The 144179-nt window shown below is 44.7% G+C and overlaps 1 protein-coding gene across 1 annotated transcript; it reads left to right on the top strand.

Annotated features, from left to right (window-relative positions):
• Window positions 1-51899: 51899 nt before the first annotated feature.
• Window positions 51900-133707, top strand: LOC141144856 (zona pellucida sperm-binding protein 3-like). Its single transcript, XM_073630941.1, has 10 exons — window positions 51900-52059; window positions 85051-85247; window positions 88833-88945; window positions 98012-98106; window positions 106864-107041; window positions 107961-108078; window positions 108486-108574; window positions 113640-113731; window positions 113819-113920; window positions 133533-133707. Exons 1-10 carry the CDS (start codon window positions 51900-51902, stop codon window positions 133637-133639), a joined length of 1251 nt encoding a protein of 416 aa, XP_073487042.1. The 3' UTR covers window positions 133640-133707.
• The last annotated feature ends 10472 nt before the right edge of the window (window positions 133708-144179 follow it).

Below are 144179 nucleotides of genomic sequence, written 5' to 3'. Positions count from 1 at the left end.
GGCTTCAGTATAAATCACACAAATAGGAAACATAAGGGGAATACAAAGACACTGAATTTCAAAAGAGCAAACTTCCCTAAACTACGAACCTTGCTAGAACCCTGTTTAATTTGTTCATAAACAACCCGGAAGATGGGATAAACAGTTCAATCTCTGTATTTGAGGACGATACTAAATTAAGCAGGGCAATAACTTCTCCGCAGGATGTGGAAACCTTGCTAAAAGATCTGAACAAATTAATGGGGTGGGCAACTACATGGCAAATGAGGTTCAATGTAGAAAAATGTAAAATAATGCATTTGCTTGGCAAAAATATGAATACAATCTATACACTGGGGGGAGAACCTCTGGGGGGAATCTAGGATGGAAAAGGACCTGGGGGTCCTAGTAGATGATAGGCTCAGCAATGGCATGCAATGCCAAGCTTCTGCTAACAAAACAAACAGAATATTGGCATGCATTAAAAAGGGGATTAATTCCAGAGATAAAACAATAATTCTCCCACTCTACAAGACTCAAGCCGCACCTAGAGTATGCTGTCCAGTTCTGGGCACCAGTCTACAGAAAGGATGTACTGGAAATGGAGCGAGTACAAAGAAGGGCAACAAAGCTAATAAAGGGTCTGGAGGATATTAGCTATGAGGAAAAGTTGCGAGCACTGAACTTATTCTCTCTGGAGAAGAGACACTGGAGAGTAGATATGATTTCAATTTACAAATACCGTACTGGTGACCCCACAATAGGCATAAAACTTTTTCGCAGAAGGAAGTTTAACAAGACTCGTGGCCACTCATTAAAATTAGAAGAAAAGAGGTTTAACCTTAAACTACGTAGAGGGTTCTTTACTGTAAGAGTGGCAAGGATGTGGAATTCCCTTCCACAGGCGGTGGTCTCAGCGGGGAGCAAAGTTAGTTTCAAGAAACTATTAGATAAGCACCTGACCGACCACAACATACAGGGTTATACAAGGTAATACTGACATATAATCACACACATAGGTTGGACTTGAGTCTTTTTTCGACCTCACCTACTATGTAACTATGTAACACACAATGAAGTAATGCAAACACCAGTGATGTGTCCCCTTTAAGAGCAACAAGAATAATGTTCTAAGATCAAGGCCTTGCGTTTGTTCTCTTCACTGGCATGTTGGAGCTTTGTGGACAAGGGTTCCTCAATGTAGCAGGGTAATGAGGAGCAATGTAAAATAGCTGGTGCTGTGATATAGCACTCCTCTATGTGATCCAGATAGCAGGTGTCTGTGCACAGTGTTCAAGTGTGGTGTTTTATGGAAGGCAATAAGATTCCTGGGCAAAGCCCCCTCACCAATCCTGTACGCATTCAGCGGTCCTCCAAAGAGCAATGAAATGATTCTCCTGGCTGCAGATGTGTTGCGGTGGCTTTCAGTCTGCTGACCCGGTAAATCGTCTAATTCCATGACAGTACACACTGCTGCAGAGCATCCTTCTGGAAGTATGCGGGGTTCTGTCCCTCTGGGCTAGAGCTGCAGGCTGTGTGTCCCTTGGTAGGCCGCAATCCCCTCAGACAGCAACAGAAGGTTGCTCTCTCGATGGGATCCAGGAAACAAGGCTTCCTTGGCCTGGTCTGCCCTGTACTTTTATAGTCTCTCTCACAATCCTCTTGACTCTCTGCAGTGCAGCCTGGGATTTGCAGTCCTGCCCCCTCACACAGTCAGTCAGACTGCCTTGTGCTGGGACTTCATAATCCACAGTTCTCTGCTGCTGCTCCCTGATGATTGGCTCTCAGTCTCTTCCAATAGGGAGGCTACAAAGTAAACAGTTCTGTGTGTCTGTGTGTGTAAGAGAGGAGAGGAAGGTGGGTGAAAAGCCCACGTAGCTGCTAGCAGGCAGCTCTCTCCCTCATGGATTCAATCAGCCCGGGGAGGCAGATGCTACACGTGTGAAAATCAATGTTTCCCTATGGGAGCCATCTTAACTGGTCCGACACGAGTCGGTCCGACTTTGAAAATGCTCCCTGCACTACTTTGGTCCGACTTTAAACCTACTTCAGCTCAATGAATATCACTGAAGTCGGATCAAAGTTGGATCGCCGTCTTAACTGACCCGACTTTGGCATGCGACTTGTGCTCTGAGGAGGGGAACTCCATGCCAAATTAAGAAAAAAATGGCATGGGTTCCCCCTCCAAGAGCATACCAGGCCCTTCGTTCTGGTATGGATTTTCAGGGGAACCCCATGCCAAAAAAATGGCGTTGGGGTCCCCCCAGAATCCACACCAGACCCTTATCCCAGCACACAGCCCGGCAGGTCAGGAAAGGGGGTGGGGGAGAGCAAGTGCCCCCTCCTGAGCCGCACCAGGCCGCATGCCCTAAACATGGGGGGTGGGTGCTTTGGGGCAGGGGGGGCCCTGCACCCCCCAACCCAATGCACCATGTCCCCATGTTGATGAGGACAAGGGCCTCTTCCTGACTACCCTGGCCATTCGTTGTCAGGGTCTGCAGGCGGGGGGCTTATCAGAATACCCCTACCCATTCACCTAAAAAAAAAAATGTCAAAAACAAAATACATTACACAGGTTTTTAAAGTAATTTATTAAGGCAGCTCCGTTGTCGCTTCTGATTTCTTTCCCCCCTCTCTGGCTTTTCTGTCTCCTCCACTGACGTCTTCTGCTGGATCATCTCCCCTCTCCGGGTCATCTCCGCTCTCTGCTGATGTCTTCTAGCCCTCTTCAGTTCTTCTCCCACTGTCCACTGTCTTCTCCGGTGTCCAGGTCTTCTCTGCCATCTTCTCGCTCTTTTGCTGGGTCTTCTCTGCTGTCTTCTCCCTCTGTTCTTCTTCCGATGTTGACTCGATGCTCTCAGGCGCTCTAATGCCGGGTTCGAGGTGTGCTACTACTTATATAGGCATGGGGTGGGGTCACCGAAGACCCGCCCCTTATGACATCACAGCCCATCATGCCCCAGGCAGTGATCTCATAAGGGGGCAGGGCCTCCGAATGACGTCACAAGGTGACCCCGCCCTATGTCAATATAAGTAGTGGCACACCGCGCACCCGGAATTAGAGCGGCAGGGAGCATTGAGTCATTGAGTCAACATCGGAAGAAGAACAGAGGGAGAAGGACAGCGGAGAAGACCCAGCAAAAGAGCGAGAAGATAGTGGAGAAGACCCAGTAGAGGCAGAAGACAACAGACAGATGGAGGAGAACCAGTCAGGGCTAGAAGACATCAGCGGAGAGTGGAGAAGAAGAGAGGGGAGAAGACGTCAGCAGAGAAGGCAGAAGAGAGGGGAGAAGAGAGGAAGTCGGATCCAAAATGGTAGGACTGTTGTGTTGTGCCAGTGTGAACCCGGCCTGAAGAAGGGATTAGCCATCTTAATCGATTCCATATTCTAGGTACAAACAGTAAAAATTCACTTTTAAACAAAAATGGTTATAAAATGGTACTGAACCCCCCAAAATTAACATATTACAACTTACCAATTCATAAATGTGATGGCTGCATTAGTTTTCTTTTTTTTAATGTATTTATTTTCAGATGGAGTTTAGCTTTAATTTGTTGGTCAAGTCCATCTAAATCTGCTAATGCACCTAACACAACTCTTACCTCAGGCTGACAATGCTGCTGTGCAAGGGTGGATCGGACCATTGGAAATCCATGTTTTGACAGGATTACCCATTTGTAGCCAATGTTTTGTCCGGGTTGCCAATTCTTATGCAGCGTACACACGGTCGGACTTTTCGATCGGACTTGTCCGACGGAAGCCGACGGACCAAATCCGGCGGACAATCCGATCAGATCTATACTAGCGTCCCCAGCAGTTTAGGGTTCCCAAAAAAGCAGTGTTAGCGGGATCAGCACCGATACCTGCTAGCACCTGCGTTTTGCCCCTCCGCCCAGCCCAGCCTACCCAAGTGCAGTATCGATCAATCACTGTCACTTACAAAACACTAAACACACATAACTGCAGCTTTCGCAGAGTCAGGCCTGATCCCTGCGATCGCTAACAGTTTTTTTGGTAGCGTTTTAAAACAGTCGCTAACAGTCAGGAGCTTTTTTTACCTGTGAGTCTCACTAGTCTACCACTAAATTTAGAGCCCAAAATGGCAAATTGAAAGTACACTAGTGAAGAGGCCTACACGTTTCTGAGCATGACAGATAGTGAAGAAGAAGTCACTTATCTGTCAGAATCAGGCTCAGAATACGATCCTGTAGAGGACAGCGGCTCGATGATAGATAGCTCTGACAACGGAGTTGTGGTCCCTGCCGAGGTCAGGCGTACCAGACCCCGAACTTCTTCTGTCGTTGATGTGCAAGAACCGCAGGTCCCTCATATGGAGCAGAGCAGTACTAGCGCCGCCATTCCTTCTAGTGAACTGGCAAGCACCAGTGGCCTAGTACACCCTGGTCGTAGTCAATCCAGCACTGCAGTATCACGTGGTGACGTGGCGAGTCCCATAAGTGCAGTTCAAGCTGGTGAGGAGGCAAGCACAAGTAGTGTCCCGCTGCCACCAAGAAGACGAACAAAGGCCCGTCGTGCCCATAGTGCCCTTCCTGCTACATTCGCCAATCCTAATTGGGAACCCACCACTTCTGCATCACCCGTACTTCCCCCATTCACTGGCCAACCCGGCATTCAGGTGGAAACAGTTGATTTTACATCACTTGATTTTTATTCGCTGTTTTTCACCGAAGATCTCTATAGATCTATTGTGGACCAAAGCAATTTGTATGCTGGTCAACACATCAACACTATTCCCCAGTCCTCCCATGCCAGAGATTGGAGACCAATTACGGTTTCCAAATTTAGGCTCTTTCTGGGCCTATGATTTGCGGTCATTTTGGTCCACTGACCCAATTCACCATATGCCCTTGTTCTCTACCTCCTTGACCAGGGCATAATACGAGCAGATCTTGCGGTTCATGCACTTCAGTGACAATGAACTCTGTCGTCCTCGTGGAGACCCTGGATACGATCGGCTCTACAAAATTCGCCCCTCCTAAACCACTTAAACGTTTTGCAGACTTGTTTACTCCTCATCAAGTTGTCTGCGTTGATGAGTCCCTGATTAAGTTTTCTGGCCACTTGTCATTCAAACAGTACCTTCCCAGCAAGCGTGCCAGATACGGGGTCAAGATGTATAAGCTCTGTGACAGCGCCACAGGCTATACATGTAGTTTTATGGTTCACGAGGTAAAAGATAGCCACGTAGAGCCGACAAACTGCCCTGACTACATAGAAAGCGCTGGCAAGATTGTGTGGGACTTGGTGTCACCCTTATTCGGAAAGGTGTACCACTTGTACGTGGACAATTATTACAGGAGCGTGCCACTTTTTAGTCACTTGTTTGATCAGCAGATTGGAGCATGTGGCACCGTGCGACCTAATCACCGGGGCTTTTCCCAGCGGCTTGTAGATTCCCGTCTTAGGCTGGGGGAGAGAGCCTGCTTGAAGTGTAATAACTTGCTTGCTATGAAGTGGAGGGATAATAAGAATGTTTTCGTTCTTACCTCCCTTAATGCAGACACGACGGTCCAAATTACTACGACGACTGGTGTTGTGGAGAAACCCCTCTGTGTCCACGAATATAACCAAAATATGGGAGGGGTGGACCTCAACGACCAGTTGTTGGCGCCGTACCTTGTTGCCCTTAAGGCCAGACGCTGATACAAGAAAGTGTCTGTTTATTTATTTCAATTGGCTTTGCTGAACGCTCATGTGCTATACAGAGCTTCAGGACGGACTGGATCCTTCCTTAAATTCCAGGAAGAGATCATCAGAGCCCTTCTGTTTCCAGACGGTGCTCCACCTCACCTTCCCCAACCAAATGCAGTAAGCCGGCTTCATGAGAGGCATTTTCTTTATGTCCTCCCGAGTACCCCTACCCAACAAACCCCCCAAAAAAGATGTCGTGTCTGCAGCAAGCGCAGATATAGGCGTGACACCCGCTATTATTGTCCCTCCTGTACTGACAATCCTGGTCTTTGCATTGTTGAATGTTTTGAACGCTAGCATACACTAGTTGAGTATTAGCATAGGGTACAGTACTGCACAGACTAGGCACACTTTCACAGGGTCTCCCAAGACCCGAACCTGGAACCGGTTACAGTTACAAAAGTTACAATTACAAAAAAAAGTGTAAAAAAAAAAAAAAAATAACACAAAAAAATATATAAAATAAAAAAAACAAAAATAGTTGTCGTTTTATTGTTCTCTCTCTATTCTCTCTCTATTGTTCTGCTCTTTTTTTTTTTTTTTTTAAATATTTTTATTGAGTTTATACGAACAATATACAAAAAACCAAGAAAAAAACAAACAAAAAAAAACAAAAAACAAAAACAAAATATACAGCCGAATAACATTGGCTGCTCAGTCATCTGGGACCTGTAATGTGCCCCAGATGATTGACAAGAGGGAGGGGGCAGAGCTGAGCCCTTCCTGTGCCAAGGGGAAGTGATGTGACCAGCCCAGGCACTGAAGGAGGCAGACTACGAGGGACCCCCTAGCAACAGCCATTTAGAGGTGAGTAAAAAAAAAATATTTTTTCCAAATTTTTTGGGGTTTTTTTTTTTTTTAGGAACATTCATACTTTTTTTTTTTTTCAGTGGAACACCACTTTAAGTTAGTTTAGTGCAGTCTCAGTCATATTAATAAGTATTAGTATATAGTTACTTAATGTAGTTAAAGTTGGTATTATGTGTCCATATTAGTAGATGTTTGGTTACATGACATTACATGATCAGCACATTACTACAAGTGTTACATGTGGGATTGTCAGTCCAACTCCATATATGATTCTCTGAGTTAGTATCTCCTTTTGTATAGCATATTACTGAAGTTAGCAGAAAATGAATGTGTGCCATACAAGGTTCTAAGTTTTTGTGAGGTTATGACGTTCACATGTAACATAAAAAGCCAACGCTTCAAAATTGAAGGTCAGACAGACACACACACACCCACTAGGAGAGATGACACTGACATATTTACATTAAGACACTTTGACAAGTTGGAACAGTTGAATTCTCCCAGAAGTAAGGGAGAAGGAACCTGGGATTCCGTCAGGCTGCTTGCCACGGCCTCCTCCTGGCTGAGACTTTCCTGTGTATGAAAATGGTACATAGTTTTAGGTTTTTGGTCATCAATCACACACAATTTTAAACTCATGACTGCTGCAAATTGAATGTTAACAAATAGAAAAGACTATCATTCTGACCCCAGCATTTTTCATTCTTGTCCCAATCATTTTTGGCTACTACTGTCTATTGATATGTAAACCACTTTGTTAAATCAGAAATTACTTATCAATAACATCTAGTTAACATCATTACATTTTTGACTAGAAATATCTTTAACAACGCTTTACCTGGGTCAAGCTGGGCTCCTCCACATCTTTTTCCTGGGTGGAAGGCCCAGGTTGGACTTCAGGAGCCTCAGCTGATGTGGAAGGAAGTGTTGATAGTGATGGCCTGGGTTCCATCTGGTCGGAAAAAAAAACGCAGGTTGTGGTAGTACCACAGCCTGGGGACATATACGTCATCTGCTGCTACTCCGGATCTCAGGGAATCCTGGACCTTCTTGCACTCCCTATTTAATGTGCTCCTCAGGCTACCAATTTTGTCCTTCAAATAATTGATGTCTGCCGTGGGATACACAGGCTTCACCAATTCCAACAGTTTATCCAGCGCTGGCTTCCTCTTTTGCTTGTTCGAATAGTCCCTGCATTGGACTTTCCAGAGACATGGCCGCTCCCTGTACTTGTCTATGAAGTTGAGCAGGAAGTCAGGGGCTGTGAATTTGTCAACCATTTTATCTGCAAGACACAACACAAGACAAACCCTAATATCAGGCTAAACTCTCCTAATCTTGTCCCAATATAGGCCTCAATCTATAAGCAGTATAGGCCACTAACCACTGATGCCCCAAGTTACAATTGTGCCTTCGTTTGAACGATTGGCACTAACGATCCTCAGTCCTCCACTCACAGATCATACGTCGCCCATGTGTTATGCTTTGTATACACTGCGCATGCGTGAAACTCTGCCCCTGTCCTTCTTATTAGTGTATTCCCCGCCTCTTCTCTTTCGGGGCAGTGGGAGAGCACATGGCGGAGACACAGCAGGTGTGTGCTGTTATCAGCAACAATGAGGACGAGGAAAGCCCGGAGAAAGACAGTTCCACATCCAGGAGGAGATATAAGGCCTCAAATATGTCCTTTGAAGAGATGGCGGAGATGGTGGACATCTTGAAGAGGACAGACTATAATGGGAAGCATGGACCGTACAGAAACCCTAATGTGAGAAAGGCCAAGATCATGACTAAAGTTGTGAGAAGTCTGCACAGGACTTTTGGGGTATGACGATCCAAGGAGCAATTGAGGAAACGCTGGTCAGACCTGAAATTGAGGGAGCAAGATCAGTATAGAAAGATCAGGAAAGTGCTGCAAAAAGTAAGTATTTGTCGCATATTCCTATTATTATTATTACTTTCGTGCTGGTCCATGTGCTTTTCTTTACTGTTGTACAGTTTAAAATGCCAAGTTTGAGGTTCGTGGGCACAGGAATCCTTCGTATTAAACATTGTTCATTCGACCACTAATTTGGCAGATGCAGGTTAACTACATTTGTTCATTCCTATTTTGATTAAAATAAGTTTATGACATTGTTGTCTAGATGTGTTTGAAACTATAATGAAATGACAACTTGATTCAGTTCAAGGAGAGGACACTCAGCAGCTGTTTACACATCTGGACGCAGGAGCACTAGTGTGGGACACCATAAAAACCTTGTTATGGTGTCCCACGCAGGTGCACCAGTGGATACTAGGGATCTCTCTGTGTGGAAAACTTGCACAAAACAGGTAAGTATTCCAGCTTTTGAAAGGAAAAAAAATCATGTCTTCAGCTTTGCACTCTGCCAAAACAGACAATTGGACGACACTTCCAAGCAATGTTTCATATTACTATTTCTAGCCTAAAATATCTGTCTGCTCAGTATACCTTCTTTGTATTCACATAGGGGAGAAAAGAATCGGGACATCTGAGGACACCAGTAACCAGAAGAAAAGGAACTCAGCACACAAGCTGAGGATGTGGATGCAGAGGTTCAGGAAGTGGTGGGTGAAGTGGTCGAAATGGTGTCGACAACAGGTCAGTGTCTGAGACCACAGCTTTAGGTAATAGATGGATGCCTGCATATTTATAATACATGGTGTTTTTTTTTTAATTTTTAGGTGATGTGGATGTTGTGGAAGAAGAAACTCTCTTCAGCAGTGCAAGTGCACAAGTACTCATCAGTGAGATCATGGTGTGCAATCGTAATTTAGAAAAGCTGAAGCAAAATATCCATGATGTTCAAAAAAGACTGAGCAACATCATTGATGTTTTAGGCAAAATCTAAACCAAAAAAAAAAATTACATTTTGTCGTTATTTTTGTTCGTATTTTAAAAGTTTTAAAGTAATTGCAAAGCCAAATTTTGAAGATGCACACAGTGTGTCAACATGTGCTATCTGCCATCATGGCATATCAATGTACTCGTTTTGTGGGTGCAACCCCTTCCTCCAAACTAAAGTAGGTGAGAGGAAGGGGTTGCACCCCCGAAACACGTCCATTGATCCCCCATGATGGGATCTAGCACATATTGACACACTGTGGCTTGTTTAAAAAAAGCAAAACCACTTTGCACTAAAGTGCACTTGTAGGGCAAAGTGGATTGCCTTTCTGAAATAAGGCCCAGGGTGTCAACATGTACTAGCTCCCATCATGGGGGATCAATGGACGTGTTTTGGGGGTGCAACCCCTTCCTCTCATCTACTTTAGTTTGGAGGAAGGGGTTGCACCCCCAAAACGTGTACATTGATATCCCATGATGGCAGCTAGCACATGTTGACACACTGTGTGTTTTGTGGCTTTAGCAAAATAGATGTAGGGAACATACACACATTTTAGGCATGGGATCATGAGGGAAATCCAAATTTTGAGTCACAATTTGTGTGCATCTTCAAAATTTGGCTTTTACAGGGGTGAGATCACCCCATCTGAAGGCAAAATCAACACAGTTTTGACATACTAATGTCTCATATGGCCTTCACTTTAGCAAAGTTGAACTTTGTAAGTTCTTGAGTTGGGGATGTGTATGTTATGGTTTTAAACATGCCTGTTTAGCCACAAAAAAGGCAACTTTATGTCAAACATACATACATACACCAAGATGTTGGTTTGTTAAAAAAACATTTATAACGCACATTTGAATGTGCTTGGAGTAAAATGTTTTATACTCAACAATGTGTGGCTTCTTCTTTCAATGCTCAATACCAGTTTCTTTTTTAAGTTGGTGTAGTTACAGTGACAATGGGGGTTATTTACTAAAGGCAAATCCACTTTGCACTACAAGTGCTGAAAAATTTGCCAAAATCAGGCCATTTTAAGGACTACAAGCAATTAATTCATGGAGTTGAAAAGGATGATTATTTTTATTGTCAATACATTACATACGCTTGGGGGGGCAAGTCAGGACGGCCACTTTCAAGCGCCGTCATTGATTGTTGAGGTGAAAAGTCAGCCTCAGTCACAACTGAGACCAGATAGTTGGCTGCATTCTTCCACAGGAAATTGTAGCAGCTCAAGACGATGAGATTTAGTTTGTATTCGGCCATGTTGATGGCCGTTTGGAAAAGCCGGAACTGGCTGACAAAGGCATTCTCGACCACTTTTCTGGCACGGGCCAGCCGGTAATTAAAAACCCTCTGTTCCGGGGTCAGGGTCTTCATGGGGAATGGCCCACCACGTTATCCTGTGGAGGTGGCAACCCCAAGGTGCCATTCTGGAGACGCCGGTAAAATTCTGTGTGGGCGATCACTCCTCCATCAGACATACGACCATTCTTCCCTATGTACAGATATAGGAACTCATAATTCGCTGTTACCACCGCCAACATCACAATACTACTGTACACCTAATAATTAAAGTAGTATGGGTGGTGGGATGATCCGGACGTGCTTCCCATTGATCGCACCACCCACTGCTGGTGGAATTGGGAGGCCACAGTCTGCCATTCCTGTGGGTTGGAAGGAAACTGTGGAGTCAAACAAGAAAAAAAAATTAGTACTTTTGCACATAACATTGCAAGCAGATTAGACACAAACATTCTTGGCCAACATAAGTATAACATTTATTGAAATTAGTATTTAAAGATAAAAGTATAAGGTCCACTTATCAGATTCCTCACCCCCTTTGATGGCCCACTGTAAAAATTTTAGGGTGGGGGGAGATGTTTTGGACAGGTAACCCTCTCCACTTCATTGAGAGCTGAATGCATAAATAATGTGTGTTACTTTGGCCAGCCCCTCCTTACTTACACTATTGGCAGACCACTGGACAGGCAAGAAGTGTCATAATACAAAAATATGAATACACACTGTCCAAATTGAAGCACATTTTTACATTCTGCGATTACCTATCAAGATAATAGCAGAACAAAACTTTAAACAGTACCATTTGAAAGTATTCAGGCAGGCACTTGCACTAGATGCTTTGGTGAATTCATCCATAAATATGACCACAAAAGAGGTAGGTATAGTGTGTATGGGTTTGGTAAAGTCAGCAGATAGAGTATTGGTATCGGTTGACTTAGTGGTTGGGGGGGAGGGAGGGTTCCAAATGAGTTTGGGCCCCCCAAAAAAAGCCTCTTGCACTCTGCCTGAATTTAAGGACAACAATAATATTTGGACACATTTTAGGGGGTGCTTAGGGTAAGCACTACAATGGAGCTGACAAAATAGATTGTTAAATGATTAGGCTAGGTGTGTATGGGCCCAGGATAGCATGCTGGGGAGGTTAGTGAAGGCAAATATGCATGAAGGACAAAAAAGGAGCAGTAAAAACTTACAGCATGCATGAGGACAAAGAGGACATTCACAGCATATTACAATCATGGTAATTATGGAATGATTAAATAAATACAACATTAGCAAATATTAAATACATACAATGTGATGTTTAAGGATAAAACTTACCTTAATATAGTCCTTCTGCAGGACCTGAATGATGGCAAAACAGGTCTCTGGAATAATGATTCCCAGGGCCTGGGGGGAGATCCCAGTCATGAACTTCAAGTCCTGGAGACTTCTCCCCATCGCCAAGTACCACAAGGTGGCGACGAGCCTTTGCTCGGGAGTGATGGCTTGCCGCATGCAGGTGTCCTGCTTCATAATATAAGGGGTCAGCAAAGCCAAGAGACGGTGAAAGACGGGGTCCATCATCCTGATAATTCCTGAAATCATCAGGATTATTCTCCTGGAGCTTATGACAGAATTGGTCACGATTAAGCAACCAATTCTTGGTCCAAGAACTCCTCCTCCCCCTTTTCACGGACTGGACTTGGGTCGAAGCAATAACTCCAACACCAAGCCCAACAACAGCACAAACCCTACGACGAGTACCTAACCGCCACATGGCTAATAAACAAACGGCTGCTCAGAACGAACTGACAGAACGCACTGAAAATCAGAAAGGACCTGAGAAGAACGAGCTGAAAATCAGAAATGACCGGACAAGAATGCACTGAAAATCAGAAGCGAACTATAAATAGAACACACTGAAAGACAGGAACAAACTGACAAGCACGCACTGAAAAACAGATACGAACCGACAAGCACAAACTGAAAAGCAGAAACAAACTGAAAAGCACGAGGCTGAAAAGCGCGAATCGTCTCTCACCAAACTTCTACTAACACGAGATAAACACGAGATTAGCAGAAGGAGCCCAAAGGGTGGCGGACTGGCTATTGAACTTCCTTTTTATCAGCCGTTGTACGTCTTGTACGTCACCACGTTCGTAATTATTGGCCAACATTTGTGTGACCATGTGTATGCAAGACAAGTTGGAGCCAACAACCTTTGAACAAAAATCCACGGTTTTGTTGTCGGAAAGTCCGATCGTGTGTACTGTACGAGGCAGAAGAATGTCATTTCCTGCTTCTTTTTGGTTACACAAGATGGCATGGAAACAGAAGGCAGCAGCCATGAAGCACACATGCTTTCATAAGCTTATTACAGCTTTATAACTATTTATTCTATTTCATACATTTTTACCTCCACTGAACTGAACTGTTATACTTTTTTCATTGTATTTATGATGCCAATTGTGTGACAATAAACTCACACTTTGTTTTTAAGTCAGTCTGACTATCAATGCTATTCATCCAGAAATGCCCTTGAGATACAAGAATATTAGATATTAATTTTATTCTTCAGAGGATCAGTGTTACAATAGCGAATATTCATTCGCTGTTGTAACACACCTGGGTGGGCTGTGAGCGCATTCTCTGTGCCCCAAGCCCACCCTATTTTGAAGCCTATTAGAGCCTCTGGCTCTAATCAGTGCTTCAAAAAAGATCCACCCCGCATTGGATTCCATGCGTCCGGTGTCCTGAAAGGGGCCATACGCATGGATAGGGGAGGCGGCGATGGACAGAGGAGGCGGCGCCCGTGCACCCTTAATGGATGGGCCTCCCCTGGCCGGGAGAAATCGGCGCAAGCAGATTTACATCTACATCAGGGGACATTTTTATGGGGGGGCCCCAAAGCACCCCCCCATGTTGAGGGCATGTGACCTGGTATGGTTTAGGGGGGGCACTCGCTCGTCTGCAGACCACCATGGCCCTTGTCCCCATCAACATGGGGATGAGGTGCTTTGGGGCGGGGGGCAGAGCTCCCCTGCCCCCGAACACCCCCCATGTTGAGGGCATGTAGCCTGGTATGGTTTGGGGGGGCACTTGCTTGTCCCCTCTCTTTCCTGACCTGCCGGGCCACATGCTCAGATAAGGGTCTAGTATGGATTTTGGGGGGGAGCCTACGCCGTTTATTCCTGATTTATTTTATTGCTGACAATTCTTTTTTTTACATTCAGCTGTCAGCAGGGAACCACGCTGACAGCTGCTGACTCATTGGTTGTTAAGGATGCGGTGACCAGAGCCCCCCCCCTTTCCCCCATTTAATTTACAATTATAGGGTAAGGGGTTGGTGGGTACACTGCCATTTTAAGAAGATTGCAGGTTTCACAGGTAAGTCAGGTATGGCCAATGTGAACACCTGGAAGGTGCTGGAACGGGCAGGGAGCTGTTAAAAAGGGGCCAGAACAGTAAATGGTCCTCTTTGAACCTTCTAGCAAGTAGCTGAGCAGCACTGAGCAGTGGGCCTCAAGATGGAGGCACTGTTTAGACAGCTTATTCAGAAAGCAGAAAGCAGTGGTGGAGAGGTTTGGTTGAGGAGCTGCTTGGAGCTGGGTGCCGGCCTAGGGACAGTGGAGTAGCCCGAGAGCTTTGCGGCCAGCAGCGCACCTGATGCGGTCTTACCAGCACAGGAGACGGTGGGGGGTCCAGCTGTGGGTGCACGGAGGAGCCAGCGCTGGCGTGTGAAGCGGATCAAGCCACCGGGAAGAAGCCAGGATGAGGAGGCGGAGCCGCAAGAGTCGGGAGGCAGCGCGAGTGTGCCCAGCTTGGAGAGCGGTGGGCACAGACAGGCAGGGCAGAAGAGGCAGGCCCCATCTTCTCCAGCGTGGACTGAGCAGAGCAAGAGAAGAGGCAGGTCCGGCGCGCGTGGAGGGAGTCGCCCACTACTACAACGGTTGCTAGGCAGCCTGAATATGCAGGATCATCACCAAGAGCAGCCCCGTCTGTACAAGAAGCGGTGGCAGGCTGGGGACAGCAGGATGATGCAGCAGCTTTCCTGCAGAGTGCTGCGCCCAGTCCTGGAGTACAGCAGAATGCTGGTGAGTATAGACAATTGCATTTGTTATCTGATGTAGTAGGTTCACTGACAAAGCTAGTGCAGTCAAGGTCTAATGTTAACCATGTCAATGCTGCTAATATTGTGCCTGCTCCGGTGACTGTCACTCCTCCTGCAGTGTCAGCTAATAGTTTACTGATGGAGGTGGCGGTTCAGAAGCAGGTACCTGAGGTTTGCTTAAAAGAAGTGTTACTGTGTAACGTTTCTCCCCTAGGCTTTTTGTTCAAAGGTTATTTATTGAAAGATCAACATATGGTAACAAGTATAATGTATCAATTAAAGGTATTTTAGTAGTTACATGTAATTTAAATAAGCAGATTAAGGCATTGTATTAAAAATTAATGTTAGATAAGTTCCCTTTTTATCAAAATGATATAGTTTTCAGACTGTTTCAATATTAGCTAACATTAATATTTAGATGATCATTATCAGTTAATGAAAGAAAATGAGGTCTATTTCTGTCTGAGTTCTTATGTGTGTTTCATCTGTTGCTGTTAGGTACCTTATGAAATGATAATAAGGAAGAGAAGAAAAAAGAAAGAAAGAAAATAAGGGTAAGGAAAGGTGTGTGTGTGTGGGGGGGGGCATGGGGTGTTCCGGAGGCATAATCTATTCTTATAGTTTTATCATTGTTGCATATAAAAATGTTAATTACCATTACTGGAGTACCTGGTGGTCAAAGTTTATAGGTAAACAATGTGTGATCCATGGTTTCCATAAACCTTCATATGCTTTCAGATTTTCTTTATCTAGGGCTTCCTTTTTTGCATGCAACAATGACCGATTAATTCTGTGCTTGGTTTCTGCTTTGTTTAGTAAGGGGGTTTTCCATGCTTTAGTTATTGTCTGTTTTGCAGCCGTCATAAGTTGTATGAATAGCTTGAATTGTTTATGAGTCATGTAATCAGGTTTTATATTTAAAAGGGCTATTTCTGGATCTGGTATTATTGTTATTTCAAACATTTCTGAAGCGAGCAAAAAAAACCTTTTTCCAGAATTTTTTTATAATAGAACAATTCCACCACATATGTATATATGTTCCTTGTTCTGAACAGCTGCGAAAGCAGAGACCTGAATAATCAGGCGCGAATTTAGCTATTGTAGCGGGAACCAAATACCAGTGTGAGAGTACCTTGTAGGTGGTTTAAATATCTGTCACATTAGAACAAAAAGATTTGATATTGGACCAGATTGCAAACCATTCTGTTTTATCTATAGTTCGATCAAGATCTTTTCACCACATAAGATGGTAATTTAACATCTGATTTAACTAGCAATGTGGAGTATATTGTTGATTTGAGACCTTTGGCATGAGGGTCTTTCATGCATATATTTTCAAACTCAGTAAAATCATATACAGAGTCATCAATGTTTAGGAAAGGAATACAAAAGTAGTTCTTAATTTTGAAGGTAACAAAATATTTCTGATTGGGGGAGCCCAAAACACTTGCATAAGTCTGGGAAGGGACGGATTGTTGTATTTAGGATCATGTGATATAAACATGTTATACCTGCTTTGGGCCAAGCCCGAAAAGATCTGAGATAAGTCCGTGCTGGATAGAAAGCTGGGTTTTTGAGAAAAGATAGAAGTGGATAATGTTTGGATTGCAGACCATGAGAGATTTTGAGTCTATCCCAGATAGCTAGAGAATGTTTAGTTATTGGGTTTTTAAAGTTTTACGATCTATGGGACATAACCATAAAATATTGTGTATGGAGAGAGGGTCACAATCTATTGCTTCGATGGTAACCCACAGGGGAATTCTCAGTTTTGGAGTGATATTTTATGGATTGTGCTAGCTGAGCAGCTTTATAATATAATGAAATGTTTGTAAATCCTGGGCCACCATAGATTTTGGGAAGGAATAAGGTTTCTCTAGCTATTCGTGGTCTGAATTTCCTGCAAGTAAATTTTATACATTTTTGTTGTATTATTCTAAGGAAATAGGATATGCTATCCAGATTGTATCACAGCGGGCTTTCCCCTTCCGTGTGGATCATACATGTGGGTGGTAATGATTTGGGGAGGATGAGTATGCTAGATTTGTTATTTACTAAGAAAAATTATTTATGTAGATTTAAACTGACTTCACCGACGACTACTATTATTTTTTCAGAGATTGTGCCACACCTGTCTTGGCTTTATTCTCCTCAATGCCGGGTCATGGAAAAAATGAGAAAGAGGATAAATAGGGCAATGGAGAAATATTTGCCTATGTTGGATGGTTTTTCTTACAGGCACGTTGACCTTGAAGGAGGTATTGCAGGATTGTATCGCCAAGACGGGGTGCATTTATCTGAAGTCGGGCTTGACATATTCAATCTGGGATTACAGTCTTGCATTGAAATGGCCACGGGTTTGGGTTAGGCCGGACTTGTTCTGCGAACTAGTGCCGGCTGGTGGAGTTTTTTCTGGTAATAAATTGCTCGAGTTTAGGGGCATAATTTGTGGTATTGGTAAATATTTTTTTTGATATTTTGTTTTTTGATTAATAAAAATTATTGACAATATTATGTTTATGGATTTCTGGTAAACCAAAAAATAGAGTCGTGGCCATTTCATGCCATTATCTGTGTATTAGTCTTTTATTTAGGGTGTTGGGGGTTTTGGTGGCTGGGGGGTTGTGGCCTGTAGTCCAATGTAAAAGGAGGGCACAACCTTTTGGGCCCTCCTTCATGGGTCTGCGGCTGCCCCCCTTTTCCCCTCATTTTATTTACAGTTATAGGGTAAGGGGTTGGTGGGTATGCTGCCCCTTTAAAGCGGGGGTCCACCTATCTATTGTTTTTTTTTTTTGGAGTTCATTCACAAACTTTTCTTCTCATAATTATCTACTCACATGTTCTGTGTAATATGTCCGCCTGTGTCCGATTTCGTTGTAAAGAATAACTTATAAAATTCACTGAAGGCGGTTTCCATCTTCATTGTGGGAATTTGAAGCCCACAAGCATGTATTTCCTGGATGCGGTGAATGCTGGGAGCAGAGATGTTGTGATGACGCTGTTGCACAATGCATGCTGGGAAGCCTGAGACTAGCTCCCAGGGACTGTGGGAGGTCTGGGAGAGGCTAGAAATACGCCTACTCCCATGGGAGGAAAACCAGGAAGTGCAAAGAGGATTAGAAAAAAAAAGGTAATTACGGCGATTTAAATTTTTTTACACAGCATGTCAGCATCTAGGCAAGGAAGAGAATGCATAGAGATAATGTTCAAAATTTGGGTGGAACCCCGCTTTAAGAAGATTGCAGGTTTCACAGGTGAGTCAGGTATGGCCAATTGGAACACCTGGAAAGTACTGGAACAGGCAGGGAGCTGTTAAAAGGGGACCAGAACAGGAAATGGTCCTCTTTGGACCTTCTAGCAAGTAGCTTTCCCTCCCCCCCACCCTGTCGCAGCAAATTTATGTGTTTTTTCCTCCACCTTGGATCCAGGGTGAGCATTTTTGCTGGTAATAAATTGCTCGAGTTCCGAAAACTGAGCATAATTTGTGGTATTGGTAAATATTTAATGGTTTTTGGTTAATAAAAAATATTGACAATATTCTGTTTATGGATTTCTGGTAAACCAATAAATAGAGCAGCGGCCATTTCATGCCATTATCTGTGTATTGGTCTTTTATTTAGGGTGTTGGGGGTTTTGGTGGTTGGGGGGTTGTGGCCTGCAGCACACTGAACACACTGTATGCCTTGCATTGTTATGAGCATGAGTTCACCTACATCATAGAACATGTTAAATTGTGTATTTCTGCAAGAATTCACATAGATGTGAATCCAGCCTAAGTTTTTTTTTTTTTGTTTGTTTGTTTTTTGTTTTTTTTTGCATGATTAAGCTTATTGCTAAGCTTTTATTGTGGCTTTCTAATACTGCCTCTTATTGAATATTGCAGTACTTTCAGAATTTAAAAACAGTGGAATTCACAGGATGACAAGGCTCTTTGCACATACATTCTGCTTTTGTAGCTACAGATCATCTATCCTCTGTCCATTGTGCATCCACATTATATTCCTATATTCTGCCACAGACCTTTGGACTCTCATAAAACAGATTTTCAACTGCTTTAAGCTGACTCATGAATTCAGTGAGCCAGTTAATGGTATTAAAAAGGAAAGATTTGCTGACTTACTGACGTTTACTATCTACCTGTTCTAGTTAATTGGTATTTACACATTGCCTTTATATGTCAAACATTTAGAAGGTAGCTGCACTTCTAAATAAACACCCAAGCTCAGCCCAGCCCAACACCTAACATCTGCCTTCTTCTGGACTGTAATTATAAGAAATGGTGTCAGCTCTGCCCAAATGTCTGTTGTAAGGCTGCTTTCACAATGAAAAAAAAATCGTGCCTGCATAGCGCCTGTAAAGAGCCTCTCCTCTCACTCCAGTGTGAAAGCCCGAGTGCTTTCACACTGGAGTGGTGCGCTGGCAGGACGCCAAAAAAAGTCCTGCAAGCCACATCTACAGTGCCCCTGCCCATTTAAAAAAGAAAAAGCCGGCAATTATCGGTTGTTTAGCGGTGGGGCCGTCGCGTCCTTAACAACCGATGACTAATTCAGCTGTCAGCGTGGGTTCCTCTGTTGACAGCTGAAGTGTAAACCAAATCCCAATTGGAGCTATCAAAAAAATAAAAGCAGCCGGCATAGGCGTGCGCATGGGGTGTGCCGGGTGTGCCTGGGCACACCCTAATGTGTGTCCAGAGATCTGCTGTAAGATGCTGCAAGAGACTGTATAGGGAGCTGCCTGTGAGTTTCCCATTGAGTAGTCAGGGAGGCATGTAAGAGCCACTTAGTGCTTTAAACTGTAATGTAATGTCACTGGTTACAGATAGGAGCTGTCAAAACTCGGGCTGATGTCAGGGGTGGGCGGGACCAAACAGCTAGCCTATCAAACACGCTGATGTTGAGGGCTGGGCGGGCCGCTCAGTGTATGTGGCTCCGCCCCCTTTCTATCAGCTATTAAACACCAGCCAATGATTGGGCTGCTTAAGAAAGGAGGCGGAGCCATATACATGGAGCAGCCCCCCAGCCCCTATTCCTTTGGCTGGTGTTTGATAGCTGATAGAAAGGGGCGGATGCCACATACGCGGAGCGGCCCGGCCAGCCCCTATCCCGTTGGCTTGTGTTTGATAGGCTAGCTGTTCGGTCTCACCCACCCCCGACATCAGCTCCGAGTTCTGACAGCTCCTCTCTGCGAGCAGTGACATTACATTACAGTTTCACTCACTGAGCGTCTCTTACATGCCTAGATGACTGCTCAATGGGAAACTTCCCCTCTCCTAGATCAGTGCCAATCGGTGCCTCCTATCAGTGCCACCTATCATTGCCAATCAATGCCACCTATCAGTGCCGCCAATCAGTGCCACCTGTCAGCGCACACCAGTGCCACCTGTCAGTGCCAATCAGTGCCACATGTCAGTGCCAATCAGTGCCCACCAGTGCCACCTGTCAGTGTCAATCAGTGCCCATCAGTGCCACCTGTCAGTGCCAATCAGTGCCCCCAGTGCCACATATCAGTGCCCACCAGTGCCACCTGTCAGTGCCAATCATTGCTCATCAGTGCCACCTGTCAGTGCCAATCAGTGCCCACCAGTGCCACCTGTCAGTGCCCATCAGTGCCACCTGTCAGTGCCAACCAATGCCCCCTATCAGAGACAATCCGTGCCACCTACTCCTACACCTACTCCGTGCCTGTCTACTCCTCACCTCACTCCTTCAGTCTCCTCTTGCATTACTAACTTACTAACTGACATATCAGCATAGATGTCGCATCACTTCCTTAAACTAAATCTCTCTAAAACTGAGCTATTAATATTCCCCCCGCCCGTGCCCTCCTCCATGACTTTTCCATCAAAATCAACAATGCAACCATCAGTCCCTCCCCTCACGCCAGGGTACTAGGTGTAATCCTAGACTCTGACTTGTCATTTCAGCCTCAAATCCAATCGTTGTCAAAAGTTTGTAGAATTCACCTCCGTAACATCTCTAAAATTCGCCCCTTTTTAACAAATGAAACCACCAAGCTCCTCATTCACTCCCTTGTTATCTCTCGCCTTGACTAATGCAACTCCCTTCTCATTGGCCTACCTCTCCATAGGCTATCCCTCTTCAGTATATCATGAATGCTGCTGCAAGACTTATCCACCTTACCAACCGCTTAGTGTCTGCCAACCCTCTCCTCCAATCCCTACACTGGCTCCCAATCACCCAGCGAATTAAATTCAAAATACTAACCATAACATACAAAGCCATTCACAACTCTGCCCCAAGCTACATCACCAATCTTGTCTCCAAATATCACCCAAATCGACCTCTCCGCTCTTCTCAAGACCTCCTGCTCTCAACCTCTCTCATCTCCTCCTCTCATGCTCGTCTCCAGGATTTCTCCAGAGCCTCTCCCATCCTCTGGAACTCGCTACCTCCATCTATCCGGCTATCCCCTACTCTTGCTACCTTCAGGCGATCCCTGAAAACTCATCTCTTCAGGAAAGCCTATCACGTCTCCAACTAATCTCCTACCACTTCCAACAGCTCATTCCCCTCAGTTACAACCTTTTCTACCACCTGCCCCACCCTATTAGATTGTAAGCTCTTCTGAGAAGGGCCCTGTTAATCCTCTTGTATTTTATTGTATTATAACTGTATTGTCTCCCTTTTATATTGTAAAGCACTGCATAAACTGTTGGCGCTATATAAATCCTGTATAATAATAATAATAACCTGTTAGTGCCAATCAGTGCTGCCAGTCAGTGCCAACCAATGCCACCTATCAGTGCCAATCAGTGCCCAATAGTACTTCCAATCAGTGCCACCTATCAGTGCTGCATATCAGTGTCCATCAGTGCTGTCTATCAGTGCCCATCAGTGCTGCCTATCAGTACCCATCAGTTTTGCCTATCAGTGCCAATCAGTGCCCATCAGTGCTGCCAATGAGTGCCCATCAGTGCTGCCTATCAGTGCCACCTATCAGTGCCAACCAATGCCATAAATCAGTGCCCATCAGTGCTGCCAATCAGTGAAGCCTATTAGTGCCAACCAATGCCACCTATCAGTGCCAATCATTGTTGCCTAGCAGTGCCATCTATCAGTGACAATCAGTGCTCATCAGTGCTGCCTATCGGTGCAGCATATCAGTGCCCATCAGCTCTGCCTATCAATGCCACCTATCAATGCTGCATATCAGTGCCCATCACTGCCGCCCATCAGTGCTGCCTATCAGTGCCAATCTGTGCTGCCAATTAGTGCCAATAAGTGCCACCATGCAGTGCCTATCAGTGCCGCCAATCAGTGCTGCCAACCAGTACCGCCTATCAGGGCCCATCAGTGCTGCCAATCAGTGCTGCCTATCAGTGCCCATGAGTGCTGCCAATCAGTGTCACCTATAAGTGCCAATCAGTGCTGGCTATGAGTGCTGCCTATCAGTGCCTATGAGTGCTGCCTATCAGTGCTTCCAATCAGCGCCCATCAGTGCACTGAGTGCAGGGATGGGCAGTTGAACTCAGTATCTAGGCACATTGTCTATGGGGGCTGGCCTGGTGGAGCACAACTGAAAACCATCTGTTTATTAATGCCACATGTCGATCTTTAGTATAATACGTAATCGCCACACTACTATTTACAATAAACTACTGGCGGTAAATTAACCACTTGCCGACCGCCTCACGCGATATACGTCAGCAGAATGGCACGAGCAGGCAAAATCACGTACCTGGTACGTGATTGCCTTCCCGCGGGCGGGGGGTCCGATTGGACCCCCCCCGGTGCCCGAGGCGATCGGCTTTGGTCTGGGAGCGATCAGTGATGAGGGGGAGGCCATCCATTCATGGCCCTCCCCTCGCGATCGCTCTCAGCCAATGAGAATCCTCCCCGGCCTGTGTGTAGTACACACAGGCAGAGGATGTGATGTCATCTCTCCTTGGCTCGACAGTTTCCGTTCCGGCGACGAGGAGAGAAGACATCTGAGTGAGTTGCACAACACATACACTTACAGTAGAACATGCCAGGCATACTTTACATCCCCCCCCCGATCACCCCCCAATCACCCCTCCCCCCCCCCCGTCACACTGACACCAAGCAGGTTTTTTTTTTTTTTTTCTGATTACTGCATGGTGTCAGTTTGTGACAGTTAGTGTGGTGGGACAGTGAGTGTTAGCCCCCTTTAGATCTAGGATACCCCCTAACCCCCCCAATAAAGTTTTAACCCCTTGATCACCCCCCGTCACCAGTGTCGCTAAGTGATCATTTTTCTGATCGCTGTATTAGTGTCACTGGTGACGCTAGTTAGGGACGTAAATATTTAGGTTCGCCGTCAGCGTTTTATAGCGACAGGGACTCCCATATACTACCTAATTTAACCCCTTGATTGCCCCCTAGTTAACCCTTTCACCACTGATCACCGTATAACCGATACGGGTGACGCTGGTTAGTTCGTTTATTTTTTATAGTGTTAGGGCACCCGCCGTTTATTACCGAATAAAGGTTTAGCCCCCTGATCGCCCGGCGGTGATATGCATCGCCCCAGGCAGCGTCAGATTAGCGCCAGTACCGCTAACACCCACGCACGCAGCATACGCCTCCCTTAGTGGTATAGTATCTGTATGGATCAATATCTGATCTGATCAGATCTATACTAGCGTCCCCAGCAGTTTAGGGTTCCCAAAAACGCAGTGTTAGCGGTATCAGCCTAGATACCTGCTAGCACCTGCGTTTTGCCCCTCCGCCCGGCCCAGCCCAGCCCACTCAAGTGCAGTATCGATCGATCACTGTCACTTACAAAACACTAAACGCATAACTGCAGCATTCGCAGAGTCAGGCCTGATCCCTGCGATCGCTAACAGTTTTTTTGGTAGCGTTTTGGTGAACTGGCAAGCACCAGTGGCCTAGTACACCCTGGTCGTAGTCAAACCAGCACTGCAGTAATACTTGGTGACGTGGCGAGTCCCATAAGTGCAGTTCAAGCTGGCGAGGTGGCAAGCACAAGTAGTGTCCCGCTGCCACCAAAAAGACAAACACAGGCCCGTCGTGCCCATAATGCCCTTCCTGCTGCATTCGCCAATCCTAATTGGGAACCCACCGCTTCTGCAGCGCCCGTACTTTCCCCATTCCCATCCCCAACCAAATGCAGCTGCATGAGATGCATTTTCTTTATGTCCTCCCGAATACCCCTACCCAACGAACCCCCCAAAAAAGATGTTGTGTCTGCAGCAAGCGCGGATATAGGCGTGACACCCGCTATTATTGTCCCTCCTGTCCTGACAATCCTGGTCTTTGCATTGGTGAATGTTTTGAACGCTACCATGCACTAGTTGAGTATTAGTGTAGGGTACAGCATTGCACAGACTAGGCACACTTTCACAGGGTCTCCCAAGACGCCATCGCATTTTGAGAGACCCGAACCTGGAACCGGTTACAGTTATAAAAGTTACAGTTACAAAAAAAAGTGTAAAAAAAAAAAAACACAAGCAAAAATATAAAATAAAAAAAAATATTTGTCGTTTTATTGTTCTCTCTCTCTCTATTTTCTCTCTATTGTTCTGCTCTTTTTTACTGTATTCTATTCTGCAATGTTTTATTGTTATTATGTTTTATCGTGTTTGCTTTTCAGTTATGCAATTTTTTATACTTTACCGTTTACTGTGCTTTATTGTTAACCATTTTTTTGTCTTCAGATACGCCATTCACTACTTTGAGTGGTTATACCAGAATGATGCCTGCAGGTTTAGGTATCATCTTGGTATCATTCTTTTCAGCCAGTGGTCGGCTTTCATGTAAAAGCAATCCTAGCGGCTAATTAGCCTCTAGACTGCTTTCACAAGCAGTGGGAGGGAATGCCCCCCCCACCGTCTTCCGTGTTTTTCTCTGGCTCTCCTGTCTCAACAGGGAACCTGAGAATGCAGCCGGTGATTCAGCCAGCTGACCATAGAGCTGATCAGGGACCAGAGTGGCTCCAAACATCTCCATGGCCTAAGAAACCGGAAGTTACGAGCATTTTATGACTTAGATTTCGCCGGATGTAAACAGCGCTATTGTGAAACTGGGGAAGCATTTTATCACACCGATCTTGGTGTGGTCAGATGCTTTGAGGGCAGAGGAGAAATCTAGGGTCTAATAGACCCCAATTTTTTCAAAAAAGAGTACCTGTCACTACCTATTGCTATCATAGAGGATATTTACATTCCCTGAGATAACAATAAAAATGATTTAAAAAAAAATGAAAGGAACAGTTTAAAAATAAGATAAAAAAGCAAAAAAATAATAAAGAAAAAAAAAAGCACGCCTGTCCCCCCTGCTCTCGCGCTAAGGCGAACGCAAGCGTCGGTCTGGCGTCAAATGTAAACAGCAATTGCACCATGCATGTGAGGTATCACCGCGAAGGTCAGATCGAGGGCAGTAATTTTAGCAGTAGACCTCCCCTGTAAACTTAAAGTGGTAACCTGTAAAGGCTTTTAAAAATGTATTAATTTTGTTGCCACTGCACGTTTGTGCGCAATTTTAAAGCATGTCATGTTTGGTATCCATGTACTCGGCCTAAGATCATCTTTTTTATTTCATCAAACATTTGGGCAATATAGTGTGTTTTAGTGCAAAAAAGTGTGTTTTTTCCCCAAAAAATGCGTTTGAAAAATCGCTGCGCAAATACTGTGTGAAAAAAAAATGAAACACCCACCATTTTAATCTGTAGGGCATTTGCTTTCAAAAATATATAATGTTTGGGGGTTCAAAGTAATTTTCTTGCAAAAAAAATTAATTTTTTCATGTAATCAAAAAGTGTCAGAAAGGGCTTTGTCTTCAAGTGGTTAGAAGAGTGGGTGATGTGTGACATAAGCGTCTAAATGTTGTGCATAAAATGCCAGGACAGTTCAAACCCCCCCAAATGACCCCATTTTGGAAAGTAGACACCCCAAGCTATTTGCTGAGAGGCATGTCGAGTCCATGGAATATTTTATATTGTGACACAAGTTGCAGGAAAGAGACAAATTTTTTTTTTTTTTTTGCACAAAGTTGTCACTAAATGATATATTGCACAAACATGCCAAGGGGTTATGCCATCTGGGCATTTTATGGCCTTCAAAACTGTGATAGGTAGTGAGGAGTAAAATCAAAAATATACGCCCTTAGAAATCCTGAAGGCAGCGATTGGTTTTCGGGGCCCCGTACGCGGCTAGGCTCCCAAAAAGTTCCACACATGTGGTATCCCCGTACTCAGGAGAAGCAGCTGAATATATTTTGGGGTGCAATTCCACATATGCCCATTGCCTGTGTGAGCAATATATCATTAAGTGACAACTTTTTGTAATTTTTTTTTTTTTTTTGTCATTATTCAATCACTTGGGGAAAAAAATGAATATTCAAACATGCCTCTCAGCAATTTCCTTGGGGTGTCTACTTTCCAAAATGGGGTCATTTGTGGGGGTTTTGTACTGCCCTGCCATTTTAGCACCTCAAGAAATGACATAGGCAGTCATAAATTAAAGGCTGTGTAAATTCCAGAAAATGTACCCTAGTTTGTAGATGCTATAACTTTTGCGCAAACCAATAAATATACACTTATTAACATTTTTTTTACCAAAGACATGTGGTTGAATACATTTTGGCCTAAATGTATGACTAAAATTGAGTTTATTGGATTTTTTTATAACAAAAAGTAGAAAATATCATTTTTTTTTCAAAATTTTCGGTCTTTTTCCGTGTATAGCGCAAAAAAAAAAAACGGCAGAGGTGATCAAATAAAGAAAGCTCTATTTGTGGGAAGAAAAGGACGCAAATTTCGTTTGGGTACAGCATTGCATGACCGCGCAATTAGCAGTTAAAGCAGTGCCAAATTGTAATAAAGTGCTCTGGTCAGGAAGGGGGTAAATCCTTCCGGGGCTGAAGTGGTTAAAAAAGTGTCAGTAAAAGGCCTGCCACTAAGCACTGTTATGTGTTCCCACACCACAAAAAAAAAGTGCAGTGCTAACTTACTAATCAATAACTTAAGAATAATTGTGGAACCCTCTAATATATGGGAATCTCAATAAACGTCAATAATACCACAATACCAGTGATATGTAACGTCACATATAATACACATCAAACTGAAAAAATAAATTAAAAATTAAACTTAGCAGGGATGGTGGAACACCCCCCCCCCCCCCTATAGATATTTGCCATACAGATTTACTACAAGTGCAATAATTCCAGTGATATGTGATTTCACATGTAATACACATCAAAATTATAATAAAACATCTTTTTTTTTAACTTAGCAGGGATGGTGGAAACCCCTCTACAGATAATTGCAATACAAATTAACTTCAAGTGCAACTTTTTAGTTGCGAGGTTCACACCATTATAGCACTTTGGAATTTTTATTGTTTAGATTGTTACACTTAATTTTATATGTTTTAGTTACTATTATAATGTGAATTTTTGCACTTGAAGTTAATTTTCCACCACCCTTGCTCAGTCCATGTCTTTATGGACCTTGTTTTGTCTGCTGGTGCTCAGTCATGTTAGAACAGGAACGGGCCATCCCCAAACTGTTCCCACAACATTGGGAGCATAAAATTATCCAAAATGTCTTGGTATGCTGATGTCGTTAATGTTCCCTTCACTGGAACTAAGGGGCCAAACCCAACTCCTGAAAAACAACCCCACACCATAATCCCCCCTCCACCAAATGATTTGGACCAGTGCACAAAGCAAGCTCCACAAAGACATGGATGAGTGAGTTTGGGGTGGAGGAACTTGACTGGCCTTCACATTAAAGTGGAGACTGTGAGCCAGGCCTTCTCATCCAACATCAGTGCCTGGCCTCACAAATGCTCTTCTGGAAGGATGGTAAAACATTCCCATAGACACACTCCTAAACCTTGTGGACAGCCTTCCCAGAAGAGTTGAAGCTGTTATAGCTGCAAAGGGTGGGTTAACTCAATATTGAACCCTATGGACTAAGACTGAGATGCCATTAAAGTTCATAGGCGTGTAAAGGGAGGCGTCCCAATACTTCTGGTAATACAGTGTATATGTGTGTATATATATATATATGTATACGCATGTGTGTTTGAGCTTTTGGGTGCACACCCTAATGCAATAAGCTGCGCACGCCTATGGCAGCCGGGCAATGTTTATTAACAACATTGCTCACCATCTCAGCTTAACCACCTCAATACAATTCTGTTTATTCCTGTACTTGTATTGATTGTCAGTAACCTAATCTAAAGTCCCATAGAGGACACACACTCTTTTTGAGTGATCTTTTTCTATTTCATTAGGGATGTGGGTTCACTGACAATATAGTTTCATACAGGGTTGACACCATTTCTTCATATTCATTACTCAGGTAGAGAATACCCACTTCCTCGCCTAGGTGTCTCCCCTTTCATTTCACTCCATATCTAAATTTTCTTTAACTATTCATTAATTAACCAATACTATGACTAACTATGCCGGAAAGAATTGGGACAAAGCCATGTCTGGTTTTTATAAGATTTTTTCTCAAAAAGAGCAGAAAGACTCAGAACTTTCCCAAATTTTTTCAAATCTCAGAAGACTTTTTGGAAAAAAAGTAATTAAATCACTGGCACATACATTCGTTTGAACACTATCTGAGAAACCATATTTATCCATTTGGATTATGAATCCAGATTTTTCCCACCATGGAGCATATAGAACCATCATTCAAAGAGGCATGGGAAAAAAATTTATCGGCATGCTCAGAGGGCATTTTATTTTTTATTTTTATTTCAGGTACTTATATAGCGCCGTCAATTTACGCAGCGCTTTACATATACATTGTCCATTCACATCAGTCCCTACCCTCAAGGAGCTTACAATCTAAGGTCCCTAACTCACATTCATACATACTAGGGACAATTTAGACAGGATCCAATTAACCTACCAGCATGTCTTTGGAGTGTGGGAGGAAACCGGAGTACCCGGAGGAAACCCACGCAGGCACAGGGAGAACATGCAAACTCCAAGCAGGTAGTGTCGTGATGTCCCTCTTAATAGAAGAATACAAAAAAACTATTATAAAAATTGATAAGGAACTTTATACTTGCAACTGATTCAGTTTAAAACACATGTATACTTTGCGCAGCTGGACAATGACCTGAATGCACGCTTGGAACAATTCAATGTGGGCATTCTAGTCAAAAAGGAGAACAACCCCTTGAGGGACCAGACTGCCTTTATTGAACAAAAGGGGTATAACTGGAAAAATACTCAAACTAAATCCAAGTATAACTTTAAAGCAAGGTCTTATAATAATGATCCTGAGCTGTCAGATGCCTCGTCGGTATCTTCATTTTCCTCCAGAGGACAATCTGGGTCCAACAGATCTAGGAAGTCCAAGAAACGACCAAACGGAAGTGGTTCCAATGGGAAAAAACACAAAAAAGGGATCACTGAAACACACAATCCTGCGGCACACCCCCATGGCACACAAGCAACGCAAGGTAATATTTAATTGACTAGGAGCACTGTACTAACACAGCCTCACTCGGACACAAATGTACTTTTTCCTAGATTGTCTACTGTAGGTAACAAAGCATCATCACCCAATGTCACACAGGACGAACGTTCGGTCAGGGGAGCTATCAATGCGGAATCGCAATGAAATAAAGATTGGGTAAGCAAATTCAAATCTCCCTGTGAAACGTCTATTTTGGACCTAAATGTGGTAAATTTATCTACATATGTATTTTCCAACCTGGAGTCATAGGTCCTTTCACGAGGTTTAAGCTTTTGTCCCAATCAGGATATAAATAAATTTGAGGCCATCAAGGATCTCCAACTATTTGCCCGTAAATTAATTTTAAAACAAATGTACTCAAGGGAGATACCCACCGAACCAAACTTTAAATCACAAGAACTAAAGGCTCTAACACTAGTTAGTATGCTTGAAGAGAATGAGGTTCCCAGTCTGATCGATCAGATTGATTTGGAACATCTATTGGGGCGTTTTGACCAAACAGAACCCCCTCCAATGCCAACATTCAAAAAGAAATCGGATAAATTACCGCCGTTGAATACCAACTCAAACGTGCTGGCCTTTGTCAAATTAGTAGATACTGAGATATGTAAAATCAAGATCAATAATTCAGACCAGGGTAATTTATCAAGAGATGAAAGATTAGCTTTAAAAACACTCAAGGAGCATTCGGGCATAACAATAAAGCCCTCCGATAAGAGGGGCAACATTGTCATTATGGACAATGATAGGTCTGTTTCCGGAAATTGTCCAATGATTATATTTATATGGACAATGATAGGTATATTGACATGTGCATGAGAATATTGGAAAATAAAAAATGCTATTGCAAAATCAATGCAAACAAAATCACCTAAATTTAACCAGTAATTTTATTCCTTGGTGGACTCTGCACTTGGACAACATATCATTACAAAGCCTGAATAAGAATTTATTAGGACCAAACAACCTAAAATTCCAACGTTTTATTCCCTGCCAAAACTGCATAAATGTATGAAATGCCCCTCGGGCAGACCCATTGTATCTGGAAATGAGTCGTTGACCGAGAATCTCAGTACCTTCGTTCATGGGCATTTACGCCCAGATTTTGGATGGCCTGTGTATTTCCTCCACGTCAATTTTGGTGGCTGTCGACATGGAGGCATTATACAGCTCTGTACCTCATGATAAAGGCCTAACATGTATTAGACATTATCTCTCAGGATGATAGGTTTGATCAAAAAACTAGCAAGTTTTGTTGGGTTCTCTTGAGTTAATTCTCCAAAACAACCACTTTACTTTCAATGGTTCCCACTTCCTCCAGGTGCAGAGCGTTGCGATGGGAACTTCATGTGCCCCATCGTACGCCAATCTGTACCTGGGGGAGTGGGAATGGATGATTGGCCAATCTGAGGCAATGGCTTCCTTTATGAGGAATATCAGTCTTTGGTATAGATTCATCAACGACGTTGTCATTATATGGGAAGGCCCACATGATCAGTTAACTGTTCCTTGATCAACTCAATAAGAATAATTTTAATTTAGCATTTACAATGACATGGAATAGATCTTCTATAACCTTTTTGGATGTCACGATCCACAAAGATGAAACGAGTCACATTAGTAGCAGTCTTTACAGAAAACCAACTTCTGGCAATACCATACATCTATTCCCTTCATCCAGTATCTAAGGATACGCAGAAATTGTACTGAAAATTCAACATTCAAAAACGAGGCAGATTCATTAAGGGAGAAACTGCTCCTACACGGCTATTCTAATACTTGTCTCAAAAAGGCCTATAATAGAGCCATATTGAGAATGAGGAAAGATTTGTTATACAATCCATCATCAAAAAACACCAAAACCAATCCTATCTCAATTATAACGAGGTTTTCCAACCAACATGAAACAATTAAAAAAATTACCAACAAATACTGGCATGTTCTGTCCATGGACCCGATCATAGGTCCATCTGTGAGTAAAAAAACATAATTTACTCTCAAACGGGCAAGATCCTTTAAGGATCATCTTGTTTCTAGCAAATTCAATCATTTGGGCCGCCAAGATCCTTGCAAATACCTAGGTACTTTTACCTGCGGTGGTTGCAACTATTGCCATTACATGAACACTGCACGTAAGTAACGTGTCACTCCCCAATGGAGAATGATATCTCCTGAAACACCACGCCAATTGCCAGACAGTGGGCATCGTGTACCTTCTGTGGTGTGACTTTTCTTGTTTTTATGCAGGCAAGACTATTCAGCCATTTTGGCGTTGTGCCTACCGACACATTGTGTCAATGAAGACATGCAATCCCAGTCTATCACTGGGAAGACATGTCACAGATCTATACGATGGTGTCACTCCGAAGATATCCTTCCTTATATTGGATAGGATGCACTCGGGGATACGGGGTGGAGATACCAACAAGCTACTCCTGCAGTCAGAACAGAGGTGGATATTTTGCTTAAATACGACTAAACCACCTGGCCTAAATGTAACAATTTCATTTACTGGAGGATTTTTCCTCCGGAGGGTCCGAGTGGGAACCCTTTGAATGAAAGGGTCTCTTGATGACTAACGGGACATCGCAATATATAATTATTACTTGGGTTTCCATCTAAAATAAATGTAAAGAAAATCTTTTGTCAATTGGAGGTTTATGTGCATCCAGTGATCCTCTATGACTGATTTAAACTTATATATATATATATTTTTTTAATTATTATTATATTTTTTCATTTTTTTCTGATTTTTGAATATCCATTTGGTGTTTGTCTTCATTACACTGTATAAGATGTATCTTCAGAATGTGTAATATAATGTACTATTGCAATATATTTAAATTTCCCCTTTTTTGTATTTGTCTCTTGCGGGCATCCTATCCAGATAATTGGGGGATCGGTCTCCTCCAGCTGCTGACGGACCGGGGGATTCTGCAGATGGGTAGGTGTGTTTTTTAGTTTTCCAATTTCCCCCTGAAAATCTCTGCCATTACTGCAGTTTCCACTCAGCGCAGGGGGGGCCGCTGTATGCCCTATGGGTGTACTTGGCCTCCTTTACTTCCGACAGTCTGCGTGCATGGTTGCCATGCCGACGGACATGCTGGGTCTGCGCCGCGAGACAGTGACGCGTGCAGCATCACCTATACGTCATGCTGCCCCGCCTTGCATGGAGCAGCATGACGTAGGCACGCTATTGAGGCATTCCCAGCTGGATGTCGCTCTTTTTCCTCTATCCATCAGGTGGCGTCCGGGGGGGCGGCGCTGTGCGCCACTGCACTCGGGGGGCACCCACTCAATCACAGCATGTCCTTTGCCGTACCTCCCTCCTAGAATAGCTGACCTATCATATGCTTGCCTTAGTGCAGGACACTTGGATTTAAACAGGTGCCTGGTAATTACTTCTTCCTGCCTGCAGCATACCACAGAGTAGTGTGAGACACTGAATTGAGCTTGGTAAGTTTACTAGCTGACAAAACTTTTGGGTTTCATCATTACTACCATTATATTTTTTATATGGGCTCAGTATTGGATTGGGGAACTGACACCTTGCTTTTTTGTGTTTGATTTCCCCAGATCCCTGAAGCCCGCTACATCAGAAGGAGGCTTTATTATATTATAACCTTCATTCTGTCTTTAGACTGATTACTCAAGCACGGTCTCTTTCTTTCCTTGTACCTGTGGTTATATAACTGCGAGTCAGGATTGAGGGTATGTTTGATTTCACTCACATACTTAGTTTTTTTTGGATATATGTATCTTTTACATGTACCAACAAAGCTTATTAGATCTTCTTATATGGCAATTTTTTGTATATATTTTTTTCTAGTGATTTGGAGAGGTGGTTTAACTATTTCCTCTGAACTGGCACTGATTTATTCCCTTACAGAGTGGGACGTGTATCGTTGGGGGTGCCCCTTGTGAAACTGTTGTGGTCGTTGGGGATCACTGTCCATCTGGGGGAGTTAGTGTCTACCAGTGGGCCTTTTCTCTGCCTCTTGGCTTTTTCCTTTTTTCCATCTTTCCTTGTCCCGATTGCCCCCTGGTCTCTGTGGAGCTGTGGCTGATCGATCTCCCACTGGATGCTGTGGATGTCTTGGAGAACCCATCTTTAATATATGTGGTCAGTATTTATACATGGATTTTACTGTGTAATATATGATTACTATGCATCTGACTATTAAGACCATGTTTGTTGTTTATACAAAAATTCTTTATTGCATTGTACATGTTTACAAACATTGTTCCTCTTTCTCTTTACTTCACTTTTACCATAGACGTACAGTCCAACGTGATTAAACCATATACTACCGTTTTTTCAATAGAATTGGTTTAATGTCTCATGTATAATTCCAACATCCTCTTATGTGCATCCATTTTAGATGTTAAATCCGGTATATGTTATAGCTATTAATTTTATAATTTTCTACAATAAATATATTTTAAAAAAAAATATTTTTCTTTATTCCTGTACTTGTATTGATTGTCAGCAAAAAAATCAAATTTCATCAAAAATTTTGGCCAGAATGTATTCTGCTGTATGTCTTTGGTAAAAACAATCCTGATAAGTGTATGATAATTGGTTTGTGTGAAAGTTATAGAGTCTAAAAGCTAATTACCCCTTTTTGGAAAGAAGACAGTCCAAAGTATTTAGTAGGAGGGATAGTGTATTTTTGAAGTTGCATTTTTTTTCCCACAATGCTTTGGAAAATTATGAATTTTTTTTTGTTTTTTATTTATTTTTTTTACAAAATTGTCATATTTACAAGTTATTTCTCACACACTGCGTAGGCATACTTGCAATTACACCCCAAAACACATTATGCTACTCCTCCTGAGTATGGCAAAACCACATGTGTGAGACTTTTCTACAGCCTGGCCACATACAGATGCCCAACATCCAAGTAGCACCTTCAGGCGCTCTAGGAGCATAAATTACCAATATAATGTCATGACTACCTTTCACACTTTTGAAGGCCTTGGAAACACCCACAAAATGACCCCATATTGGAAAGCAAACACCCCAACATATATTCTATGAGGCATAATGAGTCTTTTGTACATGTCATTTTTTTCCACACGTTTTTGGAAAATGTGGAAAGAAAATGGAATTACCCACAAAATGACCACATTCAACAAATGTTGATCACTGGGACAAATGTGTGCAGATGTTGCTTACTGGGACAGATGTGTGCAGTTGTTGATCACTGGGACAGATGTGTGTAGATGTTGATTACTGGGACAGATGTGTGCAGTTGTTGATCACTGGGACAGATGTGTGCAGATGTTGATTACTGGGACAGATGTGTGCAGATGTTGATCATGTGTACAGATGTTAATCACTGGGACAGATGTGTGGAGATGTTGAGATCACTGGTGCAGATGTGTGCAGATGTGTTTTACTGTGTGGGGACACTGTGTGTTTTACTGTGTGGGGATCAGGGCTGGCCCAGGACATTGCGTTGCCTAAGTCCAAAAATGAAAAGCTGTCCCCCCTCACCACCCCCCCAAAAAAATATCACGCCCATCAAGCAAAAAGACATTTCCATAAAGCAAAGAGACATCCCCAAATAGTAAAGAGACAGCCCAATCCAGCAGCGACATCCCCATATATTCAGCAAAAAGTATTTTCCATAAATTCAGCAGAGACATTTCCATAAAGCAAAGAGACATCCCCATGTAGTAAAGGGACAGCCCTATCCAGCAAAGAGACATCCCAATATATTCAGCATAGAGACATGCCCCCTCTAGCAAAGAGATATGCCCCCTCCATAAAAGAGACATGCCCAATCCAGCAAAGAGACATGCCCTCTCCAGCAAACAGACATGCCCCCTCCAGCAAAGAGACAGGCCCCCTCCAGCAAAGAGACTTACCCTATCCAGCAAAGAGACATGCCCTCTCCAGCAAAAAGACATGCCCAATCCAGCAAAGAGACATGACCCCTCCAGCAAAAAGACATGCCCCCTCCAGCAAAGAGATATGCCCCCGCCAGCAGAGACATGCCCCCTCCAGCAAAGAGACATGCCCCCTCCAGCAATGAGACATGCCCCCTCCAGCAAAGAGACATGCCCAGCACCACGAAAGCTCCCCCTTTCCTCTTCACTGTCACCAACTAACTAAGCTCCGATCACGGCTCAGTGATGCAACATGCGGTGACAGCAGTGCTGCAGTTGCGGTGTCGGGTGCTCCTGCTATTGAAGCCTCTGCTATCCCATCCCTAGTCCTGGACAGCTTGGCCCGCATGTGAATGTGGAGAGAATGATAAATACCAGGGAGTGTAACCATGAATGATGATGATGGGTGTGATCAATAATTTCAATCAGGATGAATTTAATATTAATAGTCATATAAAATAATGTGCGATGTAATAATAAAATTATAACGATGAGAGTAATAATGTACCTAGGTATTTGCAAGGATCTTGGCGGCCCAAATTATTGAATTTGCTAGAAACAAGATGATCCTTAATTATAACGATGAGAGTAATAATGTATAATACAGCTATATATAAATAACAGGAGGGGATAATAATAAATTATATAAAATAATAATATAATAATAATAATAATAATAAATAATAGGAGGGGTAATAATAAATTATAAAAAATAATTGGAGGGGTAATAATACATAATATAAAATAATAGGAGGGGCAATAATAAATAGATAAAATAGTAGGAGGGGATAATAATGATGACATGTACACTCATGTATATATAATATAATAGGTGGAAGGAGTAATAATAATAACAATAGGAGAGTCCTCACCCTTCCAGGTAATATCGTCGCACAGCGGGGAGAACTCCTTGTGTCCCAGTGTTGTACCGAAACAGGTTTCCCCAAGATAACTGGGGGTGTGCACGGGCAGCGTGAATAGCATTCTACGGAGGGAGACTGGGAGGAGCTGGAGTGCAGAAGGCTGGAGGGGCAGAGTTCTGATCTCAGCCGAGAGCCAGGGGATACAGGTTTTCGAGGGAAAACTTGTTTCGTCACAACACTGGGACCGGGAGAGCTGCTCCACTCCCCGCTCCGCTTCCCAGCCCCACTCCCCAGCCCCGCCCCGCTCCCCAGCAGTACAACTTATACTGCTGGGGAGCGAAGCATGATGCAAGGATGCTACTGCATGCTAGAGGGGATCCTCGGGCAGTGCGCCCCTACTGCCGCCCCTCTTAAAGTGCCGCCTAGGTCCCATGGACCCATCGGGACCCATGGTAGGGCCGGCCCTGGTTAGGACACTTACTGTGCAATCAGTGAGTGTAAAGTGCTTTACACTCACTGATCCATGCCGCCAAACAGACTGAGCGCACGATCACGCTCCTTCTGAGGAACGTTCAAGAGTATCCACTCAGATCGAAACGCCCACCCACCCGTTTATGTACAGTTGCCGGGTTGGAAGAAGTTAAAGCAATCTGTCAAGTAAAAAAAAAATGTTGTTTGTTTTTGTTTTTTATTAAGTGTTCCCCTGTTTTTAACCCCTTACTAACCCTTAACTTACTCTAATCAGCCTTAATTAACTCCATATTTTCCTTCTCAATTTAATTATTATTTTCCTGATGATTTTTTTTTTTTTTTGCTCACTTCTATTTTATAAACTATTAATAATTAAAACTTTCATTTTTGTTTGCCTTATTTGTTAATATTTTTACACCTTTAACATATATTTACACGTTTCACATTGAAAAAAACGCTAAATTGAAAAAAAAAAACATTTATTTCATTTGTAAATAACTTTTCATTGCTTTGTGCCATTGCTGACAGCTGAAGTGTAAACAAAACAGTTGCGGTAGGTATCAGTAATTGGTATCAGCGAGTACTAAAAAAACAAAAGTATCGGTATCTTTGCATTCCTAGAGATTGTGTCTCTTCAAATACCTCTGACAAAAGCTCCGACCCCTTGTCAATCTATCCAAAACTAAAAAAATAAAAAGAGGTTTGTCTTTAGGTACACTTTAATATCAAAAAAATTATTGCAAACCTCAGATGCAGAACAGCAAGCCAGAAAATCTCTACCAAAGCACCAGTGACCAGGGATTGTTTTTGACACCTCAGGTTTATTACCAACAACACTTGAATTAGCAGAACTGCTTATGATTACCAGGCCACCTACTGTATGTCCACCCTGATATTAAAGGCAATTAAAAAAAAAAAAATAACAAACATGTCGTACTGGTTTTGCACAGAGCAATCCTGATCCTCCTCTTCTCAGGTCCCCTGCAGGCCCCTCCCTCCTGCCGAGTGTCCCCTGAGCAAGCAGCTTCCATTCACACACAGAGCCACTGCTTGGCCCCACCCCCCTCCTCATCGGCTCGCTGGCTGTGATTGACAGCCAGTCCTGCTGCTGTCTCAGCAGCCGAGGCTCTCTTGCACATCGCTGGCTAAGTATTGGGGGGGCTGCTGCACAGAGAAGGATTTTTTACTTTCATGCATAGAATGCATAAAGGTAAAAAACCTTGAGCCTTTAGAACCACTTTAAAGCCTAAGTTTAGTTTATTTTTTTTAATCAAAACAAGAGATGAGCTGTGTGCATGCTCCTGAGCTGGGCTGTGTGCAACCATAGACACACACACAGTACAGCTTGGCCACACCCCCTGCTGCCTCCTTGCAGAATTTGACTGACAACAGCAGGAACCTATGGCTCTCGCTGCTGCCTGTGTTGCCTTTGAGGAAAGGAAGAAAGTGGGTCTGCAGATGGGACAGTGCTGGATCGGTTGAGGAGTCAGGTATGTGTTTAGAGATGGGGTGGAAAAAACAGGTAGTAGGGCGTTTTATACCTTAATACATAAAATGCATTAAGGCAAACAAAACACTTAGACTTTAGAAGAACTTTAAGGTATATCTGTGCTATGCCCATGCAAAGTAAAGCAACAAGTGTACCAGTTGCCAGATACTTATACTTAACTTACTAACGCTTCCCCACTGTTCTCTTTAGCTGCCAGGAGCATCAAGAAAGCCTAGTATAATATATATAGGCAGCACTGATGATGATGCACTGATGGGCACTGTTTGGCAGCACTGATTGGCACTGATAGGTGGCACTGGTGGGCATTGATAGGTGGCACTGGTGGGCACTGATGGGCAGCACTGATTTGCACTGGTGGGCACTGGCAGGAGGCACTGGTGGGCACAGGTCAGGTGGCGGCGACTTTCCATGTTCCGGGACTGATCTCCCTCTGACATAAGCCGGTGATCGGGTTTTTTTTTCTTCTCACGCTGTCAGCGCGAGAAAAAAAATTGCTGATTACTGGGTCTGTTTACATCACATGATCAGCTATCATTGGCTGACAGCTGATCAAGTGGTAAGGTGTCAGGAGTCTCATTGATTCATTGATCAAGGAGCGCTCCGCACGCTCCCCGCAGGGGGCGCGCAGGCAGCTCATGCATGGGAGGATGTACATGGATGTCCTTCCGGCAATTAAGGCCTACGCTGTGGCCATCTTTCGGCTATTGCGCAGACCTGAAGGGGTTAAAGCAGAAATCCAGGAATTATCTTTTTTTCCTCTATTTACTTTAGTCTAGCTTGTCTTGATGTAAGTATATACAGAGGGTATAGAAAAAAATCACCTCCTTAAAATAATAGTTTGCTGCTTTGAAAGATATAACACAAACATGTAAAAAAAACAAAAAAAAAAACAGAATTACTGAGTTGGAAAAAGGATCACCCCTAAAAACGACTTGCAAACTCAGTCAGGTCTAACTAATCACCTTCTCAATGGCAAACAAAGCCATTTGACTTTAAACTGTGATCAGCTGTGGTCATTTCAGTCCCTGGTAGTGCAACTGAAGCAAACAATCAACCATGGGTGGCAAGACACTGTCAAAAGATCTATGAGATAAAGTTATGGACAGGCATAAGTCAGGAGATGGATACAAAAAAGCAAAGGTTTTATCAATATCTAGAAGCACAGTGAAGTTTATTCTTAAGAAGTGGAAGGTATTTGGTACAACACAGACCCTCCCTGGATCAGAACGTCGCTCCAAACCGAATGAAAGTGCCAGGAGGAAACTGATTAGAAAGGATAGCAAGAGGTCTACAGCAACTGCAGGAATTTATGACATAGAGTGGTCATTGTGTGCATGTGACAACAATATCACAAATTCTCCATAAATGTGGCTTGTATGGGAGGGTTGCAAGAAAATAGCCACTCTTCAAGAAATGCCACATGCAGTCATGCCTGAGCTTTGCCAAAACGCACCTTGAAGATTCTGAGGCCACATGGAAAAAGGTGTTATGGTCAGATGAGGCTAAAATTTAATTATTTGGCCTCAACACCAAGCGACATGTCTGGCAAAAATCAAATACAGCTCACCATTCAAATAACACCATTCCTACAGTAAAGCATGGAGGTGGTAATATCCTGTTATGGGGGTGTTTCTCTGCAGCAGTGACTGGAGCACTTGTCAGGATAGAAGGAAAATGGATGGGGCAAAATGCAGTCAAATTCTTCAGAAAAATCTGCTGCCCTCTGCCAGAAAGTTGTCAATGGGAAAAAGGTTTCCCTTCCAACATGACATTGACCCAACACACAGCATAAATGACCACGCAGTGGTTGAAGGAAAAAAAGGTGAATGTCCCTGCATGGCTTAATCAGAGCTCATACTTAAACCCCTTTGAAAATCTGTGGAATGACTTGAAGACTGCAGTCCACAAACGGTCACCATCAAATTTAACTGAATGTAAGCAGTTCTGCAAAGAAGAGTGGGCAAATATTGCAAAGTCTAGATGTGCAAAGTTAGTAGAGACATATCCTAACAGACTAAAGGCTGTAATTAAAGCAAAAGGTGGTTCAACAAAATACTGACACAAGGGGGTGATCCTTATTCCAACTCAGTGATTCTGTTTTTGAATTCTTTTTATTTATTTCTGACATGTTAGTGTTAGATCTTTCACTTGGATTTTATAAGTAAGCACTGAGTAAATACAGCTGGATAAAACAAAAACCGTGTCTGTCTTCATTTCAGGCTGCAAAGCAACAAAATTTGATTATTTTAAAAGGGAGTTATTCTTTTTTATACCCACTGTATGTGATATCCAGGGGCCATTGGGGATGCTGACAATCACTATTGTAGTCAGGGCTACATACACTATATTACCAAAAGTATTGGGATGCCTGCCTTTACGAGCACATGAACTTTAATGGCATCCCAGTCTTAGTCCGGGTTCAATACTGAGTTGGCCCAACCTTTGCAGCTATAACAGCTTCAACTCTTTTGGGAAGGCTGTCCACAAGGTTTAGGAGTATGTCTATGGGAATGTTTGACCATTCTTCCTGAAGCGCACTTGTGAGGTCAGGCACTGATGTGAACGAAAAGGCCTCGCTTGCAGTCTCCACTCTGATTCATCCGAAAGGTGTTCTATCAGTTTGAGATCAGGACTCTGTGCAGGCCAGTCAAGTTCCTCCACTCCAAACTCGCTCATCCATGTCTTTATGGACCTTGCTTTGTGCACTGGTCCAAATTATTTGGTGGAGGGGGATTATGGTGTGGGGTTGTTTTTCAGGGGTTGGGCTTGGACCCTTAGGTTCAGTGAAGGGAACTCTTAAGGTATCAGCATATCAAGACATTTTGGGCAATTTCATGCTCCCAACTTTGTGGAATTAGTTTGGGGATGGCCCCTTCCTGTTCCCACATCACTGCACACCAGTGCACAAACAAGGGGTACTTTGGGGTAGAGGAACTTGACTGGCCTGCACAGAGTCCTGACCTCAACTCAATAGAACACCTTTGGGATGAAATAGAGTGGAGACTGGCGAGCCAGATCTTCTTGTCCACATCAGTGCCAGACTCTACAAATGCGCTTCTGGAAGAATGGTCAAACATTCCCAAAGACACGCTTCTAAACCTTGTGGACAGCCTTCCTAGAAGAGTTGAAGCTGTTATAGCTGCAAAGGGTGGGCCAACTCAATATTGAACCCTACGGACTAAGACTGGGATGCCATTAAAGTTCATGTGCATGTAAAAGGAGGTGTCCCAATACTTATGGTAATATAGTGAATGTGATATCCAAGGGCCATTGGGGGTGCTGACAATCACTGTTGTAGTCAGGGCTACATACATTGATAGCAGTGATCTTCCAGTTGCTGTTCCAGCAGTTTCCCCTGTGTACACTGAAAATGCTTGGCCGTGTTGCTGTTCAGAGAACACTTTGTATTTTATTCCATAAATACAAGGATTTCTCTGATTCGACAAGGTGAAGAGAAAGGGTGGACGACATTACAATCTCCGCTTCATCCAATCAGAGAACGGATTTAAGCCTAGGTTCACATTGGAGCGATTTGTCATGTGATTTGAGAGATCAAATTGCATGACAAGTCACAGCCTATTGGCGGCAATGGCACTGCTCCAATCGGCACAACACCGATTTTGCGGTGCTGCACCGATTTGCAAAAGTAGTTCCTGCATTACTTTTGCCGATTTCAGGTGCGACTTCAATAGACATCTGTGTCTGAAGCCACACAGATGTCTATCAAATAGCACCTGAAATCGCACTGACCTTGCTACTATGAAATCACGCTACTTCAAGTGAAGTAGCGCAATTTCAATGTAGCATCAATGTGAACCAGGGTGTATTCATTGAAAAAATATAAAGTGGTGGTACTTACTGAGTGATCTCCTGTGATCAGTGTGCAGAGGGGAAGCTGTTGGAGCAGCACCAAGATGACCTGAATGCTGTATGTAGTATGGACTATTAGAGCTTAATCACATTAGCTTTGGTCTCTGAAGATTGATCCGTGCTCGATTCATTCTTCAAAGAGCATTTTGACAGGCAGTGAGGCTTGAACCTCTTGAACTCCACGCTAGTGTACCGCAAACGTGGGCTTTTACTGCCCCCCAACGGCGAGTGTGAACAAATTCCGAAATTGATTTTCACCATCCCCAGCAGCCCTTTGGATACCCTTTGAAGTATAACTAAAGGTAAAACTTTTTTTTTGTTTGGATGGAGTGGAGATGCATTAAAGCACCTGTCAGTTTTCATTGCTGTCTGTGCCCCTTGTTAGGGAAATTCACCCTCTCTATTCGTCCTGTTTACCATTATCATTGAAAGTAAAAGAAAAACACAAATTTGGGGCTGTCCACAGAAAAGTAATAGAAGAGAAATCCTCCAATGGGGACACTAGTTCTTGTGATCTGGGGGTTCCCAAGAGATTCCCTTAATTTGCAGGGATTTCCTCTCACTTCCTGTTTGGCTCTGGGACAGGAAGTCAAGGGAAATCTCTCCAATGGCACAAAGATGGCAAAAATAAGCCTTACGGGAACCCTTCCCTTATTCTATCCAAAATTAAAAAAAAAAAGTTTTGCCTACTTTAACCACTTGCCGACCGCCTAACGCATATATACGGCGGCAGAATGGCACGGGCAGGCAAAATCACGTACCCATACGTGATCTGCCTCCCGCGGGTGGGGGGTCCGATCGGACCCCCCCCCCGGTGCCATAGGCGGTCGGCTCTCGTTCGCGGGCGATGAAAGGTCAGGGGGAGGCCATCCATTGATGGCCACCCCCTCCCGATCGCTCCCGGCGAATGAAAACGCTTCCTTTCCCTCTGTAATGTAAACAGAGGGAAAGGAAGTGATGTCATCTCTCCTCGAGTCGGTCTTTTCGTCCCGGCGCAGAGGAGAGAAGACATCCAAGTAAGTGCACCAACACTACACTTACAGTAGAACACGCAGGCACACTTGTCACCCCCCTGTCACCCCCCGATCACCCCCCTGTACCCCCTGTCACTCTGACACCAATAGCAGTTTTTTTTTTTTTGCATTGGTGTCAGTTTGTGTCAGTTACAAGTGTTAGGGCAGTTAGGTTAGCCCCCTTTAGGTCTAGGGTACCCCCCCTTAGGTCCAGGGTACCCTCCTAACCCCCCCTAATAAAAGTTAACCCCTTGATTACCCCCCGTCACCAGTGTCGCTAAGCGATCGTTTTTCTAATCGCTGTATTAGTGACACAGGTGACGCTAGTTAGGGAGGTAAGTATATAGGTTCGCTGTCAGTGTTTTATAGCGACAGGGACCCCCATATACTACCTGCTAAAGGTTTTAACCCCTTGATTGCCCCCTAGTTAACCCTTTCACCAGCGATCACCGTATAAGTGTTACGGGTGACGCTGGTTAGCTAGTTTGTTTTTTGTAGTTTATTACAGTTTATTATAGTTTATTATAGTTTTAGGGCACCCGCCGTTTATTACCTTATAAAGGTTTAACCCCCTAATTGCCCGGCGGTGATATAAGTTAAGTTTTTAGGGTCAGATAAGGTCTGCGTCGCCCCAGGCAGCGTCAGGTTAGCGCCAGTACCGCTAAAACCCACGCACGCAGCATACACCTCCCTTAGTGCTATAGTATCTGAACGGATCGATATCTGATCCGATCAGATCTATACTCCCCAGCAGTTTAGGGTTCCCTGAAACACAGTGTTAGCGGGATCAGCCCAGATACCTGCTAGCACCTGCGTTTTGCCCCTCGGCCCAGCACAGCCCAGCCCACCCAAGTGCAGTATCGATCGATAACTGACACTTACAAAACACTAAGCACACATAACTGCAGCGTTCGCAGAGTCAGGCCTGATCCCTGCGATCGCTAACAGTTTTTTGGTAGCGTTTTGAATCAATCGCTAACAGTCAGGAGCTTTTTTGCCTGTGAGTCTCACTAGTGTACCCCTAAATTTAGAGGCCAAAATGGCAAATCGAAGGTACACTAGTGAAGAGGCCTACACGTTTCTGAGTATGACAGATAGTGAAGAGGAAGTCACTCATCTGTCAAGTTCAGGCTCAGAATACGAACCTGTAGAGGACAGCGGCTCCATGACAGATAGCTCTGACGACGGAGTTGTGGTCCCTGCTAGGGTCAGGCGTACCAGACCCCGAACTTCTTCTGTCCTTGAAGTGCAAGAACCGCAGGGCTCTCGTATGGAGCAGAGAAGTACTAGCACCGCTACTCCTTCTGGTGAACTGGCAAGCACCAGCGGCCTAGTACACCCTGGTCATACATCCAGCACTGCAGTATCACGTGGTGACGTGGCGAGTCCCATAAGTGCAGTTCAAGCTGGCGAGGTGGCAAGCACAAGTAGTGTCCCGCTGCCACCAAGAAGAAGACGAACACAGGCCCGTCGTGCCCATAGTGCCCTTCCTGCTGCATTCGCCAATCCGAATTGGGAACCCGCCACTTCTGCAGCACCCGTACTTCCCCCTTTCACTGGCCAACCCGGAATTCAGGTGGAAACAGTTGACTTTACGCCACTGGATTTTTATTCGCTGTTTTTCACCGAAGATCTCTATAGATCTATTGTGGACCAAAGCAATTTGTACGCTGGTCAACACATCGCCACTATTCCCCAGTCCACCCTTGCCAGAGATTGGAGACCAATTACGGTCTCCGAATTTAAGATCTTTCTGGGCCTTTCCCTCCTCATGGGCATAACCAAAAAGAGTGAGTTGCGGTCATATTGGTCCACTGACCCAATTCACCATATGCCCGTGTTCTCTGCCTCCATGACCAGGGCACGATACGAGCAGATTTTGCGGTTCATGCACTTCAACGACAATGAACTCTGTCGTCCTCGTGGAGACCCTGCATACGATCGGCTCTACAAAATTCGGCCCCTCGTAAACCACTTCAACCAACGTTTTGCAGACTTGTTTACCCCCCATCAAGTTGTCTGCGTTGATGAGTCCCTGATTAAGTTTTCTGGCCGCTTGTCCTTCAAACAGTACCTTCCCAGCAAGCGTGCCAGATACGGGGTCAAGATGTATAAGCTCTGTGACAGGGCCACAGGCTATACATGTAGATTTATGGTTTACGAGGGCAAAGATAGTCACGTAGAGCCGATCAACTGCCCTGACTAAATAGGAAGCGCTGGCAAGATAGTGTGGGACTTGGTGTCACCCTTATTCGGAAAGGGGTACCACTTGTACGTGGACAATTATTATACGAGCGTGCCACTTTTTAGTCACTTGTTTGATCATCAGATTGGAGCATGTGGCACCGTGCGACCTAATCGCCGGGGCTTTCCCCATCGGCTTGTAGAGTCCCGTCTTAGGCTGGGGGAGAGAGCCTGCTTGCAGTATAATAATTTGCTCGCTATGAAGTGGAGGGACAATAAGAATGTTTTCGTTCTTACCTCCCTTCATGCAGACACGACGACCCAAATTACTACGGCGACTGGTGTTGTGGAGAAACCCCTCTGTGTCCACGAATACAACCTTAATATGGGAGGGGTGGACCTCAACGACCAGTTGTTGGCGCCGTACTTAATTGCCCGTAAGGCCAGACGCTGGTACAAAAAAGTGTCTGTTTATTTATTTCAATTGGCTTTGCTGAATGCTCATGTGCTATACAGAGCTTCAGGACGGACTGGATCCTTCCTTAAATTCCAGGAAGAGATCGTCAGAGCCCTTCTGTTTCCAGATGGTGCTCCACCTCACCTTCCCAATCCAAATGCAGTAAGCCGGCTGCATGGGAGGCATTTTCCTTATGTCCTCCAGAGTACCCCTACCCAACGAGCCCCCCAAAAAAGATGTCGTGTCTGCAGCAAGCGCGGATTTAGGCGTGACACCCGGTAATGTTGTCCCTCCTGTCCTGACAATCCTGGTCTATGCATTGGTGAATGTTTTGAACGCTACCATACACTAGTGGAGTATTAGCGTAGGGTTCAGCACGGCACAGACTAGGCACACTAACACAGGGTCTCCCAAGATGCCATCGCATTTTGAGAGACCCAAACCTGTTACAGTTAAAAGTTAAAGTTACTAAAAAAAGTGTTAAAAAAAATAAAAATACAAAAAAAATATAAAATAAAAAAAACAAAAATAGTTGTCGTTTTATTGTTCTCTCTCTCTATTCTCTCTCTATTGTTCTGCATTCTATACTGCAATGTTTTATTGTTATGTTTTTATCATGTTTGCTTTATAGGTATGCAATTGTTTTATACTTTGTTTTTTTATTGTTAACCACTTTGTTTTCAGGTACGCCATTCAGCTGCAGAGCGGATTTATTTATCTTGACAGCAACAGCGTTTGCTCCCACGATATATAAAGCCGTGACTCCAGCGCTGTCGGAGGTGATTTCACCACCACAGTTACATACTTCAGCATATATGCCGAAGCGTGGGGGCAGCAGTGGGTGGAGGAGCAATTTGCTCCTGCCTTTTGCGGGAGGATGCCCCCATGCTTCGGCATATATATATTTTAGGTAGGCACAGGTTGCGTTAAATGTTTTATTTTTTACTATGTTTTTTTTTGTATTTGCTTTGCAGGTATGGTAAGTATTACTGTTATACTGTAATGTTACTTTGTTTTTTTGTTAACCATCATTTGCTTAGCAGGTACGCCATTCAGTTGCAGCGCGGATTTATTTATCTTGACAGCAACAGCGTTTGCTCCCACGATATATAAAGCCGTGAGTCCAGCGCTGTCGGAGGTGATTTCACCACCACAGTTACATACTTCAGCATATATGCCGAAGCGTGGGGGCAGCAGTGGGTGGAGGAGCAATTTGCTCCTGCCTTTTGCGGGAGGATGCCCCCATGCTTCGGCATATATATATTTTAGGTAGGCACAGGTTGCGTTAAATGTTTTATTTTTTACTATGTTTTTTTTTGTATTTGCTTTGCAGGTATGGTAAGTATTACTGTTATACTGTAATGTTACTTTGTTTTTTTGTTAACCAACATTTGCTTAGCAGGTACGCCATTCAGTTGCAGCGCGGATTTATTTATCTTGACAGCAACAGCGTTTGCTCCCACGATATATAAAGCCGTGACTCCAGCGCTGTCGGAGGTGATTTCACCACCACAGTTACATACTTCAGCATATATGCCGAAGCGTGGGGGCAGCAGTGGGTGGAGGAGCAATTTGCTCCTGCCTTTTGCGGGAGGATGCCCCCATGCTTCGGCATATATAAATGGTGCATGTATGCCCATCATTAGAAGTGGGCGGATGAAGGGAGGTATTCTAATGGTGGGCATACCCACCGATCAATATCTTTTTTTCGTTCAGCCCACAGGTTGCATGAAAAAAAAGTTTACAATACAAGGACCAGCAACGTACTGGTATGTTGCTGGACTTTGAGTGGTTATACCAGAATGATGCCTGCAGGTTTAGGTATCATCTTGGTATCATTCTTTTCAGCCAGCGGTCGGCTTTCATGTAAAAGCAATCCTAGCGGCTAATTAGCCTCTAGACTGCTTTTACAAACAGTGGGAGGGATTCCCCCCCCCCCCACCGTCTTCCATGTTTTTCTCTGGCTCTCCTGGCCCAACAGGGAACCTGAGAATGCAGTCGGTGATTCGGCCAGCTGACCATAGAGCTGATCAGAGACCAGAATGGCTCCAATCATCTCTATGGCCTAAGAAACCGGAAGCTACGAGCATTTCATGACTTAGATTTCGCCGGATGTAAACAGCGCCATTGGGAAATTGGGAAAGCATTTTATCACACCGATCTTGGTGTGGTCAGATGCTTTGAGGGCAGAGGAGAGATCTAGGGTCTAATAGACCCCAATTTTTTCAAAAAAGAGTACCTGTCACTACCTATTGCTATCATAGGGGATATTTACATTCCCTGAGGTAACAATAAAAATGATAAAAAAAAAATAAAAATGAAAGGAACAGTTTAAAAATAAGAAAAAAAAATAAAAAATTAATAAAGAAAAAAAAAAAAAAAAAAAAAGCACCCCTGTCCCCCCCTGCTCTCGCGCAAAGGCGAACGCAGGCGTCGGTCTGGCGTCAAATGTAAACAGCAATTGCCCCATGCATGTGAGGTATCACCGCGAAGGTCAGATCGAGGGCAGTAATTTTAGCAGTAGACCTCCTCTGTAAATCTAAAGTGGTAACCTGTAAAGGCTTTTAAAGGCTTTTAAAAATGTATTTAGTTTGTCGCCACTGCACGTTTGTGCGCAATTTTAAAGCATGTCATGTTTGGTATCCATGTACTCGGCCTACGATCATCTTTTTTATTTCATCAAACATTTGGGCAATATATTTTTTTTTAGTGCATTAAAATTTTAAAAAGTGTGTTTTTTCCCCAAAAAATGCATTTGAAAAATCGCTGCGCAAATACTGTGTGAAAAAAAAAAATGAAACACCCACCATTTTAATCTGTAGGGCATTTGCTTTAAAAAAATATATAATGTTTGGGGGTTCAAAGTAATTTTCTTGCAAAAAAAAATAATTTTTTCATGTAAACAAAAAGTGTCAGAAAGGGCTTTGTCTTCAAGTGGTTAGAAGAGTGGGTGATGTGTGACATAAGCTTCTAAATGTTGTGCATAAAATGCCAGGACAGTTCAAAACCCCCCCAAATGACCCCATTTTGGAAAGTAGACACCCCAAGCTATTTGCTGAGAGGCATGTCGAGTCCATGGAATATTTTATATTGTGACACAAGTTGCGGGAAAAAGACAATTTTTTTTTTTTTTTTTTTGCACAAAGTTGTCACTAAATGATATATTGCTCAAACATGCCATGGGAATATGTGAAATTACACCCCAAAATGCATTCTGTTGCTTCTCCTGAGTACGGGGATACCACATGTGTGAGACTTTTTGGGAGCCTAGCCGCGTACGGGACCCCGAAAACCAAGCACCGCCTTCAGGCTTTCTAAGGGCGTAAATTTTTGATTTCACTCTTCACTGCCTATCACAGTTTCGGAGGCCATGGAATGCCCAGATGGCACAAACCCCCCCCCCCCAAATGACCCCATTTTGGAAAATAGACACCCAAAGCCATTTTGCTGAGAGGTATAGTGAGTATTTTCCAGACCTCACTTTTTGTCACAAACTTTTGAAATTTGAAAAAAGAAAAAAAAATATGTTTTTCTTGTCTTTCTTCATTTTCAAAAACAAATGAGAGCTGCAAAATACTCACCATGCCTCTCAGCAAATAGCTTGGGGTGTCTACTTTCCAAAATGGGGTCATTTTGGGGGGTTTTGTGCTATCTTGGCATTTTATGGCCTTCAAAACTGTGATGGGTAGTGAGGAGTGAAATCAAAAATTAACGCTCTTAGAAATCCTGAAGGCGGTGATTGGATTTTGGGGCCCCGTATGAAGCTAGGCACCCAAAAAGTGCCACTCATGTGGTATCCCCGTACTCAGGAGAAGCAGCAGAATGTATTTTGGGGTGTAATTCCACATATGCACATGGCATGTTTGAGCAATATATCATTTAGTGACAACTTTGTGCAAAAAAAAAAAAAAAAATTGTCACTTTCCCGCAACTTGTGTCAAAAAATACAATATTCCATGGACTCAACATGCCTCTCAGCAAATAGCTTGGGGTGCCTACTTTCCAAAATGGGGTCATTTGGGGGGGTTTTGTGCCATCTGGGCATTTTATGGCCTTCAAAAATGTGATAGGTAGTGAGGAGTGAAATCACAACTTTACGCCCTTAGAAATCCTGAAGGCGGTGTTGGGTTTTCGGGGCCCCGTACGCGGCTAGGCTACCAAAAAGTCCCACACATGTGGTATCCCCGTACTCAGGAGAATCAGCAGAATGTATTTTGGGGTGCAATTCCACATATGCCCATGGCCTGTGTGAGCAATATATCATTTAGTGACAACTTTGTGCAAAAAAAAAAAAATTGTCACTTTCCTGCAACTTGTGTCAAAAAATAAAATATTCCATGGACTCAACATGCCTCTCAGCAAATAGCTTGGGGTGTCTACTTTCCAAAATGGGGTCATTTGGGGGGGGTTTGTGCCATCTTGGCATTTTATGGCCTTCAAAACTGTGATAGGTAGTGAGGAGTGAAATCAAAAATTTATGCCCTTAGAAATCCTGAAGGCGGTGCTTGGTTTTCGGGGCCCCGTACGCGGCTAGGCTCCCAAAAAGTCCCACACATGTGGTATCCCCGTACTCAGGAGAAGCAGCAGAATGTATTTTGGGGTGTAATTCCACATGTGCCAATGGCATGTTTGAGCAATATATCATTTTGTGACAACTTTGTGCAAAAAAAAAAAAAAAAAATTGTCACTTTCCCGCAACTTGTGTCAAAATATAAAATATTCCATGGACTCAACATGCCTCTCAGCAAATAGCTTGGGGTGTCTACTTTCCAAAATGGGGTCATTTGGGGGGGTTTTGTGCCATCTGGGCATTTTATGGCCTTCAAAAATGTGATAGGTAGTGAGGAGTGAAATCACAACTTTACGCCCTTAGAAATCCTGAAGGCAGTGCTGGGTTTTCGGGGCCCCGTACGCGGCTAGGCTCCCAAAAAGTCCCACACATGTGGTATCCCCGTACTCAGGAGAATCAGCAGAATGTATTTTGGGGTGCAATTCCACATATGCCCATGGCCTGTGTGAGCAATATATCATTTAGTGACAACTTTGTGCAAAAAAAAAAAAATTGTCACATTCCCGCAACTTGTGTCAAAAAATAAAATATTCCATGGACTCAACATGCCTCTCAGCAAATAGCTTGGGGTGTCTACTTTCCAAAATGGGGTCATTTGGGGGGGGTTTGTGCCATCTTGGCATTTTATGGCCTTCAAAACTGTGATAGGTAGTGAGGAGTGAAATCAAAAATGTATGCCCTTTGAAATCCTGAAGGCGGTGCTTGGTTTTCGGGGCCCCGTACGCGGCTAGGCTGCCAAAAAGTCCCACACATGTGGTATCCCCGTACTCAGGAGAAGCAGCTAAATGTATTTTGGGGTGCAATTCCACATATGCGCATGGCCTGTGTGAGCAATATATCATTTAGTGACAACTTTTTGTAATTTTTTTTTTTTTGTCATTATTCAATTACTTGGGACAAAAAAAATAAATATTCAATGGGTTCAACATGCCTCTCAGCAATTTCCTTGGGGTGTCTACTTTCCAAAATGGGGTCATTTGGGGGGGTTTTGTACTGCCCTGCCATTTTAGCACCTCATGAAATGACATAGGCAGTCATAAAATAAAAGCTGTGTAAATTCCAGAAAATGTACCCTAGTTTGTAGACGCTATAACTTTTGTGCAAACCAATAAATACACGCTTATTGACATTTTTTTTTACCAAAGACATGTGGCCGAATACATTTTGGCCTAAATGTATGACTAAAATTGAGTTTATTGGATTTTTTTTATAACAAAAAGTAGAAAATATCATTTTTTTTCAAAATTTTCGGTCTTTTTCCGTTTATAGCGCAAAAAATAAAAACGGCAGAGGTGATCAAATACCATCAAAAGAAAGCTCTATTTGTGGGAAGAAAAGGACGCAAATATCGTTTGGGTACAGCATTGCATGACCGCGCAATTAGCAGTTAAAGCGACACAGTGCCGAATTGTAAAAAGTGCTCTGGTCAGGAAGGGGGTAAAACCTTCCGGGGCTGAAGTGGTTAAGTATTACACTTGGGCTTAGAGCCTTTTTGATGATTTGTATATATAAATGTAAAAGAAGTAATCTTTACAAAAAAAAATATTCTAAAATTCAGAGGTGTGAAACGGCTTCATGAGAAGGCTGTGTATGCTTTTTCACAGGAATGATGATTTATAGAAAGTAGAGCTACACTGTAGCTGTTGCCCATAGCAACCAATCAGTTTTATCTTTCCGTCTCAGATGAAATGAAATAAACAAAACAGAGAAATGAGATGTGCACTAAGAAGTGTCAAGTCTACCATGTGCAAAAGCAGCAGTTTAGAGATTTTTTTAAAAGAGATTTTATACATATCTTTCAGTGCTGCATTACATGTCAGCCACAAAGCATACTTTTCCAGACATGTTCTGTGTGCTTTGATGACAGAGTTAATCATGGATCAGCTGATCCTAATTGATGCAATCTTAGGAGTCTATATCTCCCCAAGGCAGGAGGAAGAGAGGAGTGAATTCAATATGGGGCTCTGGTTTGTGCTGGTAGTGTGTCTAACCTGGGTCACCTCTCTCACGGGTCAGGATGGTGAGTGATGTAGATTTAGCAGCAATCTTGGGATTAGTGCTGTTCTCTCTAATCTGCTTTTTGCATTTGACAGATAAGACACTTAAAAGTGTATATTCATCAGTTACTAAATGATTTTCCTTGTTTGTTTTGCTGGATTTCTGTTTCACTTTAATATAACCCAATTTGTGGCTTGCAAGCTAGTCTGTAAGGCTGCTTTCATGTTGGAGCGGCGGGTCCATAGCGGTAAAGCGCTGCTAGTTTTAGCGGTGCATTAACGCTGTTTAAGCAGTGCTTTTTGGCTGCTAGTGGGGTGCTTTTAACCCCCCAAGAAGGGGGTTAAAAGTACTTGTGTTGCGGTGATTTTCAGGCGCTTCGCCTATTCATTCCAATGGGCAGGGGCGGTGTAGGAGTGCTGTATACAGCGCTTCCAAAGATGGGGTGTGTGTGTGTGTGTGTGTGTGTGTGTGTGTGTGTGTGTGTGTGTGTGTGTTCCTGTCCCGCAAGCGCACTGCCCCAGTGTGAAAGCGTGAGGCAGTTTTCAGGCACTGTTTAGCGCTAAAACGCCTGAAAACTGCCTTAGTGTGTAAAACCTGTAAATATTGGCCTCTCACAAGCCAGTGTCTGGACTCACCCTAAAGTTTATAGGTAATGGGCAATTGGACAATATGGCCTCATGCACACTGTCGCTTTTACAGGCGTTTGTCATTAGTTTGATTTATTTTTCCTTAGCCTGTGTCCATGCCCACATGTGTTTTACAAGCGTATTTAAAGAGGAGCATTTACAGGCTGAAAAAATAACCTAAAATTATGTTCAGGCGAGGAGCTTTTGAGCAGACAAACCCTCAATGAGCCTAAATGCATCAAAACAGTAGAATCATTTTAATTGCATATGAACATTAATACATTTCAGCAGCAACTAATATTCTGGCCAATGGACTCCATTTATGCTCAAATTTATTTATTTTTTGCAGCTTTTCTCCTGCTAGTTCTGGTGTTCAGAAGAGAAACGCAAATGCCTAGTGTGCATGAGGCCTAAAATGTAATGCATGTGACGGGTTGCCAAATCATCCCTTGAATCCAGGACACACATTACACAGGTTCCGTGGCTGATTAAGGTAGTAATTAAACTCGCTTGGTGCCTTATCTGCATTAAATTGGCCTCAGAACCTGTGTAATATGTCCTGGATTAAAGGGATGATGTGGCAACCCTAATATATTATAGTGCAGTTTCTGTATATGTAAATAGTGACCTGTTTGTATCGGGCTGCGCGAACATTTCTGCAGCTTTTTTATATTCTATAACCCTTTACAATGCTAACAACTGAATATGGCTACTTTTTCCTATGATCTACTCACACTTGGCCATTTTCCTTCAGCAAAAACACATGCATTGCAAGAGGCTGTCCATTCCTATGTTCGCCTTCATGTTGTGCTGCAGTTTAGTGTGATGGGGACCTATTAGGGCCCATTCACGCCTACATGTGTGTTACCACCAATGCTGCAGCATGCACGTAGGTGTGAATGGGCCTTTAAAGCGCCTTTAACCACTACACATCCGCGCTATGGCCGAATGACGGCCACAGCGCGGACCTGAATTCCCGGGAGGCCGTCATATGATGGCCACCCCTGTGCACGCTCCCTGCCGAGCGCGCTGTGATCACCGAGTCACTGAGACTCTGCTGATCACCGATCCGAGTAAGGAGCTGGTCCCTGGCCCCTTACATGTGATCAGCTGTCAGCCAATAACAGCTGATCACATGATGTAAACAAAAGATCGGTAATCGTTTTTTTTTCTACTCACGCTGACACGGATGGCTCCGGTAAGCGGCGGGAGGGGGGGTGGCACCACTCCCGCCGCCGATAACGGTGATCTCACGGCGAATCTGCCACAGAGACCACTATTATTGTAAACAGAACTGCTGGCCCTAAAGATGGATACCTCAGTTGTGGCAGCAGCTGCTGCCGTTACCGAGATATCCACCTTCAAAGTAATGACGTGTGTGTATATATACAGTGGCTGGTCGGTAAGTGATTAAAATGTCACGAGACCCACATCATAAAAAGCTATAAATAAATGGTGTATTACATGCTGTTCATACTCAACCAGTCCCTATGGGATCTGTTTTCTGTATTCTACAAAAAACCTGGTTGATCTTGCTGATCTGTCTCCACCCTTATGTTCATGTCACCCAATTCAGCTAGGGATTTTACATTTGTGGTGGCAACTCTGCACATGCTCAGTTTTCAGTTAGTTTCTATGTTGAGCATTTCCTCCCTATGACATCTGAGCAGCTCATGTGACTATAGTCACACACGTGGGTGTGTATACAGTGTTAAATGGCAGCCCACTATCTCCCCTCTCCTCCATGCCCACTAACCAGCTAAACATAATGGGAGTGGGATATTACATGTGGATTGGGGGGGGGGGGGGGGGCCCTTCATCGCCCTCCTATTCTAACACACAGGCTGGAAAGGTGTGACACAAACCTGTGACTGGCAGAAATCTGCCCACATCATGTTTCCACAAAATAAAGATTTAATTTCAAATATATATTTGCAGGGCTGTCTTTAATATGGTTTGGGCCCTGGGAAAACTTTTTTTTTTTTTTTTTTGGCCCCCCTGCAATTTTGCTCTTCACCCCATCTAAAAAAAAACACACATAGCATTATCAAAAAAAACACAAAAACTTTGCAGACCCCTTTCACAGAAGTCCCACGGTGTCCTCAGTTCCCTTTCAAGGCACAGTACTCCATTACATTGCAGCCTTATCACATAACAGCGCCCCATTACATTGCAGTCATTTCCACATTATAGTGCCCCTCTACACATCACAGCGCCCCCATTACATTAGAGTCCCCTTCATGTCATAGTGCCCCTTTACATATCACAGCACCCCAATTACATTGCAGCTATTGTCGCATCACACATTCACATGTATGTTTTGGCGGCTCACATTTGCGCAGGCACAGCAGCCCATTCAAACGAATGGGCTGCGTTTCCTGCAGAAAAAAAGGTGCATGCATTTTAAAAATGCAGTGGCCTTGAAATCCATTCTGCTTTTGCACCGTGCGACTTACCTGCAGTTCCTGCACACACGCACAGTTTTTAAAAGCGTGGCCTTAATATCTAAAAAGGAAGCAAGTTTGCTGGTGCAGGAACTGCAGGTAAATCGCATGGTGCAAAAGCAGAATGTACAGACAGTGCTGTATTTCACTGCTTGATGTGCAAAGGTGTGTGCAGCCTATTACATGATGCATGCACTTTTCTCAAGTCATCTTCCAGGACGGCACACCTGAGAGATGAGAGGCTCCTCCCACAGGAAACACAATCAATCAACAGCTGTTTTAAGTCCACACCCTTCCCCCTGATCCTCAGTTTTTGATTGTGTTTCTCCCTACACGGCGAAACTGTTTGTTTTTTTCCAAATGACCAAAGCCTGGGGCTGGTGGTCTCCCCCTGGGAGCCGGACCAAATGCCTGGGAAGCCTCTGGGTCTGGCGGGATATATTTATCCTTCCCGGGGGGGTTCCCCTATCCTTTCCTCAGGGGGGGGCAGCAGAAACTGGGAAAGCCCCCCTGAGAGCTGAAGGCCCCTGGGTACAGTGGTGTCCCCAGAACTTCAGGGGCCTTTATCCTGTCTCTCCCCCCCCCCCCCCCCCTTACCTGTCCAGACGTCCGTTCAGACGGGGGTGCTGGCCATCGGTTCTTTCCAGGGGGATCGAATCCCCTGACTCCTGGGTCCCTGGTAGCTCGCGTGGGCTGCTGGGGAGGGCACCATCTGAACGACTCACGTTCTTACCCAGAAGGGAAGGCTGAGAGTCAGCAGGAGCAGGCGCCCACATCCTCCTTTCGAGGAGGCACCAGTTTACTATGGTGAATGTCTGCCTGAACCACCTCAGATGGGAATGAGGAACGTATGGCATTGCCCCCCCCCCCATGTGTATATACTGACTGGACAGAGCAGGACACAGCAGGACACAGCCTAACCTTGCAGCTCCCTAAAGGGACAGCAGTTGTGGGGTGGGGAGGGCACTTTGGCGGCTATCCTCCTTGCGTGTGGACCATAAGGATGGAAAAGCAAGCCCGGTGGCTGTGGCAAAAGGGAAGACGACAACGGTGAGTCAAAAATCCCCAATCCCAGCCAGATGGTTTCTGGGCATTTGAGATAATCTCCCCTGGGGTCTGGATTCAAATAGCCCAGAAGCTTTTGCTAAAGACACCAGCCACAGCTCCCTCCTACATCAGAGATGCTGTATGGTGGACAAGTGGTGCAGAGGAGCGAGTGTGCCTAAACCACCTCAGATGGGAAAGAGGTAGGTAAGGCATTTTTTCCCCTTCCACCTGTATTTACTGAGTGGTGCAGTGCAGGACCTGGGGTCTCCATAACAAAATAGCCCAGAAGCTACTGCTAAAAACCACCAGCCACAGCTTCCTCTTAAAGCAGAGACACTGTGGTTATCACAACAGTAGGTTGTCAGCCTCTCCCTACATACCCGGTTGTGGTACATTAGTAGGGGTGAATACAGCAAAGAGGGTGACCTGGTAGAACAAAGAGTTCCTTACTGGCCAGGTATACCACTGAACAAGTTATTAATGGTGCAATGGTTGAAGGATTCAGGAGTAAGCTCCCTTGCTCAGCAGGTGCACTAGGTTATCTGGCCCTATTAGCCCAGCTGCTAGGAATCTGCTTAAAGTTGCTCCAAGATGCTTAAAAGCTGACCTAACTTTCAACAATGTGGCAGGGACCAAGCTTCTGTGTGGCACAGTAGGGGTTCCCTTGTGACAGATCCTCCTTTTGGGGGTTGCTTGCTATGGGTAACTTTTCATAAGCTCCGACCTCCCACTCCACTCTTACATTGTGGTTATATTTTAATGCAGAGGGTAAGAAAAACCTTTTTGTTGGTTTGGGCTACAGTCCACTCAGTGACAGATCTAAAAGCGATTTACCATAATTCGTTTTTCCTATATCCTTTGATTAAGGATTTTCTGTGCAAACATATGCAAGAGCTAGATGGCTATATGATTGCTTCTTTAAGGGCTGCAGGTGGCTATTTACCTCCAGGCTAAATTGGTAACCACCCTTTTTTGAGGTCTTATATTGGTCTCTAGGGCTGGGCTCATTGAGATTTTAGTTACTGATCAGCCCCACCCGTGTATGAGCTGGCTAGCGTTTTCTCAATCTACGGAGGTAAGGTAGGACAACAGCTACTATAGTAAGGTGTCCAACCATTTTAGGATTGGTTCCTTCACTGGTGGTGAAGGATTAGTATCTACAGCCCAGGCTATGCCTATGAAAGAATTTGCCCCTGTTTGGTTATTTCATAAAGGGATACACCATGACTCCTTCTTGGCTGCTCACCAGTAGACCTCAGTAGTGAAGGTTTGTCCTTGCTGGGGTGTTTGGCACAACTAAAGTACACATTGAGATTTGTGACATCTCTGCTGAAGCTTGTTGGGTGTCCTTTATATCCTAAAGGTACTGCTTTGCTTGGCTACAGATCAGAAAATACAACAGGGAAGGTGGTCTGTACTTTCTGGTTTTGTGCCGCACGCCAGGAACGCACATCATTGAGTCTGGTGATGACATTTCTGCTCATAATTGTTATATTGCTGCACATCAGACCTACACAAGATTGGGGTCTGTCTGTGGGGTTTGTGTCCTGTATTACTGCCTTATTGGTTGCTTATCAGAAAGGCAGCAGAAAAGATTGATGGCAGGGGTAGTACATATACTGCCTTTGGTAATCGGTACAGCACCACAAGGTGGCGTTCTGCTGATTCAGACAGTGCTATTAACTGCAATAGCTGCTGCTTTTAGGCATGCGATTTGACATGTGAGTCGCATGCCAAATTGCTTCAATATGGATGTGCTATCTCTATTCAGAATTGTTAGATTGTTGCACATTAGAGATATACACGATTGAAGTTTGTCTGTGGGTCCTGTATTACTGCCTTATTGGTTGTTTATCAGAAAGGTAGCAGTGAAGATGGATGGTCCTGATTTTGTTGGAAAATACAAATTGAACCTGTGCCATGGGTAGTACACATACTGCCATTGGTAATCGGTGCAGCACCACAAAGTGACGTGCTGATTCAGACAGCGCTATTAACAGCAATGGCTGCCGATTTTAGGCATGCGACTTTGACATGTTGAGTTGCATGCCAAATCACTTCAATATGGATGTGCTATCTCTATTCAGAACTGTTATATTATTGCCGATCAGAGATATACAAGATTGAGGTCTGTCTGTGGGTCCTGTATCACTGCCTTATTGGTTGCTTATCAGAAACGCAGCAGTGATGACGGATGGTCCTGATTTTGTTGGAAAATACAAAATTGAACCTGTGCCAGGGGTAGTACACATACTGCCATTGGTAATCAGTGCAGCACCACAAAGTGGCCCGGGCTGATTCAGACAGTGCTATTAACGGCAATGGCTGCCAATTTTAGGCATGCGATTTGACATGTTGAGTCACATGCCAAATCACTTGAATATGGATGTGCTATCTCTATTCAAGATTGTTGTTGCACATCAGACACATACAAAATTGAAGGTTTACTGCCTTATTGGCTGCATATCAGAAAGGACACAACAGTGAAGGTTGTTTGTCTTTTTCTGATTTGTTTTTGCTGCTCAGCAGGGAGACACATTGAGGGTAATGACATCTCTGCTCAGTATTGGTATATACACATCAGACATACACAAAGATTGAACATTGTTTGTGTCCTGTATGTCCTATATTTACTGACTTATCGTCCGTATATCAGAAAGGCACAGCAGTAAGTGGTGTTTCTCATTGATCTTCCTTGCTGTTTCTTAGGTATACACAGTAGGGGGTTGTTGGCTGCACTCCTCCAGGGAGCCACAGCATGGGGACCCCTTGTTTGTTCGACTCAAACTGCTTTTCCTGCAACCTGTGTAATCTTGAGGTCTGTGGTTCCGTAAGCAGGGACTGCTGGATATGCTGCGACCTGGAGTCGCACAGTCACGAATGATACCCTTTGGAAGCCATAGTATGACTTCTCATGCGTCTTGCAGTCCCAAGTGGCAGGTTGGGTCGCACGGGTGTGGGAACCCTAAGCTTATCTGTCCCTTCTGGTTCAGGTTTTGCAATGCTGCAGGAATACTCATTGTGGAGTTATTGCCTTATTTTGCAGTAGACCAGAAAGATCGCAGCTGTAAAGGCTGTCTGTTTTTATGTTGCTGCACAGCAGAAGTACTCAACATTGAAGCTTGTTGGTGCTTTCTGTTTCATATTGCCTTGCCTTATGGCACTTCAGAAAACACAATGCTGTAGGTTGCTTGTGTTCTTTCTCTGTTGGTTCTATGTAACTGCACTACAGAACTGCATAACAGGAAGGATTGTCTTATAACTGTACTTGGTGGTTCGTCATAAATACGCAACATAGAAGTTTGGGTCTTTCTGTCTTCTCTTTATAGCCTTGTTTTGCTGTACATCAGTAAAACGCCACTGTAAAAGGGGGTTCCCGCCCTTTCTGTATTTACCAGTTATGACCTAGCTGCACTTCAGAAATGCGCAGCATTTAAGGTGTGTTTGTGTCTTAATGCTTACATATTGGCCGCACATCAGAAAACCAGACTGTGAGGTTCAGATTTGGGTCTCTTCCCATATTTGATATTTTGGTTTAGCTAGTCACACTCAGATACACAACATTGATGTCTATGCTTGTGTCCTTTCTGTCTAAATCTATTGTGCTATGTCCACAATCTATGATTTTTTTTTTATTTGTGATATTAATACATGTATCACCTTTTTGTATTTCAGCCTTCTCTTCCGTGAAAGGGCCAGGAGTTCTGGTGCAGATGTCACATGTCAGAAAGCCTTGACCCCTTACATTCAGGGATGCCAGAGCCATTTCCTAGGGTTGAAGCCCAGTAGAGTTATGGGTCACTGGAGGAAGGCGATAATGAATCGCCCTGTTTAATAAGAACTTAGGAAGTTCGGTTCAGAGGAGTTTTATGGCCTGAAGATGAAGTATAAACATGTATACCCGACCAAATAGGTTACAGCTTGGTGCATGGCCTTCATTTTGCCCTTCTAGCAAAACTAGATGTAGCAATATGAGTGTTCTTCTCCTGCTATAGATGTTAATCTCCTGAGTAGGCTCTCAGGCGTAAGTAAAACTATAGATTGGGCATGCCTTAAACCCAGGGATTAAGGTTTTGTTAATCTATTTCCCTTAAGTAGGTTTCCCTTCAGTCTTTGCTGACGTAAAGCTAAAAATGAACAAAAAGGGGTTGTCTGTCAGGGGGCCCCCCTTTTTTGGCAGTTTTATTTCCCTGGACAGGGTTGTGTTAAGACAGGCCCCCTTATGGATCAATGTAGTGTCCTTGTCTTACAACACAGGTCTCCGTTTAATCTTTTTAGTGGTTCTAAACAGCACCTATAGGCAGAATAGGCCATTGTTGGTAGATGTGACAGGCAACATTGATAACCTACAAGTTTAACATGTTTTCTGATTCCATCTTTAAGAGCCCACTCCACCTAGATCCTGCATCCGAAACAGAGAAGGCAGGGACACCGGTGGAGTAGACCGACAGATCAGCCGCATGATCCAGCTAAGATACCTTCATCAAGCATATGGAGTAAAGGTAAAGCTTACTGCAGAACCGAGGTTCGCCAAGAGTCTTGCAGTGGTCCCACCCTAAGGTAGGCCTGAGGTACTTGATTATCCTCTCAGGTGTGCCGTCCTGGAAGATGACTTGAGAAAAGTACTAGTTACTTACCGGTAACTGTCTTTCTGGGAAATCTTCCAGGACGGCAGGCCTACTTCCCACCCGTTGGAGGAGGGAAAATTTTAGAACACTAGAAGGTGAGTGCCTATGAGGAATGATTTCCCTTGTGAACCAGGTTCAGGAGTTACTTCTCTACAAACTGAGGATCAGGGGGAAGGGTGTGGACTTAAAACAGCTGTTGATTGATTGTGTTTCCTGTGGGGAGGAGCCTCTCATCTCTCAGGTGTGCCGTCCTGGAAGATTTCCCAGAAAGACAGTTATCGGTAAGTAACTAGTACTTTTTTCTCAACTCGCCTTTCAGGACAACCTTGGAGAGAGTGTAGCTCCACCTTCTTCACAGGAAACGCATGCCGCCTTTAAATCCCTCCTCTTTCACCATGGCCTCAGTTATTTCCTCTGCCATGGTGGAAGCATGTGCCTGGAACCAGGGAGCTGCTCTCTCCAAGGTGGAAGAGTGTCAGGCTTACCCTTTTGTTGTAGTTTCAGTGACCATCCCAGCATCCCCCCCCCAGGGGTGGCGGGCGTTCCGGAGCCTTCAGTATCTCAATCTCAGGGGAGCTAGGGCCCTCGGAGTGTGGTGTCTAGTGCCTGGAGTCCGCTGTTTCAGGTCCTAGGAAATGGCTCTGGTGGATGAGCGACCGCTGCTGGTCACCGGTGTGTCCTGCATTTCGGTTCCGACAAGGGCGTCATGTCCGTTGAAGCAGCTTCCTGAGGGGGCGTGGCGCCATTGGTTCCAAGGGCCTGGAACGCAGGGTGGGTCCATAGACTTCCGGCCCTCGCTGATGACGCAGGGACCGGGAAAAGTTAAAAAAAAAAACCTATATTTTTTTTGTCATTTGCTGCGGCATTCTCTGCAAAAAATGGATGAGAGCAAGACGGCATTGGCGCCCTTAGCACCGGTCAAGCACAGATAAGAGAGGTACAGTGGTGCCTTTGTTTCTAATCCTTATGGGCTTTATTGGTTTGTTTTGCCTCCCTGTGGGGAGCCTGTAGCTGCATGGTCAGAGGTTACTTCTCTCAGACCCTGCAGCATGGACTGGGTGCCTCACTATTAACACTGCTTGGGTTTCTGTTTTCCTTGGCTTGGTGATGGCTTTGCTATATACTAGTGTTGTGGTTTCAAGGGGCACTAGGTTTAGTTTAAATTGTTTCTCGTTACAAGAAAAAGCGTTAGCAAAAACGAAACATGCAAATCCACCAAGTCAAAGGAAATGTCCTTCTTGCAAAAACCCCTTTAGAATCATGGCAGAAGGCAATGTGCAGATCCTGTATTAAGGACCTGGGGGAGGAAGAAACGTCCCAGCAATACAAGGACTTATTCTCCTCCTGTAAGGGAACTTACAAACTTGCTGAGTTCAGTCAGGTCCATATTGGTACAGAACCCAGCAGCTCAAGTGGAGCCCCAGAATCCACCACCTAGTCCAAAAGCATCCTTTATCTAGACCAGTGGAGACTGAGGAGATGAAGGGGGAAGTACTCTTCTCTCACTCAGGGACTCGGATGAAGAGGAAGAGTAAGACCATAGCAGAACCTCTCGGTACAAGCTATCCCTAGAGGAAGTGGACAACCTCTTAAGAGCAATCTACACTACTCTTGAAATTCAGGAAGAAAAGGTACAACTGTCAGTACATGACAAAATGTACCAGGGTCTGGATGAATCTAAACGCAGAGTGTTTCCAGTGCATAGGGTCCTATCAGTCAATCAAGAAAGAATGGAAGGACCCTGAGAGGGCCTTTTTTTTTTTTTTTTTTTTTTTTTTTTCTCTCCTCCAAGACCCTTAGGAGAAGGTTTCCATTTGAAGATAAAGACTCTGAAGTTTGGAATAAGAAACCACGGGTAGATGCTGCCTTCTCGCAGGTTTCTAGATGCACAGACCTTGCGTTTGAGGACATGGGGGTGCTGAAGGACCTGATGGATAAGAAGGCAGACTGCCTTTTTAAAAAAACTTGGGATGCTACATCAGACAGTCTCAAACCTGCTATGGCTTCCACGGTCATGGCAAGGAACCTGGAATGCTGGGTGGAGAAGCTGAGAAGCCACATTGAAGCGGGCACTCCGTGTAAAGATTTGTTAGTCTTTTCCCTTAATTCTAAAAGCGGTTAAGTATATGGCTGATGTATCGGCTGAATCAGTCAAGTTGGCGGCAAGGTCATCAGCACTGGTGAACTCGGCCAGACCTGCGCTCTGGCTGAAGACCTGGTCTAGTGACGTAGCTTCTAATGTTAAGCTGCGCAGTTTACCTTTTTCAGGTGATTTTCTTTTTGGTCCAGACCTTGAAACAGTCTTTGATAGGACAGCCGACTTTTCCTGCCAAAAAGAAACAACCGATTAAAAATTTTCATGCTGTTCAACATCCCCATAAGAGTAAGGAGCAGGAACGTAAGAGCTGTTGGGTCTCCCAAAGGGCTAAGGGATAAGGAGTTCTCTTCAGATCTCCCCCAGACCAGCCCTCTAAAAGTGACCATCTCACCCCAGTAGGGGGAAGATTGTCAGCTTTTCACCTACAGTGGAAAATGACATCTCCAAGTCTGTTAGTGAAAAGCATTATAACTCAGGGATACAGGCTGGACTTTTCAGAACCACCCCTGAGCATATTCTATGTTACAGCCCTACCAAAAGATCGGGGAAAAAACTTCTGCAATGAGCCTACTGTAGGATCTGATCCAGCAAGAAGTAATCATCATCCAGGTCCCAAAAATCAGGAGGGCAGGGGCTTCTACTCTCATGTATATTCTTGTTAAAGAAGCCTTCTTGGAAGTACCGCTTGATCCTGAGCTTAAAAAATTTTGAACAAATCAATACGGTACAAACATTTCAGGCTGGACACAATTTTTTCAATAACAAAGTTGCTCCAGACTGTTGTGTGGCATCCCTGGATCTAAGATGCTTATCTTCATGTTACAATAAATTGGACTTCTCAACAGTTTCTACACCTGGCAGTGGATCTGGGGAACTCAGTATGGCACCTCCAATTCGGAGCTCTACCATTCGGACTTTCATCCTCCCCCAGGATCTTCACAAAAATAATGGTGGAAGCTCTGGAACCTCCTGAAGTTGAGGGATTTCAGTCGTTCCCTATCTGGATGACCTGTTCTTCAGACTCCAAAGAACAAGTCTTGTCAAATCTCCAGGCGTCCCAGACCCACCGCAAGAGCTTAGGGTGGCTCCTGAATTTAGAAATATTGAATCTGGAACCCTCACAGGAGATGAGGTTCCTGGGGTATACCATAAATTCGGTGCTTCAAAAAGTTTTTCTTCCACAGGAAAAAAGGGGTAATGATCCAAGCAGTGGTGAAACAAGTTCAGAGCAACTTGTCAGTGTCAGCCAGGTCAGCTATGGCGGTGTTAGGTCTTACAGCATTGATTCCTGCCATTCAGTGGGCCAGATTGCACTCCAGGCCCATCCCAGTTAAACATACTACACAGTTGGTCCTACCAGGAACCACTAGAAAAACGGATAAAAATTTCCGTAAAAGTAAAGAGGGCTCTCTGGTGGTGGAGAAACACATCCAATCTGACAAAAGGCCTTTCTTGGGTCTTTCCCAAGGACAAGTGTCTAATGACGGACGTGAGTTCTTGGGGCTGGGGAGCCCACCTGGACGGTCAGACTTCTCAGGGGATCTGGTCCATGTTGGAAGCCCAAAATTCCTCAAACTGGTGGGAACTGAAGGCAATTTTTCTGGGTCTCCTAGCCTTTCAAGATGTAGTGAAGGACCATCATGTTTGTGTACTGTCAGACAACACAACTGCAGTAGCCTACATAATGAAACAAGAGGGAACCAGGAGCAAAAGGCTCCTAGAGTTGGCCAATCAATTACTGACCTGGGAGGAACAGAGGTTGGAACCTTCAGTCCACCTGAAAGGTTCTCAGAATCTGCTAGCAGATCTTCTAAGCAGACGGAAGTTGGTGGAAGTAGAATGGAGCTTAAATCAAGAAGTCTTCCTGATAATCTTCAAAATCTGGGGGCAACCCCAAATCGGTTTGCCAACCAACAAAACTCAAAAGTACGCAATTTCTTTACTCTCCACCGAGAAGATCAAGCAGTAGGTATAGATGCCTTCGCCCACCCATGGCATTACCAGCTGTGCTATGCTTTTCCCCCCTTTGCTCTGATTCTACTGGTCTTAAGGAAGTTCAGAGAAGAAAAGACCAATCTGATCTTGGTTCACGGCTCTGTTAAATCTAGCAAGAGAACCTCCATGGAAGTTACCGTCCAGAAAGGACCTTCTATCGCAGGGGTTAGTGGACTATCTTCAGTTAACAGCCTGGTTTCTGAAGACCTCTTGAAGGCAAAAGGACTATCGGACAAAGTAGTAAAGATCCTCCTTTCAAGTAGAAGAGGTCACTCTGGGTCATATACTTGAAGGTCTGGAAAAAATTTAACTCCTGGTGGGCTTCTAAAAGCCTCCAGGTTAAGAGTTCAGTATCTGTTCTTGAATTTGACAGCCAGCACCCCGAAGACTCGGGTGGCGGCTCTATCTGTTTTATTTTGAAAGAGCTTTATCCAAGGAGGTTTTAATTTCAAGATTTTTCAGGGCACTCACATGACATAGGCCAGTAGCCCTTAAAGATTTCCCAAGTTGGTATTTGTCTATTTTGCAGGGTTTCTTGGGGCTCTGTTTGAACCCCTATAAGAAGCATCCTTGCAGAATTTGGTTCTCAAAACACTTTTTCTGGTGGCCATCACCTCTGCAAGAAGAATCCAGTGAGCTCCAAGCTCTGGCAGTTAAAGAACTTTTTTTCCTGAAAGTTTTTGCAGACAGAGTGGTCCTTCAAACGGAACCAGTGTTTCTTCCTAAGGTTTCTTCTACTTTTCATTGATCACAAGAAATAATCCTGCCCACTTTCTCTCCAAATCCGACCAATCCAGGAGAAGATATTTTCATACTCTGGACATGAGGAGATGGATGATATATATATATATATATATATATATATATATATATATATATATATATATATATATATATATATATATATATATATATATATATATATATATATATATAATTTTTATTTCTTTTTTTTTACAGTAACTAAAGATTTCAGAAAATTGAATGCTCTTTGTGGTTTTCATGTAATGGAGAGAAAGCTTCCAAAAATACATTGGGCAGATGGCTTAGATTGGCAATCACAGAGGCCTATAAAGCAAAAGGAGAAATGCCCCCTTCAGGTATTGCTGCTCATTCCACAAGATCTACAGTGGTTTCCTTGGCTGAAAGGGCCGGTGCTACGCCTGAACAAATATGTAAGGCTGCTACTTGGTCCAATTATTCAATGTTTCTCCGCTATCGGTTGGATTTACTGTCCGCCGCAGATCAAGCCTTTGGCAGGAAGGTACTGCAGGCAGTAGTCCTACCCTAGGGTAAGTTTCTTATCCTCTCCAAGGTTGTTCTGAAAGGCGAGTTGAGAAAGGCATAGTTAGATGTGACGGTATTTCTAAGAGCCTTTCAGGACAACCGTTACTTCCCTCCCTTTGTTTATCTTAGTGGTTTTAAATGTCTATCATGGTGGTTTTCTGTCCTTTGTTTTCCAGTTGTCCGAGACCACAATAACTGAGGCCATGGTGGAAGAGGGATTTAAAGGCTGCATGTGTTTCCTTTGAAGAAGGCAGAACTACGCTCTCTCCAAGGTTGTCCTGAAAGGCTCTTAGAAATACTGTCACCAGTAAGTCTAACTATGCCTTTTTTTTTTTTTTTTTCCTCCCTTCGTCTTTCAGGACAGCACCTGGAGAGAGTGCAGCTCCACCCACTTTCCCAGGAAACGCTGCAGTCCGTTTTCTTTAAAGACCGGATGCTTCTACCAGGTCCTCAGTTGTAGTGTTTCCTCTGCCATGGTGGAAGCGCTGCAGGGAACCAGGGGTGTGCTACACTTTCTCCAGGTGGCGAGAGTATTGGGGCATATTGGTATATGTTTTCTTTTTTCAAGGCCAGCCCAGCATCCTCCCTCAAGTGTGGTGGATACTCCGGCGTCCCCTCCCCTCCTCTTCATGCTTGGCGAGAGCCAGGCTGCTGGAGGTCCCCGCTCCTATAGACCGGTGGCACAGCTAAGGAGAAAGGAACAGCGTCTCCTACATCCCCAGAGCCTCATGCCTTCCAGGTTCCGATGGCGAGCGCGTCATTCCGGCTGGGGGTGGGTCTTCTAGCAGCGCGACGTGGCTTCCGGTTGCCGGAACGCAGGAGGGAGCGGTCTCATGGCTGACGTCATTTCCGGCCCTCGCAGCGGCGAGCGGACAGGGAAAATCAAATTAAAAAAAGACACCACTGTAGACCTCACAGCGATGGAGGACAAACGGCAGTGGCAGGAGCCACACCAGTCAGCCAGGCCCAGGTAAGCAGGGACAGTGGTCTCTGTCCTTCACTCTATGGGCATATACTGGTATTTATATTACTTCCCTTCCTAAAATTCTATGGGGGAATTTGGAAGCCTGCAAATCACTCTTCCTGTGTATTGTAAACGGGAAGAATGATTATCCTCTTAAGAGGATCTGTGGGGGGATTCACTGGCTGTGGTAGCAAGGCACAGGGGTTAAAGTGTTAACTCTATTTTTGCAGCATGTTTATGATTTAGATAAGACTAAATGGAGGGAAATGGTGGTGTGTTGGGTTTTTTTTTTTTTTTTTTTTTTTCAGAGAGCTAAAGAAAAGACCAAACATTCCTCCCCTCCTGCTAAAAGGAGATGTCCGTGATGTAAAAATGTACTTGGAGTCCTGGACCGAGATATATTATGCAGGTCCTGTATTGCAGATAGTTAAGGAGGAAACCACTCCTGCTACACCTGCGACTCAACAAGGAGAATTACTAAACTCCTTCCGGAAGGAACTGGTGGACACCTTTTGAGCCGTTCCGGTCCTATCTGGATAAACTCCCAGCTGCAAGTGGCAGTATGGTACCCCGTTCTCATTCATCTGTTTCGGCATCCAGAGGGGGCAGTGACTCAGAGGATGAAGAGCGTGAAGCCAGAGGATGAAGCCATACTTGATAGAATGGCTGACAAGAAAACTGCCTTCCCTAAAAAGAAAAAGGTGATCCCTCAAGGTGTTTCCCCAAACTCTGAAGAAGAGATTTCTTCTAGATATAAATCCCTAGAGGAGGTGGATGATCTTCTAAAAACTGTCCACACTACCCTAAACATTAGAGGATAAAACCCAGTTGTCATTACATAAGATTTTCCAAGGCATGGGTGAGGTGAAACGCAGGGTTTTCCCAGTGCATAGGTTTCTATCAAAAACTATAAAAAGAGAATGGAAGGACCCAGAGAGAGCCCCTTTCTTAAGATCCCTCAAATGGAGATTTCCTTTTTGAAGAAGATGAAGCTCTCAAGTCTGGAGAAAATGCTGCGTCAAGCTTTTTTAAGTATCAAGGAACACTGACCTTGCGTTTGAGGATATGGGTATCCTAAAAGATACCATGGATAATAGGGCAGACTCCCTATTAAGGAAAGCATGGGATTCAACCCTAGCAAATTTGAAACCAGCCGTGGTAGCCAGGAACTTGAAGCACTGGCTGGAACTGTTGAAGGCCCATATTGAGGCAGGAACTCCCTGTAAGGATCTGTTGGATACACTGCTGGTACTAAAAGCAGTGGGGTACATAGCAGATGCTTTGGCTGAATCAGAATGTCAGCCAGATCCTCAGCTTTAATAAACTCAACTCGTAGAGCTTTATGGGTCAAGACATGGAGCGGGGATACAGCCTCAAAAACCAAATTATGCGGTCTATCCTTTGAGGGAGATTTGGTATTTGGCCCAGGTCTTGAAGCCATACTTGATAGAATGGCTGACAAGAAAAAGGCCTTCCCTATAAAGAAAAAAGTGATCCCTCAAGGCAATAAAAATATTTGCTTTTCGGAAAACCCCAGACACGAAAGACAGGTTACAAAAAACCATGGAGGTCTCAAAGGGAGGGGCAAGTCAGGAGTACTATTTCGCCCCCTACCACAAATACAAAAAGCCAGTGACTGTCCAACTGTGGGAGCAAGGTTACAAACCTTCTTTTCACAGTGGAAGACTATAACAGTCTGTTTATCCTCAAAATAGAGGGTTACAGACTGGAATTCTCTCAACCCCCACCTGTGCGTTTTTACGTAACCCAGGCTCCCCGAGACCCAGAGAAATCTGTAGCAATGACATCAATCCTACAGGAATTGCTTCAACAGAGTAATCATAAATGTTCCTCCAAAAGTAGAACAGGGGTGCTATTCACACATATTCCTGGTAAAGAAGCCTTCGGGCAAATTCAGATTAATTCTGAACCTGAAGATACTCAACAGATCTATCGGGTACAAGAAATTCAAAATGGACACAATCTTCTCAGTAAAGGGTCTCCTGAGGGATGCATATCTCCATGTGCCTATAGCACCAGCATCCCAAAAACACCTAAGGTTTGCGGTCAGGATGGGAGACTCAATCCTACATCTTCAATTCAGAGCTCTTCCTTTCGGGCTGTCATCCTCTCCGAGGATATTCACAAAGATCGTAGCGGAGGCCTCGGCCCCCCTAAGAGTAGAAGGAATATCGATTGTTCCATACTTAGACGATATTTTAATTTTTGCCAAAACAAGGGATCTATTAGAGAAGGATCTGGAAAGGACAAAGACACTTGGAGGGTCTTGGCTGGATAATAAACAAGGAAAAATCAAACATGATTCCATCTCAGACAATAAAATTCCTGGGATATACCATCGATTCCATACAGGAGAGAATCTTTCTCCCTGAGGAAAAGATAGAGAAGGTTCAGAATGCCATAAAGATCCAGACAAACCTGATAATTTCCATCAGAGCAGCTATGTCAGTCTTGGGACTCCTCACTGCATCAATTACAGTGGGCATGTTTCCACTCAAGGGATCTCCAGCAGGCAATCCTGAGAAATTGGTCCTATGGAAAAATTGAACTTGAGGGGGCATTTTTATCAGAGGAAACTCTGATGGAGGAGCCGCTCAAACCTGGACAGGGGCCTGCTCTGGTGTTTTCCCTTGGAGAGGAGGTTAACAATAAATGCAAGTTCTTGGAGTTGGGGCGCCCACCTCGAAGGAGAGATGGCTCAGGGGAATTGGACAGACAGGGAAGCCAGGAGATCCTCCAATTGGAGGGAACTAAGGGCTATTCTCCAAGGACTATGGGCCTTCGAGAAACTAGTCCTGGGTCACCATGTCCAAGTTTTGTCAGACAACGCCACAGCAGTGGCATATATAACAAGACGGCACAAGAAGCAGGGTGTTACTATCCTCAGCCCTCCAGATTCTATCCTGGGCAGAAAACAACCTGAGGTCCCTAACAGCACTGCACCTGAAGGGAGATCTGAATCTAGTAGCAGACTTTCTGAGCAGAGAAAGGCTACTAGAAGCAGAGTGGAGTCTGAACACAGTATTCCAAAGGTTAATAGAAAAATGGGGAGCTCCTCAAATGGATCTATTCGCATCCCAGAAAAATACAAAGGTGAAGGCCTATTTTTCACTAAACGGGCAAGATCAAGCAAGAGGATTGGATGCGCTGGCACAACCATGGAACTTCTACTTGTGCTACGCCTTTCCCCTCTTTTCAAATGATCCCTTTAGTATTAAAGCGGAGCGCTGCCAAATTTTTTTTTTTTAAAAGTCAGCAGCTACAAATACTGCAGCTGCTGACTTTTAAAACATGGACACTTGCCTGTCCAGGGCGCCCGCGATGTCGGCACCCGAGGCCAAACCGTCTCTCCGTCCTCGGGTGCTGCCGCCTCCATCTTCGGTAAGGGAATCAGGAAGTGAAGCCATGCGGCTTCACTTCCCGGTTCCCTACTGCGCATGCGCGAGTCGCGCAGCGCAATACAGATGGTCCCTGCTGCCTCTGGGACCCGTGTGTTTCCCAGCGGGGAGGGAGCAGGAAGTGGCGTAAATAACCGCAGATTCTGCGGCTATCTATGCCGGAAGTATATTACAGGTATTTGTGCCAACTGTCACCGGAGGGGGGAGGAATCTGATGAGTGGAAGTTCCACTTTTGGGTGGAACTCCACTTTAAAGAAATTACAAAGAGGCCACGAGTATGATTCTAGTGGCTCCTTTTTGGCCCAAAAGGGCTTGGTTTGCAACTGTACAGAGGATGGCGGTGGAACCTTACTGGGTTCTTCCACTGCGGAAATTTCCTAACCCAGGGACCCCTTCATCATCCAAATATCAAGCACCTCAGACTGACAGGGTGGTTACTCAGGAGCAGATCCTAAAAAGAAAAAAAAAAAAAATTTTAGATAAACTGGTCTCAACCCTTTTTTAAGTAGCTGAAAAAAAGGATACCAGAGCAATTTTAAGACATGGAAGCGGTTTAATTCCTGGTGCACGACTAAAGTTCTCACCACAGGAAATGCTTTCAGTCTTAGAATTCCTCCATGAAGGAATGGAGTTGGGGTTGGCAGCTAATACCCTGAAGGTCCAAGTGGCCGCCTTATCGGTTTTTCCTTGAGACAGCTATCTCAGGAGCCACTTGTTAGATTTTTTTTTTTTTTTTTTTTTTCCAAAATGGGACTTATCATTGGTTCTCCAAGGTTTGATCAAAAGACCTTTTGAACTGCCAGAGGAAGCGACAATCAAATTATGGTCGCTAAAACTAGCTTTTAGTAGCAGTTACATCAGCTAGAAGGGCAAGCTCTATCTATAAAAGAACCTTTCTGTTATGTTTCCAGACCGGGTAGTGCTAAAAACTGACCTGGGTTTTCTGCCAAAAGTTCCAACAGCATTTCATAGGGCACAAGAAATAATTCTCTACCTTTTTGCCCTACACCATCCAGTTCTAAGGAGAAGTCTTTCCATACCCTGGATGTGAGAAGGTGTTTACTACACCATCTAGAAATAACGAAAGATTTCAGAAAATCAAATTCTTTGTTCTATTCTCTGGACCACGTAAAGGGTATAGTGCTTCCAAAAACACCATAGGTAGATGGCTGAGAATGGCCATCAGTGAAGCCTATAGAGCTTCAGGTGCAGATCCTCCTACAGGGGTAGTGGCCCACTCAACGGCAGTAGCAACGTCCTGGGCGGAAAGAGCAGGGGCTGTAAAGCGGCCATGTGGACAAGTTTCTCCACCTTCACCCGCCACTACAGGTTGGACTTGCTATCAGCATTGGAACAATCGTTCAGCAGGAAAGTCCTGCAGGCGGTGGTCCCACCCTAGAGTAAGTACTCTTATCTCCAGGTCCTGTCCTGAAAGACGAAGGGAGAAAACCTTAGTTAGACGTAACTGTATTTCTAGGAGTCTTTCAGGACAGCACCGATGACCCGCCCTAATGGTATTACAAAATGTGGATGTTGTTGCTATGTTCTGCTTATCTAATTTCAGCATGACTGGAGGTACTGTATGAACAACTGAGGCCATGGTGGAAGCGTCTGGTCTTTAAAGAAAACTGACTGCAGTGTTTCCTGGGAAAGTGGGTGGAGCTGCGCTCTCTCCAGGTGCTGTCCTGAAAGACTTGTAGAAATACTGTTACTGGTAAGTCTAAGGTTTTTCCTTCCCCCTCTTTCAGGACAGCCACATTGAGAGACCTTGGCTCCTCCTCTTCCTTGGAAACACTGCGCCAGCCCCCATAAATTTACACCTCCTCCTGCCAGCCTCAGTTATTTGTGTTTCCCCTGGTGGGGAGACACAACGCTGGGAGACTGGGGGCTATATTTTTAAAAAGTCCCTAACTAAGACAGCGGTCTCTGGGGCAGCGGCAGGCTACTTACTGGTCGCATCTCGTCCGCCTCCCCCACTTCGCCGAGCGCTGGTGGAAGTTTTGGGGGGCCCTCTTTCACAGCCACAAGGCTATTTGCAGGAGGCATCTCTGTCCCCCCTGTACAGGGTACAGGCCGCAGTGGAGCCGAGCGGGCCGGACGGCGGGTGACATTTCTGGCGGGGGCGGAAGTGCGTCCTTTGACCCACGACTTCCGGTTCCGGGTCGCGTGGCACTAGATGGAGGGCCGGGCACAGGCTGGAGAGGAGTTTGTTCACTGCACAGGCGGTGTGAGGACTCCACAGGCCGCCCACCAGCATGTCGGAAGCGGATGCTCAGTGATGCCAGCCTAAGGTAAGGGTACCCTGGGGAAGGGTTCCCCCTCTACCTAGGCTCCCCCCCTTATGGTTCCTGTAGTGGGGGGAGGGGAAGGAACCCCTCTAGGTGGGGGGGGGGGAGAAAGAGAGATCAAGTCCCTCATGTTTGAGGAGGAACTTGACTCTCCCCATGGTTGTATTTCTGTGTGAGGTTTTGTGGGATTTTGATTGGTGCTTTTTGTTTTTTTTTTTTTCCATGTTTTTCAGCAATCTGAGAAAACCCCCAGCATAGCTCTAAGAGAAAATGTGCCTCCTGTAGGGCTACCCTGGGGGATGCTTGGAAAAGTCCTATGCAAGGACTGTATTGATACTTTAGTAAATGAGAGCTGCTGAACAGGAATCGGGGTTAGCAGCATCAGTCAAGGAGTTATCCTCAACTTTCCAATCTTTTGACCCTGTTTGAAGGGTTACAGGTTTCCCTTAAACCCTCACCTGCATCGCAGATTACAACCCCACTTTTGGCACAGGATTCTGCATCTTCCCTTCCTAGGGCCACTGCTTCAGCAGAAGTGGCGGGCACTTCCAGAGAGGAAGCTAGGGAGGAACCAGACAGTTCTACCTCCGGATGAATTGGAGGGGGAGAGTAGGGATGGGGAGTTCAGAAGGACCTCAAGGTACAAGTTGTCCCTTGAGGAGGTAGAGGACCTCCTAGGGGCTATCTACACCACCCTGGGTATCCAAGGAGGACAAAAACCCTATCTCTCCATGACCAGATGTATAGGGGCTTGAAGGAACAGAAAAAGGTATTTCCTGATCATGAGGTCCTAATGGATACGGTCAAAAAAACGGCAGGATCCCGAACGGAAGCCCTTCTTCTCTGGGTCTCTTAAAAGAAGATTCCCTTTTTCGGACAATCCTGCCTCAATCTGGAACAAGAACCCCAGATTAGACGCAGCATTCTCACAAGTGTCCAGACACAGATCTGGCCTTCGAGGATCTGGGAGCTCTGACAGATACCATGGACAAGAGAATTGATTCCCAGTTAAAGACCTGGGAATCAACTCTAGGTAATCTGAAACCAGAGATGGCAGTCAGTTGTGGCCCAAAACCTCGAGCACTGGCTGACACAAATCCAGGCTCATATTGAGGCAGGTACGGCAAAGGAGACTATTTTGTTGTCCTTTCCAATAATCCTAAGAGGCGTAGCATATATAGCGGATGCTTCAGCTGAGTCAGTGCGCATGTCAGCAAGGACTGCAGCACTTACCAACTCAGCCAGAAGAGCCCTCTGGCTCAAAACTTGGCCAGGCGACAATGCCTCAAAAATTAAACTTTGTGGCATTCCGCTGACCCCGGTGATCTGCTTTTTGGCCCAGGTCTGGAGACAGTGTTAGACCGTACCGCCAATAAGAAGGCTTTCCCAGTAAAACTTAAAACCCCGAATCAACCCAAGAGGGGTTTTCGTTCACAAAAAAGGCCTCCCAAGACTCAGGAGAAGAAGCCTTGGAGCCAAAGGGGTAAGGGCAAAGGAGGGGTGATTTTTCGCCCTCCTGAGCAACCCAGTAAGCCCCAGTGACTCGGGTCACAGTGAGGGGAAGATTGGGAGCCTTCCTTCCACAATGGGAAGTAATCTCTCCCAACCAATTTATCCTGGGGATCATACGAAAGGGGTACTGTCTAGAGTTTAGAGACCCTGCCACATCGAAGCCTAAACACTTCTCCCCAGGTGTACGGCAAAAGCAGAAGCCCTCCTAGGGGCATTAATGGAACTAAAACAGAATGTAGTGTGCAGAGTTCCAGAAGAAGGGACAGGCTTTTATTCACACGTCTCCGTGGTGAAAAAACCCTTGGTTACAGGTTAATTCTAAACCTGAAACCTCTGAACAAAGTAATTATCTACAAAAGATTCCGGATGGAATCGATATTCACTGTCAGAGCGTTACTACCCCAGAACTGTTACATGGTGTCATTGGATTTGAAAGATGCTTACCTCCACATCCCCATTGCGGAGGCCTTTCAAAAGTTCCTACACCTGGCAGTAAGGGTAGAAGACGAAACTATTCACCTGCAGTTTCAGGCGCTGCCATTTGGCCTATCCTCGTCACTCCAAGTATTTACGAAGGTCATGGCAGAGGCCATGGCTTTTTTGAGAATCGGGGATATCAATTATTGCATACCTAGACGATCTTCTTCTCTTCGCACCGTCCTCAGAGCAACTAATCAGGGATCTGGAATTAACAAAGACAACCCTGAGAGGGCTAGGATGGCTACTAAATCTGGAAAAAGCCAGCCTTTATTCCTGCTCAACAGATTTCCTATCTAGGATACCTGCTGGATTCTACTCAGCCGAGTTTTTCTCCCACCAGAGAAAATTCGAAAGCTAGACCAAGCAGTAGCATGCCTTCAGAGCAATCAGCAGGTATCAATACGGGTGGCCATGTCAACCCTTGGCCTACTAATGTCTGCCATCCCAGCAGTCCAGTGGGCAGGCCTCCACTTCCATCCCCTGCAGGCACTGATTTTAAAGGTGTGGGACCACAGCCAGGGGTCTTTAGACAATCTGCTTTCGATCCCTCCTCGGGTCAAAAGGTCCCTTTGGTGGTAGAGGAAACAGATAAATCTGTCACAGGGGCGCCTGTGGATCATTCCGGTATCCAGAGTGATCACTACGGACTCAAGTGGCAGAGGTTGGGGGGCACATCTGGGACCTCGGTGGGCGCAGGAGATATGGGGGGGGGAAAGGAGGAGCTCAAAAGGTCCTCCAACTGGAAGGAGCTAAAAGCAGTTGGTCTGGCGCTCAGAGCTTTCAGGGAAGACCTACTGGGGCAACACATCCAGGTTCGGTCAGACAACTCTTCAGTCATTGCTTATATAAACAAGCAAGGTGGCACGAGAAGCGGGGTTCTGTTAAGCCTAGCCACAGAGATCCTTGGCTGGGTGGAAGCCAATTCTCTGTCAGTTTTCTTGAAGGGAGAGGAAAACATTGTGTGTGTGGTGTCCCCCCTCCCCTCTCAGCCGGACGCAACAGAGGCTGACTGGGCACTCAGTCAGGAGGTGTTCGATCTCATACCCAAGAGATGGGGCCTCCCAGAAGTAGACCTATTTGCCTCAAGAAGCAATACAAAGACCCCATATTTCTTCTCTCTCAGCAAGTGGGAAAACGCACTACGGGTAGACGCCCTGGCACTTCAGACTTTGCTACGCCTTCCCACCTCTGGTGCTTCTGCCAACAGTCCTAAGAAAATTCCAGGCAGAAAACACCACACTGATCTTAGTGGTTCCCTACTGGCCCAAGAGCTTGGTTCTTGATCCTCGGTCGGTTTGCAGCAGAACCTCCCTGGTTCCTTCCGACCAGAAAGGATCTCCTATCGCAGGGCCCAGTCCTTTGTCCTCAGGTAGGCCGCTGGAACTTAGCCGCCTGGCTTCTGAAGAAGGGATTCTAAGAATCAAAGGCCGATCAACTGGTATCCACCCTTCTTGACAGTAAAAAGGAGGAGATGCGCTGAATCTACCAAAAGTTTTGGGGGCGCTTTAGAGCTTGGTGCCAAGAAAACTCCTTTAAGGTGCAGAGCCATATAGCAGTCCTGGAGTTTCTGCAATGCGGGGCTGATAAGGGGTTGGCCATCAGTACCCTTAAAAGCCAGCGCTTAGCACGTACCTAGAGAAATCCTTGGCCACCGACTCATGGGTGGTCAGGTTTTTCAAAGCCCTTTCAAGACAGAGACCAGTGCAGGGACCTTTCCCTGGATTTACAAGTTTTGACAGAACACCCGTTAGGTCCTTTAGAGTACATTCCTCTAAAGGTTCGAACGTATAAGGCTGTGTTTTTGGTGGCTGTAACCACAGCTAGGAGGGTCAGTGAAATGGAGGCCCTCTCAATTAGACCCCCTTTTGTGTTATGTTTTCGGATAGTCGTTTTTAAGACTGACCCGGCTTTTTTACCGAAGGTAGCTTCGAAATACCATAGAAGTCAGGAGGTAATTTTGCCAACTTTTTGTCCTAATCCCTCAAGTGAAAGGGAATTTAGGTTTCATACCTTAGATGTCAGGAGATGTATCCTACGTTATTTAGAGCTGACAAAGACTTTCAAAAAGTCACTCTATTTCTTTTTGCAGAGCAAGAAGGGGACAGAAGGCGTCTAGACGCACCATTGCCAGATGGCTTAAAATAGCTATTACTCAGGCCTACAGGCTAGCGGGTAGAGAAGCCCCCATGGGAATTAAAGCACACTCTACCAGAGCTATGGCCGCTTCACAGGCGGCAAGAGCTGGAGCAACGCCAGAGCAGATTTGCAAGGCAGCCGTATGGTCCAGTTTCACCACATTTGTGAAACACTACAGAGTGGATCTAGTATCAGCAAGTGAGCAATCCTTTGGGCAAAAGGTATTGCAAGCTGTTGTCCCACCCTAAGTGGTAAGTGCTCATCTATCCTCTCAATGTGGCTGTCCTGAAAGACGGGGAGGGAAAATTCAAGTTACGCTTACCGGTAACGTCTTTTCCAGTAGTCTTTCAGGACAGCCCTAGTACCCACCTGAAGTTTTGGGCGGTCTTGAGGAAGACCTAAAAAAGGGCACAATAGAAATATGTGATAGTATGTTGTTAACGTGTTCTTGTGTCTCCCCAGCTAACCGGAGGTGCTCTATAAAAAACTGAGGCTGGCAGGGGGAGGTGTAAATTTATGGGGGCTGGTGCAGTGTTTCCAAGGAAGAGGAGGAGCCAAGGTCTCAATGTGGCTGTCCTGAAAGACTACTGGAAAAGACGTTACCGGTAAGCGTAACTTGAATTTTTTTATTTTTTTTTTTTTTTTTTTTTCCTGCAGGAAACTAAGGCATGGCAGCCCATTCAAATGAATGGGCTGCTGTGCCTGTGCAAATGTGGGGCGCCAAAACGCATACATGTAAACCAGCCAGGCCCAAAATAAGCCCAACAAGCAGTTAAATACAGTAATGCTGTGTGTTCTTTAATAAAAAAAATACAGCCACAGCCTCACTCTGCCTTCACTATATTCCAAAGGCTGCTTTTTTTTTTTTTTTTTTTTTTTTTTTTTTTTTGAACATGTGACCAGCAGCAGAGGACTAAGAAGCTCCTCCTGCTTGTTTCCCTGCAGACAGACTGGGAAAGATCTGGATCATATGACAGCTGTAAATTAGGAAAAAGGTGTGTGGGTGTCATCCATAAATAGAAGGGACAATGTAAATTAAACAGTGGGGGAACTTCCATGCATGATTTTTACCTATAGGTAAAAATATCTGCTATGAGGTGGGGGTTGTGATCAGGGATTTTATTTTTTACACATTGGTTTTTGTTAGCGATCACTAACAGCATTTTTGCATTGTGATGAATGGGTTACAGCTGTAATTTACTATTGTATGCTGTAATTGACCCACAGCTATCACATTGTACACAGTACTGTGATTAGCCCAGGTACAATGTGATAACTCTGGGCCAATTGCAGCTGTTATGAAAATTCATTCATAACCGCTTTATTGATCATATGTTCCCCGGTTGCTCAAAGCAGCCAGGTGCTGAAAGCCACAATCTGCCATGTCAGGTGGACACAGCGAGAGCTGCCGTGCACGTGCCCCTCATCTAGATGACTTGCATGTACTTGATCCAGCCTCCCCATGCTGCCCAGCCTCAGTAAATTTACTGTGGACAGGCAACAACCAGTTGCAAATGGATGACACTAGGCATGAGAGCACAGCATGGTCAGTTCTCTAGCTGTGCTGAGAACTCTGCCTGCTCTCCTCCAATGATCAAACGTGCCCTGAAATGTTTTTTTTATACAAATGTTATGCCTTCATTTCTATTTTAAACAATGGCTTGTTTTACAACCCCTGGCAAAAATTATGGAATCACCAGTCCCTGGGGATGTTCCTTCAGTTGTTTATTGTTGTAGAAAAAAAGCAGATCAGACATGGCCAAAAACTAAAGGCATTTCAAATGGCAACTTTCTGGCTTTAAGAAACACTAAAAGAAATCAAGAAAAATAATTGTGGTGGTCAGTAACAGTTAGATTTATAGAATAAGCACAGGGAATAAATTATGGAATCGCTCAATTCTGAGGAAAAAATTATGGAATCATGAAAAACAAACAAAATAACACTCCAACACATCACTAAGTACTTTGTTGCACCACCTCTGGCTTTTATAACTGCTTGCAGTCTGAGGCATTGACTTAATGAGTGATAAACAGTACTCTTCATCAATCTGGCTCCAGCCTTCTCTAATTGCTGTTGCCAAATCATCTTTGCAGGTTGGAGCCTTGTCATGGACCATTTTCTTTAACTTCCACCACAGATTTTCAATTGGATTGAGATCCGGACTGTTTGCAGGCCATGACATTGACCTTATGTGTCTTTCTTCAAGGAATTTTTTCAGTTTTTGTTCTATGGCAAGATGCATTATCTTGATAAATGATTTCATCATCCCCAAACATCCTTTCAATAGATGGGGATAAGAAAAGTGTCCAAAATTTCAATGTAAACCTGTGTATTTATTGAAGATTTAACGACAGCCATCTCCCCAGTGCCTTTACCTGACATGCAGCCCCATATCATAATTGACTGTGGAAATTTGAATGTTTTCTTCAGACAGTCTGCATAAATCTCATTGGAACTGCACCAAACAAAAGTTCCAGCATCATCACCTTGCCCAATGCAGATTCGAGATGCATCACTGAATATGACTTTCATCCAATCATCCACAGTCCACAATTGCCTTTCCTTAGCCCATTGTAACCTTGTTTTTTTGTGTTTAGGTGTTAGAGATGGCTTTCTTTTAGCTTTTCTGTATGTAAATCCCATTTCCTTTAGGCGATTTCTTACAGTTCGGTCACAGATGTTGACTCCAGTTTCCTCCCATTTGTTCCTCATTTGTTTTGTTGTACATTTTCTGTTTTCAAGGCATATTGCTTTAAGTTTTCTGTCTTGACGCTTTGATGTCTTCCTTGGTCTACCAGTATGCTTGCCTTTTAACCACCTTCCCATGTTTGTATTTGGTCCATGTTTTAGACACAGCCGACTGAACAAACAACATCTTGTGCAACACTGCGTGATGATTTACCCTCTTTACATACTAACAAGCAGCTTTAATCTGATGCAGGTGTTAGTGTTTGTAATGAAAATTTACAGGGTGATTCCATAATTTTTTCCTCAGAATTGAGTGATTCCATAATTTATTCCCTGTGCTTGTTCTATAAATCTAACTGTTACTGGCCACCACAATTATATTCATTTTTTTTTTTTTTTTTTTGTTTCTTAAAGCCAGAAAGTTGCCATTTGAAATGCCTTTAGTTTTTGGCCATGTCTGTGGTCTGGTTTGTTTTTTTGTTTTTTCTACAACAATAAACTAAAGCAACATCCTCGGACTGGTGATTCCATAATTTTTGCCAGGGGTTGTACACGGTGACGGTTGCGTATACTTAAAATTTGTCCCTACCTCACTCTAGCCAGGGCTTGTGCTGTGTACAGTAGTTTGTCCTACACTTCCTTCATCTTTAATCTCCATTCTCCACATGTACTGTAGTCTGCTGGAGCTAGACACGCTAAAATATATTTATTTTTCCCCTCCTATCTGATGTTAATCTGTTATCTGCTCAAGTTTTGGATTTAAGCTTTCAACATTCTGCAGGATGTAATTTGGGTAAAGTCGCTGTTGGCCAATCTACTAAGATTAAGTAAACGTTCAGTCTGGAAAAGCTGGCATCAGGGTGCGTGTCCTGAAGTGAGCGGCAGCGGACATCTTTCTGAGTATCCTGACTATAATTCCCTGACATCTGTGTATATAAAGACCTGTTAAAAGCCAAACACCTTGCCAGTCTTCCCATCCATGTGCCCTGCAGTGTCCTGCACCAATATTTCTCAGCAGCTCTGCCTGTGACCATCCTAGGGATATAGCCTCCAGACACCCACGGCCGCTGCCATCTTGCCAACCTGAGGCCTCACAGGGAAACTTACACAGCTCTGGAGGTAAGGAACTCTCATCCATCCCCCAAATACTACCCATTCACCCACCTGGCACGATCCGGAGGCTGGGCTCTGGGGACGTCCGTGGCGGCTGTGGCCTGGTCTGGCCTAGTGAGGCCTGTAGATCCCCGCCATTTTCTGCAGCTGCTATCTTGCAGGGTGACACTGTGGCTGGTCTGGCCTAACTTGGAGGTGCAAGCCTCCTTTCTTCATCCAGCCTGCTGGGCCTCTGGGTCCCTGCCATGGCCTGGGGTGCCACTCTGAGCTGGGGTATCCAGTGACCTGGTGTGCCCACTCTACTGCCTTCCACACCTTGGCATTCCTAGCCCTGCATCCTTACTGCTTTGCCCCTCCCTGTTTGTCTACTGTGAGGGGGGGGGGGGGCTACTGATGAGCACGGATTGTCTGTCCAGTGTAAACATCAGGGACTGGAGGTATACGGACAGCTTGGGCTGGATAATATCCTTCTCCGCACCAAAGACTCTGTTCCGGGCAGCCCTTGGTACTGGGATCAGACAGCACTTGCCCTAGTGCCTCTATTCATGCCAGCAAAAGGTAAAACTGCAGCCCCAAACTCCAGTAAAAAGCGCTGGCCGAGCGCCCAGACGCCATCTTAGCTGACAGGCTCCGAGCTCTGCTGGCTGAGCTGAACATGGCCGCGAGCCAAGAGGGCCCGATCGCCCTGGTGACTCCGGAGTCCTCCACCTCTGGAGATATGGCGGTGATCTTGCTAGCCATCAAGCAGATCCTCCCTGCTGACCCGTATTGATAAGCTCACGGAGGAATGCAATTGCATAAGGGCAGATCTAGATAAGCTCAGAGGTTGCCTCACAGAATTTGAATAATGCATATCAGCCACAGAGGACCTGACTACCAGCCATGACCACTGCATTGAAGTGCTAGAGAACACTGTCAAATCACTGGTAACTAAATCTGACGCTGAGAATTGCCTCAGGAGGAACAACATGAGTGCTTGGCCTGCCAGAGGGCTCTGAGGGCGAGTGACCTGCAGAGTTCGCTGAGTTTTTTTTTTTTTTTTTTTTTTTTTTGGACATCCTTGAGCTGGCGCCTGTTCCGCCGACCTACGTGGTTGAACAAGCACATAGGGTTCCCGCTGGTCGTCGACCACCTGGGGCACCACCTTGTCCATTCCTGGTAAGGTTCCTCAATTATTGGGATCGTGACCGCATCCTCAGCGAAGCCAGGAAACCTCCTCACCTCAAGTATGAAAATGCTGACATCCACTTTTACTCTGACTTCTCGGCAGACCTACAGAAGAGAAATGCCTTCCAAGACACCCACAGATGCCTCAGAAAAAGGCTTGCCCTACAGCATGCTGTACCCAAGCCGCCTGAGAGTTATAAATGCTAGCACTGCAAAATTCTTTGATTCCTGGAGGAGGCCGACTCCTGGTTTCCACTCTGCGGTAAGCTGTTGCATGAAATATCCCATGGTGTTTGACTAATACATTATTCTACCCTAACAGGTCTGAACATTCTGGCGCATAATTAGGTACTCTGCTGTATACTCCTCTTGTCGTCCTTCAATAACTGGAGTAACCAGGGCAATACAGAATGGAAGCTCTTTACACCCTTGGACTTTGCCCCCTTTTGAGTCTGTCTCCACTACAAAGTACTGTTGTCGCACCACAAAAGTGTAGAAATAGGACTGACTAGTTTCTCTTTTGGCAATTTTAGTTTTGGATTACAGACTGTTCCAATTTTTGTTTAGGGATGAAGCTGACCCGTCCTAACAGCTCTGGCGGGTTAGCAGGGGTTGTTTGCTTGCTGCTATATTGCTATTCTTTGATACTGTTTATCTGCACATGTGATTATGACACTGGGTACATGCAGGTGATTTTTCTTATCCTTCCATTCCACATTTCCACGCTAGATGGAGCTTGGATTGGTATCGTCGACTGTGCGTGGTTTAAACAGTTGTTTCAGAAGAGCACTTATGTTTAAGTATTTACAAGCACATAAGCCACATCCTATTTCTTCAGGGCAGTAGACATTTGGCCCTTCGCAGGAGATGGATGAGACAATCTTTCCACGCCACATACTCTAGGGAGATAAGTACAGCGCTGCGCTAAATCAGAAAAAACACTAAAATAGCAGCTAACACACCTATAGACTCAAGGTAGGGGATAACAGCAAAAATAAGTGTAGTGCTATATATTATACAAACATATTTAGGTTGTGATAAGGTTCCACTTACTGTCTGTATACACTTATGGATTTTTTTGATTAATATGTTTGTATAATATATAGTGCTACACTTTTATATTTTTGCTGTCACGCCAGAGGGGTGTCCATTCTCCTGAACAGATCCCTGAACTGCCTGGTGGAACATTTTTTATTTCAGACCCTGGGGGACAGTTTGTCATATTACTATTGTACATAGAGACCCAAATGTTTGCCTTTGTGCACATGTATGTCTGCCCCCTTTTTCCATGTCTATACTCTATACGGTATATGACAGACTGGCTTATTATATGGTCACTAGTCTCATCATAGCAAGGGAATTTAATGGCATTCTGGACCGGACTTTGGACACCTCTAACCCAACCAGGTTACTGGACCACAAATTGGGGCAATGGGCCTTGGCCCTGCAGCTTACAGAGGTCTGGAGATGGAAAAATCCACAAGCACAGCGCTACTCCCACTTATCTGCGGTTCACTGCTCAGGCTCCAGAATAGACCTGGCTTTTTGCTCTCAAGCTACACTTCCGTATGTGGCCTCAGCCACTCACCTGCTGGTGGGGATTTCCCCCCTTCCCCCATATGTAGTGCGCCATTCTCCAATGTGGATACCCAAGGCACTTTTTAAGCGGATAAATTCTCACGTATTCAGCTTTTTGTGGGGCTCCAGCCCCCCTGTTTCCGATTGACTATTCTCCAAAGACCTTGGACCCAGAGTGGCCTAGCCTGCCCTGATTTTTTTTTTTTTTTTTTTTTTTTTTTCTCCTTTATTTTATTGTGGCGATGCTTACCCATGCTCACAACTGGCTCATATCGGATGCCACCAATGCAGCAGTTGCCTTGGAGGCCTTCGTTGGGTCATTCGCAGCACTGCGGAATGTTTTTATTTTGAAGTACTAGGGCTCCACATCCCCCTCACTACCTCAATGAAAACGGTGCTTAGAGCATGGTCTGGGGCAGCTGGTTCCCAGATGGCTGATCCCCAGGTCCATTCCCCAAATACTCCACTATGGATTAATCCTCTACCTGTATGCTATTCTATCCTGGACTCGGTCATATGGGCGTCATGGGGTATTTGGTATTACATCATATTTGTGAGAATGGTGCACTGCTGACATTTGACCAACTTAAATTTGAATTTGAACACCGATCAGGTTTTTATCGCAGTCTGAGCCCTGTTGTGGGGATTTATCCTCTTGTACTGTTTTACCAAAAGTAAGAGACCAACCCAATGTTTGGGTTTTCTCTAGAACAATAGAGGGTAATCCTCATTGGTGTGCGCAGCCTATTGCATTAGGGTGTGCACCCCAGAGCACAAATATACATGCATATACATCAGCAGAGCAGTGGGCGGTGTCAGTAGAGCAAGATTGGTGTCAGTAGGATAGTGGACGGTGTCAGTAGTTTATTTTATTTTTTTATTTTTTTTTTTTCCAAAAATTGTACAATATTTGTGTTTTGTGTGTTGGCTTTAGTGAAATATCAAGGGTCTTGCTTTGTTTTTTTTTTTTTTTTTTTTTTTTGACGGAGAAACTGAGGACAGATTTCCCAGTTCCTTTCTCTGCGGTAAACAGTTACTATGCTTCAGTTAAGAATGAAGACAGGAGCAATCAGTACAGATCACTGACTGTGTTCATTCAGAAAAAGGAAGGGGCGGTTAATGAAATATTTACCAGCCCCTTCCCTGCTCCTGAGAGGGAAGCTGGCAGCACTACAGGTAGGAGACAGGAAGCACGGGGAATTGGTACCTCCCGGGGTGATTAGGGTGTGCCCAGGCACACCTGGCACACCCTGCACGCGCATCTATGGTAATCCTACCAATGGAGGGACACTAGTTCTGGTGATTAATGGGAATTCTGTCACATTGGAGAGTCCTTTTTTACCTCCTGTTTGGTTGTGGGACCAGAAGGGAGAAATCTCCCAGTGAGACAGATGGCAAACTTTGTGGTGTGTGTGTGTGTGGTGGCTTTTATTTTTATATTTTTGGAAGGTTTTTTTTAATTTTTTTTTTTTTTTTTTTTTGGACTCATTGAGAGATCATAAGCATTATATTATCCCAACTTGAAATGTTTTTCTTTGCAGCTCCGCCAAACAGTGTATTCTATGGGTGTAATAACACTTTTGTAAGCGTGGCTGTTAAAGTTGACCCTCTGGGTACAAATAAAAGACTGAACCCTGATCAACTGACCCTGGGTAAGTGCCATGTCTCAAGTAAAACTGCACTCTTGGGCTACCTTGTATTTGAATACCCGTATCAAGCCTGTGGATTCAATAGAATGGTGAGTTTTCTTTCAATTTTTTTTAATCAGGTTTTTGCCACCTATATCTTTTTGTGTGTGTATATATGTATGTATGTATGTATGTATATATGTATATATGTATATATATATATATATATATATATATATATATATATATATATATATATATATTTCACCACCTTCTTTCTTCTTCCTTCTTCCTTCCTCCTTCTTCCCTTTTTTTTTTTTTTTTTTTTTTTTTTTTTTCTCTCTCTCTGAAGTTGAGACCTGCCTAGTCACTCTGGACCCTTAAGCCAAGCCTACCATACACTATATACAGCCTGAGTGTAAACTTCCTTTCGATATAGCCAAGGGCGTTTCTAGGGTCCTAATAGGCAGGGGAAACTTTGGGCACATACTATAAGATGTTCAGAGGCTGATAGGATGATGACCACTTTGGATCACCTCTAAAGCTGATGTCTTTTTATGAATGGATACAATGTTCCAAAACTGTAACTGCATAGAATGTCATCGCCTCCATATTTCGAATGAAACCCAGGACATGTGCCAGGTTTTGGCAATGGCCCTGGATCTACAGTCAACTATGTAGTGCAAGGGTCAGCCTGACTGGATACAATGAATTGGGATTTAATTGTGATTGTACAATAGATTGCATAGTGTAGCGCCAGCGTAACAACCTTTTTGCTTTATTAAATATATAATTGAAAATGTTTTACAGTGCAAAGAACCTGGTCGTTGCATCACTATGCTAATATACCAGGATGAGAATCCTTTAAATGTGTTCTTTTCAGTTGTGCCCATTGAGATTTAAAAATGTCACTTGGCTACAAATAAAGCCTTAGCTTTGGCTACAGCTCTGGTAACTGAGAAGGCAAATCTCTTGCGCAGCCACAGCAAAAGCTATTCATGCAATGACAAAATCCAACCCCCTCCCCCGTGATTCTATTCTGCTATAACCAAGTGGTCCACACACCATATACAGATATTAAAGTTCTTTATACAGCGCTGCAGTTAAAATATACTATTAAAAAAATTACAGAAGCTGACCATCCCCAACATTTGTGTCAAATATTGTTTCATAACAACCTCTTGAGATAAAAAGGGGGGTGTACCACTGGTCCTACTGTAGGGCACACGGGGGGGGGGGGGGGGGCGCAGATGGCAGGTAAACCAGTGCAGTGGGGGCAATTACAGAAATTCCCTGTGTCTTTCTCTCCCTGCAGCAGCTGAAAGCTGGTTTCTCCCCCTCCCCCTCTTTCAGCTGTTGCTGGGAGAGGCACACAGGGCATCATTCTGTAATGGCCCCCTCCCCATGCGGTTAGTGAGCATGGGGATCACTGCTGTCTTTTCATAACTAAAGCCTAGTAAACTGTGCTTTAGTTTATGAATTAACAGGAGCCTCTGTCTCCTGGTTATTCATCTTCTGTGCAGCTGAGGCTGAAGAATCTGTCCTTGCTAAACTCAGGACCTTGCTTTTTATTAAATCTGGTCTCCCACAGAACATGGAAATGCAATTATTTTTAGTAAATATAAACTGCTAAATACCTTTTTGTCATCAGCAGTCTTGTGACTTCTATCAGTGTCCGTCCGAGCACTGGTAAAGCTTGTAGGAGTTTTCATTCTCTTCTGTCCTGAGGCGGCAGAAACTCTGACCTTCTGTCTGGACAAGGTAAAAAAAACTTTAGCAATACACACCAAATTAAGCATGTGCAGGATGCCTCCAAGGCTCAGTTCTATTTGAAAGTGCAAGGAGAGGATCAGAAGACTGAACAGCCTTTTTACACAATGCAGTGGGCTAACCCCTTATGTTCCACAGTGAGCATAAAGAGCATGCTTTACTGCATATAGAGACTGATTTTACTGTTGTGGGTTTAACGCTTTAATTCCTTGCTGTCTCAAAGGTGAGATGTCGGAGGCCTGTTTAGACTTTCACCAAAGGTTCCCTCCAAAAATGTTGTAAAATTTTGGAAACTGTAAAAAATAAAACTTAAAGCGGAGTTCCACACAAAAATGGAACTTCCGCTTTTCGGAACCCTCCCTCCCTCCCTCTCCGGTGTCACATTTGGCACCTTTCAGGGGGGGTGTAGATACCTGTCTAAGACCTGGGCATAGAGGCCTGAGGGAGTTTTGAACTTTCCATACAGATATAACCAAGTGTTCAATGGCATATTTTGGATCATGGGTAGGCAACCTTAAAGCGGGGGTCCACCTATCTATCGTGTGGTGTTGGTTTTTTTTTTTTTGAGTTCATTTACAAACTTTTCTTCTCAGTATTACATACTCACATATTGTGTGTAATATGTCCGCCTGTGTCAGATTTCGTCGGAAAGAATAACTTATTATTCACTGGAGGCTGTTTCCATCTTCATTGTGGGCATTTGAAGCCCACAAGCATTTATTTCCTGGATGTGGTGAATGCTGTACTCCCAGCATTCACCGCTTGTTCCTGCACATGCTCAGTGGCATCCTGGGAAGCCTGAGACTAGCTCCCAGAAGTCTGGGAGAGGCTAGAAGCACGCCTACTCCCACGGGAGGAGAACCAGGAAGTGCAAAGAAGAATAGAAAAATGGTAATTACGACGATTTAAATTTTTTTTTTAAACGGCATGTCAGCATCTAGGCAAGGAAGAGAATACATACAGATAGTGTTCAAAATTTGGGTGGAACCCCGCTTTAAAGAGGTGGAAATCTACCTGAACAACATGGGGAGAAGTCAAAAATCACCAGGCAGTGTCACCACCTCACACACCAGTTTTAAACCTGTAATTGCTGTACTTGTGTGCTGCAATTATGGGTTTAAATCAAGTTGTGAGGAAGCAACATATCTCCACCACCTGTCAAACACTCAAATCGCTGTTTAGAGAAGCAGCAGTGCCTGCTGCACTTGTGAATGAGCCCTTAGTTGCATTTGGCAGCGGAACTTAGAGCTTGTTTACAAGTAAAATCCTTAGCAGCAGCCAACGGTGTACACATGCGGCAGCAGAAATTAAGCCCACTGTTGCTTTTGGTGCATGCTACTGCCTGCCAATCACAACCCATTTAAGTAAATGGGGCCATTCCACATGGGACAGGAGTAAGCACTACAGAGAAGGCATCAGGTTATGCAGATCTTACTCCCTACTACAGCTCCAACTTTACAAGTAGTCCTTTTGCATTGCACTTTTGATGCTCTGGGATGGTGGGTCAGCAAGCAAAGACCACAATCTACCAGACACCTGTCTGCAATCTACAGGTTGCTGACCCCCATTTTAGATCAAATGCATGCATATAGGAAGTTTAAATTGGGTTTTAAACCCAAACAATTAAGTCTTCTGGGGTGGAGGATTTCAGTGGCTCTATAGTTTCTTCACTTCTGCCATCTGTCACCTGAACAGGGATGTTCCCTAATGGTAACAGACAGCACCATATCTTGAGGGGTTAAAATCTTCCCTAATCTGATGGAAGATTTAACTCTTCCATACTTCTAAACTGGAATGATTTTTGTTTGATTAGTCATTAAAAGTATTAGTATATGATAGACCTGTCAGCCTTGCACTCTGTTTGTCATTCTTAAATGCTCTGAAACATTTATGTACAAACTAGTTCTCTTGTTGCTCTTCTGCAGACCCTTGGGAACGCTGTGAAGTTTTTTGTTGATCTGGTTTACAAGCCTACATATACAACTGCAAACCAGTATTCTCAGAAGTTTTCTGTCCCCATAAAATGCGTGGTAAACAGGTGAGCAGATGGTCTGTATGGACATTATAAATGATTTGAAAGTTCAGGTAAAGTGTATAACAAAGTTATCTTCAGTTGTGTCCCCCACCCCTGTAGCCATAATCTTAGCTGCATTAAATGTATGAGTAAACTTGAGCTTTTGGCGGGTCTGAATTTTTAGATGCTGCCTTCAACAAAGGCCTTTTTTAGTTAAATGCAGACGTTTTAGGAATACGGTGATTGCTGCAGCAAATCTTGGCTAATGCCCTCCCAACGACAGTGTGCCAAGTCATTCCACTTTTATTTAGAAAATACCTTTTTAGTCAAGGATCTTGCCACCATGTTTGGGAACTTTTATGTAAAGTTTTACAACTCGACCCCTCATTACCAGTTCTACTTGAATCGCACTCGAATAAAGGATTACCTCTTGCATGTGGGAGTTCCATACCTTGGTACTGAGGCCTGTGAGTGCTTAAACAGACTCAGAATTCACCTCAGCGAAAAAGCATTCAAATATGGGAAGGGCCCTTAAGGATTCACCCTACTGTATTATAAAGTTCAAAGCCCCCTCAAATTTATTATGCCAGCACTCACCTCTGCAACCAAAAGCCTTGTCAGCCCACATATATGATCCATAAAGATGGAAAGGACCAGCAGTTGCATCCCTAAATTTAATGCAGATACTAAAGGAGTTGTAAAGGCAGAAGGTTTTGTTTTCTTATCTTAATGCATGCTATGCATTAGGATAAACAACCTGTATAGCTGAGCCCCATCTCTCTCCAGCAATGTCCACCAGTGTCTAATCTGTCCAAACACTCCTGCTGCTAGCTGAGGGGCCCCTCGATGGGGGGGAAGGGCCAGGAGCAGCAAAGGGGACCGGAGAAGATCCAGGGTGCTCTGTGCAAAGCCAGCTGTACAGAGGAGGTAAATATAACTGGGTTTTTTTTTTTTTTTTGTTCACTTTTAAATATGTATGGATGGCTTTCAAATTTTCAAACAATGCACATTTTTTAGCACTCGGTCTGACACACCTTTCATGTTGGATACTTAACATACAACTGCCTAACAATCTGACACCATCCCCCCCCCCCCCACCTTCCAGGACAGCTACTTGAGAGATGACCGGCTCCGCCCTCTACAGGAAACACAAATCAGAATTTAAAAGGCCCCTCCCTTTCCTCTGACCCTCAGTTGTTTTGTGTTAGCAGTCCCTCCAGGAGCACCGACACGTTTGTTTTCCTATGGTCTGGTAACTGTGGTTGGTGGACCCCCCCCTTCTCTGGTTTCATCCAGTACTAGTTGTGGCCAAGTCCTGGATGATGGTCTGTACCAGAAGGGTTCCCTATTTCTAAGGGTTACTTGCCTTTGTAAATGCTGGCAACTCCCTTCCTTTCCCCAGCGCTGCTGTGTGGAACTGTGTCCTCCTAAATGCTTCATTCCGGTGTACCAAGATGGCGTCAGGAGGACTTCCGGTGATGCAGCAAGATGGCGCCGGAAGTCACATGACGCACTTCCGGACGCTGAGTTTTCAGAAGGAGCATGGTGTGGAGACACTGAAGACATGCTGCAGGGGAATGGCCTGCTAAAAACACCATTCTAGGCACAGTTTTTGCAGTACAGCAGCAGTCTTCTCGGCGACCGTTCTCCGCTTGCTTCATGGAGCCTGAGGACAGGTCTGAGGATGGAACGTCCGCTCGTATTGAACCAGCGGCAGCATCCGGGTCCCATACTGCCCCCAAGGTAAGCCCTGTTCTGTGGATAGCTACAGCAAGGGAAGACTTCTGTATGGATCCTTTTTTCATGGCCCTTGTTTCTTCTCTCTTCTAGGCCAAGCCGGTGAAGAAATGTGGGAACTGTAGAGCCAGGCTCTCTGGTTATAAAAAGCTATTTTGTGAGGATTGTATCCCACCCAGAGCTAGTTCAGAGTCTTCCTCCTTTAGGGAGTTAATGACTTCTATGAAGGAGGTAGTGGATTCTTTTCGGTCACTGAATGACAGGGTTACTAGTATAGGCCCTTCCTCCTCTAGACCCATAGCTCAAGATCCTTCAACCTCTGCCAAGTCCCTTCCCTTATTAGTATCAGACTATTAGTTCACGCAGTACCTCTGGTCTGGAGGAAGGTGAGAATTCAGTCTCCATCTGATGAAAAGTCTGCATCAGAGGAGGATACAGGTAGCTCATCAAAGTATCTTTTTCCAGTTGAGGATATTGATGAACTATTAAGCAATTTATACCTCAGAGCAGATTGAGATACCACAGCATGCTCAATCTGTACAGGATAAAATGTATAGGGGCCTTCAGGGACGGGTATCTAGAACCGAGGGAGTTTTCTCCTGTCCCAGAAGATCAGATGTTCCGGGGATTTTATTCTCGTGTCTTTCTGGTCAAAGCTTTCGGCGGCTTTTGTATGGTCATAAATTTAAGCGTCCTGAACCAATACATAGTTTACAGACGTTTCCACATGAACATTTATTCAGTAGGAAATCTATTGTTACCAGAGGTCTTCATGGTGACCCTGGACCTTACCTTCAGGACGCTTATCCTCATGTACCAATCTGCCAGAGCCACCGATGGTTCTTCAGGTTTGCAGTGCTCATGGGAAACGAGCCGTCTCATTGGCAGTTCAATGCCCTTCCTTTTGGTCTCTCGGCAGCACCAAGGATTTTCACAAAAATCATGGCCGAAGTCATGGCCTTTTTTCAGATTCAAGGTGTATCGATCGTCTCATATCTAGATGTGTTTTTTTTTTTTTTTTTTTGTTTGTTTTTTGTTTTTTTCTCAGGGCAAGGAGTCCCTTATTCAAGACCTACAGTTGGTTTTGCGGACCTTTCAAAAATTAGGGTGGAAGGTCGACCAACAAATCTTGCCTAGTACCCTCACAGAGCATACTTTTCCTGGGTTATCTAATAGACTCTGTTGCCCTAAAGATTTTTCTTCCCGAGGAGAAAATTGTGAAAGTTCTTCTCTGTGCAGACCTTCAAACTGCTCCCTCAGACCTCCCTTTGGCGAATCATGCAATTGCTGGGACTTATGACTGCAGCCATTCCAGGGGTGCCTTGGGCTCAATTGCACTCCAGACCCCTTCAGGCTTTTGCTCCATTGGGATCGCAGGAAAAATTCTCTGGATCAGCTGGTAAAACTACCAGAAGGGAATTTACTAGATCTCGCCTGGTGGGAGCAGCGAGAACATCTGCAGAGGGGGAAGGATTGGGCTCAACATTGCCCGGTCAAGATAACCACAGACGCCAGTGTGTGGGGTTGGGGTGCTCACTCACAGGATTTGCAGGCTCAATGAGCCTGGTTGCCAGAGGAAGCAGGTCGCTCCTCAAATTTCAGAGAACTTCTGGCTGTGAGGAAAGCACTTATGTCTCTGGGGGAGAGGGTCTATTCAAAGGACCTTTTTAATATTTTCAGACAATGCCACAACAGTGGCGTACTTGAACAAGCAAGGGGGCACTCGCTCGGAATCTCTTAATTTCCAGTCTGAGGGGGAAAAAATCATTTAGCAATTTTCTCAAGTTGTCTTCCAGGACGGCACCCTGAGAGATGACTGGTCCACCTGACGAAACAATCAATCAAGAGCTTAAAGGCCCCCACCCCTCCCTGTGCTCCTCCTCAGTTTTTGATTGTTTCCCCACAGCGAAACTGTTTTTCTTATGACCCGAAGCCTGGGGCTGGTGGTCTCCCCCTGGGAGCCGGACCAAATGCCTGGGTAGCTGCTGGGTCTGGCCGGGTATTTCTATCCTTCCTGGGGGGGTCCCCCTATTTTCTCGGGGGGGGGGGGGGGCGGCGGCAGAAATTGGAAGAGCTCCCCTGAGTGCTGGAGGATCCTGGGTACAGTGGTGTACCTAGAACTTCAGGGGCCAATCTTCCTGTCTCCCTTCCTTACCGACCGGCCGAGCAACCAGCCGTTCGCTGGGATCGCGTGGTGTCTCCCTTTGCTGAGTACAGCTCAGCGTCCTGTGGGAGCTCGGTGCCATTTTCCTGAGGATCATGGAGGAGTGACATCACTTCCTCCTCTGGACAGGAAATGACCTCAGCATGTGCTGTGCCGTTTCCGGTCTTAGGCAAAATGGCGGCGGCAGCGTGATGCAGCCACATAGGATATAAAATTGACAGGGAGCAGGCACCCACATCTCCTCTGCGCTGAAAGGTTCCCTCTGAAGCAGCATGGAACATGAGGAGAGACCCGCAGGGTCTACGGCCATGGCAGAGACCACAGGGGGTGAGTCTGACGCCTCCAGGTGTTTAGATGGGGGAGGGTACCCCAACTCTTCTCCTGAGTCTCACAGTGATTTGCCTGGTTTTTTTTTTTTTTTTTGTTTGTTTTTTTTTTTCAGGGGACGATGCTACTGCCTGTGAGGTTGCCAGCCATCCCGTGAAATCCTCCACCCGTTCTAAGATGTGGGAACTGTAATGATAGGTTACCCCCAGATCATCCAAAGCCCTTCTGTTTTTAAGTGCATACAGAAGTTGACAGGGAAGGAGACATCTCAGATTATGAAGGAGTTCCTTACAGTACAAACTGAGATGCTGTCCACTTTAAAAGCTTTTCAGCCCTCCCTTAAGTCTAGGGACTCAGAGGCTCATACTAGTAGGGATGCCTCCTCCCAGGAGGGCCCCGCCTCCTCTATGGGGTCTAGATACCGGGCGGATGCTCCCAAGTATCCACTTCCTCAAGATTCAGAAGAAGGCAAGTCTGAAACCCTTGATCAGGGATTTTCAGACGAAGGGGTGGTGGACAGCAAAGAGGAGGATGGGAGGGAGGACTCCAAGTCTAGCAGGCATATATTTTCAGCTGACGACATGGAGGATCTTCTGAGAGCTGTTTACGCTTCAGAAGAAATTCTGGAGCCTGCTGCGCAGGTTTCTGCTCAAGATAAAATGTATAGAGGTTTAATTAAACCTCAGACCAGGGTGCTTCCGGTGCATTCCGCCCTCAAAGAGGCCATCTTGAGGGAATGGAAAGAACCAGAAAAGAGGCTCCTGAAATATAAAACATGGAAGCGTAGATGCCCTTTTACCGAGGAGAATGAGGAAAAGTTTTTCAAGACTCCTAGGCTAGACGCCTCCTTAGCACAGGTGTCCAAACAGTTTGATCTTTCCTTCGATGCCAGTAATTTAAAGGATCAAATGGATCGGAGGGCTGAAATCGTTTTACGCAGAGCCTGGGAGGCTAACGCTGCAGCTATGAGTCCCGCGTTGGCCTCAGCTTGCATCACAAGGAATGCGGACAAGTGGGTCTGTAAACTGATGGACCACGTATCCTGGACCTCCAAATCTAAGGAGGTCTTAGATTCTTTGGAGGTCATAGGGAATGCTGTTGCATACTTAGCGGATGCTGTGGTTGAGACAGTACGTACAACTGCTAAATCAGGTGCTTTAGTAAACTCAGCCAGGCGAGCCCACTGGGTTAAGACTTGGGACGGGGATAGCTTATCTAAAACCCATCTATGCGGTCTCCCTTTTGAGGGGACTCTCCTTTTTTGGTTCTGGCCTAGATCAGGCCCTGGCCAGGTCTACCGAAAAGGGGAAAAAATTCCCTACTAAACCTAGGAGGGAGAGGAGGTTTTTTCCGAGGCCCCCAGGCAAAGAACCGCTTCTCTGAGAAAAAGGTCTCCCCTAATAGATGTTGGGGCGCTGGAAAGGACGAGCAAAAGTCAGGCATTCTCTTTTCCAGCCAGAAGTCAGGTGACAAGACCCCTAAATGACTTTCCAGTAGGGGGAAGACTTTCCAACTTTGCCCCTCAGTGGGAAAGGGTCACTCGGAGCCCCCCATGTTCTTCAAATTGTAAGAGGGGGTTACAGATTAGTTTCTCTCACCTCCACCCCCCAAGTTTCTCTTGACTTGCCTTCCCAGGGATACCTGCAAAGCAGCAGGAATCCTTCAGAACATAGAAGAGCTGGCCAGTCAGGAGGTCATAATACCAGTCCCAGTGGGCCAGCAGGGTCAGGGTTTTTACTCCCACATTTTTGTGGTTCCAAAACCCTCAGGAAGGTATCGTCTTATCATAAATCTAAGGAACCTCAATGTTTTTCTTCGATACGAGAAGTTCTGCATGGAGTGTTTCTCTCAGACACCACCTCAAGGACGTGTTCATGGTGACCTTAGATTTAAGATGCCTACCTTCATGTCCCCATTTTTCAGGACCATCAGCTTCCTGAGATTCGCTATTGCCCCTCCAGAGGGAGTACAGCACTGGCAGTTTGCAGCCCTCCCCTTTGGACTGGCATCCAGTCCAAGAGTCTTCACTAAGGTCATGGCAGAGGTGGTGGCCTTCCTGCATCTTCAGGGAGTGGCATTGATTCCCTACTTAGATGACATTTTGATTTACAATCTGAGTTGGGATCAGCTACTTCTGGATCTATCCAGGGTAATGGAGACCTTGGAAGCCCTGGGATGGATCATCAGCAGGGAAAAATCCTCGCTGACTCCTGCCTAAACAAAGTCGTATCTAGGTTTCCTGGTGGACTCCTCGGAACAAAAATTAGTTCTACCTCAGAGCAAAGTAGAAGGCCTCATATCAGCAGTCACATCACTGTTACAAGCAAAGACCTCCTACAGAGGTATCATGAGTACTGGGTCTGACTGCATCTATCCCAGCAGTTCCTTGGGCACAACTACATTCCAGGACCCTCCAGCACTTCCCCCTATCCTCTTGGGATAGGAAAAGACTCTGGACAGAGATTGCCATTCCGGTCGAAGTAAGACTCTCTTCACTGGTGGCTTCTTCCTCAGAGGCTTCAGGGGGGTCTCCTTTGGAGCCAACTTCAGCCTCTCAGGATAACTACAGACACAAGTTCCTGGGGGTGGGGGGGCCCACCTGGAGGATCTAATAGCTCAGGGGTCCTGGGATCCAAAGCAAAAGGGCCTCCAACTTTTGGGAGCTTTTGGCCAAAGGGGAAGTGCTAAAGGCTTTTGAGGAGGATCAGGGGCCAGGAGGTGCAGGTCTCATCAGACAATGCCACGGCGGTAGCATTCCTGAATTGTCAGGGAGGCACCAGATCTACAGCGCTCCTATCCCTATCAGCAGAGATCCTGTCCTGGGCGGAGAATCGGATTCTCTCCATCTCTGCAATCCACATAAAGGGAACTTTGAATGTAGAGGCAGACTACCTCAGTTGGCAGCCGATTCTGCAGGGGGAATGGGAATTGAATCCAGAGGTCTTTTTTTTTTTTTTTTTTTTTTTTTTTTTTTTTTTTTTTTCCCTGGTAAGTCGGTAGTTTGGCGTTCCAGAGAGAGATCTCTTTGCCTGCAGAAAAAGCAGAAGGCTAAGGAGAATCTTTCCCTTGCCCGAGAGGGGCTCAGAGGGGATAGATGCATTGGCACAAGTTTGGGACTTCCGACTGGCCTATGCTTTCCCCCCTTGGGGTTAATTCCGAGGATTCTTCAAAAATTGTTTCTCTCGGAAGGCAACTTGATTCTGATAGCCCTCTGGTGGCCCAAGAGAATTTGGTTTCCAACCCTGCAGGGTTGGTCCATAGCCCCACCTCTTCACCTCCCTGTCCGGTGCGACCTTCTTCAGGGTCCAGTCTGCCATCCAGACCCCAGCTTTTTCAAGCTGACGGCCTGGCTCTTGAAAGGCAGAACCTGCGGGAGAAGGGCCTATCGGACAGTAGTGGATGCACTGCTCCTTAGAAAGCCGATCACAAGGCGTATTTACGCCAAGACCTGGGGGATTTTCTCTCACTGGTGTCAGGTGAGAGGGACTTCACAGAAAGATCCCTGCTATTTTAGAATTTCTCCAGGATGGAGCAGATCTGGGTTTGGCAACCAAGACCCTTAAGGCACAGGTCTCAGCCTTATCCTGTTTTCTGGAGAAACGCTTGGCATTATACCCCCTGATCAAGAGATTTCTCTTGGTTAGAGAGGTTGTCCCCTGTTCAGATGTCTAGGTGTCCTCCTTGGGACCTTACCTTAGTACTAGATGGGTTAACAAGGGCCCCGTTTGAACCAATAGATCAGATCTCCCTTAGGATCCTGACCTTTAAGTTGGCCTTTTTACTAGCAATCACCTCAGCCAGGAGAGTAGGTGACATCCAGGCTTTTTCTATTAAAGAGACATCTTTCCGTATATTTGAGGACAGGGTTATACTTGGGCAGGACCCCCTGTACCTCCCTAAGGTAGCATCAAAGTTCCATAGGACTCAAGAGGTAGTGCTACCTTTTGTGGTAACTTCCCTTTCATTCTTGGGGTTTCTTTTCACTGTCTGGATGTTAGACGCTGTTTATTATCCTACTTAGAAAAAGTTAAGGAATTTCAAATGTCCAGCCATCTTTTAGTTACTTTTTCTGGCCAAAAGAAGGGCCAACAGGCATCCAAGGCTTCTATAGCTAGATGGATTAAACATACCATTTCTTTAGCCTTTGAGCAGTCTGGTAGGGCAGCTCCTAGAAACCTTAAAGGGCATTCCACGCAATCTCTGGAAACCTCCCTGGGCAGAAAGGGCTGGAGCTTCGGTGGAGCAGATATGTAGAGCTGCTACATGGTAAAGCCAGAACACATTCCTGAGGCATTAGAGTGGAGTTACTATCCCTCAGGACCTGGCATTTGTCAGGAAAGTCCTGCAAGCAGTTGTCCCGCCCTAAAGGTAGGCCTGAGCTACTTGCTCTTCTCTCAGGGTGCTGTCCTGGAAGATGACTTGAGAAAATAACCAGTTACACTTACCGGTAACTGTTTCTAGGAAGACTTCCAGGACAGCAGGCCTACTTTCCACCCGTTATCTTTAGATATAATTCAATGTTTAGAGTGTGGTGGTGTTTATGTTCACTCTCGTGCACTGGTGTGGGTCAATACTTTGTCACAACTGAGGAGCGCAGGGAGGGGCGGGGGCCTTTAACCTCTTGATTGTGTTTCCTGTCAGGTGGACCAGTCATCTCTCGGGGTGCTGTCCTGGAAGACTTCCCAGAAACACCGTTACCGGTAAGTGTAACTGGTTGTTTTGGGTTTTGTTTTGTTGTTTTGTGTGGGTTTTTTTTTTTTTTTTTTTTTTTTTTTTTTTTTTTTTTTTTTTTTTTCCTTGTGGTTTTTAACATCTCGAATGGTGTACGTAATGCCAATTTTTTTTTTTTTTCTCCTCTTCAGTTCCATGACCCCAGCTCCTATAGATCAGACTACTACATTGCTTTTATCTGCATCTGGAATGGGTAACCTGAGTTTCAGCTTCCGCTTTATGAATGGTGAGATGGGGGGGGGGTTCCATGACTAACTCCATTAGGAGGACATTGGCAAAAAGTTGCGATGTTGAAGATCTGTGTAAGGCCAGAAAGTCCCAAATATTCAGTGATTTAACTCCATACAAATTGTGAGTGCCATTTTGTGCTCACAAGAGACCTTAGGTGGCCAGGACCACCCATTACTAGATGGACCTTAATATTATAAAAGCTAATTAAACGCTTTTTTTTTTTTTTTTTTTTTTTTTTTTTTTTTTTTTTTTTTTTTTTTTTTTTTCTCTGGCTTTTCAGTAAGAACATGGTTTGGGGTAGACAAACTCCACTTACTATGCTTTCTATAAAAAGCTTATTAAACTTTAAAACTACTCGCATATAGCAGTGTCCCTAAAAGAACCACGCACTTCAGTAAAACACGTTTCTTTCTGTAAGGTTGCTGCCACTGCTCAATCGCAGGTTGTCTGAGCCTACCTCCAGATAAACCTGAGTTTGTCAATCTACAGGCTGTGAAAGAAGCAGTCGTGGCAACCCTAGAGGGGCTTGTGTTCTGCTGTGAGTGGTTTTCAAAAAAAAACTTTAAGGTTGTTTATATGGAAAGCACTATGCAGTTTATAACCCTCTTGAGCCATGTTACTAAGGTCTGAACTATCTGAGCCTTTTTTTAAAAATCTACTTTGTTACACAAATGGTGTTTCAATGAGTCCATCTACTACGAGGGCCTCATCACCTAGGGTCCCCTGTGGGCACAAGCTTGCCACTTTCTCATTTTGGGTTTATTTATTTTTTTGTGGATCACTGACATTTGGGACTCTTATTGGACTTTCTGCACTGGAGATATTTGGCTTTGGACCTTGCAGTGAACGTCAATTTCTTCTGACACATTTGTGAGGTTTTAAAGTCAAAGGAAAGGCTAGTTATAAAGCTGATATTTAAATAGTTCTCCCCCATGGCCCTGCAGTGCCTTTTATCAATTGCTGTGCATGCTGTGTATACTGTTATCAGTGTTTTTAAACATGCAATCATGTTACCACAGTCCTTTCCCCTCTGGAGCAGTTGCTGGTAGGTGACTTTTTTTCCCCACAAGAAAGCAGTTGGTTGTGGCGATGCTTTATTCAATTCATCCCTATTACTGGTCCTTTCCATTGGAGAGGGCCTTGGTCAAGCTGTCAAGTGTTGGAGGGTTGAGACTGACAGGAGTGCTTACAATGTTCAGCTTTTAAATCTTTTATCCCAAAAGGAGGGAAACTTGCTGTAGCTGCTTGGCGTTAACTGGAGTCTGACTTTAATTTGGTCCAGTCCATCTAAACTTGCTAGTGTACCCAACACCAAAAAAAATGCAGCCACCACACTTGATTTTTAAGCTGCTTTGTTTTTGGGTTTAGATGCACTTTAATGTTTCACATTTTCACCAAACCTATTGCCAATTAACAGTGCAAAGAACTTGAAGTGACCTAGAAAATACAGCCAAGTTGGGCTCATATAGTGAGGCTATGCAAAGTGTTGAAACATATAGAAACAAGACATAAGGGGTTGATTTAAAAAAACTGGAGTGCAAAATCTGGTGCATTGTAGCCATTCCGCTTTTAACTTTAGGTTGTTCAAGTGACAAAAAAACCTTGAAGCCGATTGGTTTTTATGCAGAGCTGCACCAGATTTTGCACTCCCCAGTTTTAGTAAATCAGCCTCATAATTTTCTGTAGTCAGGTTGGCTAATAGAATTTTGGATGTGCTAGGAATCACTATCCGAAGCAATGGTCACTGTTTTTCATACAGCCATGTAACAATTGTCAGGGCAAACGTCTTTAATCAGTAAGGCCTCTTTACACAATGCTTTTCATTTTACAATGGAGTACATAGAGCTGGTGCACATGCATTTGTTTTGCAGGCAGTGATAATTTTGCCTTGATGTGACACCTCGGAGTTCAACATGTGTTCAAACTTTGCATCCTACTCCATTTGACTTTTTATTGTAGCATTCCATAAAGACACCTATAGTCTGAAGCAGGGCCATCTCTACTATTCATTGGACCCTGGGCAAACAGCAAACCTTTTCTTGGCCCCACCAAATACAATATAGATAGCAGCTAAACTCAATCAGTTTACTGCAGCAGATCAGGTAGCGATTGTGATTGGTTGCCAGAGGTTGCAGCACATCATTGCCGCTCATTAACTGGTTGCTAGACGTTACTGCACATTTCTGCTTGCTGGGTGGTTGCTAGAGGTTGCTGCACATCATTACTGCTCAATGATTGGTTGCTAGAGATTACAGCAGATCATTACGGTTCACTGGTTGCCAGAGGTTGCTGCACATCTCTGCATCAAATTGTGGGTGTGGCTAAAGTGCACTAAACAGTGAGGCATTGTTATATGCCAGGTTTTTAGGAGTGCGCTATGTGTAGAGTGGTCCTCTATGTGCAATTCTGCCTATTAATGCTCATCAATGCCATCTCAGTGCTCATTAATGCCACCTATCAGTGCCACCTGAGTTGAGAGCGTTTCTCATACAGCCCAGAGCTTGCACTGACAGTTTCCCCCTTGCTCCTCAGTTCCCCCTTGCTCCTCAGTTCCCCCTTGCTCCTCAGTTCCCCCTTGCTCCTCAGTTCCCCCTTGCTCCTCAGTTCCCCCTTGCTCCTCAGTTCCCCCTTGCTCCTCAGTTCCCCCTTGCTCCTCAGTTCCCCCTTGCTCCTCAGTTCCCCCTTGCTCCTCAGTTCCCCCTTGCTCCTCAGTTCCCCCTTGCTCCTCAGTTCCCCCTTGCTCCTCAGTTCCCCCTTGCTCCTCAGTTCCCCCTTGCTCCTCAGTTCCCCCTTGCTCCTCAGTTCCCCCTCAGCTGCTGGGGCTTTACACTTCCTGCAGTGCACACAGAGGGGAAGGAGCAGATCGGCGCTCTCCTCTCCCATCCGTGCAAGTGAGGGAGGGGGAACTGTCAGTACAGGCTCTGAGAGAGAGGCTCTCAATTCAGAGCCCTCTAGTCAGCAACCCCCTGGGGCTCCCTACAGTGCTAGACTACCTGGACCGGTTGCAAGTGTGACTTTTGTGACCCTGGTAGTTCTGCCACTGCCCCATATCAGTCTGTCACCATTATAATCTGCCCCATGTCAGTCTGTCTCCTAGTATAATTCCCCCCTGGGTCAGTCTGTTCCTCAGCACAACCACCCCAGGTCAGTCAGACTGACCTAGATGGATCATACTGGGGTACATACTGATGTGGGGGGACTATACTTGGGTACAGGCTGACCTGGGAAATGGGAGGACTGTACTAGGGGAAAGACTGACTGGGGGGGGGGGGGGATTATTTTGGGGGACATACTGTACAATTAGTGTGCACAAAAACAATCCCCCACCCAGATCAGCCTGTCAGTGTGTAAACAGTACCTAAGTGGCATGTGGAATTTCTTTTCTCCTGGGCTCTTGCAGGTGCAGTTAGAATGGCATCATTGCCCCGCCCCCCGATGTTCCCACCCACACAGTAATGGTCTGCTCCTGGAAAGCAGCAAGATCTGTGTATAACTGGAAGGGAAGTCACACGATTCTGTTGTGACCAGAAGCGTAACAGGACGTCCGTGCAGGCGGCTGGCTTCACGAGGAGTTTCTGCCTGTGTACATTCCCTGCCCCTCTCCCTCGTCTGCTCTCGTGTAGAGCAGAGAGGGTTCTGAATGGCTGCTGACGAAGCAGAGCAGCCAGCAAGTGACCAGTGCAGTTTGCGGAACTCTAGCTTAAAAAAAAAAAAAAAAAAAAAAAAAAACCTAGCGGGCAGCAGCGTGGGTTTCAGTGCAGCTGCTTTGGGCCTAGGGCAGCTGCCCCATTTGCCCCGCCTTAAAGACGGCCCTGCTCTGAAGTAATAAACCCAAAATTGCAGCTTACCATTATATTTAGTGGCTGTATTAGTTTAGGCTTTTCCCCTCTACTTCACATGGTGATCTGACAGTATCACTTTTGTACTGGGGTTCCTACACTCTAGATGAAGGACCACAGATGGTTTTAAAAAGCAGCAATGATATTTGTGTGTGTGTTGAAAAATAAAGTATATTTGTGTTTTTAAAAAAAAAAAACTTGTGTGCCTGCTCTGTGCAGTGGTTTTGCACAGAGCAGCCCGGATCCTCCTCTGGTCACCTGCTGGCACCCTTGCCTCCTGCCAAGTGCTTGGAGGCACCTGAGCCACTGCTCTTGTACAACTATGGCTTGGCCCTGCCCCTACATCTCCTGATTGGTCAATGGCTCCTGCCTTGTCCAGTGAGTGAGGCTCTTGGGCACATCACTGGCTCGAGATGTGGCTCAGGTAAGTATTGGAAGGGGGAGGGGGGGGGGGGGGAAGTGTGGTGGCTGCTTCACACATTTTTACCTTCATGCAGAGTGTAGGAACCCCAGTACAAAAGTGATACTGTCAGATCACCATGTGAAGTAGAGGTAAAAAAACTTGAGTCTTTAGAACGACTTTAAGCTGAACTCCAACTAATACTTGACAAGCAGTTCCAACAGTTTTGGGATAATTTTTACATAAACCATTAACACTTAACATGGGTGCTTACAATGATCAGCTTTTTATTGTCAACTCTAACTGCTACATCTGCAGGACTTTTTTTTTTTTTTTTTAAATATTACTAGCAGGATCGCCAGGAAAAAGGGCCTAAAACAAATGCAGCTATCGGATTTAAGAATTGGTAAGCTGCTTTGTTTAGTTTAACCACTTAGACTGCCCACCGTGGATATATGTCACTAGTTTGACATTAACCACTTGCTGACTGCCGCATGAAGTTGCGTCGGCAAAATGGCACGGCTGGGCAAATGGGCGCACAGGTACTCCCCTTTGAATTTGCCACCGCGTGGTCACATGCGCGCCGCTGGCGGGAGCTCCATGAGTCGGGGCGCGGGTCCCGCGCACTCGATCGCCGCGGGGATACCCGCGATCGTCTCGCGGAGCTGAAGAGCGAGGAGATGCTAATGTAAACAAGCATCTTTGTTCTGCCTAGTGACACTGATCATAGCTCCCTGTGATCGGGAGCTATGATCAGTAAAGTGCCGTTCGTAGCCCATCCCCCTAACAGAAACACTCCCCAGGACAAAATTAAACCCTCCCTAGCCCCCTAGTGGTTAACCCCTTCACTGCCACTGTCATTTTTACAGTAATCTGCAATTTTATAGCACTGATCGCTGTAAAAATGACAATGGTCCCAAAAATGTGTCAATTGTCCATTGTGTCTGCCATAATGTCGCAGCCACGATAAAAATCGCAGATCGCCGCCATTATTAGTAAAAAATTGGCATAAAACTAACCCATTTTGTAGACACTATAACTTTCGCGCAAACCAATCAAACGCTATTGCATTATTTTTGGTAAAAAGAAAAAATAGTAGTTTTATATATTTGTGGGGGGATATTATAGTAAAAAATAATGCGTTTTCAAAATTGTTGCTCTATTTTTTTTTTTTTTTTTGTTTATAGCACAAAATAAAAACCAGAGGTGATCAAATGCCACCAAAAGAGCTCTATTTGTGGGGGGAAAAAAGGACATCAGTTTTGTTTGGGAGCCACGTCACACGACCGCGCAATTGACAAGCGACGCAGTGCTGAATCGCAAAAAGTGCTCTGGTCTTTGGCCAGCGAAATGGTCTGGGGCTTAAGTGGTTAAATACTGTTATGGCTGCCATAACCCCGGTATTTTTCTCCACGGTTTGCAATCCTTTCACATAAGTGGTCTCAGCGGAAGATTTGCATCAAGATCACTTTTATAGGCTAACTTTACAATTTTTTTTTTTTTTTTGTAAAGTTTGTAGAACTGCTGCACAAATACGGTGTCATAGTATTGCAACGATCTCCATTATATTCTCTAAGGTGTCTGCTAAAAAAAAAGTTTGGGGGTTCAAAGTCTAGCAAAAAAAATTTTAATGTGTAAACAAGTGTCAAATGGGCTTGGTCCTTAAGTGGTTAATCTTAAAAGAATGCTCATGAGCAAAAAAATGACACCAGGTGTACAATGCATCTAAAATGCATTTGAACGCTAGAGGTGCGTTGGTGCATGTTTTTAAAGCAGCATTAAAATTCAATATCTGCGTAACTTGGCCTAAGGCATTCTCTACATCGGGGTCTCCAAACTTTCAGTATGAGGACCACATTGTATATTACAAATATATTTGTGGGTTTGAAAAATAGCTTTTCTACATCACTAAAATGAGAGGTGCTCCAGTCCTTTTTGTGTTAAGTCAGCAGCTACAAAAACTGTAGCTACTGACTTAATAAACACTCACCTGTCCCAGAATCAGCAATTGTGCTCAACCAAGCTGTCCCTTCGGTCTTCTGTCCCTTCGGTCTTCTGTCCCTTCGGTCTTCTGTCCCTTCGGTCTTCTGTCCCTTCGGTCTTCTGTCCCTTCGGTCTTCTGTCCCTTCGGTCTTCTGTCCCTTCGGTCTTCTGTCCCCAGCATCTCAACTGGGCACCCGGCTGTGAAAGTTTGAGGCTTCGGAGCCAGGTGCCCACTGTTCATGCTGCGCATTGTGAATGGTCCTGTAGTCTTCTGGGACCTGTAAAGTGTCTCCAGATGACACTGGAAGGGGAGACTAGAACTTTGCTCAGATCACCTAGGTGATCTGAGCTGGAGTGGGTATCTGTCAAAACCAGGTAGATCTGCAGAGTTCCATCCTTGGGGTAAGCATGTGATAGGATGCCAGTGTCTTGGCAACCAAGCAACAAACTGGGATGATAACCATGTTGCAGGGGAAATCTGTGCCAGAGAATGGTGGTAGGGGATAGAAGCAGATTTCTGAGAGGGCAGTGTGAGGGCACAATGAGCCCTGAGGATAGGCCACTGACCTTAGTTGCATGGTGGGCTTGATTTGGCTCACAGGCCATATTTTGGCAACCCAGGTTTTAATTTGGATGCCCAACAATGAATAGCAATCTCTTTGGAGGTTATAGTTCTTCTGTGCCTAAATAATTTATCTCAGTAAAATTATCCTGCCCACCTAAGTGCTGCAGTTTAATTGCTTTTGTAGCACCCTGGAGTTAAGGCAGGGTTACTCCTAAAATTTACCTGTCAGGAGTAGCTACCTTGACTAATTGTTGGATCATTTGATTTCTCCCTAAGTCTGGCACTGCCGCTAGGTGACCGGGTACTTGGTGGCATTAGATGTGAGAAGGGCAATGCAAGGTCAGATTATGGGTATGTGGGGTGTCTCAGCCAATAGACATGGGTTTTCTTGGATTATTTGACCTGCTGGGAGAACCTATATATTTGGGTGGACTAAGGTGATCTGTGTTCTGTGCCACCTGGATGGTTGTCTGGGTGGAGGTGTGTTGTATTGCCTGGACTGCTAGGCCGGAGTTTGGGTCTTTCCCAGGCACATCTGGCTGCTAGGCTGTCTGAGGGCCTATCCAGAAGCCAAAGCAGGGTTGGGATTGTGGCTTGCAGTCCAACCAGAAATGGCAGTTCTGCCAGCCAGAGAACTTGTCGTGGTCGGAGGTAGAGGGAAAGCTGTTGCCACTAAGGGACCACAGTGAGTAGCTGAAGCAAGTACCAGAGCAGTATTCTCGCCAACCGGGGACGGTGAAGAATCGGGGAAACTTCAGTGGGTATCAAGCCAGGGACCCAGCCAGCGGCGGTGACTCTTGCAAAGCAGCCTTGTTTGTCAAGCCAGGGACCGAGCAGGCCAGCGGGGTGAAGCTTGAGGTATCTTGAGTGCCAAGCTAGGGACCCTGCAGTGGGGGTGACGCTTGAGGAAGATGCTACCGTAAAGATTGGAGGAGCTCAAGGAATTCAGTGACAGTGAATCAACTAGTCTAGTGAGACTGGGAGCTCAGTGGGTTTAATTGATTGTAGTGGAAGTGAAGGAACTGTTACACTTTTTGTTATGGCAACAGTCAATGGCGTTCCTGTGGATGTGGTGTCTTGCTGGATGCCTTTCCCTGCATGGCTGTCCTGGTTGAAGTCTCGGAGAAACTTGGTGGCTATAAACCTACGAACTTGAAAAATGAACAAAGCAGATTACACAACTCTGCTCCCTGGGGTGTGCAGTGTGATATCAGATCCCCACCCTCTGGAAGCTCAGAGCTGTGTCAATTCTGGACTTCAAATGAATGTAGAGAAGAGATGGTTGCAGATAAATGGGTACAGCTTGGGAGGAATTGTTTCATTTGTGTATCACCTAAGGCTAGTCATTTCACTGGGCATATGTAAAGGTTACAACTACTTTAATTTCTAACACAGCCTGATGTAATACACTTTGAAAAGAGAGCATGAGATGGTTGCCATTTTGGAAGTGGTCCAATCCAGTTGAAGCATGATAGTATGTGTAGCATTGAATTGCAGCATGCAAGATTTTACAGAAATGTAGAAATGGTACTCTTTTCGTGCCACTAGTTGAGTGTTGTGACTATACCATTATCTTTGTGAAAAGCTAAGGCTCCATGCACACTGGCCTAAATGTTTCTACAGAAGTTAGGATGTTAAGAGGCATATTTTGAGTTTTAGAGGCAGAAAAAAAACACTTCTGGCTTGCGTTTTCTGATTGGAGCTTGGAGGCCCCCCCCCCCCAGTGTGCATGGAACCTAAAGTGTTACTGGGACAGGGCTTAATGACCTCCTGTCATTAGTTATTCCAATTACAATAGCCACTTTGAAAGTGAGCGGCCATCAACCTCCTAGAAGGGGGTCACAAACATTGGTCTTTACTGCTGTTGACACTTCCATCTTCTAAACAATTTTTGCTGTAGTTCATGAGGTTACTTTAGTCATGGAATTGGTATTACCATTCTCATTAAAAAATGTCTCCCATCAGATGACTTCTCAGGGGCTTCAAATTCAAAAGTCTTTTTCTTGGGATCCCCTATCAACTTGGAACTCTCTGTGGATATAGGATACCACATGCCTCTGAGACTCTTTGTGGATGAAGGCATAGTGACTCCAACTGCAGACGCCACTGAACCACCAAGTTATGATCTGATCACCAACCATGGGTAACCATTTTGTGTATCGAATTACATGTAATTGGCTAGACTGTGGATTTCTTATTTCTAGATAAAACTATGGCCTAATTCAGCTATGCATTATATGTCAATGTTGTGTTTTAACTAAGGTTTCTGGCTTCAACATTATCCAAATGCACATACAAATCCTTTCAACACATGTTTGTGTGAGATAGGTAGATGAAAATTTAAGTTCCTAATCTGAAAAGGTAACCAGGCATATTGTGGCATGCTTGATTGTCATGGGGTGTATTTGGCTCAATGACTCATGGTTCAGAAAATGAAGGAATTTGTGTTCAGTCTTAACTATAATTGTAACCTCCAGCCTAAACTCCAACCAAAATCTCCAAGACCAGATGTAGAGAAATGGGACCAAGGCCCCAATAAATGCTTTTTATTAGAATGGGGACCATATGTTTAGAAGTTTAATTTTCTGACCAAAGTACTATAAGATTTCTTGCCACTTGTCCAGAAGTCATGCATCAATAAGTCCTGCTAGATCACTTCAGGTTGTCCCCTTTTGCAGATATAGCTATGTAAAACATTAAAAATATCTATGCTGTTTAAAATTCATTAATATGATCTTGTTCTGCATATGCTCAGTTGCTCTATTTTTAGGGTCTGCTGACAGCCTTAAACCCAATTAAACCCTTCTATCCGTTACTGCCAAGGAAGCTGCTTCTGTTTTGTTCTGCAACTGCCATGGTGCTGCACATGTGATCAGTTATTACACCAGCCATTTGATGGTTTGGCAGTTTAAGGATATAGGCAAATGTGACAGTTTGCAATCCCGGCATTCCAATGGAATGGAACTGCTTTTTGAAACCCTTAAATTGATGGGTTTAATTCTGCTTTGATTTACTGGGTGGGATACAAAAACTGCACAAGGCTGACTCCTTATTTTCTGCAGATGTTTTGTAGATGGAAAGGTGGCACACTCAAAGTTTGTGACGCAGGATCAACCGAATCAATTAAATTCCATATGGCTGACTTTTCCAGCAATGAAATTTGCGACAGACAGTAATGAGGCAAGTATTTAATTTTTTTATTAAGCATTTGAACTTTCTAGGGTAACATGCATACTACATACCCAGGCTGGGACAAGGGATGGGCAGAAGGGGAATCTGCCCTGGGGACTGGTATCATGTGAGAAGATTGGGGGAGGAGATTTGTGTTGGCAGGGGGGTAAGAATAGTTTTAGAAGGGGGAAACTTGGGGTGAGTGGTGCTTTAGGGGGATGTGTGTTGGGAAGGGAATTGGGGAAGATTTTGTGCTGAGGTGATGTGCTTTTCTGAAGGGGGGAGGAATTGTGCTGAGGGGATGATTGGGGGGGGGGGAAGAGGATGTGTATTTGGAGGCGGTTGTCTCTCCTATATAACTTATTAGTGAAAAACCTTGTCAGGCGGGCCTCAACTTAACAGCTTTATTTTTGCAGATCTATCTTACGTTTAGGCTGGTTGTCTGGGACCCTAAAGGTGTAACTGAGCTCAGGAAAGCATGTTCCTATTTACCTGAAGGCAATAGGTAGGAGAATGCTGTTAATAATTTCTTTGCCTGTATTGGTCTTTCAAAAAGGAAACATTTAAGGGGGAAAAGTTTCCGAGGAAAACAAATATATCTGCTCCCATCCCACAACCTATCTCTTCTAAGGCATTATGTGGAAGACTGGGAAGCTTGTGTATTTTTATGGAACTTGTGATCCTCCATTCACAAGCTGTTTTTTTACATGTGTAATCAAAAAAAATTGTGCTATTTTGAAAAAAAAATCTATAAAGCTAAAGCGGCTACATACGAATGTGACTAAGATTCATGAACAAGAGTTACCGTGTATAAGTCGAGTTTTTTTTTTTTTTGTTTTTTGTGCTGAAAGTGCCCCCTCGACTTATACTTGAGTCAAGCACTTTTCTGCAGCAAAAAATTTCATTTTCCGAACCGAATTTGGGGCCCTGTATCTCAGGGCCACTTGGTGCTAGGAACCCCAAATTTGGTGTGCAAACCCAATGGAACTGGTACCATGACATATCAAAAGCTGGGGTTCCTAGAAGCAAGTGGCCCCGAGATATGGGGCGCCAAATTGGGTTTGGAAAATGTCATTTTCTGCTGCGGAAAAGTGCTTGACATTTTCTGAACCGATTTTTGGGGCCCTGTATCTCAGGGCCACTTAGTGCTAGAAACCCCAGCTTTGGCTATTTTATGCTGCTAGTTCCACTAAATACACCAAATTTGGGGTTCCTAGCACTAAGTGACCCCGAGATACGGGGCCCCAAAGTTGGTCAACTGTGTTCATCTGCAGCAATGTCATTTCGGGACACTTTGGGTTCAGGGACCCCAAATTTTGGCTGCAGCTAGGGGGCATCTAGGAACCCTTAACTACCGAGTTTGAAGTTCGGGGGATCTATGGCTGCAAATGGGCATAGTGAGGCTGCAAATGGGCATTGTTGACCCTCTTTTCCACTTACAGTAGCTGTGCATTTCTCACCCTCGTCTTATACTCGGGTCAATAAGTTTTTGTTTTTGTTGTGTTTTTTTTTTTTGGGGTAAATTAGGGCCTCGACTTATACTCGGATCGACTTATACTCTAGTATATACGGTAAGTGAAAATGTAGTGCTAATAAAGACTGTAAAACAGCTGAGTGGACAAAAAGTAATAAAATATGAAAGACGTGAATACACATACAAAATGTGATCAGCAAACAGACACGTCCCAATAAGTGATAAATCACAAGTGAGTCAATCAAAAGAGGTGGTGTATAAACCATAAATGGAAGGAGGTTGTGATGAAAACAAGTGCGTCAAGTTGAGGGCATCTTCATACAAGCAATCAAGAACACCAGGTGTGATGTTGGCGGCAGCAGGTATCACAAAAGAAAATAAATGGGTACTCTTACCAAAACCGGTGGATCTGGATTTCAGCGACACCAGATCAAACAGACTTGGATAGGAACAGCTCGAAGTGTCCTGAGAAGGTCAGCAAGGAGACTGGAGCAGGCATCGGTATCATCGAGGGTCAATACTTCTCCGATACGATCACCACAGGAGAGCCAGCCCTTGGGCCAATGGTAGCCGGATGGATGGAGCTAAGTTCATGGTGAGAATATATAAAGAGGGCTCCAGATGGTGCAGATCAAAAGCAAATCGGGTGTTAATTTTCATAAAACCAGCATACAGTAGCAAAAAATTGTAATCAGTTAAAGGCAATGTGGAGAGCAAGGAAGCAAAGCCCTACGTGTTTTGTCCTAATAGGACTTCTACAGGGGCATCAAACAACTCCTCCCCCACATTGCTAACTATGAATGCTAAAAAACCATAAAGCAATAAACAACCAATCAGAAAGCTCATCAGCTAATTGGTTGCAACAGGCTTACCAATGGGGGGGGATTGGTCACATGTTAAACCACCCCCTGGGTAAGCTTATTCTTGTACTGTTCTCTTATATGAGAATAGTACAACCTGAAACAGAACATGGCAACACACCAGCGCGGGCCAAAAAGCACCCAATCAATGTCAGCAAACCAATGTGACTGGGTGGAGTACAAGGACCAATCAGAAATTGAGTGCCCACCGGAATCAGGTTGTCACCAACCTTACACTCAAACTGAAAGGGGTCGCTCCAAGCCCGTAAACGGAAGGACATCATAGCCACGGGTCACCGTTCCAAGCCTAATTTGGAGGTAGACGCTGACCCGTGGCGTGGACGGCTTCCCGCTCAGGATCGGCAAGCGTTCACCTCAGAACGAGGCTAGGAATGCAAGTCGTGTGTTCGGAGCGACGCCAGGTGTTGTAAAAGCCAGTGACCTGTCACGTCACTTAGTTGGGTCAAAGGAGACAGGTGTCGGCAGCAAAGTATAATCTATTTTAAAAAAGAAACCAGCATCAGCGTCAAAACGTAAACTATGTAGACCAGTCCTAAAACTAGGTGGGGGGAATGTATCATATCCACAATATTGTTAAAGGCTACACAACGACCAAAGTCACAAGGTGCAGAATAGCAACTCGCTATACCCATATTATACCACAAATAAGAGGGCCTCAATCCACAATGCAATTATAGATAATTTAGTGGGCTTACATCCATGATGGTCAGATCGGAATAGATGTATGATAACGTAATAATAAAAAAAAATAATTAAAAGAATTTGTAAAAATAGATAAAAATATTTAGGACTTATTAATGAATTAATGTCCCACTCTACGTTGAGACCAAATGGTGAATAGGTCTTGAGCCGGAAGGTCCAATAGGTCTCAAGACGGGATACCCCACGGGTACGAGATTCCCCTCTCCAATGGGGGATAAACTTGTCTAACAAATTTTTGTCCCCGTGGGGTCACTATCATGATCAAGGTAGTGACTGGACAGTATGGTTAGTTTTACCATTCTTGATATTGGTCAGATGTTCGTTAACCCGAACTGTAAATGTTCGGGTAGTGCGTCCTATGTACTGTTTGTTGCAAGGACAGGTAAGTAGACTACAAATTTAGTGGCACAAGTGGTAAAATGTTCCATGAAGTAAAAGCGTAGAGTGACCGTGGACTGAAAAGTTTCACTCTTGTGTCTGCTGCAAACATTGTGCAGGCAGACATTGCATTTTACGACACGGATAATATCCCTTACATTGTTGAAAAAAGGGGGTGTGTTTAGGAGAATCAATCACATTAGGTGCGATCCGTCCCTGAATAGAACGAATTCCTCTGAATATGACACCAGCATTATCAGGGATAACAGGGCCCAAAAACTTATCACACTGAAGGGTTCCCCAATGTTTTTGGATAATTTGTTTAATTTTGTCTAGATTGGACTGAATATGTAGTAATGAAGGACCATCTGAACTTGTTGTCCTTGACATCTTTAGGGGCGGATCTCAATAAGGAATTCCGGTCTATTTTGGAAACCCTTCCAATTTCTAGATCCAAAATGTTAGATTGGTAACCCTTTTCTACAAACCTATTTTTCAAAATAGTAGACTGGCTGAAGGCCTCTAACCGGGTGCAATTTCTCCTCCATCTGAGGAATTGGCTACAAGGGACAGACTTCAGCCATTGCGGATGGTGACAACTGTCAGAATATATGCATTACGGTCCATGGGTTTGAAGTGAGTCTTAAACTCAAAATGGCTATCCACAACATTGATCTCAAGATCCAAGAATTGGGTAGAGGTAAGGTTGGCCTCATAGCCAGACGTATGCCTCTATTATTCAAATTAAGGAAGGACATAAATTCATCGAGATTCTTGACCGCCGTTCCACAGGAGGAGGATGTAGTCTATGTACCTGGCCCAAAGAACCATTTCAGGTCTCTTAAGGGCATAGACGACATCCTCCTCCCATTTGGCCATGAGTAATATGCTGGTTTTATGAAAATACCCGATTTGATTTTGATCTGGAGCCTTTTTACATGTCTTTCATATTTTATTACTTTTTGTGCACTCAGCTGTTTTACACAGTCTTTAGCACTACATTTTCACTTACCTCGTTTTTTTACATGGCTGCCTATTGCTTGTTGCTGAATTCCGCAATTGGGAGTAAGGAGCGAAAGTCCTATAATAAGCTCCATGTAGCAACTTTCAGCTTGTACAGGGCTTATGTCCTCTCCGTCCATGACATTGCTGGGTGCCTGAAAAGTGAGCACAAAGCTTGAGAAGGGACATGGGTCACGCATGATCCACATATCTGCAAGTATTGAGGCAGGAGATAAGGGGGAACAATGTGGTGGTGGGGCTACTATTAAGAGACAAACCTGCAAAGTACAATTGGGTGCTGGGATGGTGAAGGCCTTTACCATTTAAAGCACTACCAATTAAAAATGGAAATCTATACACCAATACTATAAAAAAACCCAGATTACATTGCTTGTTCTGGTGCAGTTAAAGCAGTATTAAACCAAAAATGTAATGCAGCTTACCAATCATTGGATGTGGTGGCTGCATATGTTTTCTCCTGTTTGCACCTGGTGATCTGGCCAGTAACAGTTCTGGAGGAATGGGCAGAGGGACAGCTCAGTTACAGCAATCTGCTTTCCTTTTTTGGAATTTTTTTTTTTTTGCATGAGACAAAAGCTGATTATTTTAATCACTCCTGCCAGTATTAAGTGGCTTGTCTCATCCATGTAAACTGATGCATTCTGCTGGAGAGTTTGTGCTGTGAATACAGACTTGCTGGCTGGATTACCAGATGAAAATTGAACAGCTTAAGCTAGATGCACGCTATATACAATTTTCTGTAGTGTGTTTGTTTGTTTTGTTTTTTTTTGTTTTTTTTTTTTTTTTCCCATATGGCTTGGGGAAGGGCTAAAGGGACAATAACCTTACCATACCGCACAGACTTCTGCAAAAATCTGTGTGGGTGCATGGCTAAACTGAGGTACAGTTAAGACCAACCTGCCAACTTGTAGATTCAAGTGAATTTTACTGTCCCATATTGGCCAGCAAAATATACAAGGTAACATCTGCATGTCAACAAAATGAACCATGTGTCTCTAACCCCTCACCACATCAAAATCTAAACTTTTTTTTTTTTTTCTTAGTATGGGGGGGGGGGGGAGAGAATGGAGTGTATTTTCAAGTTGCCAATGACTGTAAGATTCTCTCCTCAGGTGGGAGCTACTTGGTAATTCTGACAATACTGTATGCACTTGCTGTGATGGCGTCTGTACCAAAAGTTCCAGGAAGAGAAGAGATGTTAATGGTAGGTGGAGACTTGGCCCATATGAAATTTCTTCATTTTATTTGTATGTTAACATGCTTCCCCTTTTTTTTTTTTTTTTTTTTTTAGAAAATGAAGATGGTGGACTTATTCATACAATGGTTCTTGGACCTTTCAAAGTACACAACCCATCTGGTTCTGCTGATAATGAATCCAGAGCAGCAGAGACAGGTAATTAAGCATCCACCCCAAACCAATAGCTGACTTTTGCTTTGTCAAGTGAGCTTTAGTAAGCATTTTTTATTTTCTCAGGACATAGCCCTGTGACCATTGGATCAACAGTGTCTGGATGAGCAATTATGCTTGGGTTTAATTCCCTGGGGGTTGGCATCCTGCTTGAAATCTGAAAAAACAAACTTGGCTGTGAACCCCACTAAAGTGAATGGGGGGTGGGGGTGTATAATCTGTTTAATTCTGGCCATATTCAAGGCTGATAGTCAAGCTGTTGTCAAAGGCATGGGAAGCTAGGCCCTGTGTTGAAGTTGAGGCAAACTATCATACCGGCACAGTGGTGTATTGGATAGCACTTTCGCAGTAAGAAGGGTCGCTGGTTCTAATCCCAACCACGACACTACCTGCATGGAGTTTGCATGTTCTCCCTGTGCCTGCGTTGGTTTCCTCCGGGTACTCCGGTTTCCTCCCACACTCCAAAGACATGCTGGTAGGTTAATTGGATCCTGTCTAAATTGTCCCTAGTATGTATGAATGTGAGTTGGGGACCTTAGATTGTAAGCTCCTTGAGGGTAGGGACTGATGTGAATGTACAATGTATATGTAAAGCGCTGCGTAAATTGATGGTGCTATATAAGTACCTGAAATGAATAAAATACCATAGGTACATTTTACAGTATCTGCTTTGACCTGTTTGAGTTTACATTTAGGCAATGATGCCAAACATAGCACATTTTATGCAAAAAGTAAAGGCACTGTGCAATGAAATTGGGTAGTTAACCCTGAAATAACGTTTTAGTTGCCACTCTGGAGCTAAAAGGGACAGGTATGTAGAATCTGTAGAGTGGTATCCAATGTGTGATTTGTTGCTTTGAAGATGCACTGTTAAAAGTATTGGGACGCCTGCCTTTACAGGCACGTGAACTTTAATGGCATCCCATTCTTGGTCCATAGGGTTCAATATTGAGTTAGCCCACTCTTTGCAGCTAGAACAGCTTTAATTCTGCTGGGAAGGCTGTCCACAAGGTTTAGGAGTGTATATGGGAATGTTTGACCATTCTTCCAGAATGAGCTCGGTCACTGCTCTAATTCATCCCAAAGGTGTTCTATCGGGTTAAGGTCAGGACTCTGTGCAGGCCAGTCAAGTTCCTCCACTCCAAACTCGCTTATCCATGTCTTTATGGACCTTTCTTTGTGCATTGGTCCAAATCATTTGGAGGGGGGATTATGGTGTGGGGTTTTTCAGGTGTTGGGCTTTACCCCTTAGTTCCAATGAAGGCAACACTTAAGGCACCAGCATACCAAGACAATTTCATGCTCCCAACTTTGTGGGAACAGTTTGGGGATGGCCCCTTCCTGTTCCAATATGACTGCACACCAGTGCACAAAGCAAGGTCCATAAAGACATGGATGAGTGAGTTTGAGGTGGAGGAACTTTATTGGCCTGCAGAGTCCTGACCTCAACCCAAAAGAACACCTTCGGGATGAATTGGAGCAGAGACTGCGAGCCAGGCCTTTTCGGCCAACATCAGTGCCTGACCTCACAAATGTGCTTCTGAAAGAATGGTCAAAAATTCCAATAGACCCACTCTTAAACCTTGTGGACAGTTGTCCCAAAAGAGTTGAAGCTGTTCTAGCTGCAAAGGGTGGACCAACTCAATATTGAACCCTACAGACTAAGACTGGGATGCCATTAAAGTTCATGTGCATGTAAAATGCAGGTGTCCCAACTCTTGACGATCTAGTGTATTTGGGGAAGGGAAAATGGAGGTGGGAAAACTAGGGAGAATATGACAAAGCAAAGGGTCCAGAGAACGGGGAAGGGAATATCTTCCATCAACCCCTCACACTGGACAAATTTTCTCAAGTAGTCTTCCAGGGCAGCATCTGAGAGATGGGGCTCCTTCCACAGGAAACACAATGTCCACCATTATAAAAAGATTGCAATACCTGCATGCCTCAGTTCTTGTGTTTCCTCCAGACCAACAGAATTAACTCAATTTTCTTCCAGTCCCTGTGCTAAGTTGCAGGGGACTCCCTGGCTGGTCGTCTCCAGCTGCCTTTGAGGTGGTCAGGTGTCTCAGGCCAAAAATGTCTTGGCAAGCTGGTGGCAAAAGAATTACAGGGGTGTTTTTTAAAAAAAAAATTGTCAACTTTCAAAAAAAGTGGGACACATTTAACACCTTGCGCACAACGATTAAGAACTTTCAAAACCCTGACCAAACCTTTCACCAGTCGGGCAGCCACCCCGTCCACTAGCAAAGAACAGCCTGACAAATCTGACCAAGAAAAGTCGTCGGCAACCTCATCCTGACTCTGACATATGGCTCAGAGGGTGAAGAGACTCTCAAAAGGGTGCGCTTCCTGACAGGACACAGAGGAACTACTGAGGACAATCGTGGACACTAAGAATAAAAACAAACCAGAGCCATAATGACATTGTGTTTTTTTTATAAAGGCCTACAGCCAAGGAAGCCTAGGGCATTCCCTGTACACCAAACCTTAAATATTAAGAAGGAAACCGAAAATACGTCTTGCGCCTTCAGCAATAAAACACAGGTACCCATTTGCTGAAAAACACACAATCCTAGGCTAAATTCCCTAAGGTAGCACTAGCACCATCACTGTCAAGGATAAAAAAACAAGTCTGACCTCTCTTTTCGAAGACTCTGGCATGCTAAAAGATCCCATGGATAAAAAAGCAGAATCACGGCTAAAGGCGTGGGAAGCAGGGGCATCGAACCTCAACCCCACCATTGCATCCACATGCACTGCAAGAACCCTGCTGCTTTGGCTAAACCAGCTGCAAAAACTCCTAAGAGATGCCCCCAGAGAACAGATACTAAAAAGCTGCCTTTTTATAGCGGCCAAGGCAGTTAAAACCACAGCAAGAGCAACAGGCTTGACAAATTCAGCCAGGAGGGCACTATGGCTCAAAGCGTGGATGGGGTATTTTGCCTCCAAAAACAACTAGTATCCCTTTTACAGGCAACCTTCTTTTGGACCAGTTCTGGAAACGGGTACCTGATAGGTCAGCAGACAAAGGAGTTTCCACACCTGAAGAAAACTAAGCAAAATGCCTTTTTGTCAGCAGAAAAAAAAGCTATAAGCAAAGCGAAACCAGGAAGGGATGGTCCTTTTTCAAAGGAGGAAGAATAGGGAAGACTTCATCCCTAAGCCTTCCAGGGGCAACACCAAAAAATAACGCCCAGCAGGTGGGGGGGGGGCAAGCTCTCAGCATTCATAGACAAATGGCAAATCACCACAAACAAGTTTGTCCTCCATGGTAGAACGGGGGAAGTTATTACATAGAATACTCCAGCACCCGTCCAACCAGATACTTGGTGATGGCACTCCCCAGATACCAAGAGGGCAGAGGGATTCATGTCATCACTGGAAAACCTACGAACACAGAATGTTTCTACTCGCACATCTTTGCCAGGAAAAAACCCTCCGGAAAGTACAGGCTCACTTTGAACCTAAAACCCCTCAAGAAAAAGTACAAAGTTTTGGATGGAATCGATATATTCAGGAAGTAACTTGCCACCACCAGGGGCCTTTATGGCTATGGCAGATTTGCAGGATGCCTACCTGCACACACCAATAAACAGACCACCACAAGTTTGTAAGATTCATGATACAGGGTTCAAAGGCTACCCTGCACTTCCAGTACACCTCCTTGCCCTTCAGGATTTTGTCAGCACCCAGAATATTCACCAAAATACTGGCAAAGGCACTAAAGGGCTTAAGACTAGAAGGCATAGGAGTTGTACTATATCTGGACGACCTCTTTTTCGCCAACACAAGAGACCTTGACAGCCAACCTCCAAGCAAGTGTCCTTTAAAGAGCTTGGGGTGGATAATGAATGCACAAACAAATCCCACCTCATTCCCAGTCAGAGTAAACTACCTAGGGTATGTGCTAGACACGAGAAACAAAGATCCTGCTGCCACAGGACAAGGTGGCAAGACTAATGGAAGAGATTGAGACCTTGTGTCTCCCCAACGCCGTTACCATTAGGAAGAGCATGAGGGTGCTGGGCCTCATGACCTCCATACTGGCCATCACGTGGGCACAACTGCACACAAGACCATTACAGAACTTCATCCTGGCTTGGTGTGATGGGTACCCAGGTTCCATGAAATTCTGGGTCACAATTTCGCAAGAGGTCAAATCATCGCTGCAATGGTGGCTCAAACCACACATATACAGCCAGGGGCGCTTATGGACACAAACATGATCCGCATCCCTACAGATGCTGGCACCACAGGCTGGGGAGCACACTTGGCAGAACACCTGGTCCAAGGCTCTTGGAACCAGGACTGATCTCTTGCCTCATCGAACATGAGATGGAAGCAGTGAATCTAGAGCTGAAATCCTTCAAAACACAGATCAAGGACAGATATATCCAAATACAAATGGAGAACTCTACAACCGTAACATATATAAACAGATGGGGGGGGGGGGGGTGGAAACCAGATTCCCCCCCCCCCCCCCCCCCCCTCAACTGTCTACAGCAGACACAATCCTGAAGTGGATCGTTCAGATCTGGGGGACACCTTTGGTAGACCTAGAGGAATACACCTCCTGAATTGAATACATGGTTACTGGAAATTGACACTTTGCCATACAAAAAGCTAATGTGTAAACATAGAGGTTGCCCATCCAAATATAACAAGATATGGGACCGATGGCTCCAGACCTCAGACTTGCACATAAACGAGTTACCTGTTTTAAAAACTTAATTGACTTTCCAGCGCTGTTATTGGTTCTAGTCATATATTTGAGTTTGTCTGCCTCATTAAGAGATTGTTCAATAACCATCTTTATGTTGATGTAGGTCTTGTAAAACCTTGTACCCATTAGGGATGAAAAACTCCTCCTGGATAGGTTTAACCATTTTATTGTCAATTTGCTCAAAGTATACTGTCTGTAGTCTTTGCTATGTACAGCATTCAATAAAAGTTGCTGTTTAAAAGTTAAACGCAACAAGGTCCCAAGATTCTTTTCCCTCTCCCAAGGGGACAGGTGCATGGGGGTGAACGCACTGGTCATTCCTGCTAGGATATGCATTCCCTCCAATGATCCCAAACAATTATTCTGGTGGCCCCCTACTGGCCACAAAGCATGGTTCAGCCATTTAAGAAACATGAGCAGCCAGCTGCACCCATTACCATACAAACCAGAACCAACGCAGGGCCCAATCCGGAACCCGAACGTCGAGATACTGGAGCTTTTCAGCCTGGCTCCTGAAAGGATAATGTTACAAAACAAAGGCCTGTGAAAGTGATTCTTTCTACTGGCTAAAATGGTATTCACCACACAGGTGATATATGAAAGGGTTCTAAAGTGCTCAGGAAAAGGGGCAGGGGGAAAAATGATTCTGATCATCTTGAACTTTTTACAAGAGTGTGCAGATTTATCTCACAACACTCCTAAAGGTACAAGTGGCAGCCCTATTCTCCCTTGATGTAAGGCTAGCGGAAGATCTGCTCATAAAGAGATCTCCTCTTCTCGGGTAAAAAGTCAACACCTGCAAGTACGAAAATTCCCCCTTGTGGGACCTATCCACAGTATTAAAGGGGAGCCTATAGACTAACATTTAAAAACGGTGGTATTGGTATCCCTGGTATTGGCAAGAAGAGTTGGCGAGGTTCGGTCACTGTCAATCCTGGAACCATACTATACGATTCTATTAGACAAAATGATCCTCTCGCCTGAACCAGCCTTTCTATTGAAAGTCCCCTCAACGTTCCACAGGTCCCAGAACATTATCATTACCCTCCCTTCCAGCTAACCTTCATAGCAACAAAAGGGGGGAAAAATTACATTCAATGTCAGAATTCTGATAGCCTATCTGGAAAGTGCAGAAGACCTTGTCAGTTTGTCCTATAGTCAGGGGAAAAATAGACGTCAACCTACTTCAAAGAGCTCTGGAGTGAGATGGATCAAAACGGGCATCGCATTGGCATACCAGTCCCAAAACCTACATCTGCCAGAGGGTATTACAGCCAACTGGACTAGAGCATTGGGGCTACACCAGAGCAGGTCTTAAGGGCAGCGACGTGGTCGAGCTCTCAGATCAAACGTTCAGTAGGAAAGTGCTCCAGGCGGTGGACCTCCTAGTAAGTATTCCTTGCTACATCCTCTCAGATACTGCCCTGGAAGACTACTTTAAAATGGGTACCTGGTAACTCATTTTCTAGGAAGTCTTCAAGGGCAGCACTCATTCCCTCCCAAAAAAGGGGAAATTAGCAGTTCAGTGGAAAAGCATGATAATCGCCTGTTCTGTCAGTACTTTTATATTACTGAGGCATGCAGTATTTTATGATGGTGGACATAGGGCTCTTCCCACAGGAAACTATCTCAGATGCTGCCCTGGAAGACTTCCTAGAAAAGGAGTTACCAGGTACCTAACTTATTACTGTGGGAGAGAAACTGACTTTTTGAGGGTTACATAGGGGGGAGAAAAAGGCAACCCTTTTAAATGATATGCTTAGGAAATGCCTTGAAGCTAACCCTGTCAAACGCTACCCTGTGTGTGTGTGTGTGTGTATGCATATGTTGGCATGCATGAAATACAGCAACACTCCATCTAATTTTTTTTACTTGAAAGGGCCTTTTTAAAGTGATTTGTAAAGGCTCGTTTTAAAAAAAAAGTTATACTTGCCTGCTCTGTGCAGCTGGTTCTGCACAGAGCAGCAAGGATCCACCTCTTGGATCCCTCTTTGCTGCTCCTGGCCCCTCCCTCCTATCAAGTGCCCCCTGTCAGTGGCTTCCTATGGGGGGCACTGAAGCCGAGTCGCAGCTCTGCATGTCCATTCAGACACTGGGCCCTGGCCCCTCTCTCGCCCCTGATGGCTGACTGACTTGGCTGTGGGAGCCAATGGTACCGCTGCTGTCTCAGCTAATCGGGAGTGTCCTGGACGGCTTTTGCCGTGTACACACGGTCGGAATTTCCGTCAGAAAAAGTCCGATGGGAGCCATTCATCGTATATTCTGACTGTGTGTATGCCCCATTGGACTTTTTCCATCAAATTCAGACGGACTGGGATAGAGAACATGTTCTATTTTTCCGACGGAACTAATTACTATCGGAAAAACCGCTCGTCTGTATGCTGTTATTATTATTTATTATTATTATTATTATTATTCTTATTATTATTATTCAGTATTTATATAGCGCCAACAGTTTACGTAGCGCTTTACAACTTGAGGGTAGACAGTACAAGTACAATACAATTTGATACAGTAGGAATCAGAGGGCCCTGCTCCTTAGAGCTTACAATCTAAGAGGGGAGGTCAAGAGATACAAGAGGTAATAACTGTGGGTGATGTGCTGATTGAGAAGATAAATGTACAGTTGTTAGGTGGGGGCCAGATAGGCTTCTCTGAAGAGATGAGTTTTCAGGGATCGTCTGAAAGTGGATAAAGTAGGAGAAAAACGGACGGATTGGGGTAGAGCATTCCAGAGGATGGGGGAGGCTCTGGAGAAGTCCTGAAGGCGAGCATGGGATGAGGTGACAAGGGAGTTTGAGAGCAGGAGGTCTTGGGAGGAGCGAAGAGAACGATTAGGTTGGTATTTTGTGACTAGGTTAGAGATGTAGCTAGGGGCCAAGTTGTGGATGGCTTTGTAAGTTATAGTTAGTATCTTGAATTTAATTCGGTGACTGAGTGGCAGCCAATGGAGGGATTGGCAGAGGGGTGTAGCAGACGCTGAGCGGTTTGTGTGGTGGATGAGCCTGGCCGCAGCGTTCATGATGGACTGAAGTGGGGATAGCCTATTTAGAGGTAAACCAATGAGGAGGGAGTTGCAGTAGTCAAGGCGGGAGATGACCAGGGAGTGGATTAGAAGCTTTGTGGTGTCAATGGTTAGGAAGGGGCGTATCTTGGAGATGTTGCGAAGACAGAGGCAGCAAGCTTTGGATAGTGATAGAATGTGGGGTCGAAAGGTTAGTTCAGAGTCCAGGATTACACCTAGGACCTTGGCGTGGGGAGATGGGTTGATAGTTGAGCCGTTGATCTTGACAGGGAGATCAGGGGAAGTGGCACCTGAGGGAGGAAATATCATGAGCTCGGTTTTGGATAGGTTGAGTTTGAGAAAGTGATGTGACATCCAGGCTGATATGTCTGCTAATAAGTTGGTAATGCGTGAGGAGACAGATGGAGAGAGCTGGGGGGTGGAGAGATAGATTTGGGTGTCATCAGCGTAGAGATGATATTTAAAGCCGTGGGAGGCAATCAACTGACCCAAGGAGGTGGTGTAGATTGAGAAAAGGAGAGGTCCGAGAACAGAACCTTGGGGGACCCCAACGGAAAAAGGAAGAGGAGAGGAGGAAGTAGAGTTGTAAGTGACACTGAAGGAGCGGTGGGATAGGTAGGATGAGAACCAGCGAAGAGTGCAGTCACGGAGACCAAAGGAGTGGAGTTTTTCGAGGAGGAGTGGGTGGTCCACTGTGTCAAAGGCAGCAGAGAGATCCAGGAGAAGTAGTACAGAATAGTGTCCATTGGCTTTAGCCATTAGTAGGTCATTTGAGAGTTTAAGGAGCAGTTTCCGTGGAGTGTTGAGGGCGAAAACCGGACTGAAGGGGATCAAGAAGTTTATTCATGGTCAGATGGTCACTTAATCGGTTGTAGACCAGTCTTTCAAGAAGTTTGGAGGAGAAGGAGAGTAAGGAGATGGGACGTAAGTTGTTGAGATTGGTGGGATCCAGTGAGGGCTTTTTTAGTATGGGGGTGACTAGTGCATGTTTTAGAGAGTTTGGGAAGATGCCACAAGAGAGGGAGAGGTTGAAAATGTGAGTTAGAGAGCGTAGAATCGAGTCAGAGGGTGAGACTGTTCCGACGAGATTAGCAGAAGCAGCCCATAGGGTGGCACACTGGCTATTGAACTTCCTTTTTTCTAGTGCCATTGCATGTGTTGTACGTCACCACGTTCCTGACGGTCAGAATTTTGGTGTGACCGTGTGTATGCAAGACAGCCTGAGTGGAATTCGCCGGAAAAACCTTCAGAGTTTATTCCGACGACAAAACCAGTCATGTGCACAGGGCATTAGACATTCGTGGACATTGCTGGAGAAAGATGAGGCTCAGGTAAGTAATTGGGGAGGCTGCTACACACAGGGTGTGTTGGGTGTTTTTTTTTTTTTTTTTCTCGCTGCATTCTATAAAAATAAACATTTGCCTGCAATGCTCTCCTCCCTTTCTATTTTGTTTGCAGTAATGGGCCTGAATTAACCTCTGGAAGTAGCAGCCACGCTATAGGAAACTTGGTCTTGTGGCTTTTCACCTTAATGCATTCTACCCCTCACCCCTATCCTGCACCAACCTAGCCACTTCTGTCTACAATGACTCACTGGCCCCCCTCACTACACACACAATCAGGCCTCGACCCCCTTCAACCTTGGCAAACAGATGATATTAGAAGTCTGGAAAAAACATGGTCGTGCTCACGAGCACCTGTGGCGTAAGACTAAGTCTCAGATTTCAACCAATCTAAATCCGCCCTCCCAAAAATACAATTCCAGCCTCCTTACTGCCAAGCAGACCTATTTTTATCACTCATTAGCAAATTATCATCCCGTCCCCGTCAACTCTTCTCTGCCTTCGGCTTTATACTTCGTCCTCCACCCACCAACTCACTCACTGCCCAGGAGATCGCCAATCACTTCAAACAGAAGCTTGATACAATTCGTGAGGAGATCTCTACTGTTCCAATACCTCCACACTTTACACTTCATGCCCACAGGCACAATCATTACTTCCCTCTTTCAACCCCACCACTATAGACGAGGTTGCTAAACTACTTGCTAATGTCTACCTTCTCACCTGCCCTCTGGATCCTGTTCCCTCACAAATGCTACGTTCACCCTATGGCTCTATGCTACTCTCTAACCTACATCTTTAATCTCTCCTTCTCTTCTGGCATCTTCCCCAACTCTCTAAAACATGCACTTGTCAGACCCATACTTTAAAAGCCCTCACTGGACCATCCAATCTTGACAACCTACGCCCCATCTCCTTGCTCCCCTTCTTATCCAAACTCCTCGAATGTCTGGTCTACAACCGACTGAGCGTCCACCTCGCTGATAATGGCCTTCTTGATCCCCTTCAGTCTGGATTTCATCCTCAACACTCCACAGAAACTGTTCTCCTAAAACTAACACCCCCTCCTCAAAACGCCACACCTTTGGTCTCCGTGACTTTACTCTTCGCTGGTTCTCTTCCTCTTATCCAAACACACCTTTAGCATTTCCTACAACTCTACTTCCTCTTCTCCTTCCTTTCTCAGTTGGGGTCCCCCAAGGTTCTGTTCTTGGACCTCTCCTATCTTCAATCTACACCACCTCCAGGGTCCAGCTGATAGCCTCTCATGGCTTCCAATACCACCCACGCTGACACCCAAATCTATTTCTCTACCCCTCAACTCACTCCCTCCTCATCACTAATTTACTATCAGATATATCAGTCTGGATGGCAACAGCACTTCCTCAAACTCAATCTATCCAAAACCAAACTTATAATCCCCCCCCCCCCCATGCCCATTGCCTCTGATCTCTCTATCAAAATCGATGGCACAACTATAAGCCCATCCCCACATGCCAAGGTTCTAGGTGTAGTCCTGGACTCTAAACTCTCCTTTAAGCACAACGTCCAATCACTGTCCAAATCCTGCTGCCTCAAACGCAACATCTCCATAATACGCCCCTTTCTAACTAGTGATGCAACAAAGCTCTTAATTTACTCGCTGGTCCTCGCTCTCCTCGACTACTGCAACTCTCTTCTCATTGGCTTACCTCTACATAGTCTATCACCTCTTCAATCCATCATGAATGCTGCTGCCAGACTCATCAACCTTACCAATCGCTCTGTGCTACCCCTCTGTCAATCCCTCCACTGGCTTCTGCTCGGCCAAAGAATTTAAATTCAAAATACTAACTACATACAAAGCCATCCACAATTTAGCCCCCAGCTACATCACTAGCCTAGTCTCTAAATATCAACCTACTCGTTCTTTGTTCCTCGCAAGACCTTCTGCTCTCTAGCTCCCTCATCACCTCCTCCCATGCTCGACTCCAGGACTTTTACAAAGCCTCTCCAATCCTATGGAATGCCCTACCCCAATCTGTCCGCTTATCTCCTACTCTATTAGCTTTTAGATGATCACTGAAAACTCTTCTCTTCAGAGAAGCCTACACTACCCACGCCTAACAACTTTTTTTTTTTTTTTTTCTCCATCGGCTTACCCCCCAGTTATTACATTTTTTTTTTTTTTTCCCACTTGACCCTCCCCTTCTAGATTGTAAGCTCTAACGAGCAGGGCCCTCTGATCCCTCCTGTATTGATTTTTGTATTGTAAGTGTATTGTCTGCCCTCATGCTGTAAAGCACTGCGCAAACTGTTGGTGCTATATAAATCCTGAAGAATAATCTGAGCATGGATGAACACTTCATCTGTTTGATGCGACTGGTGCCAAAATGCTGCATGTGCCCTGAATGATTAGCTATTCATGTAGGGAAGCAAAATCCAGCTCTCCACAGCTTGTCTTTGTACTATAATCACAAATACTCAGTGGTGTGCTGCTGTTGGAGCAGTCTGCTAGCATGGAGTCCCAGCATGTTGGGGGTTGCAGCTGAGGCTGCACTGCATTTCTGCCAGGCAAACACTGACCAGTCATGACAACCTGATGTGGCCACAAACCTTTCTGACCTGACGAAAGGCCTTTTGTAAGCCAGGGTACTTCTGCACCGCCATGTTGAGGACCTATGCTCTGCAAGGTAGATGTGCAAAATTTCTTGTGTTGGTACCATTGTCGCACACCACCTTGCCTGGCTGAAGATAGTGTGGGATCAGATACATTTTTGGCCTGTGTACTCCCTCAGTGTCACTCCTGCCCCCCAGAAGCAAATGAGCATGGCAGCATTTATCTAGAGACTTTGGGGGGGGGGGGGGGCGGGGGGGGGGGGGGCGGGGGAGGTTACAAGTGATGGTGGCCACTATCAGGCCAAATGTGTGGCACTGCACTGGCTCCAGCAATGTGCCCAGTCATGCATCCTTCACAACTGCACAGGAGAGTGAACCTGACCCTGTGAAGGATATTCACCAAAAAGCTGGGATTTGGGTACAGAGACCCACTTTATAAAAGGTTACTGTAATTTCTTATTGTACATCAGGGGACACAGAGCCATAGTTACTATGTGGGTTATAGGCCACCTTCAGGTGATGGACACTGGCACACCCTAAATTAAAAAGTGCACTCCTATATAACCCCTCCCACTGGTGGGAGTACCTCAGTTTTTTTTTTTTTTTGCCAGTGTCTAAGGTGTTGGTCACGAGTGAAGCTGTGCTGAGCTCCACTGGAGCAATCCTTGCTGGGGCTAGCCATGCAGACCGGATCCATTCAAAGTGTCTTTTTGGCCGAATTGAATGGTACCCGGGCCTCGTATCCGAAGAAACAAGGTTTTGCCTGTAACTCTTCTCTTTTAGAGAGCTGGACCCCGGTATCCAGTACTTTTTGGTAGTAAGGCCATAAAGTTTTACTGGCAGAGGTGCTATTACAGGTCCAGGATTGTGGGTTTCCTTGAGGATCCCAGCTCCTGAAGGTTTAATGGAACCCACCGTGAAGATTGGGTCTGTTGGTTTACCACAGAAAACCCTGCAGCAGGAAAGGTAAGGAGTTTTCTAACATTTTTAAAAAATTTTCTTATGAATGTCTCCTTTAAATCACTAAATGTTGTCATGCCTATGTGTCACCACTGGGGGCTGTATTGAGCACTTGCGTCTCATGCTTCTCAGAGAGCTCACGTTTGTCCAGGATACAGCAATCTCTCCTCCGGTGCAGCGGGACCTCCGGTAAGTCTACCTCTACCCACCGGACGCCCCCCTGTGCCGTTTTTTTTCCTTCACGTCTTCTTGGGGAGAGGACGCCAAAGGTGTGGGGGGGGGGGGGGGGGTTTTTTTTTTTCGGAACTCCAACTTATATGTTGGACCCTTTAGCATATGAGCATTGTATACTGGACAGGTCAGGTTTTTGTTTACAGAGAGAACTCCCCATAAAACCCTTCCTCCATAGAATAAAGTATCAAACTTTTTCAGGAGAAAAAAAAACTGATTATCTGGGTGCTCTCACTCAGAATACATAAGCTTTCTTAGCCATGAATGGATAGAAAAAGCATGAACAGATTGGGGGGGCTTTTAGTGAACTCAAAACAATCGAATGACTGCGTTACTGGTAGTAAAAATGTGAAGCAAACCAATTCAGTGAGCGACTGTAAACAACCTTTCCTGTGAGCTTGATACTTCGCATCACGGTCTTCGGAAGAGGAGAGCCTTTTCCTGGTCCCAGAGAGAAGTTCACCACCCCTCGCTCCTTGTTCCACAGTATGAGGGTCCTGAGCAATGGGCGGGGACCTGTTGCGCTTAGTCCCACTCTGGGATGCGATTAAAGCATCAAACTTTCACTTCAAGCTTAAAATGGTTGAAGAAAAAACTTCCTTAGTAATTATACACAGGGCCTGCAGTGTTTAAGAGCAGCTGCAACACTTGCCCCCCCCGACAGCTCACTGTGACCAGCCATATTACTCTCAGGGGAGGATGCCATCTTACTGGGGTGGATCTAGGCTTCTGTGTGACTAAGTCTTTCTAGAGCCCTTTATTGGAGGTGTTTTTACCCCCCCTTCTGCCATAGCCCAAAGCAGAGGTAGTACCAGAAGGAATGCATCCACTGCTTGAGCAAATAGTCCAGCTGTCACTGCTATTAACGCTCAGCCTGATGCAGTAGTAAAATGTGTCAAAGGAATGCCTGTGTCACCAACCTCATTGCTCCCGTGTCCCTCCTGCAGCATAAATAACACAATGGTGCTTTAAAAAACCAGACCTTCCCACGCTGGACGTTGGAGGATGCAAATGCCGCATTAAGGCCCCCCCGCCCCCCACTTAAAAAAAAAAAAAAAAAATATAGGTTTTTCCCGCATGGGCCCCCTGATCCTATAGGATCCACTGGGAGGAATGGGGGGGGGGGGGGGGGTTTACTGGAAGCTGCCGAGACGTGTTTTTAAAAAAAAAACGGCTTGACGGCTTCCAGGGGCCCCCCGCCATTTTTTTTTTTTTAAGTGGGGTGGGGGGCCTTAATGCGGCGTTGGCATCCTCCAACGTCCAGCATGGGAAGGTCTGGTTTTTAAAACACCAGGGGGGGTGGGTGAATTTCTCTTTAGAACCAGGAAAAGGCTCTCCTCTTCCAAAGACCATGATGCGAAGTATCCAGCTCGCAGGAAAGGTTGTTTACAGTCGCTCACTGAATTGGTTTGCTCCACATTTTTACTACCAGTAACGCAATCATTTGATTGTTTTGGGTTTACTAAAAGCCCCCCAATCTGTTCATGCTTTTTCTATCAATTCATGGCTAAAAGCTTATGTATTCTGAGTGAGAGCACCCAGATAATCTGTTTTTTTTTTTTCTCCTGAAAAAGTTCTCGATACTTTATCCTATGGAGGAAGGGTTTTATGGGGAGTTCCAGCAATTAACGCTGCTATAGCCTCTGTAAACAAAAACCAAACTTGTCCAGTAGACAATGTTCAAATGCTAAAGGGTCCAACAGATAAGAAGTTGTAGTTCCTTTAAAAAAAAAAAAAAGTTTGCTCGCAGGTTCAGTCATTCAAATCTGCGCTGGTGTTCAGAGTATCTCAGTCCTTAAAGGACCAGTTTATTGAAGTACAAAGTTATTCCTGATCAGCAGGCCCAGGGTTTGGCTGGCATATCAGAAGCGTTCTGTTTTACAGTTCACGCTAAGAGATTCTATTCTCCAGGCCTCGGGGCTCATGCTAAGGCTGGTACATGTGCATAGAATCCTATGGTTGAAAGATGGTCAGCTGAAGCGCCATGCAAAAAGCTCTTGGCCAGTTTCCCTTTTATGGTGAACGGTTATTTGGAGACAATCTGGATAAGTATGTCCAAAGAATTTCTAATGGGAAAAGTGCCCTTTTTTCCGGTTAAGAAGTTTAAGTATTTTTCTTTTAAATATGCTTCTTCTCCAGTGCCAGGGGCATATGCCTCCAGGCAGTCATGACGGCCTCCACTGTCAGAATTCAAGAGGTAAACTTCAGGGTCAGTCCTAGGGTCAAGAGGACCTGGGGGAGGTAACCCACAAAACAAGTGTAAGTACTAAAGACTTATGAAAGGGTGCCCCTTCTCGCTCGAGTTGGGGGGAGGCTTCTACAGTTTTCAAGGGTCTGGCAGGAGCAATGTCAGAATTCCTGTCTCCTCGTTTTTCTTTTCACTGGATCTCTGGGAACATTTTGATCTGAGAAGTCATTCTAGCTTTGGATTATCTCTTGTCTGTGCGATATCAGTGGTCCCCTTGGTAGAGCAAGAATTTAGGGTTTTATTCAAACTTTTTTTATTTTTTTTTTTTTTTCACCAGGAAAGGATCAGTTCCATAAGGGAACTGATTAAGTTACTCAAGTCCAAAGAATAATCCTATTCGGCTATGCATGAATTTGTTGGGAAAGATGGTGGCTTCTTTCAAGGCCATTCCTTATGCATGGTTTCATTTAAGACTGCTGCAAAACGGGATCCTATCAACAAGAGGGCCCAAGCTCTGGGCTTCCCAATGAGTTTATCCCCTAATGTGCATCAGAGCCCCAGTTGGTGGTTGATATCCAAGAATCTTCAAAGAAATCCTTTCTACAAGTTACCTGGAAGGTGGTAAGACGCCAGCCTTCTGGGCTGAGGAGCAGTCCTGAAAGAAGCATCTGTCCAAAGGGAATGGTCCAAATCAGATGACCTTGTCTTCAATATTCTAGAGATTTGGGCAGTACGCCTGGTCCTCGAGGCCTGGGCGCTCAAACTACAGAATTGTCCTATCAGGCTCCAATCTGACAGTGCAACAGCTGTGGCCTTTTTTAATTCACCAAGGGAGCACGAAGTCGTGCGGCCCAGAAAGGGGTGAATTATATTCCATCTTGGGCAGAAAACATTCCTTGCCTATTAGCAATTTTCATTCCAGGAATAGTGAATTGGCAGGCAGACTACTTGAGTCGCCAACAATTGTTCCCGGGAGAATGGTCCTTTCACCCCGACATGTTTCTGTTGATATACCAGAAGATGGGGAGTTCCGGATGTGGAACTTTGTGTCAAGGACCAGGGATCTGATGGCATACAAAATGGATGCTCCCCCCACCCCACCCCTGTGGGATTTTTTTTTTTTTTTTTTTTTTTTTTTTCTGATCTATGCATTCCCTCCTGTTCTGCTGCTTCCGTGGCTTCTTCACAGGATCAAGCAAGAAGGGAAGGAGGTGATTCTTGTGGGCCAGAAGATCTTGGTTTACCAAGATCATAAAGATGGCGGTGGGGGACCCTTGGTCCCTACCACTATGGCCAGACCTTCTCTTGCGAGGTCCGGTATTCCATCCTACCTTACAAACACTAAAATTAGCGGTTTGGTTAAATGCTAGGAAGCCGGCCTCCAGAGTCAAGAATCTGGAAGGCATAGGTCTCCTGGTGTAAATCCAGGGTTTGGCATAGCAGGAAATATGTCATAGGTAGGATCCTTGAATTCCTAAAGACAGGATTAGAAATTAAGCTAGCCTTGAGTACTATTGATGGCCAGATGTCGGCCTTATTGGTCTGTCTTTTCATCAACTCAACCACTTGCTTCCCTCCGGTTTAACTTTATTCAGGGGGTAACGTGGATTAATCCTGCAGTTTGGTCATCCCTGAACCCTTGGGACTTAATTTTAGTCCTGTCGGCTTATAAAAGCGGCTTTTTTTTTTTTTTTTTTATCCCAGAATGTTTCTGTGGAAAAAGTCACTACATTTTCTTGATGTGGTGAAAGTGGTCAAGGTCTATTGAAAGTGACCGCTCAGATTCGTAAACGTTTTTTTTTCTCTTGCCAGATGGTCCTAAAGGAGGACAGGCAGCATCAAAATCTACTATCTCTCTAAATGGATTTGTCAAGTGATTGTTCAAACTTGTGGTTTAAGGAGGAATATTCCTCTTCATATTAAAGTGCACTCTACCAGGGCTGTTAGTGCTTCTTGGGCAGTGCATCACTGAGCCTCCATGGCTCAGATCTGCAAGGCCGCAACTTGGTCTTCAGTCCATACATTTACCAAATTCTATCAAGTAGATGTAAAAGGCATGAGGACATCGTCTTTGGGTGCAGTGTACTGCAGGTTGCAGTAGAAGTCCTCTAGTCCAGTGTGTTTCAACTCCAGTCCTCAAGGCGCCCCAACAGGTCATGTTTTCAGGCCTTCCATTATTTTGCACAGGTGATTTGATCATTTTCACTGCCTTAGTAATTACCACATCTATTTTCATCTGAGGGAAATCCTGAAAACATGACCTGTTGGGGCGCCTTGAGGACTGGAGTTGAGAAACGCTGCTCTAGTCTCTTGGTGCCCTACTTTTGTTGTCTCCCTCCCTTCAGTTGGCATTGCTATGGGACATCCCACATAGTAACTACTATGGCTCTGTGTCCGTGATGTATGATAAGAAAATAGGATTTTTATAACGGCTTACCTGTAAAATACTTTTCTTTGAAGTACATCACGGGACAGAGGTCCCTCCCTTCTTTATATACAAGTGTATTGCTTTGCTACAAAACTGAGGTACTCCCACCAGTGGGAGGGGTTATATAGGGAGTGCACTTTTTAATATGGGGCGTGCCAGTGTCCATCACCTAAAGGTGGCCTATAACCCACATAGTAATTACTATGGCTCTGTGTCTTGTGATGTACTTCAAAGAAAAGGATTTTACAGGTAAGCTGTTATAAAAATCCTATTTTTATTTCAGAAACTAGCTTAAACTTTATGTACTGTAGTGATAATGCTGGCAATGTGTTCATGTTTGCGACCTCAACTCTGACCCAAACCTGTGTGTAGAAAAAAGTTAATTTGACTCTACAACAAATTTATAGCATTCATGTTTAATGTAGATAGTCATAGGGTTGTGTGGGGTTTTTTGTTTTTTTTTTTTCTCTACTAGTCTCATGAACAAGGTTCACTTCAGGAGACTATGTGCAGAAAACATGAACCTACAAAGACCAGCCAGTGCACAAAAATGTGTTGGCCATCACCAATATGTGGCTGCTGAGTATAGGGCACATGGGTTGTTGCCTCACTTGTCTATGGAATTCAATACAAGTACCAAATACCCCTGTTTAGTGTTTCAAAAAAAGTGTGAGCAAGTCTTTTACTGCTCCATAGGAGATGTATTCATATCAAAAATGTCTTCCTTTTTAAGGTAAGATCTGACACTGGCTTTTTTTATTATACATGTCAAATTGCTCCCATATAGATTATAAATGGGAGTGCCACAGGGAACATATCTCTCTTGTTTTGGCAGGAATGCTAAGATGTCAGACTTGTTCCCTGTGACACCATCTGTAGCCTATACATGGGAGTAATCTGATAAGTATATTAAAAGAGGTCAGTGTCAGATCTTGCCTTGGGGCCAGTTCACACCATAGAAACGCAGTGAGGATGCTTTTCTGCATGTGCGTTTTTTTTTTTTTTATTCATTCAAGGGCAATTTTTTTTTTTTTTCCCCTTAAGGACATGTTGTTTTTTAGTGTTCCAGTGCAGGAAAAATACAGCATGTTCTACACTTTTTTTTTTTTTTTTTTTTTTTTTTTTTTTTTTTCTGGAACTGCAAGCACTGGTGTGAACTATAACAATAAAAAGCACATAACCTACTCTTCATGTGTTTTTGATGCAGAAAAACACACTGGACTGTATGTGGTGTAAACTGGCCCTTGAAGACCTTTTTGATATGAACAAACTCCTCCTATGGAGCAGTGAAAAGGACTTGCTCAGATATAAACTTTTTTTGTGGTACAAAATTCATACAGGGATCATGGTGCAACACCCTGTGTGGCTTATACACAACAGCCCCATGTGGGCAACATCAACTAGCGGGTGCCATACAATAAAGGGGTACTGGTAGAGAAATTTTAATTGAAAGGGTGAACAATAATGGAAAAAAAATCGATGGACATCTACATTAAACATGTACGCTGTAAATGTGTTACCAGTAAGGTCAAATGTGGTGAAATGATGTATACAGGGTTGTCATAGTTTAGCACATATCGTGTATACCTTTTTTACCAGCCTTAACTACAATACATGGACTTTAGTTTTCTGAAGTTTTTAGTTTTTTTTTTTTTTTTTTTTTTCCCCCATTACCTTTTTCAATCTCTCTATGTAGTTATTTTTGGTATTTTAAAAACAAGTGTAGGTTGTTGGTACCATATCTGTAGGGATATTGATTTTTAAAACAAATGTGAAGGATGTGAAACGTCCCTGCTTGTGCTTACTGTACTGTCTGTGGTATATGTACCCTGCTGTGGGGGTCCAGTGACCTATTACAGATGACCTAGGTTATGTACCTCTACGCTTGTTGCCTATGGTCTTTGTAAAGCCACAACAGGAAAACTAGTGTAAAACTGTGTGCACACTGACCTATAGAGTAACTTGTGGATATCCTTTTTGACACTTCAACTATTTTGAATCCCATTCATTTTTTTTTTTTTTTTTTTTTTTTTTTTTGTAAACCTGACTGCTGACTCTAGAAGGCTAATTTTTTATTTTTTTTTGTTTTTGTCTGTTGCAGGCTTTTCTATGCCACCTGCTGTTGGAGCACTTTTCCTGGAGCTGGCTGTTCTTTTGCTGCTGTGCATTGGAGTTGTACTGTATGGCCGGTCCAAACAAAAAAACTGAACGCTGCCTTGTCACTGAGCACTGAAATTTGCTTTATTTTTTTTTTTTAAATAAAGTTTTTTCAATATGGCCTCTCTCTGGTTTTAGTTGGTTTCAGATGTGTCAAACTCATTCTTGCAGTACAGTGCTCATAAATTGGTTGGTATTAGGCCAAAATCAGTGGATGTGAGGCTTATACAGGGAAAAGGGACTATGGTGTCCAGCTCTAGTCCTCAGTTGATGCATAAAAGGCCAAGATTGTGGCACACTAAACAACGTAAACCTGTTTTTCTTAAAGCAGGAACTTCTAACATGCACAGATCATCGATCGCAAAAGCTGGAGTTCAGCTTTTTGTTACACTTGGTTTGTTTGGGCCAGCTTGGCCCAAGCAAACTGTCCCTCACTAAAATGTGAGTCTGCTGGATGTGTGGCATAAACTGTGTATGTAGCTGAGGTTGCATACTGAACAGTGTTCCAGGTGTGACTTGAGACCTTCCTGTCTCATACCTGAAACACACTAAAGTCTATCTGGCGCTCAGCCAATCCAAGAAAGTCATGTATTCTAGCAACCAATACACAGCTTTCTCTGGCGCAGGTTGTGACAGCAGCCCGCCTCAGACCGGGCCAATCAGAGGAAGCTTTGTATTCATTGAATACTATGCTTTCTCTGCTTTGGCTGAGTGCTGATCAGAGACTTTCTATTTTTTGTTCTGGGTCTTGGCTTGAACCTGGAACACAGTGCAGTATGCTGTAAGAACACTCCTACATACAGTGTTTATCTCGCATCTAGCAGCCTTGCATGTTGGTGAGGGACAGTTTATTTGTGTCAGCTTGGCCCAAAGAAACTATGTAAAGTGTAACCAAAGCAGGACTTCAGTTTTAAACTTTAAGATCGCTGACGGATGAAGTGAATAACCTTGATTATCTTGTTACAATGGCATCTGAAAGTTGGTGGGATGTATTGGACAGCAAGTAAACGTGTATGGGTGTGGGTTTTTTTTTTTTTTTTTTTTTTTTCGGCTTTCAAAAAAAAAAACAGGCATTGCAGTTTGTTTTACATGGGGTTGCAGACTGGTCAGGATGCCCATGCTGATTATGTCCACAGCCAAAAGCACCTCCATTGGGCACATGACCTCTACAATTAGACCAATGAAAAAAGGTTGCTGGTCTGAATCTCCCTTACCTGGGGAACAGATGACACGAGGATGCAGTATTGGGGGAGGTTGGTGTGATGCTTTGGTAATAGTGTGGTATGGGGTAGCACAGCCTCAGATACAAATACATCAAATCAATGTGGATACAGCTAATCTATAGTAATAGAAAGCAAAGTTAAATGTGAGTTCATTAAAGTGACTGGAGTCAATCTTCCAACGTGACAAACTCCAAACCATCTTCTTATATTCACAAATCATAACTCGTGTAGTAGTAAATTCGACGGTATAGCATGCTCACGGAACTCTCACCTAATATACTGTATTTACCTAATCACTAAAGGCTTATAATAATCCTCCAACATGTGAATACAACCCTCACATTTTTGTAAATATTTTATTATATCTTTTTCATGTGACAACACTATATGAAGAAATTACACTTTGCTACAATGTAAAGTAGTAAGTGTACAGCTTGTATAACAGTGTAAATTTGCTGTCCCCTCAAAACAACTCAACATAGCCATTAATGTCTAATGTCACCCCTTCAACTTCTGCAGCAATGCTGGCAGCTAGACTTGTGCACAACGGAAAGTTTAGTTTAGGTTCGTTGTCATTTGTAAAATACATCATTTCGTTCTGTTATATTCGTTATGTTAATACATTTTCGGATAATTCGTTATTTCTGTAGAGTGTTGATATTCGTTATATGGAATCTCACCCATAAATTCTTACTTCCCCCTGCCGGACCTCAGTATTAGTGTTTCCCCCGGTGGGGAGACACTGCAAGGAGCCAGGCCAGTCAGTCAGGGTGACTGTGGCTAGTGATATATATTTTTTTTTTTTTTTCCCCTGATCCTGTAAAGGGGAGCAGGGGCTTCCTAGGAGCAAGGGGTTACTTCCCCATCCTAGTTGAGTGTGGCTACAGGTTGCGGCGGACCCCATCTCATCCACAGGGCTGCAGCAAGCAGGCGTTCACCTTTCCCTGTACAGGCTTTTTTTTTTTTGGAACTAGGCGGCCCGGACAACGTCATTTCCGGCGAAAGGGCGAGTGCTTGCCTTTGACCCGTGACTTCCGGTTTCCGGGTCAGGGAGCTGATGGGGAAGCCAGGCACAAGCTGGAGATGGGTCTGGAACGCGCACAGGCAGCGTGGGACTCGGTAGTAGCAACCACCTGCTGTCATGTCGGAAGCGGATGCTCAGCCAACGGACACTACCTCCAGCCTTCCTAAGGTAAGAGCGCCCTGGGGAAGGGTACTCTCTATCTAGGATTGCTCCTGTATAGTTCCTGTCATGGGGGGGTAGACACCCTGGGTGGTCAGGGGGAGGGAGGCACAGATCCCCACATATTAAGGAGGGTCTAGTGCACTCCCAGGGTTGTATTTAAAGTGAAATGTTTGTATTTTTCATGTATTTCAGAAAGCTACAGAGAAGTCTAAATCAACACATAGCTCTAAAAAGAAGTGTGCCTCCTGCAGGAACACATTAGGGGAGTCATGGACAAAGGTCCTGTGTAGGGACTGCATAGAATCCCTTGTTAAAGAGAGGGACTCTGAACAGGACTCAGGACTAGCAGCCTCAGTAAAAGAGCTCTCGTCCACCTTTTTCTTCATTGAAAGGCTTCAGCCTCCCTTTAATCCAGCTCCCCAGGATACAACCCCAGCTCAGGCTCAGGGCTCTGCTCCTGCCCAACTTGCAACTTCAGTTAGGGCAGAGGAAGCTCCAGGCCCTTCCGGAGTGGAACAGACAGCCAGACAGTTCCTCCTCCGATTCCCAGGAAGGTTCAGAGGGGGAGGACCAGGAAATCCTCCAGATATAAATTGTCCCTGGAGGAGGTAGAGGACCTCTTAGGGTATGTGTGTGTATAAATATATTACAACCCTCAGTATTCAGGTGGACAAACCCCTGACCCTCCATTACCAAATGTACAAGGGCTTGGGGGAACAGAAAAAGAAAATGTTTCCAGTACATGAGGTACTGATTAAAAAGGAGTGGCAGGATCCTGAAGAAGCCTTTTTTTTTTTTTTTTTTTTTTTTCCTTTGATCCTAAATAGAATATTTCCATTCTCAGAGGATCCAGCATCCATCTGGAATAAAAATCCCAAGTTAGATGCCGCCTTCTCCCAGGTCTCCAGACACATGGACCTGGCGTTTGAGGACATGGGGGCTTTGGCAGATGTCATGGATGAGAGAATAGACTCACTCCTCAAAGACTTGGGACTCAACAATTGGCAATCTAAAGCCTGAATTGGCTGTCAGTTGTGGCTCGCAATCTGGAGCACTGGCTCTCCCGGATCCAAGAGCCTACGGAACAGCCAAAGAAACCAGTCTATCTTCTTTCCCTACGAAAGGTAGGGAAAAGGTGAGGTATCGCCTACATAGCGCATGCCTCGGCAGAATCAGTCCGCATGTCGGCCAGATCAGCGGCTATAGCTAATTCTGCCAGAAGAGCCCTCTGGCTAAAAACTTGGCCAGGCAATAGCGCCTCTAAGGTCAAGTTGTGCGGGATACCTTTAACGGGAGACATTCTCTTCGGCCCACGTTTAGAGACAGTCTTGGACCGCACAGCAGACGGGAAGAAATTCTTCCCACTTAAGTGGAAAACCTCAGCACAAACGAAGGTGTTTCGTCCGCAAAAACGTAAAGAAACCCCAAAGCCGGAAGGGCAAAAGATCTTGGGGTCAAAAAGGCAAGGGCAGAGGAGGGGTGATTTTTCGCCCTCCTGAGCAGCCACGTAAAAGCCAATGACTTCCCAACCACGCTGAGGGGAAGACTGGGGGCCTTCCTCCCACAGTGGGAGACAATATCCCCCAACCAGTGTATCCTAGGGGTTATAAGAAGGGGGTATCTATTCGAATTGACAAGTCCTCCCCCGCGGAAATTCTTTGTCACGCACCTACCCAGGTGCACGACAAAGGCCGAGGCTCTGTTAGGAGCACTGAGAGATCTGGAAGATCAGAATGTGGTTCACAGACTACCAAAGGCAGAGGAGGGAGAGGGATTCTATTCACACATTTTAGTAGTGAAAAAACCCACAGGGAAATTCAGATTGATTCTGAATTTAAAACTGAACAGGCCAGTGCAGTGGGCAGGTCTGCACTTTCGTCCCTTGCAGTTCTTCGTCCTAAAGGTGTGGGATCACAGTCAGAAATATCTGGACAACTTAGTGCAGGTTCCACACCAAGTAAAGAGATCTCTCTGGTGCTGGAGGAAGGTTGCAAACCTGTCGCTGGGTCGTCTGTAGTTCATCCCAGTTTCTCAGGTGGTAACTGCAGACGCAAGCAGCAAAGGATGGGGGGGCACATCTGGGTTCCCTTTTAGTACAGGGCACCTGGGAGGACGATGAACTAAGAAGGTCGTCCAATTGGAAGGAGCTGAGGGCAACCGGGCTAGCACTCGGGTTTTTAAAAAAAAGAGCTACAGGGCCACCATGTTCAGGTGTGGTCGGACAACTCGTCTGCCGTGGCCTGTAAACAAACAGGGCGGCACGAGAAACTGAGTCCTTTTGGCCTTGGCATCAGACATTCTGAACTGGGACGAGACCAACACTCTCACTCTCAGCAGTCTTCCTGAGAGGAGAGAAGAATGTGATAGCGGACTTTCTCAGCTGAATGAAGCTGAGAGGGCGATTGGATCCTCAACCAGGAGGTTTTCAATCTCATTTCAGAGAAGTGGGGTACTCCGGAAGTGGATCTGTTCACATCAAAAAACAACGCGAAAGCCCCATGTTTTTTTCTCTTTAAACAGAGGGGAAGGAGCATGGGGGGTAGACGCATTGATCCAGAACTGGCATTTCAAAACCTGCTATGCCTTCCCGCCTCCGGTGTTATTGCCGGCAGTTCTCAGGAAGTTTCAGATGGAAAGCACGTCCCTGATTCTAGTGGCACCACATTGGCCAAAGAGGGCATGGTTCTCAGTACTCAAGCAGCTAGCAGTTGAACCTCCCTTATTCCTACCACCTCGAGAGGACCTCCTCTCACAGGGCCCAGTCCTCTGTCCACGGTTACACCAATTGAAGTTAGCGGCCTGGCTACTGAGGAGGGTATGTTAAGATCTAAAGGTTTTTCTGAGAATTTAATCTCCACCCTCCTCAACAGCAGGAAGAAGGAAACACGCCACATCTATAAGAAGGTCTGGATAAGTTTCAATGAATGGTGTGTAGAAGGCTCTTTTGCGGTACACAGTCCCACAGCTCTGTTGGAATTTCCTCAGTGCGGGGCAGACAAGGGTTTATCCAGAAGTACCCTTAAAAGTCAGGTGTCAGCACTCAGTGCTTATTTAGAAAAACATCTGGCCACCAACCCGTGGGTGGTCAGATTCTTTAAGGCTCTGTCTAGACAGAGACCGATTCAAGGCCCTCCTTTTCCAAAGTGTGACCTATCTTTAGTCTTACAGAGTCTGACAGGAACCCCCTTTTGAACCTTTAGAAGGGTGTCTACTAAAGGATCTTATGTTAAAAACAGTTTTTTTTAGTAGCAGTGACAACTGCCAGGAGAGTCAGTGAGATTGAGATCTGTCGGACCTCCTATTTGCGTTATTTTCCCAGATCGGATCGTTTTCAAGACTGATCCGGAATTTTTGCCTAAGGTGGCTTCTGGATTCCACAGAAGTCAGGAGGTAGTTTTACCCTAATTTTGTCCAAACCCCTCAGGGGAAAGGGAATTAAAATTTTCATTCTTTGGACGTAAGGAGATGCATCCTTCAGTACCAAGACATTAAGAAAGTCAGACTTTATTTGTTTTGTTTTCTGGGGCCAGAAAGGGATACAAAGCGTCTCAATGCACTATTGCCAGATGGCTCAGAGGCCTATACATTAGCAGGGAAAGGAATCCCAATGGGTATAAAAAGCACACTCTACCAGAGCTATGGCAGCTTCTCAGGCAGAAAAGGCTGGAGCAACGCCAGAGCAAATATGCAGGGCTGCAACATGGTCCAGCTATTCCACTTTCGTAAAGCACTAGAGAATGGACCTGGTGTCAGCTAGTGAGCAAGCCTTTGGACGAAAGGTGTTGCAAGCTGTAGTCCCACCCTAACTGGTAAGTGCTCGTTGATCCTCTCATGGTGGCTGTCCTGAAAGACGAAAGGGGAAAATTAAAGTTGCGTACCGGTAACGTCTTTTTCCAGTAGTCTTTTAGGACAGCCCTAGTTACCCACCCGAAAGTTTGGGGTGTCTTTATAAAAGACCAGAACGCAGCATGATAGTTATATGGGATAGTATGTTATTAATGTGTTGTGTCTCCCCAGCTGGCCGGAGGTGATCTTGGAATAAACTGAGGTCCAGCAGGGGGAAGTAAGAATTTATGGGCTGGTGCAGTGTTTCCTAGAGGAGGAGAATATCTCTCATGGTGGCTGTCCGAAAAGATGTTACCGGTACGTAACTTTAATTTTTGTTTTGTATTCGTTAAAATTCATTATTTTCGTTATTTATGTATGTGCATATATATTCGTGATAATGATTCGTAGTTTGGAAAGTCTTTTGTGTGTTAAAAGATTCAATAAACAAGGACTCTCTCTTCTCCTCTGCTCAAATACAATACAACACCCTTCTCACTCAGTTCTTTTGCCACTTCAATACCAGGCACTTATGCACCTTCCCGCCCAGACCAATTTTCAGCTTTCAGTGCTTTCATACTTTGAATGACAATTACTCAGTCATGCTACACTGTATCCAAACAAAATTTTTATCATTTTCTGCTCACAAATAGAGCTTTCTTTTGGTGGTATTTAATCAGCACTGGGTTTTTATTTTTTGTGATATAAGTGAAAAAAACAGCAAAAATTTTGAAAACACTTCTTTTTTTTTTTTTTTTTTTTCACAAACTGGTCATATTAACAGGTTATTTCTCTCACACAGCATATGCATAATTGCAATTACACCCCAAAATACATTCTGCTACTCCTCCCGAGTATGGCGATACCACATGTGTGAGTCTTTTACAAAGCCTGGCCACATACAGAGGGCCAATATTGAAGTAGCACCTTTAGGCATTCTACAAGCATAAATTGAACATATCCTTTTTCAACCACCTATTACACTTTTGAAGGCCCTGGAGCACCAGGACAATGGAATTGTCCACAAAATGACCCCATTTTGGAAAGCAAACACCCCAACATATAATTTGAGGCATAATGAGTCTGCTAAATGGTTCATTTTTATTTATTTTTTTTTCCCAGAAATTTTTGGAAAATGTGGGGGGGGGGGGGGATTTTTTATTTTTTTTTTTTTAAACACAGTTGTCCCTTTTTTATAATATATTTCTATCACACAGCATGTACATCGCAAAAATGACACCCCAAAATACATTCTGCTACTCCTGAGTATGGCGATACCACATGTTTGAGACTTTTACACAGCCTGGCCACATACAGAGGCCCAACATCCAAGTAGCACCTCCAGGCATTCTAGCAGCATTAATTACACATAATTTTCTGACTACCGATCACATTTTTGAAGGCCCTTCATATTTCTAAAACATAGCAGGTACAAATCAAATAACAAGATTACCAGTGGTGCAGTGATCCACAGAGGAGAGCATCGGTATAGGCAGCTGGCAGGAATGAGGTCAGCGACAGCAAAAGCAATTATCCAGGCAGGAATACTTTCCATAGTTCGTACAGGCAGAGATTCTGTCAGCAGAGCCAGAGCACAGTCAAGGCACAGGTCCAGGTAGCAGGCAGAGGTGTCCCGGCAGAAATGCTGTCCAAAGTCAGTAGAGGCAGCAGGCAGATATATGGCCAACACAGCCAAAGTATTGGTCCAAGCAGCAGGAAGAAACATGGTCCATAATGTCATGGGTCATTACAGGCAGCAATATGGTCAGCACAGCCAAAGTATTGGTCCAGGAAGTAGGAAGGCCAAGCTTAGGGCCAGGGGTAGAGGCTTCTCCCACCCAAATCGCTTTGAAGCCTCAGGGCAACCAGACCCTGTTCTGGGAGCACAGAAAACGAAAAACTGTTTTTCTCTACTCAGAACACTATTCTGAAGCCCCTCACATATGTGAGACCCCTGTGTACTTAAGAAGATGACCAAAAGATCAGTCCAAGTGGCAGGCAAAAACACGGTCGATTTAACAGGCCAAGGTCGGTGCACTTGGAAGTCAGAAACAGTTTAAATCGGCAGGCAGAGGCATCGTCGGTAAACAGGCTGTTTGGTGCACATGGAAGTCAAAAATGTGGTTTAAATCGGCAAGCAAAGACATCGTCGGTAAACAGGCCAGGGTCAGTTAATTAACATGGTAGCAGGCAAATGGGGAAATGGTAGTCTGTTAATAAGGGGAATTAATATTGGATGGATGTATGATAATTTTTGAAGCAATCTCCGATGCACAGGCCAGGTTGGGAGGGACAATGGGGACAATAGCTGGTATCTCTTACTCCTCCTCTGCTGCATTCACGGCATTTCTTTTGGCGTCGTCTTCCAGATTCTATGGGGGGAATGTGATGGGGAAAGTGTTGCTCGTGAAGTCGACTAACGCTATCGGAGCGAATGCTTCCTGGGGCGGGACCTTGTTGGTAAATGAGGGCAGTGACGATATCTTCAATATACTTGAGGTAGGTGATTTGTTGGTTTTGAGTTGCTTTTTGGTAGCAGACAAACGAATTAAAAAGGGCCATGTGAAACGCAACTTTCTTGTACCAATAACGGGACTTTCTGATTGATAAATAGGGCTGTAGCATCTGATCGTTTAAATCCACCCCCCCCCCCCATGTACATATTGTAATCGTGGACACATTCGAGCTTTACAATGGGGCCGCTTCTTCTTTGGATCTCCACCACGGTGTCATTGTGGATGGTAGAGAGGATGTGGACATCTTTCTTGTCTCTCCACTTCATGGTCAACACCACCTCGTTCCTCATGAATGCCGATTTCTCCGTTTTGCAATTTTATTTTGTGGGAATCCCTTCCACTTCTTCTTTTTTCTGCAGGCCGGGTTTTTTTTTTTTTTAAACTATAAAGGTGACGAAAAAGGGGCAGGCTGGTATAATGGTTGTCAACATATAAATGGTATCCTTTGTCGAACAGGGGGTATGCCAGCTCCCAGACAATTTTTTTCCCACTGGTTCCAATATATGTGGGGCAATCATGGGGCTGGAGCTGGGAGTCTTTGCCTTCATAGATCCGGAATGTGAATACATCCAGTGGCTTGATCACATAATTTATTTAATTTCAGCCCATACCTGGCTCTCTTGCTTGGTATATACTGCTTGAAGTGCAGTCGGCCAGGGAAATGTATGAGGGACTCGTCCACACATTTTTTTGGTCTGGGATAAAAAACGTTTCCAAATCGCTGGGAAAGGAATTGATTAGGGGCCGTATCTTGTACAATTTGTCGTGGTTGGGATGATCTCGGGGAGGGCACTGTGAATTGTAATTGAAGTGGAGAAAACTTGTCCTGGACAAGACAGCGGAATATATGGGCATACGGTGGATGGGATTGGTGGACCAATATGCATGGACTTCGTTCGTTCTTTTTTGTAAGCCCCATATTAAACGTAAGGCCCAAAAACAATTTAAATTCGTCCAGTGGCATCGCCACTGGAACATGCGGGCATAGGAAGAATTGGCAAAAAGGAATAGGGAATCCGCGCAACGGAATTAGGTGGGAAACTAAATGGAAACCTAAATGATGGACTGCTGCCCTCACGTACGCTGACTCCACCAAAGTGGAATAAGTGAAAAATTGTGAAAGAAAAAAGGTTCTGATTATGGCGCCGTCCCAAATCCTATTTTCTACAATAAATTATAAGTATAAAAATTATATATTAAATTCAAAGTGACTTGTGCTATAATTCATCAAAACGATATTCTGATAAATAAACTAATCAACTCCTCCAATAAATTATACATACCAAAGTGACTTGTGCCATAATTCATTGCAAAAAATAACTTTTTCATTGAAAAAAAATAAATTAACAAGATAAAATATATCACATGTGACATGCAAAAATATCATAAACCATAAATTATGTGATTACTAAAATATTAATGAACAGTCCGTATAAATAGTGTTGCTTCGTGGTGAAATTGCTATTTAAAGCTGGCTGTGATACGTGCCCAGTGCACCATAAAGTGAAAAACGTTTGCTGTGAAATTTCTTGGTGTATCTCTTTAAGCCAAAACCAGGTGTATTCCAAGTGCTGGTGTCCCGCGCTGTGATTGTGCAGAGACTCACCAGCTTTTTATCCCCTTCAGGAGTAGCGTGCAGTCAGTGTGTGCCACTGTGCGGCAGTACTTGGCAAGACCAGGATCAAGGTGGTATCGTTAAGACATGAAGGAGAAAAAAAAGGGTTCCATAGTGTAAAACCGTTTAACACTTTTTATTAGGTCAGATACAGGTGGTACTCACATTGTGGTAGATCAAAATTGAGCGATAAGCAATGCGCAATAAGATGTTCCAAAGCGTCAGC

The sequence above is a fragment of the Aquarana catesbeiana genome, linkage group LG01 (genome assembly GCF_042186555.1).
Source record: "Aquarana catesbeiana isolate 2022-GZ linkage group LG01, ASM4218655v1, whole genome shotgun sequence".
NCBI lineage: Eukaryota > Metazoa > Chordata > Amphibia > Anura > Ranidae > Aquarana > Aquarana catesbeiana.
This window is presented reverse-complemented; position numbering and strand designations above follow the sequence as displayed.

What these genes read in the sequence shown, in the direction of transcription:
- LOC141144856 (XM_073630941.1), top strand. Translation starts at nt 51,900, where the DNA reads ATGACAGAGTTAATCATGGATCAGCTGATCCTAATTGATGCAATCTTA. An exon ending in GATCTGATCACCAACCATGG is followed by an intron (nt 107,042 to 107,960) that starts GTAACCATTTTG and finishes TATTTTCTGCAG; the next exon opens with ATGTTTTGTAGATGGAAAGG. An exon ending in TTGCGACAGACAGTAATGAG is followed by an intron (nt 108,079 to 108,485) that starts GCAAGTATTTAA and finishes TTATTTTTGCAG; the next exon opens with ATCTATCTTACGTTTAGGCT.